Source organism: Peromyscus leucopus, chromosome 9 (genome assembly GCF_004664715.2).
Source record: "Peromyscus leucopus breed LL Stock chromosome 9, UCI_PerLeu_2.1, whole genome shotgun sequence".
Lineage (NCBI taxonomy): Eukaryota > Metazoa > Chordata > Mammalia > Rodentia > Cricetidae > Peromyscus > Peromyscus leucopus.
In genome coordinates, this window is record NC_051070.1 from 105,684,461 (window position 1) to 105,825,265 (window position 140,805).

Sequence of the window (140,805 nt, forward strand, 5' to 3'; positions counted from 1 at the left end):
GCTGTTGTCTTTAGTGACCATCTCAAGTAATGTGTTGAAATTGATCAGATTTAGGATACTTGCTTTATCACATTAGAGTTCTCGTCACATCTTCCAGGACATTTCTTATGTCATACTTTTATAGTTTTTCCCATTAAATAGGTATCTCTTAGTCTGCGACTTTAGTCTGCCTTTTATTCATTCCTAAGTGGACTGGTCATCTGTTCACGTGACCTGGGCATTTGTTTCCTCCTCTGAAGAGGCTGTGTGTATGTGTTCTTTCTCCATCCAGGGTGTTTATCCTGTCATATTTACATTGTGTATCCTGAACACCAGGTCTTTATCAGATGTGGCAATATCTTTTTCCAGTGTGTGGCTTGTTTTTTCACTTATTTTTGAAAAAATAATGCACACATTCTTAGTTTTGATACAGATTGTTTTGAGTTGAATGAAAGGCCCTGGTCTCCAAGGTAACAATACTATATCCTAATGAAAATCTAAAATTACTGGGGGACACATCCTTTAAGGGACGACCTCCATCTCTTCCATCATTCCTGGCTCATGAGATATGCCAGCCTCACCAGATGTTGACTGGAAGCACTACTTTTTTAAAAGTCCTGAAAATATAAACTCCAAAGATCTTGGAATTTTCAGAACTGTGAGTCAAAACTTGGGTGGAGAAGATGCTGATGAAACCCCTCTCCTTGCTGAGAGCTATTGGTAGCTGTGGTTGCTGGGCAAAGAATGCTTTCTTGATGGGTGCTGCTCACACTTGAGTGCTGGACCTACACTCACGCACACCTGTGGTTCTAATTAGACTCTGGTTTATAAAGAAAAAACTCATAGTTACAGTTTGAAATTCTTATATTTAGTTTTAGAAACCTAATATTTGAAAAATGTGATTTAAATGGTTACTACTATATAAGTATGTAATATATATATATATATATATATATATATTTATATATATTTATATAGTAACAGAACAAATATGTTCTAAAAGATAAACCTAGCTTTTAAAAAAGTTAATTGCTTCAGGTGTTTTGTTATGGTGCCACAAAGCTAACTATCACATAGATGGTCACTTTCCACCCTTTTCCTGCTCCCAAGGAGTTGTGTTCCTGAGCATCTTCGGATTCTCCGGTGCTGTGGAACTTGTCCTAACCTGGTACAGGCTGCCATTCTACGTGTGTGGAGTAGGCCTCTCAGAAGGGCAAAGAGGCAACAGGAAGCTTCAGCAAATACTGGGAGAGTTTCTAGGCCTTGAGAAGACACAGCTCTGGTGGGGGTTGGACCGAGTCCATCAATGAGGCTCTCCAGCTGCAGGCTGCAGGGGCATGGCTGCTTAGTTGGGCCAAGTTCAGAGATTTGTGGACTGTGCCCTATGCTAACACTGGGGTATGCCCTGTGCAGAACCCAGAAGGTGTGGGGAGCAAGATCCATCTCAGTTCTCCCCTCTCAGCTGCCTGCTTCTCTGTCCTTCCTTCTTCCTTCACTTGTCATGGAAGATGTGACAAGAACTCTAATGTGATATAGCACAGGTGAAATCTCACTTCAATTTCTTTACTTCCAAGTTGACGTTATGGGCCTTGTTTCTATTCATAAATGGCACCATCCCTGGTGAATGCTTTGTTCCTCTCAGCCAGGGTGTGGGCTGGGCACGAGGGTAAGAATCATACACCAGTCACAGATCTTTCTCTAACAGGTATTTCCAAACATCTGGAATGTAACATGTTTTGTGCCCATCACGGGATAAATGCACAAATGATCAAATTATAAGTCTCTGGGTGTTCAGGTTGAGTGGTTTTTAGAGAGATGTTTCTGATTGGCTCTTCCCCTTATGTTTGACTTTCCAGGGCACCCACAGCACTCCAGGACCACCGCCCTTGCAGCGGCCTTAGGAGACAGAACGCCCACACCCATCTTCTAGGCTGGTGTGCCGCCCGCCTTAAGGTGGGAGACTCAGAGAGGAACGAGGTTCAGGGACTGGCATGAGAAGAAGCTAACGGGAGGCCAGAGCTGTGCGCTTGAGATCTTTGGGTGTGAGTGGAAGTAAAAATGACAGCAAACAATGCTTGTGAATGTCACTGACAGTACGCATGTTAGGCGACACATTTTTACTGCTTGGTGAGACACGGAGCATTTTTAATTTGTAACTGTGGGAGTTGAAGTTAATGTTCATGTGTTCATTAGGTAGTAGGGCCAATGTGAAAGTATTTTATGTTAATAGCAGATTTTCTTGGCCACATTTCAAGTGAAGATGTCTAGAAAAGCAAGTCTGGTTAATTTGGGGGGAAAAGGAGAAATTAGATATTGAGGCCTTTTATTTTTTGTAGAGTTCAGCCTTGTCAGAGAGACATGGCTTCATTTTTTAATGTATCTGATATATATTTTATTATATATGCCCGTATGCTAAACCACAAGATACCAAAGTTGTTTAATTACCATTTCAAACTGATTTTGAAGCTTATTATGTTCTTTAATGATAAATCAGTCAGTTGAGGCTCTCATCCGAAGCTCCACGGGAAACTTGGCATTAGGTTACACAGAAATAAACAGAAACTCAGTTTTGTGGAAGGAGTTACAGTGTATTTAGTGAAGTAATCTGCCATGTCATGACAAAGAATACCGGGCAATTCCTCTGTGTGTGTGTGTGTGTGTGTGTGTGTGTGTGTGTGTGTGTGTGTGTGTGTGTGTATGCGGGGCTTCAGTATGAGAGGCTGTAGCAAAGATTTCTGAAGCTGTTTTATGAATAAAATAAACATTTAATAGCAAAATTATAATTGCATATTAAGTTCCCGTAATCATAATACTATGGATGAGAGAAGGAACACAGGATTTGAGACCAGCCCTAGCTACAAAGTGAGATCCTATCTCAAAGTAAAAATTACCCACCCCAAATTAATGTCATCAATTTTTGCAATAATTTAAAATTTTAAGCAAAATATTTTATTTAAAATGACATATAAAATGGGAGGAAGGAAATGAAGGAATAAAAACGTCACCTCTAATAGTAGACTAAGGCGAGTGTACTTTTTAGCACTCCTAAATAAGCCTTGATGCGTTCAGCTTAACTTGAACAGGATGGGGAAAGACTCTCTTGTGGGATGGAGAGACTGTCACCATTACACATGATCTTTCATTAGGAAGTATCCATTCCCCCCCTGGAGCCCAGACAATGTGTAAAGGACAGAATAGACACACTGATTGTGGAGGATGTGACTGATGACTTTTCTAATTATTGATTTGTGGTCCTGAAATCCAAGTGTCCAGTTGGCTAGACGTATGACTCTTGTCTAGTGAAAAATGACAGAATGTTCGAATCAAATGGTGAAGCTGCTTTCCTAAGCATCAAAGAGCAACCAGGTACCCAGGTCTGCCATCAGGGAGATGTCTCCTGAGAGTGTCTCTGGTGCACCAAGCATGCGCTCTACAGGAGATTCAGGTAGTGTTCAGTCATGGGGTCTCTTCCATCCTGGTCTAGGATAAGAATCGCCTCTGTCTACTTCGGTTTGGTGATGCTCCAAAGTGAGTTTTTCTGATAATATCCTGCTTATCCCAAAGACCCGGGGGTTGAGGTGGGATGAATAGTGGAACAAAAGGCAGTCTCCCTGCAAGTCGGGTAACAGGGCTGTACCTCATCTTCCTTTTTTCTAGGCTGGGATCTTCCTTTTCATTAGGGTAGGTTAGGAAGCACTAGAAAAGACTGACTGACAAGGGGGACTTGGTAATGTGTGCCCGTTCCCTTACTTTCTCTGACACTGATCACCATAGACAGCCTGCTGGGGCTCTCTGTGAATGGCCAGAGTGGAGAGAACTCTCTGTCCAGAGTCCTACGTCTCCTGAGCAATGCTTTCTCCTTCAGTCAGGGCTGCATCTCTAGTTCACGGTGGCTACAGCACCAAGGCTCCCACTGCATTCAAAAGCTGGCCTTTCGCTTTCTGTGAACTAGCACTCTGGACCAAAGCATGTGCTGGGCGGGCTCCCAGATTCTCTAGAAGGGCAGGCTACGTATGATATTCACACAGAGAGCCCAGGGCTGGCCTCAGAGAAGTGCAGACTGAGCCTTAGACAGCCACGGAGAAATGACAGGTAGAGACTGCCACAAACACCCTGCTTCCAGGGGAGTTAGACTAAGTCTCTTGCACACCTACACTTTACTTGGTATCATAAGTACCATAAATATTTATTCTCTGAGTTTCCAGAGATTCATTGTCTTAATACCCTTTGTAAGCTTGCAGGTGGCTGCTCTGGATATATCTACATGTCACCTTAGGTGACGTGCTCAGGGTAAATATAGACTATAGGGATATCTGTGTCCCTTCTCTCTGGACTCCACCCCATGGGACTGCATCTGGGTCCCTGCCACCTGCCAGTCAGGCTCAACATCCCATTATCCTGTACTCCATTTCCTGTCCGACAGTGTGGTACGAACACTCTGGCCTTTGTTGAAATCTCTGTATATACATGACTTGAAACTTCTTGGCAAAACAAAACCTATATAAAGAGCAAAACCAAAGGTTAACCAGGGGGCTAGAAAGTGGTTCGGTTAGTACGTGGCGTGCAAGTATGGGGACCTGAGTTGGGGGTCCCCAGCATCTTCCTGAAGAGATCGGTGCAGTGGTGCACACCTGTAGCCCCAGGTGTGCCTCGGCAGTCGTTAAACCTACTGGGGACCAGTCAGCCTGAATTTAGGATGGCTCTTCACAGAGAGCTTGACCTAAGAACCTGTGTGTCGGTGAGGAAGTGGTGGGACTCACCCATGCCTAGCCACATGGCCCCAGGGAGTTTTGTCCTTCTGGATGCAACAGAAACACATCTGAGATTTATCTTTGGGTGACAAACTTCCCAATAAGCGACAAACTCCAACTCTTTTAAAATTAAAATCCAAGAACAGATATCTGTGTCCAATTTAGCAGCAAAATCCTCTCCATTTTGTCTCTGTGGTGTCTGAGAGGTCTGCTACTTGGGAGGGAGTGACGGTGGGGCTCCTGGAGGGAGGGAGCAAAGGAAGTGGCTGGGGACAACCGTCTGGGAGATGATGGCACTAAGAACAGGAGGCCAGGGGCAAGCACTTCTGGCCTGGGGGCAAGCTGGCCATGGAGGTGCAGGGAACGTGAGAGCAGAGGATCTTCGGGAGGTCCAGGTTGGTGCACTGGCCCTGCAGAGGAAGAAGAGAGAGGAGGGCACAGAAGTGTCATTGACACGAGCCCAGAAGGCTGCAGTGCCAGCTCGGGGTGGGGTCAGCACCAGCGTCACCACAGAGTGGGCCTGGATGACTCTTTTCCTCTCCCCTGGGAATTCCCCTCCACGTTCCACTCTCCTTCTGGATTCGGTGCTAGAGGCAGAAGTCGGCCTGGTGTGGGGGCCCCCCTAATGATTTGTCACCCCAATTCTTGGAACCAGTGGCTCTTCTCTTTACCTGGCAGAAGGGACTTTGTGGCCCACTTAAGAATTTGGGATGGGAAGACATGTTGGGGACATGGGTGGGAGACCCTGTAGGTCCCAAGGGTCTACATGAGGGGAGCATTGGGAGACAATGCTGGGAGCTTCCCTGTGAGGATGCAGGCAGTGGGGGTCTGGAAGGCTCTGCTCTGACCACTTTGCAGGCAGAGGAGGGGCTACATGCCAAAGAAGGCTGAGGTGTCCGTTCTAGAAACCGAACTGATTTCTGTTCCAGACCCCTAGGTACAGAATCTCAGGACAGGTACAGAGGTTGAGGGCTGCATGGATGCTGGGCAGGAACTGGGGTGAGTGCAGGGCTAAGCCATAGGGCGGGGGAGGCTTTTATTATCTGGTAAGCATATCAGAGATGACAGTCCAGCCCTGTCAATCATGCCTGTCAGCCAGTCTTCCTGGACCAGTGCTCAGCCAAGGACTGCATACGTATCATGTCCAGAAGTCACCGGGGAGGCTCATGAGCATCATCAGGTTGAGGACAAGCCTCTGCGTGCCCATGTTCTCAGGCACAAATCCAACCCGAGGGAACTCAGCACAGGGAAAACAAACAAACAAACAAACAAACAAACAAACAAACGAATTTCCCCAAACCAAAATCCCCCAAACCCAAGGCCATTCTGCCTTTTAGGAGTGGCCCTGGGTCCCACTCACCTGGTCACTAGACTGAGACCACGTCAGTGGCAATTGGTGGCAGCTTAGGGGATTGAAGTTGCACGTGGTCACATTGCCCTGAAAAGCATGTGCAATCATGAGGAAGAAGGTCACAGACTCTGCTCCATAAGGCACAAGGATGGATGTCTCATATGACTCTGTCCCTAGGGAACCGTGAAGAAATCCCTTGAACGCCTGGGATGCTCTGTGGGACACAGTTTCAGAATCTGGGACAAAGCAGTGTTTATGTGGGAAGAGAAGCCAGCAGCTGGCTTTGGAGATGCTTAGAGGCTTGAGGGATGTGTGCTTGCAAGTCCAGGCCTTTAGAGAAGTCACGATGTGGGCACAGACCTGGAGAGGGGCACTGAGAATGGGAGGGTCTGCACCTGGGGCCACACATGTCCTGTTCAGAAGCAGGCGCCTTGGGCCAGCACAGAGAAGAGGAAGGCAGAGAGTCCAGAAGATCCCTGGCTCTAATGGTCAGGGAGCTTATGGCCTAGGTTCTACAGATCAGGAGCTAAAAGCCCTGAGTGGGTGGGGCCAGGTCCTTCAGGCTAGGTCATGTAACTGTCAGAGGCATCCCTGCCCCTAACCTCTGGAAGATGTGGATTGACCTCTCTGTAGCCACTCACAGACACGGGAGAGGCAGGGCTGGCTCTTGGCTGGCCTGGACAACTATGGAGAACCCAAGGTTCTCAAAATGAAGTGATAGGTCCCTCACAGAGAAAGAACAGTGGGGAAGAGAACAGATCCCAGTGTGAACTGGGGCTCTTCCTTCCTGAATGCTGACCTCATGGGTCCTCTCTGATCCAGGGCCCAGAACTGCTTTTCTGCTGGTTTCTCCCTCCCCATGATGAACCTAGACCTTCTGGCAAAAGAAGGGGACCTCAGGCTGAGTGGCTGCTTTCCAGGGCTTGACGCCATCCAAGAGTTTGCAATGCCTTTGTAGGGTCTCTCTGTCAGCAGGAGGCAGAAACATTTGGGCTAGCTCCTTTCCTCCTTGTGCATGAAAAGGTCCGGGGCCCGGGGCCACTGGCTTTTCATCAATTTTCACAGTGGGCAGAGGTTTTGCAGGGCTGGTCCTTTCTGTTTTTTTGTTGTCTCTGACTTCATGAGCTTGTCTTGACTTACCCACATTCTAAGGGCAACATAGAGACACCATTGGGTTGGAACAATGAGGACCAGGGACTGGCCAGTTAGAGCACCCAGTGGCTACTGTCCTAACACCTAGCTAGTGCCAAAGAGAAACTCAAGTATTTAGAGAGTTCAGGTGGGGGTGGGGGAGTCCTGAGTGCTGCCCATCCAGCTGTGGGGGGAGGGGGGGGGACACAGGCATTGGCTGTGGCCTCAAACAAATCAATCCAGGCCTGTCCCATCGAGCTGTATTCTCTCCCACACCCAGGCTCTGCTGTCAGACTTAGGTGTGCCTGTGTCCCTGAAGCCAGGCTGGAGTCACAGCCCTCGTGGGGTCCTCTCACCTCTATGCCTCTGCTCACACACACGTTGCAGCAGGTGCAGCAGCAGACGATTACAATGGGGGGCGAGTTGACTGGTGGTGCAGGTGCTGGGGGAGACACTGGAGGAGGGGGCTGTTTCTTCTTTCTGGGCTAGTCAAAAGGAGGAGAACCTGTCTGAGCTTTGTCTGCAGCTTCTGGACAGGGGCGCTGTGTGCCATGTGCAGCACCTGGCACTGTGGGGCCTCTCAGCTATTGTTTTAGGGTGAATGGGAGGATGCACTATATATCTTGGGGAGGTTCTCCAAAGTCATTAAAGGTGAATCCACGCTCCTTGAAGTTCTCATATACAGGGTTTCACAAAATGCCAATAGCCTACTTCTCTGCCCTTGGTTCTCTTAGGGTTACCCTTGCTGGCAGAAGCCTGGCCTAGACACTGCATTAGGCCAGCAATAACAGACAACTGTCCCTTCTGCTCTGCTCTGGTCTTTGCATAGTCATCCTCACCCAGGCCACTCTGCAGTCAGCACAGTCCCGGCAAGATGGGGAGGCTGTTCCTATCCCAGCCCAAACCCAGGCTCCACCTATCCTAGCCTCTCACTATGACTTCTGGTCCTCACCTGACTTGAGCCACAGATGCTCATCCACCTTGTTCCTGTGCTTCCCTGGGGACATCCCTCACAGCTTAGGGCCATCTGGGACTCCCTCACCCTCCTTATCCCTCAGGTCTTTAGGCTGATCCCAGCCAACCCCTCTATCTTGCCAGGAGACATGGATGAAGGCAGATCCAAAGGAGCTAGAAGACCCCCAGCTTGGAGATGAGAATCAGGGCTTGATGTGGAAGGTGCCACTTCAGAAGCCCAGCTGCAACCTCAGCATTAACCAGAGTCTACTGGAGTCTCCTGAAAGCCACCTAGGCAATAGGAACAGCTGTTCACACTGATTGTTTGACCAAGGTCTCTATCAGAAGGTTGTGGGTCTGTTCATTATCTGGTGATATCAAGAGTCCCACAGCATTTGCAGACCCTTCACCTCTTGTCTTTGCCGAGGTAGTGGGATGCCCTGGGTACAGGCTGCACAATGCCTCCTTTGCTGGTCACTCACCCCTCGGACATGTGACGATACCAGGATACAAAGAACGACTCACCTTTGGTGGGGGTACAGGTGCTGGCAGTGCCTTGGGAGCCTGGAGGATGAAACAGACAGGGATGAGGTGAGGCTTGGTGCTACTGTTGCTTGGATCACTGTTACCCAGATGCCCCGTGTGCTAAAGTCTTGGTCCCAGCCTATGGTGCTATCTGGAGGTGTTGCAGCCTAGGGTGGACATCGGGGGTCTATGGGAGGAAGTTAATAATTGGCAGTGTGTCCTAGAATAGTTCTTTCTCTTTCAGAACTGGAGATCAGGTGTGGACTTCCTTGCCCCACAATCTCATCACAATATGCCACTCTGCCCCAGGCTGAAAGGAATGGGACACTGAACTAAAACCTCCAAATCTGTGAGCCAAAATAAAACTTTCCTCTTCTAAAGTTGATGATTTCATGTGTTTTGTGGCAGTACAGGAGGCTGAATAACAGTTCTGTTGTAATTCAGCTCCACAGGTGACCCACATCTGGAGTAAAGGTTGGAAAATCGTCCCGGGGCACATGTATAAACACAGCACACTCCGGTGCTGTGCTGGAGCGCTCCACCTGACCCCAAGGGAGCCCCTCAAGGAAGCTCAGCACCTGCCTCAGCGGGCTGTCACTGTCATGGTGTTGTGCCTTGTCTATGTCCCCGGGTGGGTGGGCAGAGGGTTCTCACCTGTCTGCAGCAGAGCCACCAGAGCCACCACAGCAGTACAGGGATCAGCATCAGCACCAGCACCATGGTGCTGAGCAGAACTTGCCGGCTTGGCTCAGCTGGTGGGGGAGCAGTGGCCTGTGGTGGAGGTGCAGGTGAAGTTGGCGGAGGCGGAGGGGGAGGGGGAGGCAGAGGCGGAGGGGGAGGTGGTGGAGGAGGAGGTGGGGAGGAGGTGGAGGGGGTGGTGGTGGAGGAGGAGTGGGAGGAGGCTGAGTAGTAACAGTAGTGGTTCTTGGGATAGTTTCTGGGGTAGAGGTTATCGGTGTGGTTTTTGGAGTTGTCGTTGGTGGTAGGGTGGAGGTCTCAGGGACAACGGTGGTGGTCACTGGTGGAGGTGTCTGTGGGAAAGAAAGAGCACCATCCTTAGCAGACAGCCTCACTTTAACGTGGAGCACCGTGGAGTACCCTTCCTGGAGCTGCCTGCCCCCCCCCCCCATTCTCCCAGGTTACCTGGCCTCAAGGTCTGGAGGAAAGGTCTCTTGCCTAGCTCTGGCCTTGCTTCAAGGCTCTGCTCTGAACCTAAGTGAGGGCGGCCCCAGCTCCTCTGTACTCTTTGGATCTCCGTTCTCACTGTGGTCTCAGCTGACAATATGCTGGACTGCAGGGGACCTGATCTCTGAGAAAAGTGGCCAGGCTGCTGCTTGTCACCCCCCCTCCCCCAAGAAGATATAGGACCCTGTCTTGCCTCCTTCCTCTAGAGCGTGGAAGTTGCCCCTCCTCCTGGGCCCTAGCTTGCCATCTGTACAGGGGAAGGAGCGCCTTCCCTCATGGGCGCTTGCACACTTAGAGCTCAGACGGCAGCCTGGCTGTTCTCTGGGTTGTCACTCACAACGAGCTCAGCCTATCTGACCCTTCCCCAAGGGGCCACAGTCCTGCTTAGAGCAAAGGGGTGCAGATAGCACTGATGTGAGGTCCCTGGACTTAGAAACAGCTTGGCTGAAAACGTGGGCCACATGGAGGGTGGCAGTAATGCTAATGGCTGCTGCTGGGGCTGGCACCTGCCCACTCCTTTACCCCTATCTTTCCAGAAACTAGGATGGGTCACCCCAAGTGCTTGTGTCCCATGAGCTGCCACTGGGTCTCACCTAACACCCTCCCCATCTTTGCCATCCCAGGAGAATCGGTTTTCTCACAGGGCCTCTGCCGAGCCAGGGCCGCTGAACCCACTTGAGATACTCACACAGTCAGAAGTATTCACAGGGATGGTGTGGGCAAGGAAGTCTTTCCCGTTGTTCAGGCTAACTTCAACTAAGATGGTTCTAAATGCACAGAAAAGTAGACCTCAAGAAGCAGCCTAGAGGCCAGGGGCTTTTTCATGGCAGCAACTCTGGACTTCTAGCACTTGGGCCTCTCAGAGTGGCCGGTTGAGTCAGGAGAGATTATTGCCCAAAGCACAAAGAGTCAGCATGTGCAATTATGGCCACATGTATGGCTCTGGACATGAGGGGCCTTCATGGCATTGGCTGCCATTGTAACAGTGGGGTATGAACAAGCGAGTGTCATTTCATGGCCTGTACAATTCTCTGGGCTTACAAAGTTTTTGTGTTAGTTTTGGAAAGTTGCCTGGAACACTGGGTATTGATGCTTGAACTTATCATCCCTTATTCCCAGCTCTGAGCAGAACCTGGGCACTGGGCAAGCCCTACCTATCATGGGGGTCACCAACAAGTTGTACCCCAAATTCTGTATACTCTGATGACGACATTGTCTCTGGATATAGAGGGCTAAGAATTATGGGCACTTACTCTCCTGATTGCTTTATCTCTGGTCTAGGACAGATAATGACAGTGAAGTTCTTATCGGTTGGATTTTCATCTAAAGAAAGACATGAGAGAAATGTCACTAGTCATGCTCATCTATCTCTGTCACCCCAAGCTATGCATGACAAGCAGGGCTGACATCTTAGCACTTTGGTAGTGACCGAAAGCCTATGGTTGGGCCTTCAAATCCACCCACATAGAATTCTTGGGACTTCTGGGTACTGTGGACCATGACCATCCTCTGTGAGTTGATGTTTAAAGCTGAGACCAACCAATGAGGGGGAGCCAGGGGATGAACAGAAAGAACTTCAGCATACCTGCTGAGCTGTTGAGGAGACAAATAAAGGAACAACAGAGGGTGGATGGGCTGAGCTGTGGGGAGGTCTGGGGTTCCTTTCAAGTTTGCTGATTCTTTTGGAGCCACACAGACACCGGACACAGAGGACATAGAACTTGCTGGTGGGTGTGGGATTGGATTGTCAAGGATGACATTGGGAATTATGACCAGTGAGATCGCATGGTTGCCATTTACCAAGCCAGGGAAGCCAAAGAGAGGTTTTGGATGATTATCTCGTTGGGAACCTGAGAAGGGTACCATAACTGTGACATTCTCATCTCACCTCCTAAGCTAGGTCCAGGGGAGAGGGCTGAGCCGAATCTCTGTTGGCAAGGACTCTAGTTTTCCTGCCTGTCCACCCCCACCTTCCTAGACGTTTCTTTTCTCCTGTGTGGACAGCACTGCCTGGCCTCAGAAGGCCACGGTGGTCCTGCCACCCGTGCCTGATGGAGACCTCCAGTTCCTGAAACCCTTTGGGTTCCGCCTTCCCCAAATTCAGAAACACAGCCCTGTGCCTGCTGACTTCTGGCCACCAGTGAGAGGGATAGGAAAGCTCCTTGCTGACCTCAGTCCTGGGACTAGGTCAGTGGGTAGGGAGATTGCTCTGCCATCTCTAACGGTCATGCCCATCCTCCAGTGGCATTCAGGAGACATTTCCCTATTGTCAGAACTAAGTTTCCAGGTCACTCAAATATGTGCATAGACTCCTTACCTATGGAATGTTCCATGACAGAGTTATAGTTGTGGCCACCTGGACCCTTCAATCGTGAAGCCTACATATAGGTCAGTAATCTAACAGAAAGCCCGCTAATCATGTCCCTGACCTCTCAGTGTCTCAGTGGTGTCCTTTACACTTGGGGGCACTGCTGGGGACACATCCGTCACAACCAGCAGTTTCTCCATCCCACTTGAGTTATTTGTTTTAACCACATTTTAGTAGAATTAAACTTCGGATTGCATATTTGAGCATGTTAACACCATTAATAAGTGCTAATGTTCTAATGCTATCCACTTCTATTTTGCAATTTTTGCAGTGTGGATCATTTTTATTAGAGAAATCACAATGAGCAATGTTAAAAAATCATTAAGCCCTTGTAACAAATACAAAATTAAAATTCCATCTTATACATATGGTCCTGTCCCTTTATTTTCTATCTTGGGTAAGGGATGCTATGTATGAAGTGATTTATTGTTACCTGGATGAGTTTGCTGGTCCTAAATCCTGGTAAGTAACCTGTAAATTCCTGGACCATTTCTGCCTTAACTGCATCTGGTCATGCACATTATAATGAAAATCTGGTTGGGGGGAAGGGTATGCTCCCATAGATGGAGGTTGGGGTTCAGGGTGGAAAAGAAGGTCCCACAAAAGGGGCACCAACTGCAGCTGGCATTCTATCTGGTGCAGAGAGGTGGAGGAAACAGGTGCACCTGGCCCGCTGAGGCAGCCATTCTGGGGCAGGGTGGACTGAGGCCCAGCATAGCCGGGCTGAGAGACTGTAAGGTGCAGACAGATGAAACCCAACAGTCTGGGTGCCATAGAAAATTTCATCGTATGTTGTGAAAACATGGCTGTGTAGAGGTACTCATATGCGGCGGGGGGGGGGGGGGGTGCGCTCTGTGTACACCTGCTAGGCTCTGAGTCCAGCTGCTGTGGTCCCATTCACAGACTCAGGGGAGGAGGTGCACTGAGAACAAGCTGGGCAGATTCTGTGATGAAGACTGTCAGTATTAGCCAAGTCTCACTTAGGAATGAAGCCTGCTCTGGATGCCCACAGAGGCAGGGATAGATTCCTTTCCTAAGTTCATAAAGAGAGGTGGCTGCTGATGCCATGTGGAGGCTCTTTAGACTGCCTTGCAGTATCCCCTGGGAATGGGTTAGCAAGGGCAGAATGCATGCCTGGTTGAGAGGAAGGATTTGTGTGGAAGAGACGCGAATCTGAGGCACTGAGGGAGTTTACTTACCGATGACCTTGGAGTTACTGAACTTGAATCTGCAAATAATTTGGCTGAGATTCTGTGCGTAATGAAAGCCGTATCCTCTTAAGATGACTGGGTTGTTTTCTGTGAGGGCAACATGAGGGAGAGGTGGTATGGCCCTGGTTGCGTTGTTTACGGTGGTTCCAGACGGGATTCTCAGGGCCCCATAAGAGGCAGAAGGTGCTAACAGCTGTGGGCTCTGTAGGCCAAATCCTTCGAGTCACCAAGGGTCTGCGCCAATGTAGCTTAGTGGAGCCTTCCACATGCTGGCTACCTCTCTCCACCATTCCTGCAGAACCCACCGAGCATACCGGGGCCAATCCTAAACTCCCAGTACTCCAGGTTGGAGACCCCAGAAATAAGGCTAGAATGTAGGGGACAAGAGAGGCTCCCGATCCACCCAAGAATGTCTCTCACAGGAGACCTTTTGTTTCAGCTGTAAAGCCAGAGGCCAACATACCCCTTCCTCATCTCCTCCTTCCGCCTTCCAACTGAAGACCACAGTTCATTAGCAAGCTTTTACTAAGAGCAGTGGGGTTTCTCCCTGGCTTTGAATCAATATACAGCGGATACAAAGAGGGAATCTTGGTAGTTATTCCCACAGGAGGAAGGCAGGAGTCTCTCACTGTCATTCACCTGGACAGATACTGTGGGGATGGTCCTGGCTCATTCCTGGCCCCTGTGAGCTTCAGATGCCCCATGTAGTGGACCCCCCTTCAAACTCCACGGCACACAGGTGGACTCCAAAACAGCTCAATCCCATTCTGCTTCATTTGGGGTACTGGCCTTGGAATTTCCCCAAAGTGACAAGTTCCCCGTGCATACCAGCTCTGCAGGAGATCACCAGGAGTTTAACAGGTGAGTGGCGAAGCCGGCCTCTGGAGGCACTTGTCATTGTGATTAAGCTGCAGTCAGGAGAATGACAACTTGTATTTCTACCTGGAGTTTCTCACAGCTACCCAGGCACCAAGGCCTGTGGGTCTAGGGACAGTCAGAGAGCCGTGCAGCACTCAGGCAGGCGGCAAGGCTGGGCTCCTTTACCAGAGGCAGGAGAGAGCCTGTAGAAGGGTCCTCTACCCTTCACTCCTCCATCACCAAACTCCACACTCTTGCGCAGTGTGGGGAAGATTAGTGGCAGCCAGAGCCAAGGATTAAAATGTCCTGTAGATGTTACATCTGTCCCCACGCTGTCTACTGTTTCTTATCTCCCAACAGTCCTGGCACAATATTCCTAGCCACTGGAGGCAACACTGCAGCCTTCCCCACATGTGGTACTTCACCCCAGGCTAGGAACTGTGGGTAGCAGAGCTTAGATGTGAGGATAGCCGTCTGCTCAAACCTCGAACCAGGGCTCCCATGGAAGAACACAAAAGCCAGGACCCAGCCGTCTGGGCTGGGAGCAGTAGAACAGCTGACTGATCTCACAGGAGGCCTCGGGGTTTCCTCTCTTCCTCTTTACCGGGGTGCAAATGCCATCCCCATGAGGACCAAACTGTTGCACACTTCCTGGAAAGAGGCAGCCTTTCCCTAAGACCACACAAACATGTTTGGCATACTGACCACTGACGGGGAATCCTAGGCTGTAGGGAGGGTACCCTTGTCAGGGTACCTGTGACTTTGGCTGCCTTTGTGGATATTTCTGTCAAGCAAATAGACTCCCCCTATTCCCTGTAGCACAGTGGATGTTCACTGGGCCTGATTCTTCATTTTAATCTGTTGACATGCTCACATTGTTGCTGTCCCTGTGTTAGGGATGTGGAAACTCTACAATGTCCAGTCCTGGCTTCTAAGAGCAGTAGGGTTGCCTTCTTGGAGGAGCTGAATTGTTCTTGGCACACAGTTTGAACATCCAAACAGGTGGAGTCTGAAATGTTCCAGAATCTAGAACTTTTTTGAGGTTAAAATTCACATTTAACCTTAGAGTAAGTCATAATTGAAATGAGGTTGCACCAGAGATAATGTCTGATATCACCTTCAGGCTGTATGTGTGCAGTGTATGATGGAACTTGAGTCCCACCCCCAAGACCTCCTATCATGTCTATGTAAGTATTGCAAAGCCGGAACTAGTACACTATCCAAAAACAATTCTGACAGCCAGGCTGTGAATGAGGGTGCTTAGCACGTGACGGCTTTCTGTCTGTGTGCTTTTCCTCCTTTACAACTAAAATTTTTGTTTTGAGACAAAAAGATGGCAATTGCATACACACCCACATTGCCATCTCTGTCGCATACCCCTTGACAAATGCACATTGCATTATAACTAACTAGTCATGGAAACAGCACATCTCCTTGCCCCCTCTAAACCACAAAACCCATCACATACTCCAGTTCACCTAAGTACATAAGACACACACACACTGAACGTCCCATGTGTAGTTGCTTCAACACTATATAGAAACACATCACTTATCACACTTCTTAAAGATACACATCAAACACACCACACACTCACATATAACACACACCCATATCCCATATACTCACCATATACATCCACCACATATATTATACACAAGTCACACAAAACCCACACAAGCCACATGTGATATTTAGGTACCACATAGAGCTTGTGTATCTAGAATAACACAGCTCACATTTCACAACACAGCGCACACATAATGTACATGAACACAGGCCTATAACATAAACACCAAATGTACACCACCATGTGCTACATAGACACACATGCCATATAGACAAGTTACCCAAAGTACACATCACATATACTATATACACTATGTTCATGCCACAGTAGGGACATAGAAAACAAATACAATATAAGCACACTCTGCCACCCACACCATATGTCATGTAGACCACCTACACTGTATCCACCCACACCCACAGTAGCACATATATCACATAGCACTTACACAAACATGCCACACTCATACCATGCATCCCACACACCATGTAGTTTCACTCAACTACAGAAGAGAGGATGTATGCGTGCACACAGATGGCCAGTACCCAAGCAGCTTCTCCTCAAATCTCACCTCCTATGCACAGAGGGGAAGGCTCAACATATCTGAGTTCAAGGCAGGTCAGTGATCCAATCTGATGGAGAAAGGGAAGAATGGGTGGGCAGTGAGAAACTTGGGGGCCCAGGGAGATGCTGCTATCCACACCGCTTATATCTACCCTACTCACCGTGTCTACTGCCTCATGAAACATCTTAGGTAAATCCTGCACAACATATATCGTATCTTCACTGTCTGCAATTTCACTCAACTACAAGAGAGAGGAGGTATCTTGAGACCCAAGCCAGGAGACAGAGGACAAAGGGGGTCTCCAGATGTGAGACACAACCACTTGCCCTCAAGTGATGATGACTATGAAGTGTGAAGTTCTGAGGACAACGAATTCAACCATTAGGTATGTTTCTACAGTGGAACCTGTTGTTTGTGTCTCCTGGGACAGATAGAGACCATCCTCTGGGAGGTCTAGGTGACGACCTTTGAAAACTTTCCCCAGGAAGCTTCAGAGGGCACCTGCTTACCTGGGCCAAGTTACCTGTTTTCTGTCATAGGAGTCTAAACCAATACAGTAAATATATGCCCCCAGGCTCCGAGATCTATCAGCCTAAGAGAAAGGAGGTATTGATTACATAGTCAGAATGCACAAAATGCCTGAGAGGATAGGTCAGACTCACCTCCTTCTTAGACTCCCTCAATACTTGTGGTGACAGTTCCCCCCAAATTACAGCGATGATCAAACTAGTCCTGTTAATGCCTGACAAAGAAGCAAAGAGCGGCACGTTGGATGGGGCTGCAGGCCAGGTACTGTTCACAATAGGCAGACCTGCTAGTTCCCCTCCTTGGCCTCCTGAGACAGGAGCCCAGACACAGTGCATCACCCACTAACTAAAACCCCTGGGGAGTTAGGGCCCTGCCTATCAGGTGGTCGGGACTCCCAGTGTTCTTAAACTGCAGAATCTGTGCCCTAAGGACATACCATAAGTCCAGCCTGTCCATGGATAGCAGGAGGAAAGGGCAGGCCTCATGCCAGTGAGGTTTGTGCCAACTCTAGGCACGTTCCCAGGACTGCCCTTCTGGCAATGGTAGGCACAGTGAGTCAGAATCACAAATCGGAGTGTCTTAGACAAAAGACTCCCAAGTCCCTTAACACTTTTTCCTACATGGTCCAACCTATTCCAGACAAAAGCCACAGACCTCCAATCTGGAGGGTCATGGGTCCTTGCTTTGCATGGAAGTTGAGCCCAGGAGGCAGGCCAAACAAAGGGAGAGGGGAAAGTAGCCCAATAGCTTAGGAGGTAATTGAGCCCTGGCTTCCAGCACAGGCTTCCCAGTCTGCTCAGGGCCTGTGTTTTCTTCTTTCTATTTCTAAGCACATCTGTAGGCCAAGGACCAGTGAGACCAAAGCCAACACATGACCACACGCAGCTTCCTCCTGAGTGGGGTGCTCTGCTCAGAGGGACCATCTGTGCAGAGAGGGGAGCACTGGCTTTAAGAGTCAGACTTGAAGAGATCCCAGATCTGCACGCAGACTCTGTAGGGGGCTCAGCTCTGGGGGTCCCACTCTGTCGAAGGTGCAGGCGGCTCACCCTTCCAGCTGATCATTTGGAGCTGTTCATTCGCCTGCCAGGAAATGGAGAAAGCATGGTGACGATGGGGCGAGGTGGCCCCGGTGTAGTCTACACTCTGCCACCACCCACATGTGGCTCTAGCCCTCCGAACCTTCTCCAGTCCTTTGTATAGCACCGTGGAGCCCTCGATCCTCAGCCTCTCCACTCTGGTGAGCTCATAGCGGATTTTCACTCTGCAGGTGGACAAGGGTGAGGTGAGGCACGCTGGCAGTGCCAAGCTAGCTCCAAGCTCTTGCACAGATTAGTCCACTGTGCGGACTGCGAGTGTGGGGCAGGCACCAGGTCCTGTTTCTCCCATTCTGTCCTGAATCGTTCTCTGGCCCATTAGCACTGAGGAAGTTCAGAAGGTCCCATAGGATGGTCTGGTTTTCTCTGAGGTCATTATTACCTCTGAGCATTCAGACTTTGGGTACCCTGATAGAGACCCTGCTTGTACCACTCTCGAGGCACAGGGTGGCATCCTGGGGATGTGTGTCTGAGCCACAGGGGCACCACATTCCTAATGGGAACCTAATGCCACAGCCACTCTCCTTTTCTCCAGTGGATGGGGCTGAGGAGGACCATGCCACTCTGCCGAACCACTCCCTGGCTCCTATCTCACGGCCTCAGAGACCTGGCCTGCCTTTCTTCCTTCTGTTCTACTGAAGACAGCACCCAATCTGCTTAGACCTGGGCCCGGCTGCAGACTCCATGTCCAGAAGACCTGAAGTTGGGAGTCAGACCTAAGGGCTGTCCGTGAGGCTTGTGCTCTTAAGGCTGGACAAGAACATGACCTGGTGGGTGCTATTAGAGCAGACAGAATACCCTGGGGTAGGCCAGGCTATCTCCTTGTGACTGTTCTAGGACAGGAAGGATATGCATGTGGGATTTAGGATAATCCAATTTGACAAGGATGAGCGGGCTCAGCAAGTGACCCCGAGTGAACTTTGAGTAGCTTTCTGTTGGGACAGTGAGACCCTGCTATGGACTAAGCTTCAAGGGTCCCATGCCTGACCCAGCTAAACCCTGCCTAGAAGCTGAGGACAGCATGCCCACAATCTTCAGTGAGGGCCTAACCAGGGCTTGCCCACCCCACCTCAGCCCTTCTCCTCTGTCCAGCCCAGCGCCTTCTCTCTTATGTCTGGCCTAGCTCCATTCCCCCAGGCCAGCCCTCTATCCTCCGCCTAGGTCAACTGCCTCCTTTCTGCTCAGGTTAACCTTTTACTCTCTTTCACTTTTACTGCTGGCCCTCTGAGTTCCCTGCAAGTCTCCTTACCATAGATGTCCTCTCTGCTACCTCAGACTCAGTCAGGTCTCTCCAAACGCAAGCCACAGGCAAATCCACCAGGCCTTCCTTGGACCCTGAGGAGAGTCCTTCCCTGCTCCTTCTGGAATGCTATCTCCATAAGTCTGGGGCTTGTCCCACTTTTCTCCTTGCTTCTAGCTTTCCCCCAGGGCCCTTCACAGAGGGTCCCCACAACCCCACACACCTCCAGTCCTAAATATTATTGTCTCCTTCTCTCTCCTCACCCCTCATTCTGAAGGAATCCCAGACAGGGCATCCACAACTCTTCATTTCAGACAGACAGAGGTCTCCAATTTTTAGCCTCTGGGACTGTGGGCACAGAAGGGCCACCCTCCCCAGTGGCTGCCTGTCCCTCATACCTCCCCATAGCACCAGGCTTTAGGGATTCACAGTCCCATGCTGAGGTTTCTCTTCCTATAGTCAAGGGGGTACTAGATGCCCCTCCCCATACCCCAACACTGTCCGTTGGCTCCCATGTATCTCCCTGCTTACTCCACTGGTCCAGGTAGACAGTGAGCAGCTCAGAACAGGACACACACAGGCAAAACTTTGAGGGGACACAAATATCTGCCCTGACAGCTCCCTAGATTCTGTGTTTTTTCATAGCCAGAGCCAAGGGAAGATTCTGGAGTGGTGGAGGGGGAGTGGAGAATTTCTGGAATTGCAGGGTCTGTGGGTACTAGTGAGGCAGGGACTTAAGGGAACTGGTGATCTGAGGCTGGAAGTCAATGTGGGCACTGGCCAGCCACATGGCGGGGACATTAGGGCTTCCACTGGGGACAATGGAAGCCACACGAGGGTCTTCCGGGAGCTGGAAACTCCTTGTTGTCCAGCCCACCAGGCAAGCCTTGGAGTTCAGACAATCCCTACCTGTCTGAGGTGAGATACATTTCGACTGTGCCTCGGTAGTCATAGAGAATGAAGGACATCCGCAGGTTGGGACTGAAGACAAAATACAGCCTGTGAGAAGCTGATATAACAGGTCAGTAGCCTTATAGGAAGCAACCAGGGAGGGGGCAGGTGACAAATCTCTGCTCCCACTCCATCTCTTCTGCACTGGGGACAGTCCATAGGTGGGGAGTTCAGACAAATTTGGTGAAGGATTCTGAAGCCTATGGAGATGTAGGACTCCTGGGAAGAAAGGATGCTAAGATGGCCCCCTGCTCCCTTTCTGTGCTCCAAACCCAGCACACAGAGTCACACATACACATACAAACATGTGCACACATAGACACATACATAAGTGAAATTCTAGTTTCTGTTCTTTGCTGTGACAGAAAATCCTGACCAAAGTCAAGTCGGGGGGGCAGGGGCGGGAGGGGGGGGAGGGCATCTTTAGCTTATACTTCCAGGTCATATGTCACAGTATCAGGAAATCACGGTGACAGGAGCTTGAGACAGCTGCTCAAATGACATCCACAGTCAAGAGCAGAGAGAAGCAAACACACCCATGCGTGTCTGCTTCACTTGGCCTCTACAAGCTCAGAGCACTAAGAGCTGGGTCCTCCAACACCTTCAATTAATGATCAAGGCAAGCCCCCAAAGATGTGAGCACAGGTCAGTCTGATAATTCCTCAATTGAGATTCTCTTCCCAAACCCACAGAGACAGCTGACCCGAGCTCCTGGGAACTCATGGGCTCTGGACTGACAGCTGGGGAACCTGTATGGGACCAAACTAGATCCATGTGCTGACATGAATGTGGGTGACAGTTGTGTGGCTTGGGCAGTTTGTGGGGCCTCTGGCAGTGGGACCAGGATCTTTCCCTAGTGCATGAATTGGCTTTTGGGAGTCCATTCCCTATGGAGGGGTACCTTGCTCAGCCTCCATGCAGCAGGGAAGGGCTTGGTCCTGCCTCAATTTGATGTGCTAGACTTTTTTGACTCTCCATGGGAGGCCTTACCCTCTCTGAGGAGTGGATGGGAGGTGGGGTTGGGGGAAGGTTGTGGGCAGCAGGAGGAGGGGAGGAAGGGGAACTGCGGTTGGTCTGTAAAATGGAAAAAAATTTAAATAGAAAAAGAGAGAGATTCTCTTCGCAGGTGACTCTAGCTGGTGGGAGCTGACCTCTGACAGCTGAATGACAGTGACACTCCTCCACGGGGCCTCCCTCCCACCTGGGACTTCTGCCTTGTCTTCCTTTTCTCACCCTTGCTCCCCATTTCTGAGGCAGGATTAGCCAGTTCTGAAGAGGTCCGTGGGACCCTTCTGCTCTGCCCCACTGGCTTGCCTAGCACGCTAGCTTTGATCTGTGCTCCCTCCACAGGGGATTCCCGTGGCCCCCAAACCTAATCTGCTTGCCAGTGGGCCCCTCCTGACAGGAGTCTACAGGGTGCAGGCATACTTCAAGTATTTCTCCACCATATCTTCCCAGGATGTGAACAGGTCAGCCCATTCTTTGACAGCACGGGACCTGCAAGGAAAGGAGATGTAAGTCAGCAGAGCCAAGTGCATCATGGGCGAAGGAATGCTTTCTGCCTGGCCTTCTTCTGGCAGACTTCCGGGAGGGCCACTGCCTCCTGCTGCGTGCTGACCACAGCCACCATCCTAGGAGGCTCCCCCCTGCCCCCAGGTAGAGAGCTTTTCTGTAGGCCTCTGTCGCCCCTCTCTTAGGACACTTCAGATTCCTCTCACCCCTCTAAATTTCCCAGCACTCAAAGGACGGGTGAAGACAATTTCTCCAGAAGGCTGAGTGAGCCTTAGCTGTGGAAAATGAGTGCTTGAGACTAGTTTTAAAAAAAATTAGTAATTTTTAAAAAGCAAATATGCAAAATAATGGGTTTCTTTACAACATCTTCATCCTCATACATCATTCTACTTTTCTCATATTGCCCCCCACTAAATCCCCCCTCTCCCATGGGTCTTCCTTTTCTTCCTCCATCTTTTCCTCCTTCTCCTTAAAAGTCTCCCTTTGATACCATCATCATCATCATCATCATCTTTAACAACAACAACCACACACACACACACACACACACACACACACACACACACACACACACAGACACACACACGTTCCCCCACATGTTGAAGTTGCTTAGCATCCAAGCTTTCTTAGCAGCCTGCAGAACCTAACCATCCTGGATGGGAAGGCTGCTTCATTCAGGCACGTCCAGGTGAGGGAGAGCACAGGCCTGGTCACTGCTAGCCTGGCCTCACAGTTCCCAGTTGGTAACATAAGCACAGGCCTTTCCAGGTCGGCCTGCTAGACCTCTTCACAGCCTTCTGTTTAGTAGAATATTAATACTCTGAAGAGATGAGGAAACCCATTCCAAATATGGGGCAGTAGTATGAGGGTCTAGGGCTGATTCATACATCATGGTCCTGGAGATGGTATGAGGGGAGCTGACACTGGGCCTGTGGCTCTTTTCTGGCACTCTGTTAGATCAGACCTTTTATGCTATATGAATCAGAGGCATCTGGCGTCATGCTCTATTTCTTTCTGGTGATCATGAATGCGACCTTCCAGAAGGGGATGCTCATATGTGTGATTGTCACACTCCATAAGCAACCTCATCCTCTCTACTGTCTCTGTCAGGCTGTGTCTCCAACTTGGTGCGAGATGATCTGACACTAGCAGCATCATTACTTACGGTACACGTGTACTAGGCACACATGCATCATGCTTCCCATCTTGGTCAATCTCATGGTATCAGCTAATTCTCTTTCAATAGCAGAGAAAAGTCAAGTTCCAAAAAGAGTAGCATTTATTTATTTATTTATTTATTTATTTATTTATTTATTTATTTATTTTTGAGAATATTCATACCCAGCATGGATCTGAACTCAGATTTCTCCAAACCCCACACACTGTTCATGCACTTGACTGACAACTGCTGGGTAGCTAAGCCCTAGACTGGACACTCATCTACAATTCTCACTTTCCTAGCTCTAGCTCTGAGGCAGATGTGTAAGATAGCTCTTTTACCAATGTATGGAGACACTGCTTTCTTTCTTATTATTCTTTTGCCATCTCCCTGACTCTCACCAAATGAGGTATCATGATCACAGCAACTCTTACAAAGGAAAGCATTTAATTGGGTGGCTTACAGTTTCAGAGGTTTGATTCATTAGCATCATGGCAGGACATGGTGGCATGCAGGCAGATATGGTGCTGGAGAAGGAGCTAAGAGTAAAGAAGGAGCTACATCTTGATCAGTAGGCAACAGGAAGTGACCTGAGACACTGGGTATGGATTGAGCATGTATGAAAGCTCAAAGCCCACCTCCACAGTGACAGACTTCCTCCAACAAGGCCACACCTGCTCCATCAAGGCCATACCTCCTAATAGTGTTATTCCCTTTGGGGCCATTTTCTTTTAAACCACCACACCAAGCATGGAATTCTCAAAAGGAAAGAAAAATAATTTAAAAAATTTGGACAAGTGTTGGTGGGGGCAGATGTGCAATTAACAAATGGATTTTACACTACAGAGAACTAGAAAATGAAAGGAAAAATAAGTGTGATGCTCTCAGAGGGAATAAATAAAAACTATAGCATAGTCAATAAAATTGAGAATAGAAAAATTGAGAGTTGTTAATGATTCATGACATAATTCTTTGACAAGATGATCAAAATCAACAAAATTTTATCTTGGATGATCAAGATTGAAAAAAGCATGACTCGCGTGACTAAAATCATCACATGGAGGTAAAATATGATTGCAAATCTATCAGGAGAAAGAGAAGAGAGTAACAACACTCAGAAAACAGGAATAACCTAAATCCCAGATGGAACAGGATGATTGCTAAAAACACGCAGTCTATCCACACTGAATGCTGAAGAGAGAATATGAACAGATTTGGAAAGTGGTAAGAAGACAAAATCGGTATTGAAAACCTCTCACCAAAGAAAAACCTGAGACCTACGGCTTTGTGTGTGTGTGTGTGTGTGTGTGTGTGTGTGTGTGTGTGTGTGTGTGTGTGTGTGCATGCATGCACATGTATTTGTGTAAAACATATGCTTTGTTTCTAGAAAAACAATAAAAACCAAAACCAAGAGTCATGTCATGCATAGACTGGGGAGCTGGAAGACACAAGTTAGATGTTTACAGAGTGTTTTGTGAATGCTCTGTAACTTTTGTTAGACCCTCACCTTCTCTGCCTAGTCAGGGTCATGTAAGACAGACACTCCATGTGTAGTGCCTGGATAAAGCAGAACTCAGAGGCCCAGCATGTAGGGAGTGATCATGGAAGTCACAGGTGGAGGGAGCCCAGCTACCGGAAGGAGTTATCCCCTGCCTAGACAGCACCACGAAGAAGCAAAGCACCACAGAAACTTCAGACGTCATCAAAGGGATGACAGAGCCTATTTTTTTCCACCATCTCTGCAAGGAATATCATTTTACATTCAAAGCCTGGCAAGCCCACCCTTCCACCATTGCACTGACTCTGTTCAGGCTGTAAGAGCTCCAGGGGCCACCGTGCCACAAGGGGAATTTGGTAAATGTCTGGACCCCTGCAGTTTGGAGAGATGTTCGCTGGGTAGGAGCCATCACCTGCTGCCCACTGTGGGAGGCCTTGAGTGACAGAGATGAGAGGATAACAGGATTCAGCACCAGCTCGCTTCAAACTCAGCCTTCTACCTAGAGTATAAACGACTGCTTGAGAGCACATGAGAGGTTCTAAGTCAAGGAAGCAAAATAAACTAAACAAGCCCCCCACCCATGGGAAACAAAGCCTCTGCTTTTGTTTGCCCAACCTGGGAGTGTTGGTTAGGCTCCAAGCACCAGAGACAAGGAATCCTCCTAATTGTGTGCCCTTCCTTGTCCCCATGGCTGCAGAATTCCTGTGCCCATTCATTCCAAGTGACATTAAATTCCACAATCCGGTAGACAGCTATCCCTGTGGCTCCAGGAAGAACAGACACGGGGATGCCTTTCAGCTCCCAAACTCCCACAAGTCAGTTGAGGCCATCATGCTTGTGTACAAGCCCCCTCAACTCTCTCTCTATTCCCACTCATTTTCTGGCACAGGTTTCACCCTGTGGTAGGCATCTTTCCCACTGACTTGTGTCCCAGTTCACCAGGAGAAGGCTGCCTGCACTGGCTCTGCCCTCCCTGCGGCCCGGTGCGTGCCTGCACATAGACATAGCCTCTAGATGAAGTGTGGAGGTGGGAGCGTCCTTGCAGGATGTTGGGACAGTCAGTCTTGTTACCCTGGTGATATCCGAGTCAACTAAGAATGTGGAATAAAGGACAGCTCTTCTCACACAGGGAAGTCAGACTCAGGGGTGACAGACCTTGGGGTTATGTGACAAGAAAGGTCAAGGTTGCATCTCCCCCAGTCAGCTATGAAGCTTCCAAGGACAGAATGAAGGGTGCTTCGTAGGCCAAAGGCCCCTGAAGGGAGCTGACAGGTGCCCTGAGAGGAACCAAAGGAAGACCCTTCCTCTTTGTCCACAGGAAGTGGTGGTCTTTTCTCAAGCTGCTGCCCAACCCTCTGTCCCAAAGCCAACAAGGGGAGGGGTGGCACTCTTGGATGCTGAAGCCTCTTTACCAGGAGGAACTTGCCCAAAGGATGCTGGCTGCAGAGGGAAACAGCAGGCAGACGAAAGCCAGGGCAGAGGAGGAGGTGTCAAGCAGAGGATCAGGGAGCCTCTGCCTCCACACAACTGAGTCCTAAGAGCAAAGGCTCGAAGTCCCTCATAGAGCTGGGCCAGCACCTTGTCTTTTGTGCATGGCCGCCACAAACGCAAAGTCTTGACCGAGAGAAGCCTGGGTAAGAACCGTGGGCTACACAGGGATTGGGGTTGGGGGAATCCATCTGCACTGTTGGGGACAGGGAACACAGACCTCCCCGGGCCCCACCCATCCCACCTTAGCCTTCTCTTCCTTTTTAGACGGTCCAAAGCAGATTCAGCCTCTTCTCACACAGACTCGCTGGTGCCCCGGCGGAGGGAAGGAAGGCAGCTGGAGCCTCTGATTCTGGGGCTCAGTGACTCGCATTTGCTTTATCCAGCAGCTCCCCGTTACCATACCCAAAGGAGGCAGGGAAAGTGGTGCCCGAGAAGGCAGGTACCAGCTACGGAGTCTTGGCTGGCTTTCCATTGCTGTGACAAATACCATACCCACAAGCCTCTTGGGAGACCAAAGGGTTTATTCCATTTTGGAGCTTACAGTCCATCATGAAGGGAAGTCAGGAGAGGAACTCATCAGGAACCTCAAGGCAGAGACTGAGTTAGAGACCATGGGGAATACTGCTTGCTCCCCACGGCTGGCTCAGTCTGTTTTCTTACACAACCCAGGACCACCTGTCTAGATGTGGCACTTCCCATAGTGGCTCGGACCCTCCCACATCAATCATTAATCAAGAATATGCATCACAGCCCCCCCCCCCGCAGGCCATCTGATGGAGGCATCTTCTCAGTTAAAGTCCCCCTTTTTCCCAAATGACTTTATTTGGTGACAAGTTGACAAAAACCAACCTGCACGGCAGCCGTGAGCACCTCTTCTCCTCAGTGTACCGGAGCTGCCCTGCTCTGAACCTGGTTCTTCGAGCAGGCAGCCATCAGCTCCACCTCTCCCCTGTCCACCCACTTTTCTTCTCTGTCCACTTCAGGCTTGTGGGAGTTGCCCTGGTTTCTATCTCCCTGCCCCTTAGGTGACACCCAGCCACCACAGGACTTGCAATCCGCCTTCTCCCAGCCACTCCGCTGCAGGCCCAGACCCACCCTTCACCTTTCCAGGCAGACAAAGTGCTCCTTAGGAAACACCCATTGGAGCCAGCCTCCTTTGATACAAACCTTTTCCTTAGCGACACCCACTTAGATCTGCCCGTCCTCCTCATCTTCCTTCCTCACACCTCCTTATGCCGTGATCCGACTGCAATCATTGGAAGTTTGAACCCCAGACTCTTTGTCCAGGTGGCTCCCTCCCCTGGTCCTCAAAAGCTGCTTGAACTAGAAAGCAGTGCACACTCATTTTCTTCAAATTCAACCAAGAAACCAATGAAAATGATGAATGAAAAGCTGGACAAAATTGTTTTCCCTTTCCAGGCATAAAAGAAATCAGAGAGATCCAATTCTTTGGTCTTTGGTTTTTTTTTTTTTCGGGACAGAGTTTCTCTGTGTGACATCCCTGACTGTCCTGGATCTCACTCTGTAGGCCAGGCTGGCCTGGAACTCACAGAGATCCGCCCGCCTCTGCTTCCTGAGTGCCGGGACTTAAGGCGTGCGCCACCACCGCCTGGTTAACTCTCTGGTCTCACTCACAGACTTTTCCTGCTTCTCTCCTGGCAGAAGCTGTCATACTGAAGGCCTTGTCCTGCCAGGGGACAGAAGCACATGGAGATTATCTAGGCAGGGCAGAAGGGCTACTCACTTGTCAAAGACGAAGTAAACATCAAAGTCACCATCACAATACTGCATAACGTCTTCCTCCTCGTCCTCCACTTCCTGCTCAGTCTGCCTGGGCTTCCATTCTTCATCTGTATGGAACCTAGCAGGGTCCTCATCATAGGGTTTTTGGTCAGACTGAGGGTACAGGAGACTCTGGACTGCGACAAGTGGCGTAGGCGACAGTAGCAACAGCAGCAGGTGCACCGAGAGGGACAGCTGGGGACTGTAGTCTTGCATTTTCTTGGCCGTGAGTCTACCAGAAATGGGGACGCTGTGCCAAAGTCTATGCAGGCTGAGTTCTAGCCACCTCTGACTTCCTTCTGTGCTGGCTCTGCCCGCACTTAGGGACAGTAGCCCCCAATAGTCCTCTCACTAATGCTCACTGCCGCTCTCCACGTGGTGGCCTCAGAGCACAGGGACCGGGGAACTAGCTGCTCTGGGGCAGCCTGCCTCTCACTGCCTGCACAACCCTGCCCCCAACCCTGGGGTTATGATGGACAGGGAGGTTGACATGGTGACTTTGTGACCTGTCCCTCTGCTCAATGCCTTCATGTTGACAGTACCAAGTGGCAGTCATAGGACCTTTGCAGAGGTTTCAGATGAGGCCTCCTTGTCCCTCATCACAGCTCCTCACAGAGTTCCTTAGGGACCACCTCAAGGAACCCAGGCATGTTCTTCACTAAGAAGGTAGCAGTGAGGTTACCAGGTCACTGAGGGGGAGGAGGCTAAAGGGCCAGGAAGCCTGTGTGTGGAAAGTGTGAGGCCAATTGTGTGTCCTCAAGTAAGCCAGGCAATAGCAGGGTCTAGAAAGGGATGGAGATCGTGTTGCTGCTGCTAGCATCCTCTGTGAATGGAAGTAGTCCAGTCATCCACTGTCATGTGACAAGCTGCCCCATCTTGGTGACTTAACATGGAACCATTGTATTGTGCTCACAAATTCCATGGGTCAGACCCTTGGGGAGTGTGGGGTGAGAGGTACTTGTGACAGGGCTCCTGGGAAGACTTCAGCACCTGAGCCAGGACTTGTGTGGTGGAGACTGAAAGTATCTGGAAGCTTCTTCACTGTTGCCTGTGGTACCTGGCTGGGAGGACTCCAAAGGCTCATCGGCGACTGTTCACGAAACCCTGGTATCTGTAGATATCGATGACTTGAGCTTCCTCACAGTGCGGCAGCATCATGAGGGGTAGATGTTCCTGATGGAGGCTCAGAGCTTCGAGAGAATCTGCAGGGGCCAAGGTCAAAATGTGGAGCCCTTTATGACATCACCTATATCTGCAAGTCAGAGCTCCTGCATCAGAGGTTTGGAAACAAGGACACAGCCCCCAGCTCTCAGAGGATTGTGGGGGGCTTGGCCCACGACTACTCCACTGCATCACAGCATTTGCAGTGGCAGAAAAGATGTGTTAAGGGGAGACACACGTGCTTAAAAAAGGGTTCAGAGCCTTCCAACCGAGGGCAAACAAGCGTAGAAATACCCTGATCAATTTTTTCTTTTTTTATATGCACAAAATCAAATCTAATAAAATTGTTCTTAAAAAATTTAAAATAGATCTTTTAATTCATATAATGTACAAATGCCTTGCAGCACACTGCATTGGACTGGTGGGATTTTGTTAGTTTTGTTCCAGGAATTACTTGAAATGATAGAATATCTTGAATATTTGGTGTTTTAGAAATCACGAAATTTCATCAGCACATTATTCTCTAGACTCACAACTGAGAAATGCAGCAGGGTTCAAGCAGGAGATGATTTTAGCCCAGGTGCCACTGAAGAAGCCTCCAGGCAATTCTGAGGCCTGCCTTTCAGGTCTTCCCAAGGAGCCTCATCTGAAATATACTCTGTCGTTCCCAAGGGTCCTGCCCTGCAAATATAGTAAAATGGTTGTTAAGTTCCCATGGTTGGGCAGCTTGTCACACGGCTGTGGACTGCCCTGTTCACCAAAGATTGTGGTAGGAGCATATCGCCAGCACCTGGCTGACTTAGGGACCCACAAACAGCTCTCCATTTCCCACCCGGACTTCCTCACTAATGATGACCCATGATCTTGGCCACTTGGAAACACTGTCTCAGTTAACAAAATGTCTGGATTCCTTGGCTAGGTGAAGGACAAGGAGGCTTTATCTGACACCAAAGGTCCTGTGACTGTCACTGGTTACTGTCAGCATGCAGGACATAGAGCAGAGGGGCAGGTCACAAAGTCACCATGTCAACCTTCCTGTCCATCATAACCCTAGAGTATTGGGGGCAGGGTTGTGCAGGCAGTGAGAGGCAGAATACCCCCAGAGCAGCTATGTCCCTGGTCCCTACGGTCTGAGGCCACCACGTGGAGAACAGCAGTGAACATTAGCGAGAGGACACAAGGGCTATCGTCCCTAAGTTTGGGCAGAGGCAGCAGAGAAGGAAGTCAGAGGTAGCCTGTCATCCGCCTATCTGGGACCTTACAAAGACCACCATGAAAACATTGGGATGCCCTCCAGTACCTCACTCTGTGCTCTTCCTGCTGATGTTACTTCCATCACTGCTCAGCACAGGGAACTTCCTGTACCAGTACCATGATTGGGAAAACTACCCTGGACTGGGCTTGGGCTCAAGAAATTTCCGCCACCCCACAGCCCAGAGCCTAAAGTACATGTGGCGTCGAAAGAATTCGAAGCCGCAACCATGCCAGGCCACCCCTGACATCTACTTTGTCCTGGAAAAGTGAGTGGCTTTTCCTTACAGGGGACACTGAAGGCCCCAGCCTCTCGTCATGGTGGTCGAAACCCAGCTTCTGTAACTGACTTGTTTCCTGAAGATAGGGAGGTCCCCACAGTGCTTCCTGGTGGCTCTGACCATAGCATCTTACCTAGCCCGTCTGGGTTTTCACTGTCCTCCAGCCATGGCTGTGAGGAGCTGACCTCAGCCTCGTGGGCCGCCCACTCAGGGGCTCTGCAGAGATAGCTGCTGCCACCACGTGGCCTTGGCTTAGCTATCCTAAGCAGTCAGCTTTCTCCTACACAAAGAGCCAGAGATAGCCCTTCTGCTGTTTGCCTCAGTGTGGCTCTGGGTAGGCTGGGCTAGTCCTTAGGCCCCTCTTGGCAGTCAGGGGAAGGAAGGGGTTGTGGGGCTGGGCTGGGAGAGCTAGCCTGTGTTCTCTGAACTTCCTGGTAGGCTAGGGCTGGACTTTCTGCCCATTCAACCAGAGCAGGGTTGGGAAAGCCCTGTCTGGACTCTCTTGAATGCTTGCATCTTCAAACATCCTGGGCTGCAGAGGAGATCGGGACTTCTATTTTGGAGTGCACTCTTGGGTTGGCAAGGTGACCAAGTCGTCTGGTGACAAGACTGGGCTCTGCCCATCATTTCTGGCTTGGATCTTCTCATTTCTCTTATTCTCCTTAAACACTGGTAGGCAAGGTGACATGGGTCTAGCCCCTTGTTTCTAAGCTAGGTCAGCTACTTATGGAGCCTCTCTAGCCACTCAAAAAGAGGCCTTTTTCTCTCTACAGCCCAGGGACCCTGAAAACGATGGGCACAGCTCGTCCCTTTGACAGTTAGCACTGCCGAGGCTGGCATTTTCCCTTGGGCGTCAGGGCCAATGAGGATGTGCCCTATGGGGCTGTGGGGTGACAGCCTGTCTGAACCAGTCCTTCTGTAGAGGGATCCTCTCAGCTGCCATCCTGTTGTATTTGTCCCACCTACTTCCCTAGGGCCCCACTGTGGGGTATACAAGGGAATGGACCCTTCTCTAGGGTGGATGGAAAGGGCTCTGGGCACAGATGGGGTGTGTGAAATATTCATTATGCAGCCTGTTAATGTGCCGTCTTCAGTTGCAAAGCATGCTGGTTTCCAAGTGAATGAGGGTAAATTTAATGCCCAACACTATAGAATGAGTATCACAACTCAAGGCACCTGTCGAATTCTCCACTTCTGATCCACTCCCTCAAGGCAGTTATGTGCAAGTCTAGATTTTTTCCTCCTGGTATTATGGCCTTGTTTGTACTAACAGTATTGTGCTGAGTACCTTCCCTTTCTGTTTGAGGTTTATAAATCCACCATTGACTGATAACTAAAGTGCATTTGGCTTTTTCATAGCTTGGTTTTCCTGGAAGATTCTGTCATCTCCTTTCCCTCCATCATGTTTATAGGACTATGATGTTTAGGTCTCAGATTTTAGCACAAAGACACCCTCAGATGCCAGGTGATCACTGTTTCATTTAAGGATCAGCATTCATACATAAATGGGTGAATGTTCTGGAAGTTCTAGGCCCCTGCATGTCATACGGTCTTTCTTCCTATTGTCCTTGAAACTTGAATTTGTCTTGAGTTCTGGAATCCAGATCCTCTTTCAATATAATCTCAAAATGAAAACTTTATTATCATTTAAACTACAATTTAACTTAAACTAAACTATAATTTAAAAAAACTCAAACTTAAACTATAATTTCAAATTGAAAACTTCCAGAGTTTGTGAGCAGGGCAGATATTCTGGGTCCTTGTGAGCCTTTGTGGGAAGATACTCATCACAAAGGGCCATAACCAGGAAGCCATGTCACCTCCTGTTAGGGAAAAGGACCTGACCAGAGAGCAAAGTCTGCATTGTGTTTAGTTTTTAGAGTCAAAGCTCAGTTATTCACAACTGGGATGAGGTATACCAGAAGCAATGAGCAGTGTGTGGGATTTTAGAGAGAGTTCTAGATTCACTCATAGCTGGTTAGTATACTGTAAAAACTGGCTCTACCTTTCAGAGCTTTGTTTTTCCTCTGTTGTGGAGATTAGCTGCTATCATGGGATGTATCTGTAGGCGCATGGGTGCTGTAAGAATGATAGTCTTGCCAGTGTTAGGCTCATCTAACAGTGAGTTTGCCCATCATCTCTACACAGAGTTCAGCTGGGCAGAGGCAGCAGGAGAGTGTAAAGCGGGAGGCTGCTCTGGTGTGGAACTGTGATAGTTAACATTAGGAAACAGAGGCAAGAAGAATAAGAGTTTGAGGTCATTCTGCATAACACGTTTGAGGAGAACCTAGGATGCATGAGACTCTGTGTTTTTTTTTTTTTTTTTTTTTTTGTTGTTGTTCTTGTTTTAGTAAAGGACTAATTTGTTTGGTGGAAGAAATTTCAAGACAGGTTAGCATGTGGGCTGTGTCATGGTTATTGCTCACTGCTCATATCTAGGTCTCCAGAGAGAGACAGAAAAACAAACAAGCCAGCTATATATATGTATACGTACGTATACGTATACGTATATGCATATGTATAACATGTGGCCTGTGGGGAAAGGAGAACATCTAAGAAGTCACAGACAAAGTGGGTGCTGTGAAAGCGGTTGGAATTGTTTTAAAGACTAGCATCTTTAAAGAAAAACCTTCTCTATACAGCAGCAATAGGAAAGGTGCCCCAGGGACAAAACGCTTCCCAGCAAAGACTGTCTTCTGAGACATACAAATTCATCAGAAGCGGGAAGTCTACACTGAGAATCCCACTGCAGTAGTTCCTTGCTGGAAAACAACCCCTAGTAAAGTGTTTCTCTGGGATCAGCACACAGACAGATGGAACAGTGGTCTAAAGCAGCAAGGCTTTATCACAAGCTAGCAACCGAACATGGCAGCATGTAGTAGAACAGGTTTGTAGGCACAAAGGATGTGAGATTTCGGCGGTCATGGGCCACGATGCTATAGTTCTAGGAAGCCATTGAGTCCAGATAATATGTGGTTGGATCAGAGTACGTGAAGCTGAGGAGGTGGAATCTAAGTTTCAATGAAGACCCAAGGGGCATCTGCTGAGGAGAGCTGCAGGCACAGATTAGACCTGGAAGAGAAGCCATGTGTGTTGAAGGTAGCAGTGGACCAGGGCTACCCAAGAGATATGCTATCAAGACCCCAGATGCTGGACATGATGTTTGCCCTGCTTGGTTTTAAAGCTTTGCTTTAGTCTGATCTTTCCTTGCTATGTCTCCATTCCTCCTTTTTGGAGTAGAAAATCTTTACTCTGTGCTAGTGTATGTTAGAAACACGTGATTTGCTTTTGGATGTTATTGGAGCTCACTGCTTGAGACTCTGAAAAGATTATGCGCCTGTACCTTTGAGCAATGTTGGGACTGTTAAAAGACTGCAGGGACTTTTGAAGGTAGACTGTCTTCTGAGACAGCCGTGAGCTGACAAGGAAAGGGACTTTTGTTGGTTTTAGTGTCAAGTTTACAGGAGGTGGACATGTGGTGGTTAACATCATCAACTTGACAGGATCCAGGGTTGCTGAGGAGACACATTTTTGGACATGTATATGACAGAGTTTCTGTGTTGGGCTACCTGAAGTGGGAAGACCCGTGGTAAATGTGGGCAACATGGTTCCATGGGGCTGGAGTCTCAGGCTGAACATTCTTTGTTTTTTTCTTTTTCTTTTTCTTCTTCTCCTTCTCCTTATTCTTATTTTTATTCTTATTCTTTCTCCTCCTCCTCCTCCTTTGGCTTCTTTTGTGACAATTTCTCTGTGAAGCAGCCCTGGCTGTCCTGGAACTCACTCTGTAGACCAGGCTGGCCTCAAACTCACAGAGATCTGCCCACCTCTGCTTCCCGAGTGCTAGGATTAAAGGTGTGGACCACCGCCACCGCCACCAGGCTCTCTTTGCTCTTGGACTACGGATGCAGTAGGTCTAACTGCCTCAAGTTCCTGCTCCTATGACTTGTCCACTGTGCTGTCAAGCTGCAAGCCCAAATCAGCTTTTCTTGCCTTAGGTGGCTTTTGTCAGAGCGAAAAGAAAAGTGACTAAGTCAGTGACAATTACACATATGAGCATAGCCTTCAGGGAGGTCACGTTCATGGGCACGAGCATCACTGGAGGTGAGATGCTTCTGTCAGCAGGAGCTTCTGACTCACAGCATTCAAAACACATGAGCCAACAAAACCCAGATGCCAACAAAATGCCAGCCTCAGGTTCACTCCAAACCACCATTCAGAGTTCAGAAGGAAGAGATAACCATTGAACTCTCCTCCCTCTACCCTATACCTGAAGTCCTTTTTGTCTCTTCCTTGATGTGAAGACCAGCAAAGCTGTGGATTACAGAGCCCTTTGTTCGGGGGGGTGTGGGTCGGAGGTGAATTCTACTAGACGGAAGGTCACAGAGCCCACTTCCTTCACCTGCTTGCTTTCCATCTGGGGACCGAGAGGGAGAAGAACTGGGAGCCGGGATTTGAGAGTCAGAACTGGAAGATTCCCACAGCACTTGTGAGGACTGGGAACGATGATGTCATGGCAGCAGTGACTGGGCCTCCACCTGCCTTCTCCGAGCAGTGTCTGCGGGAGGAGCCCTTCTTAGGCCAGGGTGGCTGGGTTGTGTAGGCTGGTTGAAGGTTAGGTTCCAAAACAGACTTGCATCCCCACCAACCATAGCTAAGGCCCATCTCCCAGAGAAAATGCCTCTTTTGTGGATGTTGGGAAATGTGGGGGAATTTGGAAATGGGAATGCCATGAGAAAAGAGTAGAGGTGGCATCCACAGATGTTCTGACAAATCTGATGTTCAAGAACTCAAGAGCACAACAAAGACGATATGGCCCAGGCCTGAGTCAACCTCTGGGCCTGGATTATGACATCCAAGGACTCTGACAACCAAGTGGTGTTAAGTGATGAAAGGGGGCTGGAAACATAAAATCAAGGGCAAGTGGGGAGCCCACTCGGGGGCTTTTCCAAAAAGAGACCCTTCCCTATTTCAAGACCACACAGGCCCTACCTTGCTGTGCTCAGCCACACCAATGAGCCTCTACCATGGGGTCCTTTCAGTTCCACCAGATGGGGCTCTTTAGCTACCCTCTGCCCATTGCTGGCCCTGGAGAAAGTTAACTCTCAGGCTGTTCTAGTGTGGTGGGCACTATTGGTGTAGAGGCCTCTCTGTTAAGGAAGCCAGCGGAGGGCTGGGAAGGGAGGAAGGGGCCTGGTCCACTGGAACCCTGTATCCACCGAGGGATATCTCCTTTGTCTTCAGGTCTGAGCGCATGTCACGAGCCTGGCCGCACGTTCACAAGTTTGTGGAGGATATGGTAAAGAGGCTGTCAAAGTACGACTTGCTGCTGCAGGCTCCTTTGGGATGCATGGGGCGGGTCTGGTCGTGCAGAGGACACATTTCTCGGATTCGGGAGGTGCAAGAGTTCCTTATAGAGGGAGCACAGACCCAGCCAGGCTGATGTGCTGGGCAGGGCAGAGGACACTGTCCATTGGTCCCATGGGGTATCTGCAGTATTGGCTGCTCCTGCTTGGGAGCTAGGTGTAGTACAGGGACAGAGTTCACCCTCCAGGACCCCTCAGGCTGCAAGGTCTGAAAAGGCAGGGAGACCAGTAACTCAGTAACTAGCACTTGGTTGGGGGGGGAGGGGGGGTCAGAAGAAGAGGACAGGCAATAAGCTGTGAAGGATAAAAAGAAAGTCAAGGATTCCAAGAGGAAGTCAGGGTAGCATCCTAAAGGATATGGAAATGAGATAACTTCAGTGATGGAGAAGATAAGGACAGAGCAGCCATTAAGGTGGTTTCAAGGAAGTGGGTGGTCTCTGAGGCTGGTGAGTGCCGGTACCTCAGGGGAGGGCTGGTCAGCTTGGAAACAAGGGCATGGGGACTTACTAAGCCAGGCCAAGGGGTTAGATTTTCCAATGGGAGCCGGGGTGGGACATAGAAGTTTTATGGAGAATTGAGGAGCAAGATCAAGATTGAGATCCAGCTGAGTCAGCTGAACTAGAGATAGGTCACTGGGAAACTCGGTCAGGGATGCTTGATGGTTTTTTGAGGGTCCTGTGCTAGAGTGCAGTGGATGGGGAGAAGGGGAAGCCAGAGGAAGAACAATTCCTTGGAGTCAGGCTGAGATGCCTAGATATTTACAGCAGACAAGAGGTGAGGAGGAGGGTGGATCCGATGGAGGAGTCTTGCTTATTCAGTATGGGTGAGTGTGTATATGAGTGTGTGTACATGTGTGAGTGTAAGCACATGTAAGTGTGCATGTGTTTGAGCATGGGGATGGAGTATGGGATTGATTTGGCTGCCTCTGTTTCCCAGGAGCCACATTTCCATAGGGTTCAGAATCTTTCATGAAATTTACTCAATGTCCTCTGCCTACTAGATAAGGCCTCAAAGGGGGAAGTGAGGAGAATAGGGAAAAGAGAATTTTGTATGAGTACCTTCCTTGACATCTTGATGACATCATGTTGAGGTGGTGGCTCCTCATAAACACCTGCTTCCTCCCAGCCAGGATCTGCGGGTGTCCATCATCACCTACTCCTGTAAGGGCAACGTCATCCTACCCCTCACTGGAGACAGGTAAGTGTTTATGTGAAGGCTGATTCAGGAGTGGTGTTTCAGGCCTCCGTGGAACTGAGGGCTTGCAGAGACCTCCATGAGGGCTCCTACGGTGTCTACAGTGGCTTGTTGCCTGTTGCCTGGATACTGATATTCACTACTAACTCCAGCCTGCCAGCCCCTTGAATTCCTGCATCACTGGAACCCATAACCTGGTGCTTCCAGAAGTTTTCAACATTCTTGCTTGTCTGTCTTCCACCATTCTTGACTCTTCTCTGGGACCTGGCTATGACAACACACGGGGTTGAGGAGGGTGGAGGATATGTGAATCCCCTGGATAGCCCGGGCTTGTACAGAGCCTGATGGACCTGCTCATCCTCTGCCTGGGTTGGTGGGACAGAGAGACAGCTGGGAGCCAGGGGAAGGTTCTGGGGTCCAGAGAAAGGCAGCTGAGGCCCACTCTGGAAAGGGGGAATCCCAGAGCAAAAGCAAGAGTCCAGTGCTGGCCTGTACACTACAGACAAATATGTGGAGCATGTACCCACAGAGGGAGGTGACCCACTTGTCCCCAGAGTATCAGAGAAAGGATGTTGTTGGGGGCTTCGGGGGGTGGGGGGAGAACTTTGGATGGTTGGCCTGGAACTCCATCCAGAGCAAGAAGAACAGAGCGAGAAGGGCATGATGTTTAGCATTAGGGGTGTGCAGAGGTCTAGGAAACCCCTGTCCAGTGCCTGGGGGTGAAACAGGATGTGTCCCACACCTATGGAGATGACAGCTCCAGTTCATTTGGGGAAAGGAACATGAGCATTGGCTCCAAGAGCCCAGGAAAGATCTGATATGCCCTGTGGCTTGGGTTTGGAGAAACCCCACCGGGTTTGAGTGGCAGAGAGAACATCTATGGGAAGGCTTCCCACAGGAAGCCCAGAGAGGCAGTAGGGGCCGGGCACATGGGTGGGGGCTGGGCTGGGGCTGGCAGACTGTGATTTGACCCTACTAGGCCTAATGGGTGTTACCCTCATACTTCCTAGGCTAGGCTGGGCCACGAATAAGGTCTTCAGAGCTCAGCTCACGGCAAGATCTCTTTCTCCCCAACAGGAAGCCACCTTAGAGTCCCCTGTTAGTCCTCCTGCTGTGTCTGTGCAGCCTTGCCACACTGGATTATCCTCATACCCCACTTCCTGTCCCAGAACAGCTGGCAGACCCAGGCCTGCCTGCCTCAGTCAGTTCTATCTGACGTAACAGCACCTGACAGGCCATGTCACTTCTAGCTCAGGAAGCAGCACAGTGGCCTCATGGACCGCCTCAGGGCCCACTCTCAGGCTCAGGCTTCTTTGTTGGGAGCTTGTGGAGCCCACAGTTGGGCTCATGTCTAAGTAGACTGACTGGCTGCTGCCTTTAGCGGACTGGAGGAGAAGTCATGCCAGGACTCTGTGACAGGGAAGACAGGAGCCGGGCAGTGACTCAGCTGGTGACATGGCCCTCTTCAGCCCTGCCCACCGAGTAATAGACTGCTCAGGAGGGTGACCTCAGCACCAGGGTTCCAGTTAGGAATGCGGGCCCCCATGAGAGTCCTCGGCTTTGACGCTGGCTGAGAACTTCCCTGTCCTCCGACCCCTGTCCTAAGCTGCCTTCATGCTCATGGGATCAGAGACAGAGAAAGGCCCAGGGAAAGCTTGGGGATGTCTTGTCACTGTCCGTAGTCTTCATGTCACCTTTATTTTTGATTTTTTTCAGAGAAGAGATCCTTAAGGGTGTTGAAAGATTGAAGTATAGCATACCGGCAGGACACGAACACCTTTACCGAGGACTGTGGAAGGTGTGGAGGGCTAGGGCCACTTACGTGTCCACTCCTGTGGGGTCATCTCACAACGTCTCCCATGTTCCTTTGTTTCCTTGCAGGCACATAGGCAGATAAGAAAGGCATACCCAGGAGGTGAGCTGCCTGCACTTTTGTTGCATGGGTCCCCACAGAGCCGGGATTCCCTGGAAAGGCCACGTGCAGATCCTCAGGCCTCTTCCAGTGCTTGTCTCACGGCCCCTTCTCTGGGCCTCAGGCCTCTGTGAGCACTGTGTTTGCGATGCTTCTGAGAAGGGTAGGAGGCCCCATATGGCTATGTGTGGGCCTCGATCACGCTGAGGTCTTTGTCCTATAGACGGCCCTGTGAACAGAAAGGAGATAAGGGCAGTGACCCATGCAGGGAACCAGGGTTTGGTGTCCCCTTGGCTGCCACATCTTCCTTTTCCAGTTCTTTTTTCTTAACCTGTCTCTTGCATCCATGTGTCAGGCAGTAGAGGGGGCAATGCATAGCCAGGGCCCATGCCCCGGAGGGTAGGCCCATAGCACTTGTCTGGAATAGGTAGGAGCAGATGGGGAAAGATGCTGAGATGTGGAGTCCCTTGTCTAACACCTGTTGACCTATAGTCCTGACTACTGGGCCCACTGTTACCAACAGAACATCTTCAGGGCTGTGCCCAGAGTTAGTACCAGCTTCCGCCCTCCTCACTCGGCATCCTCAGCCTCACGGATAGGCTCAGTAGAGACTGGATTTCCCTGAGGGTACAGCCAAATCGACCTCTCTAGACTGCTTCTGACCTCTCTGCCTCCTAATCTGTAGACTAGGTAGTGAACATAGTCCCTTCTCATTATGGGGATCACTGAATGGTGGGTTCTGGATCTGGGCTCCTGACCCAAGTGGCTAAGGGGTTGAGGAAACTGGGCCTGCATTGGGTAGTGGGGGTCCCAGAGGTTCTGTGGGCCTCTCCTGGAACCTCAAGCACCAAGTCACTCTTGCTTTCCGGCAGGTGTCCATCGTCCCAGCATGATCATCTCCTTGCTCAACAGTCCTCTGGATAATGATGCCTATCAGTATTCAGTGGAAGAGGTGAGCCCAGCCGTCTTCAGCTGCGTCTCTTCCTTGCCGTCTACGTTGGTGGCTTACATGTGGCTCTTGTCTTTCTCCTAGGCTGACAAAGCTCGGAGGATGGGAGCGTCTGTTTACAGTGTGGGTGTGGGCAGCTCTAAGAAAGATCAGGTAACTGTCTAAGTGACCAGGTACCCCTCTGAATCCAGGTAAAGCAACCCTCTGCCCAGAGGTGGTCATCTCACCTACCCTGGTGGTTTGGGTAACAGGTGGCCACTGCAGCAGTGTGGCGAACCTGACAGACTCTTCCCCTGGGTAGATGGGTGACCAGAGAACTTGCTGTTTTCAAAGCCTGGGCTAGGGACAGAAGCCAGTGTCTGAGCCATAACTGAATCAAATGACTCCTGGCTGGATGTTCAAGTCACCTCTCTCTTTTAGATAGAAGGAATTGCAGACAAACCAGAAAATGCATTTCCAAATACGAAAGCCGAACATCTGAATGACCTCATTTTCCCAGTGAGTGCAATGGGTGTAGGCAGAGGCGGGCCACCTCACAGGATTCCTGAAGCTTACTTTTCTGACCTTGTTTACTGCTTTCTATGTTCCAGCTAGCTTCCAAGGCCTGTCCATCCCTTACGTCTTTAGATACACGGATTATATGTATCAGAGGTAAGAGATGAGGGGACTGTTGTAAGCAGACAAATGTCTTGTGTGTGCATGCATGTGTTTGTGGTGTGTGGGTGATATGCATACAATGAGTATGTATGCATATCAGTTTCTGGATGGTGTGCAAAGTTTTGTGTGCATGTGGTTTATATGGGTATATATTCTGCGTGTATGAATGTGTTTTTGTGTTATTATATAATGTGTCTTTATGTATAGATTTTGTGTTGTGCATATGGTACATGATATGTATATTTGGATATATTGTGTAAACAAGGAACACATGTACGTTGAAATATGGATAATTGTGGAATGTGTGCGTGTGGGGGATGAACATGCACGGGGTGGTCATGATTTGGGTGTGGCATAATTGTGGAATGTGTACGTGTGGGGGATGAACACACATGGGGTGGTCATGATTTGGGTATGGCATAATGTACATTTGGAAGGTACATGGCATGATGACATAGCAATATGTGTACAATTACTGCTCATTTTTCTCATACCGAAAGTGTAATTGCTGGGAAAAGGGTACAAAACTTTCAATGAAACCTAGATGGAGCCACCAGTAGTACATCTAGAGAAGCTTGGTTACTTCCAGAAAAGTCAAGCACTGAACACTCATGAAATGAGGACAGTAGCAGATCAGTCACTGAGCAATAAAGAGAAAGAATTGGGAGCAGAGGGTATACACTATGTTACTAGAAGCACGAGGGACTCTTTGTGCCTACAAAATTGTCTACAAAGACAGCCATGTTCACTTCACCTCAGCACTGAAGTGGTAGATGCCTGACCCCAAGGACTGGAGCTGACAGGGGTGCCTTCGGTCCATTCCAGCCTCCCAGGTCAGCTTACAGAGGTCATGCATGTGTCTGGTCTTGGGAGAAAGCTGCCTTTCTTTGCCACGATCATGGTGCATTCAGGCTTGGTCACCATGTGGCTGGCCTTTGTGTCCTGCAAAAGAAGGCAGGACAGGGAGGCCTGGGTTGCTCTGCTTCCTTCAGTCTCGGCAGCTGGATCCTGATATCTGTGTCCTCCCCCAGAGCCCAGGGCTCTAGGCTTGGGCAGACAGACAGGACTATGCTATAAAGAAGTGGCATGCACAGGCTGTCAATGAGATTAGAGACTGGATAGAGAGGTGACAGGTATGACCTCTAGAAGATGGTAGGTGCTAAGACAGAACCTGATGATGCTATTTCTATTCTGGTTCTGGGCTCTATTCTGCCCCTTGGCCTTCCCCGCGCTGTGTTAGAGAGAGGAGATTGCTGTGTGGAGGAGTGCAGGGAAGAAGCCTCCTTCCTCACAGGTTCTCTTCTACTTCTGGGTAAAGGAGTCCAGTCATGCAGCCTTCCTTCACGTTTCTGATTGTCCCATGGTGTCTGATTGCCTTGGTGTCTGGGCAACTGTGACAAACCCCAGATGGAAACATGAGTTGTCTCCAATGAGACAGGTACCTCCAGACATCAGTTCAACCATGGACCTGTTGAACTGTTGGCCATCTTGTGCAAACCTGCACATATAGAGTGCCTGTTTTTTGGAGGGAAGCCCAAGGCAGGATGTTGCACCCCAAGTGAAGCTGAATGGGCTGTTTCTTATGGCTAGCACTGAGTCAGCCTGTGTTCCTGGAGTCTGAAGAGGGAGGAGAGTCCTTGGTCAGCTACCTTTGGGCATCTGAAGTGCACAGGGTACAGGGATGGGCTGTATGTGGGCCCTGAGGCAGCTGGGCAAGGGCACAGGCTGAGGAAATCCTATCTGGCTCCTGTGGGAAGAGCCAGCCTGCCACCTACTCTGTGTCTCCTGTATGTGGTCTTCAGGGTCAGAGAACATCTCCACTGCTGTGAGGAAGAGTGTCAGCAAGCAGGAACCAATACAGATGTTGGCTCACACAGAGATTCTCCCTTGTTGGAGGCCGCCTGGAAATTCCATTTTAGGGTGAAAAGATAGATTCAAGAGAACGAAGCCCCCAGCTCTCCTCAGGGTTTGAACATTGTCTTTACAGAATCAAACCCGGTGGTAATTCGTGGATATGGCTTTGACTTTGCCATGCGTCAAGAAGAGGTTATTTGCAGGTTCTATTTCAGTGACATTGATATGAGTTTCAAAGGTAAGTGGGGTCACTTCTCTCAATCAAGTCTCCTCACCCTCACTGACTGTCCTGCTGGACACCGGGGTAGTGTGTCTAAGTGAAAAGAGCCCTGACGGAGATACCTGGGATGCCACCTCCTTCGCTGACACTTTTACCAGAATTCTTTTAAACTTACTACATGCAAGAAAAATTCATGTTTTTATTTTTTATTCCCTGCCCTACATTCATCTAATTCTTATATATTTTTATTATTAGACCTTTGAATTTATTCCTCATTTCGTATCATTTCCTTTCCTTCTTCAAACTTCTCCTGTCTCCCCAGGCCCCATTCCCTCTCAAATCCCTAGCCTCCTCCTCTTTGTTATTGTCACACATAGAACAGATAGAACCTGCTGAACCCATTCACTGTTGCACGTACATGATTCCAGCCTGAGCCCTTGGCATTGGACAATCATGTAGGGCTCCTCCATGGGGAGACTCCTTTACCCTCCTGCTCTCAGAATCCCTTAGTGGCCTATAGATTTTTGTCTTGGGTGGCAGACAGTCTTTTTTCTTTTCTATTTTCCCTTTCTACTGCAGTTTAGGAATACTTTTATGTTTTATGTCCTTTTTAAAGCCACACACACACACACACACACACACACACACACACACGTGTGCGCATATAGTTGTGTCCCGTCCCCCCCCCCCCCCCCCCGAAATAGGGTTTCTCTGTGTAACAGTCATGGCTATCATGGAACTCATTCTGTAGATCAGGCTGGCCTTGAACTCACAGAGATCAGTCTGCCTCTGCCTCCCGAGTGCTGGGATTAAAGGCAAGAGCCACCACCACCTGGCATGACATATTTTTCATGATTTAATTTTTATTTTCCTCCTTACATTTAATTGTAATTTTGTTTTCAGGTTGTCTCATTATTGGGAAATTTGCTTGTTTGTTCTCTTCTTACTAATCTCCAATTAGTTTCTTCTCCCTTGTCCACAGTTTTCTCCTCCACTCCTCTACTTATTTATCTTCTCACTTATTTAAAAACCCTCTTTCTCCCCTTGCCTTGTCTGAGTTCTTTATCTTGTTTACTATCCCCATACTTATCCTAAATAAACACAGACACAATGGATTTTTTTCAACTATAAATAAAAATGAAATCATGTCGTTTTTCAGGAGAATGGATAGATCATCATGTTAAGCAAAATAAGCCAGATCCAGAAAGACAAATGCTACATGTTTTCTCTCACAAGTATAATCTCCCCACCCACACGTGTGTGCGCACATGTGGGTGTGTGTGTGTGTGTGTGTGAAAGTGCACGTGTGTGTACTTAGGTTATGAAAGGGGAAGGTGATCATAGTGCCCAGTAGGTGAGCCCTGAGGTGCAAGGGCTCTTGCTGCCTGCTTCTACCGGGCACCAGAGTGCTCTTTGATGCTGGGGTCCACCAACAGTCTCTGTATTGAAGAAGGTAGAGAGGAGATTGCTGCTTATTGATCAGCTCTGCAGGTAGAGGGCAACAATGGTGGAAGGGACGCATCTGTTGGTCATTCGTGTCTTTCTCTTTTAGATGTAAAAGCCTTCAATCTAACCAAGACAACGGTTACTTGTCCTGGACCGATCGTAGAGGAACCAGGGAAGTAAGTGCCCCTTGTTGGAGGCCTCGATGGAAGAGATCAGTGGTCAGTGTTTACCAATATAGTGTGGAATCTAAGATGTCTCCTCTGCTGTAGAACACCTCTCTGCCTGCAGGTGGGCTGCAGTACCCTCCCACCTGGCCCTGTCGGTGGCTCCCATGGTGCTGAGTGATGCACAGTGCTCAGGCTTTACTGAGGGCGGGATGCAGGAAATGATGGGACTGAGAGCTGCAACATTTTCTCTGACCATCCCCCTGGTACAAGCCAGCATGGTGATTCCATGCCCATCTCCCTGATGCCTTAGCTCAAAGGCCGTGGAATGTAGGTGCTTCTCATGGTCTAACCTGCAGCCCTTCACTATCATTGCAGAGGTTCACTCCTAGTTCCTCTCTTTACCCACAAGTCCATTCTGCAGCAGTTTGGAGTGTCTGAGATTTAGTATAACCATGAGAAGAACTGGGGTTATTTCTTAAGCCAAGCCCAAGGTCCTTGTGACCAGGCTGTTTCTCAGTGTTTGTCTCTGTGTTAGAGTGATCCATGTTCTACTCAGCCTGGACAACGGAAGAAACTTCCTGAATAAAAATTTATTCGTTGCCAGCAAGCTATGTGTGAGTACCAGGGTGGGGCTGGGACCCCATCTGGGCAGACCCTCTGGTTGGTGCAGGTCTCCCCAGTAGGTCAAAGGGGCAGAGAGGCCCCAGGCAGGCCCCAAGGGCAGTTTATACACACAAGCAACTTAGGTGACCCAGCCCAGTTTCCAGAAGGGCCAGGGAGACATGCACCAAGCTGTCTGCCAGGGCCTGTCCATGATGTTTAGGGCATGTAGCCCTTCCACAGGGGTGTCCCAGGTTCAGGAATACAAAAGTCCACCACCACAGTCAGGGTGTATGTGACAAAGAAATGGAGCCCTGGACACTAATGTTGTGCCACACACACTCGAGACCCCCTGCCTCAAGCCTGTTTGGTGACAACAGAGCCCCCTGCAGTGTGACGGAAGAGGGTGTCAAGGAAAAGGAGGTTTCTCTCAGCTTATAAGAACCCATCAGAGTTGAGTGGCATCTTTGGGTTTGCCTGGCTCATCCCTCACCTCCACATGTAAGTTGGGAGGATGCACTCAGATTTCTGCACCGTTGGCACTCACCACCTAACATTCCCAGACATAAGTACCGAAGCAGAGACGCCCATGTCTTCAGCCCCCCGCAGCAGCTATGGTTACATCTTCTCAGCTTCCAGGCAAGCATCACGGGGTCCCGGGCACCTCCTCCCAGTGATTTCTACAGCCCTTGCTCTTAGCAGGCCTCGGACTCAGTAGGGTTGGACAGGCTGCAGCCTACTCTAGGAGGCAACTAGGGGAGTAGTCCCAATCCTGAAGTTCTGTGGCCTGAGCCTGAGCCACCACTGTGAACTCTGACCTTGCTAAGTGTCCATGAGGGTGGCCACTGCTTAGGTCACAAGACGGGCCTTAGAGGGATAAAGGGTGAGCACCAGGCTGTGGGGCTGGGAAGTAGGAAGAGAGGTCTTGCAGCCTCTCCTGGAGATTTGGTCACCCATAGCCTCGTGCACTGTCAGCTGAAGCCATAGTGAAGGCCGTGATCCTCAGACCACAGAGAATCCTGGGCCATCCTCACCTTGGCAAAAGCCTTGGAGCAGGGCCAGAGGTAGGATCTCCGGGTGACCCATCAGTTCTGAGGAGCCCAGGAATAAGAGAGAGGACGAGAAGCCAAGCTGCAGATATCTAGGAGGGCCTTACACAATCGCCCTTGGTCTCTGCGGGATGTGCTTGTGGCGGTGGTGGCATATAACCTTTCTCTATCCCAGGGCAAATCCTCCACTACAGCGGGAGCTACCACAACCACTAGGGAACTCACAACTAGGACAACAAGCACGACCACCACTACAACTACCACCACGATGATCCCGCCTACCACGACCACCCGGCCGACAACCACTGTCTCTACCACCCGGCCGACAACCACGGTCCCTACCACCTGGCTGGTCACAAAGGAACTGAAGCCAAGCATCGACAGATTCATTTTTGCCCCTATACTCCTGACCCTGCTGCTGACTGTGTTGCTGATGGGCTGTTTCTGGCAGTTGTGTTGCCTTCCGGTGAGGGCCCCTACCTGCTCAGTCTGGGGCCCAGGAGCACGTCCTCCGTCCAAGAGGCATAGATGCAAGGCAGCCCCATGACCCTGGGGACGGCAGAGCACAGAGTCAGAACTGTCAGGTCCCATTTCTACCCAGGGGAGCAGACAGTGGAGAAAGCCAACAGGAGCCCGGAGGTCAGGGGAGACTGTAAGACCCTGGGCTTCTCTTAGGGGAAGGGATGGAGTGTGGGCTCTGACGCAGGTGGGGCTCCACAGGTAGGCAGCACTTAGTGCCAGGCTTCTCCAGGATCGGCACCTTGACCCGGCTCATCACTCCCACCTGCAGAGAAGGGGGGGCTCCAGCAGATCAGGGGGGGCCCACTGCGCACAGCAGCACAGGCTTGAGCGCCCACACCCATCCCAGGATATGTGCATCCCTGCTCCAGAGCAGCTTACCCTGTCTGCTGAGCTGAGGCAGAGTCCATTTTATACACACCAGCTTCTTTTGTCTGTTTTACCCTCCAGCCTGTTGTGGAACTGCCCCCACCTAAGCCCCAACCACAGGTAAGTCATGCGTTGGAGGTCTAAGGACAATGACCTTCGAACGAGGCATCAAAGACCTGTCTGTACTCAGGAAGGAAGAAGGGTAGAGGATCTCAAAGGGTCCACGAAGGGGCTCACGGTGACATCACCCAAAGACTCTTAGGATCTCCTGCCTTGGCCACACAATCAGCACCATGCGGCACTGTGTCAGCATGAGCAGCTAATATCTACCGACTCCGTGGTTTTCAGGGGACCTCAAAGGACTCTGTTTGATGCTGAGGTTGCAGCTCAGTTCCTGAGAGCAGGCTTCTGTGTCAAGCCCTGGTCCCCACCCCCATGTTGGAGGTCTTCTTGCTCCATTAGATCTGTCTTCATCCCTGTCTCCTGGCAGCGCAGAGGGGTTGGCTGGGATCAGCCTAAAGACCTGAGGGAAGATAAGGAGGGTGAAGGAGTCCCAGCTGGCCCTGGGCTGTGAGGGATGTCCCCAGGGAAGCACAGGAACAAGGTGGATGAGCATCTGTGGCTCAAGTCAGGTGAGGACCAGAAGTCATAGTGAGAGGCTGGGGCAGGTGGAGCCTGGGTTGGGGCTGGGATAGGAACAGCCTCCCCATCTTGCCGGGACTGTGCTGACTGCAGAGTGGCCTGGGTGAGGATGCCTGTGCGAAGGCCGAGGCAGACGTAAGGGACAGTTGCCTGTTAGTGCTGGCCTACAGCAACCAGGCCAGGCTTCTGCCAACCAGGCTGGCCTAGGAAGCGGGCTGTTACTACTTTGAGAAGCTATTACTCGGAAAGCTGTGGGGAGGGAACTCCCTGCTTTTCTCTCCATGGAAGACCTTCCCAAGGTGTGGGTTACATTCTTCCATTCACCCCAAAACAAGAGCTGAGTGGCCCCACAGTGCCAAGTGCTGTGAAAAGTACAGACAAGGATCAGACAGGCTTTTCTCTCTCCTATCAGCCCAAAAAGAAGAAACAGCCCCCTCCTCCAGTGTCTCCTCCAGCACCACCTGTAAATCCACCCCCCATTGTGATCATCTGCTGCTGTACCTGTGGTAGCCTGTCCGTGAGCAGAGATGTGGAGGTGAGAGGGCCCCCGGGGGGGGGGGGCTGTGACTCCAGCCTGCCTGGTTGCTGGGGGATGCAACTCTAGGGAGCAGGATCAGAACGGATATGTATATGAGAAGAACCAGATGTAGTTCCCCCCCTTATCCTAGGGAGGAGAGCATGCAGGAGGGTCCCAGGCCAGTTGTCCTCCAAGTCTTCTTTCATCCAGGAGGTCCAGGTCCAAAGGAGGGAAAAGCTGGCTTGGCAGCAGCTTGGGCTCCCGGCTCTGGTTTCTTCCTGGATTTGTCTTCTTCCTCCTTGGTCCTGACTCTTATACATGTACACACACACACACACACACACACACACACACACACACACACACGATGATCCCTGCTTCCTTCTGGAAGTTTTAGTTCCTCTGCAGCCTCGCAGGCTAGCTGAGACCCAGTCCCACCTATCTCCTGCCTATGGCATGAAGAGAAGTCAACACAAGTTCTCCAGCGGAAGAGAAGGCTACTGGCCCTGGGCCTAGTCTAGCGTACAGGGCCTGGCCCCACCTACCGCACCAGGCCTATTGAGCCTGAACTTTACAGCTGAGGTTGTAGGGTTCCCAACCCCTAGAGCTAAGGCTCTTCTGCTCTCTATATTTCTGCCTTGGTCTGTGTCACCTACACTGAGCAAGACATGGCTGCTTAACCTGCCTCTCCTGTGCGGCCCTTCTCCAGGTCTATGTCCACATCATGGCTCCCCTAAAGGCCTCTGCTTGCCATCACACACCCCTCCAGCCTCTAAACTTCTCCAAAGGCAGCTTCTCTCCCCACCGAGACCTATGTTGTCTCATCCCAGATTCTTAAACTGTGTGTCGCAGTGATGGTTCCGGGCACTCAAAGCTGTAAGCTCCTCTCTCCAGGAGCACACTTGGGCTCTTTCTCAGAATTCCTTGAGTACAGAGTCCTAGAACAAGGGCCTGTGTGCCTTCTCAGGCAGAGTCCATGCCCCACTTCTTCCCCGTGATCGCACGTATGTGTTTTTCAGGGCAATGTGACCGTGTGCAACTTCAACCCCCACAGCTGCCACCAGTTGCCACTGATGTGGCCTCAGACTGATGACCAGGTGAGTGGGCCCCAAGGCCACTCCAGAGGGGCAGAATGGCAACTTCTCTTGCCTGTGACAGATACCTTCTAGGACTGCAGCTCAGAACCATGTCCTAGCATGAGCTGAGGAAGAATTCCCAGGACATGAGACCTGGTACTAATGAGCCTCCTAGAGCCTCTCTGAAGTCAATGGCTGGTCACTTTGGCCGTAGCTGACAGCACTGTCTGAGCAATAGTGACCCCATCTACCAGGCAGTACGGTCCTTCGTGTGTGTGTGTGTGTGTGTGTGTGTGTGTGTGTGTGTGTGTGTGCATACACATGTATAAGCAGGTATTCTTGCCTGTGTATGTGAACAAATGGAGGTCAGAAGTCAATAATGCATGCCTTCCTCAATTGTTCTCCCCTTAATTTTTGAGACAGGGTCTCTTATTAAACCCGTAGCTTGCTGTTTCTACTGGACTGCCTTGCCAGTGATTTCATGGAATCTGCCTCTGCCTTACTCAGTTGTGGGGTTAAGAACACACACACACGACTGTGCCCAGCTATTATGTGGGTGCAGGGGAGGTGACTAAGGTCACTCTTACAGGGCTACTTCAGGTCTGCCTCATCCTAATGATGCTTTCTGGGCTCTGACTGCCCAATTCATGGTCTGCATGGCAGTCATTGGTAAAGCGGGAATGTGAACTCTGTCCTGAGCCTAGAGGAAAGGTGGAAAAGAGTACCCTTTGCCTTCTCCAGTCCAAGGTCTGTGGCTGCTCTGGAACTGGGAATGTGACATATGGCAGAGAGCAATGTCTGAGGACGTGAATAGAGGCTTCCATGGGTGTATGTATAAGGTCTCTAAGCTGTGTTATAAAATACATAAGAGTGTCAAAGAGAGCCAGGTGGTGGCGCACACCTTTAATCTCAGCACTCAGGAGGCAGGGGCAGGCAGATCTCTGTGAGTTCAAGGCCAGCCTGGTCTACAGAGTGAGTTACAGGACAGTTAGGGCTACACAAAGAAAAAAACGCTATCTTGAAAAAAAAAAAAGTACAAAGAGAAGGGAATTTTGAAAGAGGCTTCATTTTGGAAGATACTGGCATGAGAAAGCCAGTGCCTTTAGTGCCGCCAAGAAGTCTTATCTAAATGGCCTCATGTTAGCCCCACAGGTAGGCCTAACAAGTCTTCAGTTGATCAGACTCATGAATTATTATAGCTCCTTACAAAGTGTCTGCTCATGCTCCGATAAACACCACAGTATCCTGAAGAGAGAGAGGAAAGAAGAGTGTAAAGGGGCTTTTTGAAAAACACTACCCAACAATTCCTGTCTGTGTTCCACTCGCTGGAGCTCACTCCCATAACCACCTTGGGACACATTACTTCCTCGATGAGCACACTGTACCCTTTAGCAAAATCCACTCGCTGTTGTGAAGAGGGTAAATGGATGCAGGGTTACTTGACAGCATTTGGTTTTGCCGACCCCTTTAAGAGCTGGGTTACACAGACAGCAGGTCAGGGGTAGGCTTAGCAGCAGCCCCTACCTCCAAGCAGACCCCCAAGGTTGGACTTGGAGTGAGCAACATGGGAGGCTTTTGTAAAAGGCCTAATAAAGACTCTTCATGGTTACCTGGGCACAAGAAGCTGGCAGAGGGACATACAGGCAAATGTGGAGTGAATCGAGTCTGTGTGGGTCCAGGCTTCCAGGTTGGAGTGTGTGGCAGCAGGTAGGGGGCAATCCTAGGACTGTACACAGTGGGGGTGGACATAGAGCGAGATAGAGACCTCAGCGGGGTGGGCATAGAGTGAGATAGAGACCTCAGCGGGGTGGACATAGAGTGAGACTGAGACCTCAGCGGGGTGGACATAGAGTGAGATGATAGAGACCTCAGCGGGGGTGGGCATAGAGTGAGACAGAGACCTCAGCAGGGGTGGACATAGAGTGAGATAGAGATCTCAGCGGGGTGGGCATAGAGTGAGATGATAGAGATCTCAGTGGGGTGGACATAGAGTGAGATAGAGACCTCAGCGGGGTGGACATAGAGTGAGATAGAGACCTCAGCGGGGTGGGCATAGAGTGAGATAGAGACCTCAGCAGGGGTGGACATAGAGTGAGATAGAGATCTCAGCGGGGTGGGCAGAGAGTGAGATGATAGAGACCTCAGCGGGGGTGGGCATAGAGTGAGATAGAGACCTCAGCGGGGTGGACATAGAGTGAGATAGAGACCTCAGCGGAGGTGGGCATAGAGTGAGGTAGAGACCTCTGTCTCACTGGGTTGAGAGGCAGGTGTACTGAGAAGCACCTGTTTGTCCCCCATCTGGCTTCCTTGCATCTCCTATGTGAGAAAACAATGTCTTCCCTTTGGATGGTTAATAGTCCTGAATAGTCCTGAACTCACCCCTATTTCCTGCCCCAGAGCATTCGTGGCCCCTTGTACTTGTCACAGACTTTGCACACTGTAGTGTAGAATGACTTCGGTGAGCTAAAGTCAAGTTGTTTCCAGGAGCCCATGCTTGTGAGGTTGTGGAAGAGTCCTTGCCCTTTATGGCCTCTGGAGACGAAGCCTCAGCCTTCCATAGTGTTAGGCCCTGTCTACCTATGGAGCCAGCAAGGCAGAGCCCTCCAGGAGCCCTGCCCATACCAACCCTGGCCTTGTCTGCTGCCGGGGTTTGCACATGCTCCTTTCACATCTCTAGCATGGCTTCCCACCCCAAAATCCTTAATCACATTCACAGAAATCCTTCTGCTGCATAAGGCACAAAAAACAAAGTTTCTCAGAACCTGCGGCTCTTTCCTGGTCTCCACACCATGCAGCCTCCTGCTACCTCCAGCAGATCTGAAAGGAGAGTACAAGTGGCGGCGGGGAGGCGAGGGGTAGGACCAAGGGAGAAGAAGAGTTGCCCAAGCTTACCCAGCGGTGCTGTGGTGCTTCCCGCCACCCAACCAAGCGACCACAGCTTCCAGGGCCTGTTTGGGGTGGTATCTCAGTGTTCTGTCTCTCCTCTTCCCTGCAGGGGCCGTGCACCAACTTTGCCCTCCTGAAGGCCCTCTGTGCTCAGGACCCCTGTGGTCCCAAGGCCATCCTGCCACCCAGCCACGAGTGTCTGCCTCTAGCATCCTGCTCTCAGTGCAGCCAGTTCCCAGGCAGCTGCTCCAGGCTTCCGTCCAGGTTGCAGTTGCTCACCCCCTCTTTCCAGAGTCCCACGGTCACTCCAGCCCACTGAGTGAACCTCTCAGCTGCCACAGAGCCAAGGCTGAGCGGGCTTGGCTGCTGTGCCCTGTGTATCAGGGTGAGGATTTTAATAAAAGAAATAGTAGATTGGAACTTGCTGCTCATTAACAAATCTGTCTCCCAGGGAGATGCTCTACTTCTTGAGATGTGATTCTGCTGCAGGACAGGACAGGGCTCTCTAGCATCATGTGACTAGACAAGGGCCACTGTTATTTCTGACGACTATCTTTATCTGTCCGAAGGGAAAATTTTCTGTAAATCCCCCTTTCTCCCAATTTTTGAGTTAAAAAGACTGGCTTAGTCTCCTTCCTTCAGTTTTCATAAAGGGAAGCATTTGAATTTCTCATCTGTTGAATCCTGTGACCCTGGTCTCTAGTTTTAGGCTACCCCTGTCTTAGATGGGTCCTAGAGGGAGGCAAGGCCTCTTCAGGACCAAGCTCTTTCCAGATCCATCATGCCATCCCTAAGTCCAGCAGGTTTCAGAGGGTTCTCTGGACTTCTCTGGGGGAGACAAATATCTATTGTGTCCTTCGTCAGTATCATATACGCTCCATGAGAGCTGTGCCTTGGGTGCTAAACCATCCAACCTGCCCAACTGTGTCCATGTGCCTACCCAGCTGCTAGGCACACCAGAGCTGACAGAAGTAGCTAGCAGCTGCTTACACTGTAGATCTGGAGCTGCTATACTATGGGTCCTGCATCTGTGTGCTTAACCTCTTGGAGGACGCAGAACTTCCATCTGGCTCCATTTTCGGACTCATTTCCAGAGTGCCTGTGAGAACCTGTGCTGGTTAGATTTTTTAAATCAACTTGATAGAAATCAGAATCACCTGGAAAGAAGGGGCTCAGCTGAGGAGTTGTCTCCATCAGTCTGACTTGCGGCCATGGCTTAGCAGCGCACTTCCTGGCTTTAGAACGCCTTTGCCCAGCAGCATGTCACCTAAGATATGCCCAGGGTGCCTTCATGTAGCTTGAAGCTATTTCACATCTTCACTTGGGTCAACAGTCCTCCCATCCACCCCAGGGCGTAGCTTAGTCCCACTGGACCTCACAGCAGGCTTCCTTACAGAAGGTAAGACACAGAGAGGTAACAGGGTGGATACTAAGTGTATCCTTTGGCCTCACAGGCGCTCTCTGGAAGAATTGGCCCAAGGAGGCTGTCATTTCCAAAAGCTCACCCTCCCCTTCCCACCTGTGCTAGCTTCTCAGACGGTTGTCCCTGGGCTAAGCAGAGGATGGAATTCTCTTTCAAAGGGAAGATTGCTGGCCTGGCTTGGGAGCTGAAGCCTAGGACCATGATTTCCAAGAAGGAGAAAGGTGAGAGCTCTGTACACCAAGGGTAGCCAAAGGAGACCTGACCAGAAAGCCTCTGTCTTGTCACAACAGATGCCTTCAGCATCCTGTGTGCACCCTGCCCAGGACACCAACAGCCTGGGGTGTTGGGCGGATGCTGACGCAGGGGAAGAAAGTTCTCGGAGGCCAGCCAGGACTTCCTTAACCTTCTATTGACTGCACTACTGCTGTGGTTCAGCTTGCCCAGGAAGGAAAACATCCAGGCCACTCTTTCAAATCCAGTTTACATTCCCTCCCTTGAAAGCCAGGAAGGGCCTAAGGGTCAGTCAGTCCAGTCTACCCAGCTCTACACCTAGACAGATTAGGCTCCTGTTGGGACAGGAAGCAATCAAATGCTTAGGGCAGCAAAGGCAAGATGCTCTGAGCAGCAGGGAGAAACCACAGCGGCATTGGCAGTCTCTGTGTAGGCCCTGGTGGGCTGCCCAGAGGGCTGAGAAGACAGTCCCTGGCAGACAGTGGGCTGAGCAGTATCAAAGACCCAGATGGGGCCAGGACAATGTACAGCACCCAGAAGCCCTACAGTGGCCTCCTTGCCTTCAGGAAGTCAGTCAGCCACACAGGGCTGTGATATGGGGTCTCATCACACTGGTCCGACCTGTTCTGTAGAAACTGGGGGTCCCTGAGTTTCTGTGATGATGGTACAGTGACAAGGAGAGCAACTATTGCTCCCCAAGAGTCATCTGGAGGCTGGACTGGGCAGGCATTTGCTTGTCTGGGACAAAATGAAGGTCTTGGTGATCTGACATGGCTTCTGCCCTGTGTCTATTGGTGTTAGCTCTGCCTTGGACCTTTGCAATGATAGAAACTTCTGGAGTCCAGGCTGTAAAGATCTACTGTACCTTTGGTTTTTTTTTTTTTTTTTTTTTTTAACATATATGGTTCTTTTCAAATCACTCCTTTTGAGTTTCTTGAGATTTATTTTGCTATTCGTTTTCTAATATATTTGGTTAGATTTCTAGCTCATTTATTTCCTTTTCAGTTAACACAAACTTTTTGGGTTACAAATCCCATTTCTTCTTTCATAGAATATTTAAAATTATGGTGTGTGTTGTTTTGAGTGATTTTTTTCCTAAGACACATAATTATATGTGTGGATTAAAGCTTTCAATTGTGTGTGTGTGTGTGTGTGTGTGTGTATTTAACATTCTGTTTGCCATTTATTTCCACATTAATTGCATTTATGATCAAAGAACCTGACTTGTACACTTGTATAGTACTTTTTATTTTAAGTTTTTTTTTTTTTTGGCATTTATCTTAACACATGATTTGGGGGAATGCCATTGAATAGAGCTTAGTAATTGTTTTGCTGTTTAAATCTTCTAAAATTTGGCACATGTTATATTGACGTTCCTCAGTGTAATAGAGGATTCGATAAAAAATACCCCTTTCTAGATATAATTTGTTTTATTTATGGATGCATACATGTTTAGAATGTTTGTTGTTTTCTTGGTTAATGAAGCCTTTTCATTGGGAACTTGTTCTCTTTAGCCCTAAGAACTATTTCCGGTGTTGAAGATGATTTCTTTTGGTCTGCCCGCCATCCCTGCCCTGGGTATCATTTATGACCCCTTCTTGTTTTAATTTTGCTTGTTCTTATTAGGTCTGTGTCTTCTAAGTGTATGCAGCTCGACGAAATGAGTTTACCTGCCATTCTGAGTGTGTCGTTCAATGTCACCATTTGGACCTCCCTTGTGTGTGTGTGTGTGTGTGTGTGTGTGTGTGTGTGTGTGTCATTTAGTGTCACCATTCAGATCTCTCTCTCCCCCCACCTGTGTGTGTGTGTCCTTTAATGTCACCATTCAGATCTCTCTCTCTCCCTGTGTGTGTGTGTGTGTGTGTGTGTGTGTGTGTGTGTGTGTGATTTAATGTCACCATTTGGACCTCCCCTGTGTGTGTGTGTGTGTGTGTGTGTGTGTGTGTGTGTGTGTGTAACTGGAATGGAGTATTACTAGAACCTACCCCGTTCCCATACTCTATGACACGTCCCCATCAAGGAGATCACCTCCCAGGCTGCTACTAGCCAATGGCTGCTGGGCCCAGCAATCTGGAAGTGGGCCCATGCTGGTAACTTGAGATTCCCTTCTGTCCTGGTCACAATGTTCTTGCAGCCAGAACCCTATTTCTTCTTCTCCAGTCCTTTTTCCTTCCCTCCTTCCCTTTCAAAGAACTTTACAAATTGGTGCTGATGTGTATCATTCACCCAGCTTAGCATGTTTTCAGCTCCTTTGCACTCCTTAGCTTTTTCACCGACACTGGTGGCTTTGCACCCCTGAAGATATCTTCATTTTGTGCTCACTCCTGAGCAGTACTGCAGGTGGACACGAATTGTAAGTATGTATATTGTTTTCCAAGGCACCCGAAGATCTTACAGCCTGATGATGTTCATGAGCAATGTGTGGCTAGTTGACAGTCAATGTTTCCTGGGTAATCCATGCTTTGAGCTTAGTAGCTTCTAAAATGTATTTCTCTGACCTTGATGATTGCCTGTGTGGGTGCTTGGAGCTCTGGTCAAATGCCTAATTTTTATTCTCCTTTCTATTAACAAATAAAATGTGCTGTGGGAACATCACTGTGGTGGTTTAAATAAGAATGACTCCCATAGGGTCATATATGTGAATGCTTAGTCACCAGGGAGTAGAACTATTTGAAAGCATTAGAAGAATTAGGAGGTATGGCCTTGTTGGAGGAAGTATGTCTTTGGGGGTGGGCTTTGAGATTTCAAAAGCTCATGCCAAGCTCAGAGCCTATCTCTCTGCCTGAGGACCAGGATGTAGCTCTCAGCTACTGCTCCAGCACCTGCCTGCATGCCACCATACTCCCCTCTATGATAATAATGGGCTAAACCTCTGAAACTATAAGAAAGCCCCCAACTAAATGTTTTCCTTTTTAAGCATGGCCGTGGTTACGATGTCTCTTCACAGCAATAAATCATTGACTAAGCCCCATGATTCTGAGGGATGTGCAGCTCCAACCTTACCCACCTCCCATTTACTTTGGTAACAGACTCCCCAAACCCGGGGAAAGGCTCCAGAGAGTCCTCTGTTTATCTCTTTGCGTCCTGGATCCCCATTGGCCTCAGAACAATTGTATCAATGAATGAGTGAGAGAAGCAGCTGGGGAGCTGGGTGGGTTTTCTTTTCAGCCGGGAAGGAGTCTCCTTTCCCTACCCACTTCCAGATGATTAGCAACCGACGTTCAAACAGTAGCGCCCACCCACACACAAGTGTTGCAACTGCCCGAGTACCACCCTGCCTCCGCTCTACCCCATCTTCCCTGAAAAATCCCCGGTCCTGCAGGACATGGCCTTGTGGGCACCCATTCTCAGCCATCTCTCTCACAGGGACCCTCACTCTGCCTCACTCTACCCTCCTTATTTAGAGGACACCTGCTGATTGATGACAGGCAGGGACCTTGCTGCCATCCACAACTTGGAAAGGCAGGGAGGCCCCTGGTCCTCCAGTGAAGGCCAGGAGGGCCCAGTGAAACCGCAGCTGCCGCTCAGGCGACTTTCCCGGAGGTTAGGGGAAAGCGATTTGAGCGCAGACAGGGGTCCTTGGGCATCTCAGACAGCCTGCACGCCACCAAACTGCCACCGCGGTCAGGGCCAGGAGGGTTCAAGAGCCCAGACGTTGAAGTACACTGTGCAACAGCTCAGAGGTGACAGAAGACATCACTTCCAAACACAGCAGGACTGAGCCTGGAGCTCCTGGCTGCCAGTCAGGCTCCCGAGCCTGCGGGCGAGGTGGGAGCCGTGGGCTCGGCGGAGTGGAACTTGGGATCTAGGTCCCTGGTGCCTCCTCAGCCTAGAAGGGCCAGGGGTGGGGACCCTGTGGGCTAGGGACCTGAAGGTCCCGCCCCCGAGGCGGGGCCTGGACTCCCGTGGGCTCCTTCCGCAGCCAAGTTCAGCCGCGCAGGCTAGCCGCCCAGCAGCTGGTACCCGCCGGCCTCGCTGATGCTGCGGAGAGCCCAGGTGAGACGCGCCCCGCGGTCCTACTGGATAGACTGGCGAGCAGGAGAGGGAGACAGATGCTTCTCCTTCCTGTGGCCTTTTCCCGGGTAGAATTCTCAAGTCTGCCTTAGCTCTGAGGGCGGGATTTCCCTCCCCCCTGTGCCAGCTCCTACATCTTTCTCCAGTCCAGTCCACTCTCTGGGGGCCCATCCTCTTGTCTGCCTCTCTCCTCTCACTTTCTTTTTCTTGTAGGGATCATCTTTAATGGCGATTCCTCCTTGCACTCCCGTTTTCTTTCCTTTTTTTTTTTTTTTAAATCTTCTCTTCCTCCTCTTTTCTTCCCGCTGCTCCCACTTCTTTTTTGCATACAATTCTGTCTGGTTTTTCTCCTAGACTGACTTGTGTGTCTGTCTACGTGTGTGTGTGTGTGTGTGTGTGTGTGTGTGTGTGTGTGTGAGAGAGAGAGAGAGAGAGAGAGAGAGAGAGAGAGAGAGAGAGAGAGAGAGAGAGAGAGAGAGAGATCTCTATACTCTATTATTCTCAACAGGGCTTGTGCTGAGTGCCATGGTAAGAACCATGACCAGATCGATCCCAGATGTGTTCTCCAACAAATATTTACAAAGATCTGGAAATGTAACTCAATGCCTGTTGTGGAAAAATACGTAAATGTCCGAGTTTTCTGGGTGAGCAGAAAGAAAATACCTGGTTTTGATGAGATGCTGTGTCCCTGTCTTGACATCATTTTCTTCTCTAATAGGTACAGACAGCACACCAGGAAAGCCGATCCTTGGAGTAGCATTTAGGGGACAGGTCCAACCATGCGTGCATTCTGGGCAAGCTGTGCTGTCAGGTTCTGGGGCACAGAGGGGGTGGTGTTCCAGGCTGGATTGTAGGAAGACAATGGGAGCTCAGGGCTGGGTATGTTTTTGTCTACATGAGGTTGAAGAACAAATATTTCATGTTACCCTCAAAGATTACCTTAGATACATTTTAAAGAGAAGAAATCTAGGAAAGCCAGCCTGCTTAAATTGTTAGGGAACCAGGTACAGCAGGTCTACTGAAGCGATGTTTATTGCTTTGTTAAAGATTTAGTCTTGACAAAGACACAATTTCATGTTTAATGATATTTATGATCTGTCTTTATATTTAAAAACACATACAAAACATACACTAACTTGCTTGTTTTCGAAGATGTTAATCACCAATTAAAGTTTGCAGCCTTGTCTTCTTTGGAACAATTTAAATTGACCTTGTAGTTTATTGTGCCTTTAATGATAATTCTGCCAGCTTAACTTTTCACGGATGCAGAAAAGGAAGCTTGTCAATAAGTGAGCAGAAATAGCAGCTGGTCAATGAGGGTTGCGGTGTGGTTAGTTGAAGAGTTTGCAATGCTATAGTAAGGAATTCTGAACGGTTAATACGCATGTGCTGGGAGCTGGGGTTTGGAGACTGTGCTCTGCACTGGAGAGCTCAATTGTCCTGTGAGTCATCCAAACACTGGCTCCAGTGAGTCAGAACCAGTAATGGCGCTCCTCAAAGGGATGCTTCTCAGCTGATTTAGAATTGCATGGCAGTTTTGTTTGGCAAATTTCTTCTTCAGAAATCCAGGAGCTGGTGGCTCATATTTAAAACAGATAAGCCGCTAAGAAAGTATACGAAGCAAAGTCTTGAGTTTCAATGTTTTAAATTTTATTTTCCTTCATTACACAGTCTGTATCTTTATAAAAATGTCACAGCCCTTCTCTCTTTAGATGATGCTACTGCTTGAGTATAAAAGAGTCTCTGTTGAACAGCCTGGTAGATAAGCCATGTACTTTATCCTGTAAATGCTGCCCTGGAGGTGAAACCCTGGCTAGGGTGGGGCACCTGCTCTTCCTTTCTGATAGTACCAAGAACAAGAGCTTCCTTTATTGAGATGTTACACACACCCTGTTTAGTCCAATTAGAAGCACCCTGAACTAAAAATCACTATTCCAGTTTTATTTATAATGTGATTAACATCCTGAGTGGTTCTCCTGGGTTATGTGCCTAGTGAGTGGCTAGGCTGAAACTGCAATGCAAGCTATGTCTTGGATCTGAGTCCTTGGGGCCAATTCAACCCCACAGGTTCTAGCAGAAATATCACCCCAGATAACACTACTTATTGGCTGGTTAATGATGCTTATTGGAGCATGGCTTCTTGCTCTAGTGTCCTGGCCATCTTTGGCCATAGCTAACCCTGAATCCACCTAGTAGAGCCCCTATGAAGCACTGTTTTAGCCCTCTGAGTTCATTGGCTCTGTTTCTGAAAATTCCTGGGGATGGAAGGGTGAGGATATGTCATCTACCTTTATGTGGGTCCACATGGCCAAGCTGGGTTAGTACTAAGTGTAGCCTTACTGTAGTCCTGGGAACCAGCTTTGTTTGCATTCAAACAGTTTTGGTCTAGAAGACTGGAGCTTTAGCTGGACATAAAACCTCTAGGAACTGGTTAGGACGCCCACTTAAAAGCTCTGCTTCTCTATGAAAGCCTGGAAAGCTTTTATGTTTCCAGTGTTTCTAATATTCCAGAACTAGGAAATGCCTAGAAATATGAACATTCCCCACAGAAAAACTCAAGTGGTTATCATTCTTATACAGAAGGTGTTAATGCATGATTGTATTCTGGAATCTTCCAAAAGGGTCTGGGAAAACTTCAGAGTCTAGGGATGCGAAAAGACTAGATACACTGGGAGTGTTTTATGCCTTGTTTTGTTTCAACTGAGAAGAAAAGCAAATACAGGATACAATCTAGCAGGTATTATGGTGTCATGGAGCAGAACTTGATTCTGAACTGCAACTCAGATCCACAGGAATTGATACAGTGTTAAGAGGACTTCAGAACTCTGAGGCATCCAGTTGTTTAATAAGATCTTATTGTCTGTATACAGGAAAAAAAGGAAAGAAATGACCTGGCTACTTGATTATTCATTTAGCACCATTGCGTGCTTGTTCTTTGAGTTCACAAGTCATGGAAAGTTGGCCATGAGGTGACTGTCCCTTTGTGATAAGCATGACAACAGTTTGTCTTCAAACTGAGTCCTGAGCCAGGTTCCTTGGCACTTTAGACATGCTGATCTAACCAATCTTTAGGACAATACGGTGAGATGGAGTGCCCAAATGCTCCCTTTTACAGATAGGAAAATAGAGGTCCGAGTGTGGATAATGGCAAAGAATGATGGAATCCAGGTTTTCGGTCCATAGAACCCATACACTTGACCTTTATGATATGAATGTGGGGCTCCATTCACTGGAACAGCAAGGGTGAATGGGAGAATGTAACCAGCGCCTCTTAGACATTGGAATGATGAGTCTATAGTTTGTATTCAAGCAGGAATCACAAGACTGGGAAGAGATTGATCTCTCCGAATGTAGCACTTGCTGTGTTGGTCAGCAGCAGTACCCTGACAGGAGCTACGGGGAGAAGTATCTGCTATGGCAGGGAAGAGGGGCCATGGGAAGATGTCTGTCTTGTTGATTGGAGGATCCTGGTGTCAGAAAGCACTCCGGATGATAGGATCATCACATGATCTGAGGTCTCTGAGGATGGTGGGAGGGTCTTGGAATTTCTTCTATTTTTTTTTTTTTTTCAGATAGAAGAACATGGAGTAGTTCTGAACCACGTTTGTGCAATTCAGAGGGGTGCCTTGTGGTGAAAAGAGCCAAGGATGATAAGAAAAGCCTTTTAGTGGAACACATACAATGATGGAGTGACAAGGACCCACAAAGAGAGTCAGGATGGAGAGCCCAGGATGAACTGAGGCCATTGAGGACAGCCCAGAACAACAAAGAGTCTTTTCATGTGGGGACCAGAGCAAGGAACAAGGACTGCACAGACCCATCACTGCCTAGGGCAGCTGTGTCTGTGGGAGGAGAAAGGGGAAGGCGCAGTTCCAGTTTGTCCAGAAAACAGCTGCACAGGGGGTGAGTCCACAGGCACACAGGGTGGTGGGGTGCAGGTGAGAAGGAAAAAGTGCTGTGTGCTGTGTGATTGGTCGGCTTCTGACCCACAGAACTCTGTGTTTGGGATGTGGAGTGGCTTGGAGAGGAGCTCCCACACCTGTGGTGGCCATCTGGGGGGCCCAGGGATGAGGGATGCAGATGCAGCGGGATGAGACCTGGAAGCCTAACTTTGGCCCTGGGAAAGATGCTGGTGTTTAAAGCGAGGGCTGTGAGTCCCTACAGAGTGCACGGAGGCAGCAGCGTTTCTGTAGGAGCAAGCCATAGCAGCCTCACACTACATTCCATCTTGAGAGGCTTCCATCTGGCAGTTTTCATGGAGGATAGACGTGGGAGTAGGACCTGAGATGGGCCTTATAGGAAATCCCATGCACTTGCCTGCTCGATTAACCCCAAGCAATGCTGATTTATGAGCCAGAGGTAGTCTCAGGGAGGCAGGCCATGATTCCACATGTACACATACACATGCACACAACCATATACAAAGACACATACAGACAAATGCACACTCTAGTACTTGTACACTCTCCTATAAGCACATACACACAAGTCACACATATATACATACTCTTCTTTGTACTGTCCTCTGCTTAGTTATTAGTTTGCTTTTGTCTGCTCCATTTCTCCTTTCTCTTTCTCCTCATTATCATTTATTCATTTCCCCTTTTCTCCCTCGCCTTATTAAGGATTGGGCTGATGGCTTTGATAGGGCATATGGTTGGATAGGCTATCTAATTCAATAGCTGGCATTCTCCAGATTCACCATGGTATCAAATGCTGCCCTGTGGAGTTGAGCAAAATGACATGGGGATAGGTTGGCAATAAATGTTGGATTGAGAAACACAATGTACTACATAGGTTTTGTGAAAATTAAGTGAAATTAAATGCACAGAGTTGTCTATACATACTTAAACAGTAGATTATCACCACTTTACTTTTTATATAATGAAGCATCCTGGTGACCAGCTTTCTGCCCTGCATGTCCCTGAGAAGAGGGTGGTCACATCTTCTTGCATGTCACTGTAAGTTCTGGTTCCTGGGATGAGCTGTCCCTGGTTGGACAATGATGCCTGGACCATGAAGGGGCATCATGGGGCCTCTGCAGAGCTGGAAGTGAGTGCAGTGAGATCAGGGAATTTTGAGGCAGGTTCTTGAACATCCTTGGGTATAACATTACCTGGATCCAGCTGACTCTTGAGAATTATCTGCGATTAGAGAAGAGACAGAACTTGTGTGTTTTAGTGTATTGTGGGAGTGTTCGTATAAATGTGTACGAACATGTTTGTGGGAGCATATGTGTATTAGTGTGTGTTTGTGTGAAAGTATATGTGTATTTGTGTGTTTGTGTGTGTGTAAATTGTGTTTGTGTGTGCGAATGTGCCTGTGTGACTGTGTATGTGCGTCTGTGTGAGCTCATGGAATAGAAACTCACTGGTGGGGATTCAAACAGACCTGCTATTATTTGATTGAGAAAGAGAGGAGCAATTTATCCAATTAGTTACATCTGGGAGATCAGGGCTGAACTGTGGAGATGTTTTTAGCCCATTTCATAGTAGAAACCTGGGGCTCTGAGGGGCTGCCTGCTTTGCCCAGGGTTATCCTGTGGCTGTTGTCGCCTCTGTACTCAAAACACTGGGCAATATGATGTCTGATGTTAGAAGCAGCCCCCCTGAAGCTGTGGTTTAGAAAGGATGTTGAGGTGATCCATTTTGTCCCATCAGCACACAGTATGATGAGGGACCTGGGGACCCAGAACCAATCAGAGGAGGGGACTGTTTGCTTTTTTTTTTTTTTTTTATTTGCCATAGCAGCTGTTCAAAAGCTTTCGTCAGAGGAGACAGTGCCGAGGCTCCCCTTTCCTGCACTTTGGGTACTTCTATATTTTAACTCCCTCAAAAAGCTGATGCTGGTTGAATCTCTCTGGGGAACTTCTGAAGGAAAGGGGCAGGTGGGAGATGCATGTGCTGTGTGCTCCCTGCACAGGGAAGCGGAAGGCAGCGAGATGATGCAGCTGCCCAAGAAGCCTGAGTCCCAGTGAGGATGGAGCCTAGTCACTTCTGAGTCCCTCTGGCTCAGGGTAAGTTCTTCCAGTGATGAAAACTCTAGAATGCTGGTCGGGTCAGCACTGTGGTTCTGCCAGCACTGGCGAAGGAGATGGCTAGGTTCTGTGTCCTAGTTTTAGAACCAGATGGCTGGGCCAATGGAGAGAGGAAAGTGCTGAAGGCCACCCTCAGAGAGCTGATGACATTGCTTCCCCCATAGTGTGCTGTTCCTGCCAAACCACGGCACCTCCAGGCACAGTCAGAAACCGCTTCACCGGTGGATACCCAGTGGTTTGGGACGAGTAGGCAGCTGACATGGGTAGAGGGGAAGTGAGTGGGTTTAGGTGTAGGACGAGTCAAGAGTGAGTGTGTCTGGTGAGTGGCGAGCCGGGAGACTCAAGCTCTAGACAGGAGCAAGGCCAGGTGGAGAGTAGACTGTGCCTCAGGGGGACGCAAGGGCCAGACACAGCCCACACCCACCCTGCCAAGTGTTCCTCTAGCCCTCTGGTCACTTGCGCCTACAGAAGCCCCTGTGTCTGTCCCTCTCAGTACCTGAAGTGGCCCAGCACACCTGACAACAAGAATTAAAATCAGCCTGCCAACCAGCAAGCAAAACTGTTAATGTGGGTGCAAACACGTTAGAATTGTCAGGGAAGGCAAGCTGGCAGGTGACACTTTATATATATTCTGCTGGTCCGGTAGTGGCTGTCCCCCGATGCAGGGATGATGCTGAGCTGCTGGTGCCACTGGACCGTGGCCTGTGTGTGTGTGTGTTTGCTCACACATGTGCACATGTGAGTGTGTGTTGTGTTGACATCCTCCCTGAGAGTCCTGGAGGCAAGCCCTCAGAGTTGGGTGGGGTTGTCACTTCTAGACAGTCACGGTGCTTTGGATAGAAGTAGCAAACATCAGCTTTGGCCAGCTCAGAGAAGGAGTTCATTAGGATGTGGGGCAGAGTAGGTCCTACCCTCAGAAGGGTGGCTGGAGACCTGGGCTGGAGAAAGACAGGGACTGAGTAGCGCTGGAGAACCCTGGTAGCAGGAACACACTGGAAACTGGACTTGACTGGGAAGATGGTGAGTACAAAAATGATCAGATGTTTGCTCTATTGTCCCGAGAAGCAATAATCTTCCCTTCCTTTTAGCTGGTTTAGGAACCTTTTGGTCCAGATAGTACCTTCTGATTGCTTGCTGTATGACTTACCTAGGTGCCCTCTGGGGTTAGACAGTGGCAAAGGCTCTTTCTTCTGGGCCTAAGACATCAGCAGAGTAGAAATGACACCCATCCTGCCCAGGCTGTCCCTAGAGCTGCAGCTGGACAATATGATGACTAAGGCAGGGGAGGGCAGGGTGCTGATGGAGGCCGTTTCTTTGCTTGATGGGCAGTCTCCTTAGGGACCCTCAGATCTGCACACGAGGGGAGATCTGCAGCTCTCAAAGGAAACGGTGCTGAGTTATAATCTCCATTGGGAGCAAGAGCCACTTCTGAGCATGTGTTTGGTGGTTAGCTCCCACAGTGTGGGAAGAACGTCCACGAGACCCTGCCCTGGCATCCCTCGGGACTCTGGGGCTTTAGTCCTCGGCTGCTGCGCCCCACTGTGCTACCCATGTTCCTCCCTTCTACTTGTACTGTGATCCTGTGACAGCTTTCCTTTTGGGACTCAGAGGACGGCCAGATCTAGGTGAGGGGAAAGGGAGGTCTCTATGGAGCAGTCCTGAAGCTTCACAACAAACGCCCACCCTTCTTCCTACTGTCCCTGGCTTGTCTATCAAGCCCCTGACTCCCAAAGGACTCCACAAAAAGCACTCCCTATCAGGGATTGGAGCAGGGGGGAAAAGTGCATAAAACTAAGCAGTGGCCACTGGGTGGTCTCAGCCGGACTAGGGTCCACAGGGAAAGGCGGCCTGACCGTGCAAGGCTTGGGTGGGGTAGGGAAAGCGGGGATAAGAGATCCAAGATTGGTCCAGAGGAATCAACACAAGTGGAAGCAGGCTGGAGTTGTGATGTGGAGCAAGGGGCTGCTAGTGCCGGAAACGGAAGGAAAGGCATGCCATAGGGGCCAAGTAACGGATCCATGAACCTTCCAAATGCCTCCTCCCGGTGCTGTGGCTTCCCCCAGGCTCTGGACCAGTCAGGGCCAGACAGAGCTCCTGGAGCAGGAGCTGATGCTACCTTCTTCTTGACTGCAGGGTCAGCTTGTGGGCAGGTGTCCAGGATCTCCTGTTTTCTGCCTCACAGCAGGCTCCCTTCCTTACCTCTTCAGCTTCTGTGGTTCTGAGCTAGGTTTGTTAATCGCAGCAGCTGTTTCTGTGGCTTCCCTGCCTTTCCCTGCACAGGGCCGTGGCACATTCATCTGGTGCCAGTGCTCCAGCGCTCTTTCTGGCAGACACCTACTGCTCGAGTCTAAACTCTCCGAGCTCATCCTTTCTCTCTTTCTCCTCAGATGATCCTGCTCCCGCTTCACAGACAGCGAAGGAAAGCCGGAAAAAGTGGGCTGGGCTGGTGTCAGCCTACACGGGACACTGAATGACCAGTGTTGCTCACTGTTGCTCCCTTTTTCTGCAGAGAGTGGTCAAAGGCATCCAGTCCAGGCTTCACTGGGGACTTTGCAGTCTCATAGCTCCTCCTGGGGGTAGAGACTGCTCCTTTGGACCTCCAAAGCCCTCTAGATGAATGGCTGCTGGAACATCCACCTTGCTTAGCCTGTCAGGCCTTGCTGATCACATGGCTGAGGGCAAAGGGGCTTCTCTGAGTCCTTCAGCTGAGAAAAGATGGAGGCTCATGGCGCCCGAGCAGGTCCAGTCAGGGCTGCTCAGGAAGACAAACCTGGACTCTGGAGCTGCTGCAGGTAAGGGTGGCCAAGATGTGACCTGTCCTGAACTGAGTCTGTCGACAGCATTGAACAAGCCTCAACTGGACAGGCCTCTGGCCTGTAAGGCATGCACAGAGCTGCCATGTCTCCAGGAGAGGCCAGGGGATATTCAGGCCCAGAAGAGGAAGCCAGAGGACCCAGAAGGCCAGCTCGGCACTCAGCAGCCACTCTTGGATCTCCCCAGAGCCTCAGTTGATGGCACAGTGTGCTCGGTATGGCCGGGTGCAGCCCGGAGTGAGCAGAGAAGCGCTTTCAGCAAGCCGACCAAGCGCCCAGCAGAGAAACCCAGGCGCTCCCACATGTTTCTGGCCAGTGGAAATGCAGAGGGCCCATGGCAGCTATCAGGACTCATCACCACTGTGGACATCCCTTGTTGGGCTCAGCTGTCAACTTTCAAGGTCATGGGTGATTTCTGGAGATTACACACGTTGTCACAGAACATTCTACTCTGCAATGCTTTCCAGGGGGCTCCCACACCATGGCTGGATCACACCCAGGTGCAAGCACCCACATCCTCCCCACCTTCTGCCACAGCCTCTCGGGCTCTCTTGCCACCCACACTCTCCTCCCCAGGCTTGTCCACCCAGAACTGGTGTGCAAAGTGCAACCTTGCCTTTCGTCTGACGGCTGACCTGGTCTTCCACATGCGGTCCCATCACAAAAGGGAGCACGTAGGCCCCGATCCGCATTCTAAGAAACGGAGAGAGGAAGTCCTCACTTGCCCCATTTGCCATGAGTACTTCCGGGAGCGCCACCATCTTTCCAGGCACATGACCTCACACAGTTCGTAGGTGGCTAAGGAGAAACCCGATGGCCATCGTGTCTGGTGCTCAGTGGTGAGGCACAGGTGATTCCTGGCCTTTGTTGACAAGGTTGTCTCAGGTGTCTTCAAGGTTGTTCCCTTTGCTTCCCAGAGATGAACAGCTCAGTTATAATTTGTCATGTCCTAGCCCCTGTGATGTGTTTTCCTGGAAATTCATGCATTAAAATGGTGAGCTTCGCTCGTGGGATAAGGGGACCCATGATCCTGGGAACGGGGCTGTTCCTGGCTCTGTTCCTAGTGCCCTGCATGGAAGCATGTGAGCACAAGATGTTGGCTTTGCTGGTAAGGAAGCCTGCATTCAAGGTGGGCTCTCTTGCCTAAGAGCCGCAACCTTGGACATGTTCCTTTAACTTGCTGACCCTCAGTTTTCTCATTTTAAAATGGTGGTTAATGAATGCCATCAATCTTGAGGAAGGTGTGTGGTAAGTGGCCAGCTCATTTTCCTGGTAGAATGTGAGCACTAAGCATATGAAGTTCATAGTCACTGCTTGAGCTAGTCAGCTACATTATTTGTGAAATCTCAGGGGTGAACAAGTACTGGGTTTCTCTGCCATGAGTCTGCAGCAAGGCTGAGGAAGAGCTTGGCTTGGTAGACATGGCTCAGGCTGCATTCAAATCTATGTCCTTTTCCTGCTGGGTCAATACTCTGGACACAGTGAAGCTGGGAGCAGAGATGGCAGCCGAAATGCTCAGTTAGATTCCCGGACTCCGCCTGGGTCACAAGCCTAACCTTCTCTGGGACAACCTACATCCGGTCCTGAAGGGACTAAGTGGAAAAGCGGCCTGGCTGAAACCCTAATGAGGGAGTGGGGGCATCAATCAACCCTCCTGTTGTCCGGCTCTTCGCACTGTGAATATGGGAGAAGAGGAAAACAGACATGCATCATTCATTCTGCATGACTCCCAGGTGCCATCCTTCCTTGTGATCCTGAGCTGGGCAGGAAAGAACAACTGGAGGGAACTAAGAATAAGGTCCCCAGCAGGCACTTTACCTCTGGTCATACCATGCCCCCCGCCCCAGCACTGGAGGACATAGGCTGTGAATTCTCATACTACTGCAGAAGAATTTCAACTTGAGAAGGTTACTGACTTTCCCAAGGCCACTACTCTAGAGTATTGATGGAAGAACAAAATTCAGTGACCCTCAGATCTGAGCTAATGTCTCTTCCAGCCTGCTGCATGTCTGTTTAGCTAGCATGGTCACGGAGCATACTGCATGACTCAAGAATTGGAACTTAGAGGCCGGCCTAGTCTCCTCATGTCCATTTCAACTTAACCTTGCTACTTGTGTGCAGATTCAAACACACATACACATGCACACACATACAGACACAGACACACACACATGCACACACATAGACACACACTTGCATACACACACACACAAAGACAGGCACACACCCATGCATACTCACACACAGACACACACACAAACACACACACACATGCACACACAGACACAGACACACATGCACACTCACACACAGACACACACACAGACACACACAGACACAGACACACATGCACACTCACACACAGACACACACACAGACACACACAGACACAGACACACATGCACACTCACACACAGACACACACACAGACACACACAGACACAGACACACATGCACACTCACACACAGACACAGACACACATGCACATTCACACAGACACACACAAACACAGACACACACCCATGCACACTCACACACACAGACACACATGCACACACACACACGGACACCCACACCCACACCCCACTCTTCTCTTGAGCACTTTTCTCCATCCTGTACACTAGGCAGTGTATAGATTTGTCCTGTTCACTGGAGCACTCATCACTGGAGTGAACTCGGGCTCTGCTGTTGTCCCTGCTGTATTCCCATCGTCTGGAACGAAGCAGGCATACAGTAGGCACTCAACACCTATCTGCTGAAAGAAATTACAAGTTACCAAATGAAGGATCGGCCTGACTCTGGCCTTGCTCCTGACAACTCTTGAGTTGGCAAGGAGGGCAGGAGGTGGCATCTGTCAAAAGCAGGTTCACGCTTATTTCGGCGCAGTGGATTGACCCGTGATTTCTACGCCATCTCTCTGAAAGGGGAGTGCTTCTGTCATGAGGTGCAGATGATGCTCAGAATTGATGCCAGCACAGCTGTGTGGCAGCCCTTCAGATTTACAAGCTCAAAGATGTTCGGGCGTCCATGACTTAGAATTTGTTGGTGACACAGTTCCTCAGAATAAGCATGCTGGGCTGTCAGGCTTCCTCTGGAAGTCAACTCCCCTCTCCTGTCTTCCTCTCCCACGTCACTTGTTCCTCCTGGAGAGGCCACTTTAAACCATGACTTCCTGAGTTATCTCTTTCATTAAAAAAAATAGCCTGGATAGTTTCATTCCTCAAAATTCATTTGAAGATTCTGAAGTGCCAGCTCCCCGTTTTCTTTCTGAAGACATGGCTAAAAACAACCACCTCTGAAGTAGGAGGTGGTCCTCACATAAGGCATTCCGTCCACTGATACCTGTCCCTCTTTTACTCTCCAGAACTGTGAACAATAAATTCCTGTTGTCTATAAGCCACCCAGTCTATGGCATTTTGTTATAGTAGCCTGAACAGACCAGGCAGCCGCCTTCTATACACAGTTCAGTTACTGCTTCTAGGGGTGTAGGGATGACTCAGTGGTTAACAGTGCTTGCTGATCTTCCAGAGGACCCAAGGTGGGTTACCCCACCAATGCCGAGTGCCACAACTGCCCTGAACTCCAGCTGCAGGGAATCTGGTGCCCTCTTGTGGCCTCAGGGGTGCCTGCACACATGTGGCACAACCACTTCTACATCTATAAATAAAAATAAAAATAATTCTTGGAAAAACTAAGGCTTCTAAGAAGTCCTCAGGGGCCAGGGGTTATGACTCAGTAGTAGGGTGCTTGCCTAGCATGTGTGGGACACAGGTTCAGTCTCCAGCACTGCCCAGAATTTAAAAAAAGAATTTGAAAATGAGGCTGAAGAAGGCCATGCTGAATTCAGATCAACTTACTAGACAATTACCAACAACTCATATCCCGAGTGCTTATAGTGCTGAATTTAGACCATCACTGAGGTTTACTTTTTACTGTCATCTTGGAAACAATTAAAATCACTATGATGCCAGGTCCTAATTCTGAACTTGTTGCAGATTCCTGGATCTTTATGTCAAGGGTCCTAAATGCAAATGACTGTATATGATTAGAAAAATGTATGTAGATGAAGGGGCCAGAGCACAGACATGGTGGCACCCCTTGGTGACAGGCCCTGCCATGAGCTTGGGTGGGTTTCCTGGGGAAAGCCTCCCCAGAGCCGGCCTGAAAGAAGCTAAAAGAGAGAGCAGCAAGCCAGGAATCAGTGGAAAAGTACTTGTCTACTAACTCAACTGCTGCTTAAACACAGCTAGGCAGACGGATGCCTTCTTGTGGTGACTTGGAGGAGGGTTTCCTGGACCAGGGCTGGGATCTGGTATGTCTGGCTTCCGTTCGCTGCATTCTGGCAAAGGGAGTGACATGGACAGTGTGGCATAGACCTGCTGTGTGGAGAAAGAAAGAACCATGAGCTGGTGCCCACCCCCAAGTCTGATAGGCTTCCAGCTGTTGAAGGCAGCAGGGACCAGGCCCACCCTTCTAACCTCACTCATGGCCCCTATCCTCATGAGCCTGGAAGAGACGTGCTGCACAGGATGGAAATACGAAAAGCCCAATTACAGCCCTTGCCTCCTCCATCCCCCTGGGAAGGGATGGCACTCCCCAGAGGCCTCTGTAAGCTGCTTCTCCAGACAGAGATTTCACATATCCCCATCATTTTATACTTTCCTTATTACAAGTCTTGTGACAGGCCTAAAGGTCATATAGTATATGAGATATGAATCTGCTAGGATAAGCCCCTCCCTCTTTCAGGAAGTTATTCCTTAAATGTTTAGAAATCCGTTTTGTATGAGGGGTGGGAAGAGAAGGGAGGAGGCTTTAAATGTAGCTTTCCCTCTTTTATCCATGACGTGTTTTCCAGGGCTGGAGGCAGGGGACCTCCGGTGTCTGGTCCCCTTGCTGTTCTAAGATCCTCAGGTTAAGAGGCTATCTTCAGCACCAGTCACTGGTCTGTAAAGCAGAGCTGAGGTCCCCAGGCCAGGTGGCAGCAGCTAAGTCCCTCAGGAACCAGTAGGTGGTAGCTAAGTGCCCTCCTGTGGGGACCTGGAGAGCTTGCTGGCCCAGGAGTGGGCTTTAATATGCCTGGCTTCCTTTCATTCTGGTAATGGCGGTGACCCTGGGCATTGTAGGGTGAGTGAGACAGGAGATGGCCAGGGGCTTCTCCTCTGCTGTGCTGGCCTAGCCTCAGTAGGGGTTCTGTGGGGACCTCCAGATGCTCTCTTCACCTTCCTGGTTGAATGGGGATGGGATCCCTCATGCTGCCTGCTGCAGGGAGCCAGGCCATACATACTCCAGCAAGACTTTGGAGGTCCAAGTCCTTTCCTCTGATGACCAACTGCACCTGGGCATGGCACTCTAGCCCACACAGTGCCATCCTCTGTCTTGCCCACCTTGGTCCTGTCGGTCACACCCCGGCCAGGGTGAAGACTGTGCCAGCTCCCTAGCCCTGCTGTTCATATCTAGTCCCTGGACCTTCTCTGGAGCTCTTTGTTCTGCAGTCACCCCTTGCACGGTGTCTGGCCCGGCATCCTCCAGACTTGCCCCAGGGAGAGAGGCAACCAAACAGAAGGCGATGGATCTAACAAGCCTGCGTTCGTTTTCTGTACCCCAAGGCTGGCTTTGGTCGAGAACAGCAGAAGCCCCTTAGGCAGGTCTTGCCCAGAGCCAGGCTGGAGTCCTTCCAGAGCTCTTATAATCCACTAACTGTGCAGGTGGTGGGAACACCCGGACTATTAGGACCAGCTGGAATCTCGGGCACTCCAGCACCCCCCGACAAAGGTCAAGGGAGTTGCCCCACCCTTTCTGCTTACACTCTTAGGCTCCTTCTCCACCTGATCTGCAGGACGGGATAGGTAAGTCTGACCCTTGAGAGGAACGCCATCAGAGATCAAGGCCTTTCAGTAAGATCAGCCCCTTGCAGCCCACAGATGAGGCAAAAGGCACCAAGCTAGGGCCTCAAGACCAGGGAGAGAACGACAGATGGGGCCAATCTGGAGTAACGTTAGATATTAACTCGCCAGACCCTGCTGTCTGTGTGGCAGAGGAGCAAGAGAGGGTGGTGTCTGGAAGTAATGTAAGGGTGAGTCCGAGATGCTGAACTGGGGACAGGAGCTGCCTTGGGTCAGGTGGGGCTGGAGAGTGTGGGGCTGGTGGTACTAAGCACAGACAGAGCTTCTGGGACCTGTGTATGTATTGTTCCTTGTTTCTTTTACTTAGTCTTGTCTCCAAGCAGGTTCCATGAGAAGCTCACATAAGGAAGGCTAACTTGTTCTACTATGCAGAGAATATTGGTTTCTTTCCACTTCATTCTTTCCAGGCCCAGGGGACACTATGCACCATGTGACAGGAACATTGGTATCTTCAGGCCAACAGATGTGGGTTGAGGTCTTGCCTATTCCCTCACTAGCAGCTCCAGACTGCACTAGTCTCTAAAAGAAAACAATATGGCTGATGGAGACAGAAGGGGTTTCTGGAAGGAGCCTGGATTGTGTCCAGTCTCAGAAGAGCAGCCCGAGAGATCTGGCTGGATAGTGGGTAGAAAACATAGGTGGCTTAGGCAGACCCACAGCTGACGCCATACCTGGGAGCTGCTCCTGAGGATGCTGCTGTTGTCGGTCTGCACTGCCGTCCGTCTGCACTGCCGACGGTCTGCACTGCTGTCCGTCTGCACTGCCGTCCGTTGGTCTGCACTGCCGTCCGTCTGCACTGCCGTCCGTCTGCACTGCCGACAGTCTGCACTGCCGTCCGTCTGCACTGCCGTCCGTTGGTCTGCACTGCCGACGGTGTGCACTGCTGTCCATCTGCACTGCCGTCGGTCTGCACTGCCGTCAGTCTGCACTGCCGACAGTCTGCACTGCCGTCCGTTGGTCTGCACTGCCGACGGTCTGCACTGCCGTCAGTCTGCACTGCCGTCCGTTGGTCTGCACTGCCATCTGTCGGTCTGCACTGCCGTCTGTCTGCACTGCCGTCGGTCTGCACTGCCGTCGGTCTGCACTGCCGACGGTCTGCACTGCCGACGGTCTGCACTGCCGTCGGTCTGCACTGCCGATGGTCTGCACTGCCGTCCGTCTGCACTGCCGTCCGTCTGCACTGCTGTCCGTTGGTCTGCACTGCCGTCCGTCTGCACTGCTGTCCGTCTGCACTGCTGTCGGTCTGCACTGCCGTCGGTCTGCACTGCCGACGGTCTGCACTGCCGTCGGTCTGCACTGCCGACGGTCTGCACTGCCGTCTGTCTGCACTGCTGTCGGTCTGCACTGCCGACAGTCTGCACTGCCGACGGTCTGCACTGCCGTCGGTCTGCACTGCCGACGGTCTGCACTGCCGTCCGTCTGCACTGCCGACGGTCTGCACTGCCGTCCGTTGGTCTGCACTGCCGACGGTCTGCACTGCCGTCGGTCTGCACTGCCAACGGTCTGCACTGCCGTCCGTCTGCACTGCCGACGGTCTGCACTGCCGTCCGTCTGCACTGCCGTCTGTCTGCACTGCTGTCGGTCTGCACTGCCGACAGTCTGCACTGCCGACGGTCTGCACTGCCGTCCGTCTGCACTGCCGTCCGTCTGCACTGCTGTCCGTTGGTCTGCACTGCCGTCCATCTGCACTGCCGTCCGTCTGCACTGCAGTCCGTCTGCACTGCCGTCTGTCTGCACTGCTGACGGTCTGCACTGCTGTCCGTTGGTCTGCACTGCTGTCCGTCTGCACTGCTGTCCATCTGCACTGCCATCCGTCTGCACTGCCGTCCGTTGGTCTGCACTGCCGTCCGTCTGCACTGCCGTCCGTCTGCACTGCCGTCGGTCTGCACTGCCGTCCGTCTGCACTGCTGTCGGTCTGCACTGCTGACAGTCTGCACTGCCGTCCGTCTGCACTGCCGACGGTCTGCACTGCCGTCCGTCTGCACTGCCGTCCGTCTGCACTGCTGTCGGTCTGCACTGCTGACAGTCTGCACTGCCGTCCGTCTGCACTGCCGACGGTCTGCACTGCCGTCCGTCTGCACTGCCGTCCGTCTGCACTGCTGTCCGTTGGTCTGCACTGCCGTCCGTCTGCACTGCCGTCCGTCTGCACTGCTGTCCGTTGGTCTGCACTGCCGTCGGTCTGCACTGCCGTCCGTCTGCACTGCTGTTGGTCTGCACTGCCGTCCTTTGGTCTGCACTGCTGTCGCTCTGCACTGCTGTCCGTCTGCACTGCCCACTGGGCATCTGGCAGGACGCTGATGCCTAGACTTGTCACTTGCTCCAGATTTAATCTTTACTTCAGGTTCCTCCAACTAACCAAGGTAGAACCTGTGCCCACCACCAGGGAGCTGAACTTCCAAGACATCCAATTTTGAATTAGGAAAATGATGGCCTCTGACTTTGGCTGGACTTCTGATTAACTGTAATTTTCCACAGGTGTAATATTTACCTCCCTTACGGAACACATGAGGGAGCAGAGGCCCAGAGAGTGAAGTAAGTCTCCTGGAATCACACAGACCAGAGCAGGCTGGACTGGTCCTCCACTCAGGCCGGCTGACTCTAGAGTCTAGGAACATGGCCTCTTAGGGACTCTTTGCTGTAGGCGGTGCAGTTGGGAGTGATCTCCACAGAGTGCAAACACCAGGTGGCCTGAGGGAGAGCGAGCCTGCTGTGTGGCAACAGGCAGGTGTCTGAGTTTCCTGCACCTCAGTGGCCTCCCAGGTGAAGGGTGGTGATAGTTGCTCACGTGAAAACTAAGAACCTTGATTATCCTCTCTGCTGAACATCCCTGGGCTCTCTGTCAACTGCTGCCCCTAACACTCTAGGTCTTGGGCCTAAAACCCAAGTCTCCATCCATAAATGCCCGCAGTGCCAGACAAGGAGAGAAAGAAACACACAGAACGGCCGCTGGTGCCACAATTACAGATGCACATTTGTATTTCAGAATGACTGCCACATCTGCAAATAGTGCTGTGTGCTTATTATGAGGACCTAGAAAAAGAACAAAGTATTAAAAAGACAGATAGAAATACCGCTGACCGTTCTACCACCAAGAATTCAGTTTAGGTTATAAGCTAAATTAGAGAAAGAAGCGAGAGGGAAGTGGGAAGAGGAGGGAGGAGGGGAGGGGTCCCTAGAATCTGAGTGCTGGAGCCCTGCAGAGCTCACACATGTACTGCGCACCCAGCACCATGTCGCAGACGAGGATAAACGAAGGTGACAATGCTCGGTGGGTCAAGACATGGTTGTGGGGGAGGGACTCTAGTGGAGATGGGATGCAGGAGGAAGAGCACCTAAGCTCTGAAGCCAGGAGCTGCAGGTGGCCACTGAGTGCCAGAAACACAGAGATGTCCAGCAACCCCAGACTACACACTGCAATCGAAAGGTCACAATCTACTTGTCCCCACTGTTCCCTAATAGTCACAGAAGGTAACTGGGGACAGTAAGTCAGGTATATGACACATGGGCTCTGACCTAGAGTGGTTCCATTTGGGATATTTGACTCTCTCATAGGCTTGTTGGGGTACCACATGCATTTTGACTTAATAATATTATCAACTAAGAATGAACTTAGAGAGGACAATGCCATCCCAAGTTAAAGAGTCGCTGTACCATTAGAAAGTACTACCAACATTAAGCACTTCTTTCTTTTCCCTCTTGGAAAGATGGCTGCCAGAAAAAGCTACTGGCACATGTGCCTCACATCTGTGCATCATGACAGAACTGCTTCTGGTGACAGCATGGGGACCAGAGGGTGGAGGCTAGGAAGCATGGGTAGTAGCAAGGTGGACTTCAATCTCCCCAGAGTAACTACTATGGGGGCTGTCTTTGGGGTGGCTGAGCTCCCACTTTTGGAGTTCCAGGGGAGAGGTTGGTGCAGCAGTGGGGGCTGATGGGTGCGCTCTTGAAGATGCCTCAGCTCAGCAGGCCCTGGACCATGTGACCTTCGGCAGGATCCCATGCTAGAGCCCCAGTAGTGGCCCAGAGGACCTGCCATTGCCACACTGGCCATGGAGACCCTTCTTGGTGACCCTCGGGTTCTGCCTCACGCTCGCAGCGCCCGCTGGAGGGTCTCCTTGGCTCTGGTAAGGGCCATTTCTGAAGGAACGACCACATGAGGTGTCACCCCCACCCCTTCCCAGGAACTGCCATCCGTGGCACCCACGGAGCGAGCTGTGGGGATGGTGATGTAGAGGTGGGTGTCATCCACGTGGTAGGTCTGTGGCGGCTGGCAGCCTCCACTGGTCACTTCACCAATGACCAGCGCCCGGCCCAGCCTCTTCATGATGTAAGTAAATTCCTCAGCGGCACCGGCTGTCACACCACTGGTGAGGATGGCCACACTCTTCTTGGAACCATAGCGTTCACCTGGAGGACAGAGGCCCTTCAGCACGGGGTCAAATCAACACCCTACCTTTCCTACCCTGTCCAGATGAGACGAAGCGGGCCACAGGTTTAGTCTTGCTCTCTTGTGTCAATATGTGGCCACTGGCTTCGGTCTGCCCCTGTGATACGGGGACAGCCATTCATATGCCCACACACTGCCATGTGCTGATCGTGGTCAAATAAAAGGAAGCTTTGGCTTTTCCTGAGTTCTGGGCATGCAGTTGTGTCCTGAACAATGGTACCCCCAACTCTAACCTGAGAGTCTTTTGCTGTGGTTCCCCAGAAGGGCAGCATTTATTACCTATTACTCAACATGGAAAATTTAAAGTATCTGCATTAACAAGTATAGAAGAAAACCAATGAAATTAACTTTAATTATAATTTGATTAAACAGTATGTTAAAGATACATTTATTTAAAATGAAATTACTCCACTGAAGCACAGAGGTTCACCTTCTCTGTTTCTCCCTCCCCACCCCCATAATGGCTTCCCCTTTCCTTTCCTTCCACAGTAGATTTTCTAAATCTGGTGTGGATTTTACAGTGCACCTCAATAAAGACCACTCATTTAGGGTCTTAGTGGCTGAAGGTGGCTGGTGGGCCAAAGTTCTAGAATCTGTAAGTCAGAGGTTATCCAAACCTTCTGATTTTGAATATCTGTTTAAATTCAGAGTTCACCTGATTCTGATTTTTCTCCTTGACAGTTTTTGGTGCTATTGGATAAATCCTGAAAGCTATGGTGGCAAAATGCTTATGTAATGAGTAAGTGTAGACATGAAACTGGCCAGGCACATCTCTGGTCAGAAGTACCCGATCGGCCTATCCAGTGGCCTCTTGGGGATGAGAACACAAGGTCCACACAGGGTCCTTGATTCTGTATGCTGGGCAGAGGGAGGCAGGCCATTCACCAAGAAATACAGCTTTGAGAGGCAGGGGTCTATGAAGCTCTGGGTTGCCTCTGATACTCTGGATGTTCTCAGGCCCGGGCAGGTAAAGGAAGGCCTGTTAGCATCTGGACATTTCTTCAGGCAGTTATAATGAGCTGCTACTGAGAGCTCAGAAAAGACGAGCTGTGAAAACACCCATTTGATTAGCAAGGTGAGGGGCGTCCAGATGCTGTATTTGTTCTACAGGATGCTAGCGTTACTGTTGAGAGCGGGGGACGCGCAGGTGTCGGGCAAAGTAACATTTGAATCTTGGCTCTTTCACTTGTTAGCTGGGGGACCTTGACAAAACATTCAAGCCATCTAGTGCCTACTTTTCTTCTCTAGACATGTGCTTTCAGATACTGAAGGTTGTTCCAGTACTGTGTCCCTTGGACCACCAGAACAGGGACCGTATGATCTGTTACTGTTATTTTTATATACTCCCAAGTTGTCTTTCTGATTTTTCCAGAAGGTTTGAGAATGAGAACAGGGAGAAGAAGGCTTCACGTACCTGTGAGCTGAGTGTGGGTCCAGAGTTCGCTGACAGAGTCGTTGGGCCGACTGTAGATCTTGTCCAGCAGAATGGGGGGTGACTCATCGAAGAAGTAGGAACACAGGGCTGAGATGGAGGAGGTGGGGCCACCAATGTTGAACCTGAGGGAAGCGGAGACAAAGAGGGGCTGAGCTCACAGAGAGGCTTGGGTCTGTGTCCTGTGAAGAAGGGTTCTAATTTCAGGACGTCTCAGCTCTTTGTCCTCCACATCCCCTTCACAGTTCCGCGGGTGACATGATCCAGGGGATTCCACAGAGCACTTGTCTCTTGAGACTAAAAGAGTCTGTGATCGAACGCTTTCAGAAAGTACAGGCTGGGTGTGGCAGCTCACACTCTTAATTCCAGCACTTGAGAGGCAGAGACTGGTGGAACTCTGGAGGTTCAAGTCCATTGTGGTCTACAAAGTGAGTTCCAGGCCATCTGGGACTATACATCGAGACTGTCTCAAAAGAACAATAATAACAAAAGAAAGAATGTGAAAAAAAATACTGGATTTGGACCCTCCTCACATATATTAATGTATTAAAGGCTCTGATGAGTCCTGTAATTAGGAATTTGTTGAAATTGTTTTCCCATGTATTGACCATGGACTGTTCCTCTGCATCCAGACTGCCTGTGAATAGAACACAGAATCCATTAAGTGTAGTAATGGAAGTTACTAGTGGCCCTTGGTGTGGTAGTAGACTCAAGATTGTGGAAGTACAAGGTTGGGGGGCTGCATTCAACCTTGCAGGGCCCTTGTCTCTCTGGGGCTGACAGTACTTCAGGAGACTCTTCCAGCTGAGAGCCATGAACCATCAGGACCCTTGACCTCAGCATCTTGTCCCCAAGCCCAGGTCAGAACAATCTAAGCCAAGGATGCCTGTAGCTGGGCTTCCCCCTAAAAAATGTGAATGACATTTAATAAAAAAGATATTTGTACTGATGGTGGCTCTGATGTTTGTTAAGGTGTCCAAGGAATAAAGTGATCAGCTAAGGTTCTGGGTATGTGGAAAACCTGGCCATGGAAAATGATCTCCCAGGGAGGGATGCCAGCTTCGCCATGATTCAGCGCCACCTAGTGACTGTCAACCTAGATGCCCCTTAACTGAAGAATGGAAAAAGAAAATGTGGTACATTCACACAATGGAGTATTACCCAGTGGTAAAAAACAATGACATCATGAAATTTTCAGGCAAATGGATGGAACTAGAAAAAAAATCATCCTGAATGAGGTAACCCAGACCCAGAAAGACAAACTTGGTATATACTCACTCATAAGTGGATATTAGCTGAAAAGTAAAGGATAATCAGGCTACAACCCACAGCCACAGGGAAGCTAGGAAACAAAGAGGACCGTAAGAGGGATGTATGGATTTCCCTGGGAAGGGGAAATAGATGAGATCTCCTGGCTAAACTGGGGTGGGGTGGGGTGGGGAAGGTGGGTGGAGAGGAAGAGAACATGAGGGACTGGGTTCGTTGAGTTGGGGCAGGACAGAGGGGGAGAGTAATGAGAGAGATATCTTGATGTGGGGGAGGCATTTGGGGGTTAGGGAGAAACCTGGTACCAGGGAAACTTCTAGGAATCCACAAGGATGACCCCCAGCTAAGACTCCTAGCAATAGTGGAGAGGGTGCCTGGACTGGCCATCTACTGTAATCAGATTGGTGACCACCCTAATTGTCAATAGAGAGACCTCATCCAGTAACTGATGGAAATAGATGCAGAGATCCACAGCCAAGCGCTGGGCCAAGCTCGGGGAGAAGGGATTATATGAGCAAGGGCGGGTCAACATCATGATGGGGAAACCCACAGAGACAGCTGACCCCAGCTGATGAGAGCTCAGGGACTCTGGACCAACAGCCAGGAAGCCTGCATGGGACCGACCTAGGCCCTCTGCATGTGGATGGCAGTTGTGTAGCTTGGTCTGTTTGTGGGGCCCCTAGCAGTGGGATCAAGACCTGACCCTGGTGCGTGAGCTGGCTTTTTGGAACCTATTCCCTGTGCTAGGATGCCTCACCCAGCCTTGATGCGGGGTGGGGTGGGATGTGGGGGGAGGGTGGTGGGGAGAGGGAGCTTGGCTCTGCCTCAAGGTGATATGACATGCTTTGTTGACCCCCATGGGAGCCCTGCCCCTTTCGGAATGGAGGAGTGGATGGGGCGGGGATGGAAGGTGAGGGGAGGAAATGCGAAGAGAGGAGGGAGGGGAAACTGTGGCTGGTATGTAAAACAAACGAAAACCTTTAATAAATAAAAGGAAAAAATACGAGTCGTGCAAGAGCTGCAATTACAGCAGGCCTCGGAGCTTAGGTGGGAGAGGCTGGAGTCTTTCTCCAGCAGCAGGGAAGTGGAAAAGATTCCCCGGGAGAGAAGCAGCCTGATCTTTCTGGTACTGGTGGCAGGTGCTCGGGACACACCCACCCAAAGGCCTGTGATTGGAGGGAGGCCTGAGTCAGGCCACCGCCTGAGGTCTCTTCTGCTTGGAGGAGGGGGTGGTTGTCATGGGGGTTTGTGATGGGAACTCCCATGTAAAGTGTTTGTTTGTTTGTTTGTTTGTTTGTTTTTCATAAGTGAAGGGCGGTGAACCGGCGTAGAGATCCAACAACCTTTTTGTTATACAAAGCTTTCTTGCTCTAGTGGCATCTCTTCATTCCCAAATTGTCCCTGGGACCCTGGCTTTGTGACGCCCATGAGAATGGCTGTCTTGGGGGTGATTTTGCAGACGAACAACCACAGGAGAACAACCACACAGAATTATAGATTATGCAATCCCCCTTGGAGCTACTGATACAGGGCTGCGGTGGGGGCCAAGGATCAGCAGTTTTTAGCTTTCTCATCCCTGCCCCCACCACACACTTTGATTTCTTCTGTCAGGCAACAGATGTGGGGTAACTCTTCACCTGAAATACACATTGGGATCATCAGGCGAGCTTAAAAAATTACCAGTGTTGAGGTCTCACCAGCCAATAAGATCTGAACCTCTGGGCTAGCTGGCCAGATCTCTGGCTGGCAGGTGGCCTGGTTCCTTCCGGCTTCTTGATTGTGTCATGGGGTTCCTCCCTGCCCCCAACAACTTTGGACCTGTAGCTCTGACTGTCCTCAGCCAGTGCTATGGCTCAGCCTGCAATCACTGCCTAGTCTACTGACCTCATGTCGATGATCAGGGCATCTGTGTGTACGATCTTCTTCCAGATGTGCTCTACCAGCAGCTCGGAGACCTGGGTAAGCAGCTCACAGTCCCCAAACATGTCGAACCTCAAGTAGCCGATGTTGTCCTCCAGCACATTTGTGTGGAAGGAGAACTTGATCAGATCTTCAAAGACTTCTGGGGAAGGAATCTGGAAGAATGGGAAGCCTAGCTCAGTATCAGGAGCTCAGGAGTGCCCAGGAGAAGGGTGCCATGGGCTACTGAGGAAATGGGAAGGAGTTAGTGGTGTCTGGGAGGGGAGCATGTGGGTGATGGGCCCTGGGATGGGAATCACATGTGGTGTGTGAGTCAGCTGATCAGAGACATCCTTGCGGCGAATGCTCAGCTCTGCCAACCCCTCATTTGGTGTCTGGAGAAGTATGGTGCTTCCAACCTCACCAGACACTTCTTAATGTCCCTGGGCCCATCTCTGCTGGGACGAGGAGGAGAGGTCTTAGTAATCGTTCTCAGGGGCCTGGCCCTGGGATAAGCTCTTCACAGCCCTCATCACATTTGACAGCAACCCTGTATAGAAGGCACTGTTATTCTCATCTTTCCAGGACAATTCTGAAGCACAGACAAGGCGACTCACTTGTCGGAGGCCCTCACAGACCGAACAGGTGGAAAAGGAAGCCACTCCAAACTCCGCCCACTCTCTTGCACTCCATGGCCCTGCCTATGCTGGAAAAACAAAACAAAATACACAAAAACCCAACATGGCAATTTTGGAAATTGGGGTCCTGGAAGTCTAGTGCAGACCTCCTAGTAGGATTCTCCTTTGTTTTCTCCTAAACACGGTTGCAAGTGCTGGGACTCAGTGACCTAGACAGAGGGCTAAGAGGTCTGTGTGGTCTGGACAGTGGCCTGCAGCCCTCCCTGGCCCTTAGCTCGTGTCTGATTGCAGGCGATTGCCCTGCAGCAAGGCTCCCTGTGGAAACTCCAGTCTTGTGTCTTCCGACGCTGCCTCAGACCTCTCCATGTGGCACACGTCTATGTAGCTGCAGCATGCAAAAGTCTTGACCTCCCACCACTGGAGGACAGATGCTGGTAGCTTCTTTTCACCTGTTGAGGACTGGTTCTAGGAGGCATTCCCAACACTCGCCAGGGTCTCAGGGGGATCTTCTACACCCTTACTTCCTCCTTGCTGTCTTCCTGCCCAGTGACTACCTCCCAGATAAGCTGCCTATACCTTAGCCCTCACCTCAGGCCAAAGCAAAGCCTTGCCTGCTCACTGTGACCTCACAGGCAAGCCACCGGTGAGAACGGGTGGAGAGGTGGCTGGGGAGGTGGCTGGAGTGCTCTTCGATGGAAGTCTTAGGTAGAGCGGCCTCCATGAATCGCATGCACTTTGGCCATGGCCAGGTCTCTTTCCTTTCCACCCGCGCCCAGGTGCCACCATCAGCTTATTGCACCCGCTGGTGTTCCCAGGTACTTCGATGCTGGCTTTCAAGTTTGCTGACTGCAGCCACCTTGCTCCAAATTTCCCATCAATCTGGTCCTTGGAACAGACCTATATTCACACACCTCAGCTCAGGAGAAGTACTGTGCATTGTTTAGAGAGAAGGTGACAAGTTGGCCCCCTACTCAGGTCTTTGGGCTGTGCCTTAGCACCCAAAGTATGGGCCAGCCTCCATACCTTACCTCTAAGGACACAGTAGATGCAGCTAACATAAATTTCATACTTTCAGGGAAAGAAAAAATCTCATGTTGGAGCCTCAGATAACTCGCTTACCCTCTTCCCCAACACTGATAGTGGGAACTCACAAAAACTCTTGCCTTCTTCCTGGCTAAGACAGAAAGTCCTTCCATCCCAGCGTTTCCCATTAGATTTGTTGAGTATTCTATAGGGCTGTCCAGGGACCATGGACCCAGAGAGTAGAAGACACAGCATGGTGAAGGGAAGAAAGGACATTACTAACACAAATGTAAACACAGAAGCCTGGAGCTGCTGTCTTGCATTGTGCGTACAGCCACACACATGCTGTCTATTGGACAACTCACTCCCAGGATTGGGTCAGGCCAAGTCTTTCATGTATCTTACCTGCATGGGCACAATTCCAGGAATGCGGTCTTTGGCATCCTCTGGGATGTGAGCTGTCTTCAGGTGTGGGTCCCCAGAGAGCATTTGCAGGTCTGCTCCCAGCATCTCAGCCAAGGCCCCTTCTGAAGTCACCCTTGCATACCGGCTCTGCAGACCGCTTAGCTTGGCAGCCATCTTGGCCCCCAACTCAGGGGAGGCATAGTTATCTGCCACTAGTTTCCCAGCTGTCTGTAGTACCGTGGGCACCTTGGCACGCAGGGCCACTATGTCCTGGGCTGTGGAAAGGGCCTCACTCATGGGAACGGTGATGTCAGGTTCCACACCAGCCAAGTCCCAGGCCTCACCGGTGGTGGCACTCAGGGCCATCTGGGTAGGCATGGAGGCATATAAGGGACTGTTGCCCACCTGGTAGATGCCCACGGAGAGGGCCCCCCCAGCTGTGGGCTCTCCAATGACTGTGGCCCGCTGCAGGTCCTGCATGGTATGAGCGAAGGCCTCCGCTGCAGAGCCACTGGTGTGGCTCATGAGGATGTAGAGATCCTTGTGGGAACCATAGCGCTGCCCGGCCACCAGCGGCAGGGTCCATATCTCCGTGATGCTAGACGTCGCCCTGTCAAAAACAGAATAGAGGTGCTGGCGGGGTTCTGCCTCAAAAAAGTAGGAGCAGAGCAGGGGCACGGCCGAAGAGTAGCTGCCGGGATTGTAGCGCAGGTCAACCACCAGCGCAGCCGTGTCCACCAGCCTCTGCCACACCAGCCGTACCAGCTGAGGCCCGATGGCCTTCACCGTCTCCAGCTCAGCCATGGCATCGAAACGCAAGTAGCCGAGCTGGCCTGGTAGCACATCTGTTTTGAACAGGGCCTCAATGAGATAGGAGAGTTCTTCTGGGGAGGGAACAGCGGGAGGTGGCAGGGGGACCTCCTCGGCCACCAGCTCGCCGGGGCTGTGGAACACCAGCAGGCGATGGTCCTCAGAAACCTCCTGCAGGTCAGCTGTGAGCTGCGAGGCCAGGGACTCCAAGTCCACCGCTGTGCGGTAGGCTCCTTGGGCCAGCTTGGATTGCAGGAGAGCTCTGGCCTGCCTTGCGACCTCCGGCCTGGCATAGTGAGCCTCCAGCAGGTGACCGGTGCCTTCGACCAAGGCACCCAGGCTGCGATGGAAGTCCAGCACCTCCTGAGCTCTCTCTAAGGCCTCCTCAGCCAGCACGATGGCATCAGGCACCACGCCACCACCCAGCCAGGCTTCACCGTGGTTGTCAATGAAGGTGAGCACAGGTACTGTGAGTGCCAGGCCACCCTCTGGCGAGTCCAGCAGTGGCACCGTGCAGCTGTGCAGCAGGCTCCCCGCGGTGATTTCCCCCACCAGGGTGGCCCAGCCCAGGGACTGCATTAGGAAGGCGAACTCTTCGGCAGCGGTGGCAGTTCTGTGGCTGGTAAGCAGGTACACCCCGCGCTGGTTGCCGTATCGTTGGCCCAGCAGCTCCCTGTGGCTGAAGTGCTCCTGGGTGACGTTGGTGCGGCGGTCATAGGTGGTGAAGAGGCGCACGGGGCCAGCCTCAGGGCCCCGGAAGTAGGACAGCAGCAGCGGCACAGCAGAGGACGGCCCTCCGGGATTGTGACGCAGGTCCATGATGAGGTGCTCGGTGTCCTGCAGGGGCTCCCACACCTGGTGCAGCACGTAGGGACCCAGTGCCTTCAGCACAGAGGCGTCTGCAAATCTGTCAAAGCGCAGGTAGCCCACATTGCCTGGCAGCACGGACACCTGAAACACAGAGTCCACTAGCGCCCTCCGGGCAGCTTCTTCCTTGGGCACCTCAGGAGCGGCTTCTGGGGGCTCATTAGGCCCGGTCTCGGGCTTAGAGGAGCTTTCTCTGGGTCCAGTGGCTCTCACCAGGAGCCTGGGATCCTCTGACACAGCCTGCAAGCCAGCATTGAGCTTTGTCACTAGGTCCTCCTCAGAGACCACGGCTGAGTAGTCCATGCTAGCCAGGTGGTGTAGCAGGCCCGGCACCCTGTCCACCAGCGTGTAATAGTCCTGCAGGGCTTCCTGAAGTCGGAGGACAACCCCTGGCAGGGCACGACGCAGGGTGAGGATGGCCAGGGCCTTCTCTAGGGCCTGCTCGGCAGGTGTCCCCACACAGGGCAGTACTCCACTGCCTTCCCACGTCTGGCCACCTCCTCCCAGGGGTCCCAGGGACCTGGACACAGGTACTGTGAGGAAGAAGTTGGACTGGCCTATCCTCAGCTTCTGGAGGTCCAGGGCACCACCCTCCGTCCGCTCACCCACCACGATGGCCCTGCGCATCTGCTTGAGGATGTAGGCGATGTCCTCAGCCACGCCCCCGGTACGTCCACTGGTGAGGACTACCACGTCTTTGTCAGCACTGTATCTCTCCCCTAGGACCTTGGGCAAGGTCCAGATCTCGGTGGTGGTATTAGAGGGGCGATCATAGATGGTATCCACGTGCATGACAGTGTTCCCAGGGTGCAAGTAGGAGATGACATAAGGGATCCCAGAGATGTGACCACCAGCACAGTTCCGGAGATCTAGCACCAAGGAGGAGGTGTCCATGAGCTGCCTCCACACGTGGTCCACCAAGAACCCCCCCAGCTCACTCAGTACCTCCTGGCCAGGGAGGTCATCCACTCGTAGGTAACCCACGTTGCCCTCAAGAACCTCATGGTGGATGTTCCTCTGTAGCTGGACCAACAGTTCTTCTCGGGTGAGGTTGGTGAGTGTTGGCGCTTGCTGGGGCGTCTCGAGGGTACTGGGCTCGTAGGAGATGAAGAGGCGTGGGTCATTCAAGGAACTCTGCACTCCAGCTGTCAGCACGTCGGCCAGCGTTTGAGGGTCTGAGATGCCCAGAATCTCACGACTCTTCACAGCCTGCTCAATGGCTGCTTGCATTCCCATCAGGTTCTCAGGGAAGCAGTAGTTGTCCAAGAGGACCTTGGCCATGTCCAGCACCAAGCTCGGTTGGAACAGGTGCTGCATGGGGCCGGCCAGAACACAGAGCAGTGTGCTGGACAAAACTAGGACCCATTCTCTCGTCATTGGGATCCCAGGAGCCCTGGCTCCTGAGGCAGAGCTTCCTTGACTGTGTGCAAGGCTGTGGTCTTGCTCCCACAGCTGCCTTTCTCCCTCGTCCTTCTTAGCAGGCAGACAGAAGGTCTGGGGCTCAACCTGGGAGTTAGATGTGAGGCTTCCAGCTCTGGTAAGCCTTTAATCCTGTCTAATTCAAGTGCGTGCACCAGGGGACTAGGAGGAAGAGGCCAGGGTGGTTTGACCCGGAAGGAACACTGCATATCATCTTGCTGAGCCATGTCTCCACGGAATAACACAAATAATGGTGTTTATTTTGAGTTCCTGCCACATACTAGGCCCTGCGCTATGCTTTACACACTCACAGTTTTTACTAAAGCCTTGCAAATAAGAGTTGTTAATCTATAAATAAATACCATTTTCCTACTACTGTGGGTGACCCATGGCTTGGAAATTAGGCAGATGTAGTTGAAGGTCTGGTTCTGCTACTGTTTATTCCGTAGACTTAGGAGAATATCTTGTTTATTCAGCAGACTATGAGAGTTGTTGGATAGATTACATGTGAACGTATTCACAAAGCATTGCCGTGTCTGGAAGTTACCAGTGAGGTAACTCTATAACAAGTATCATATATATTTTATTGCCATGGAGTTCAGTAGCTAATTGAGTCCACCATTTCCGATGGGGAGACATGAAAGACAGTGAGAAGAGGCTGGGAAGGCCACCATCATCTCAGTGCCAAGGCTGAGGAGTCTGGGGCCGATGTTGGCCTCAGGAATTGAAGTTTATTCCTATACCCTGCTTATGCTTCTAGGTGCAATATAGGTCCCCTCACAAGTGTGCAACAAGATGAACGGAATGTCTGGATTTCAGTACACGGTATGACAGGTGAGAGGGGTCAATACTTCCAGGTCAGATAAGGCTAACTGTGAGATCTAGTGAGCATCACTCTCTTTGTCAGTGGGGACCCCTGTTGGCTAAGGGCTCAGCTTCAGCCCAGTGCTTGCCGTGAGAAGTGAGTGGCCGTCTGTGGCCCTAAGTCACACACAGAATACAGGTCATTCTCATACTGGGACTATACCTGGGGGCCAGTCCCGGGTGCATTACTATGTTCCACTTTTTCCTCATGAAAGTGCTGTGGATTTTGCTTGTGACTGACTTGCCCTGGATATCTAAAAACCTCTGCCACGGAGCCCACATCTGGAACCCCTGCTTTGCCCAGCCAGCCTTTAGTGGGCACGATTCTCTCATTTAGCAGCCATCCCTAGGTCAGATTGTAGCATGTGTGGGGGTGTTGTAGAGACAGAGAGTGGTAGCTGGCGCAGCCACTTGCCATTCCCACCTTCGGGCTTTTGAATTCTATCTAGAACACGCTGGCCGGGCTCAGTGAAGAGCAGAGAGTCCCACGGTGTCACAGCCAGAGATGGTGGTCTCTGGGATGAGGACGAGAGAGCTTACCCTGCAAGCTGGAAACCCGCAAGCCAGTTTCTGGAAATCATTATCTGAAGATGTTTACCAAGTGCTTTACAAAGGCCAGAGAGGTCAATTAGCTAAAACAAACATATTTTTAGCTCATTAGGATTTGTTTAATACCCAAGTGACATATGGTCTCATCACTCCACTGTTTGCAGCCAATGGAAATGAGGCAGATTTACTGTGAGAATCAGCCTGGGGTGGGAAGCCGCAGGCACACACGCGGCCTCTCTGGGGGACTGAGTCTTTTCAACCTCCACCTGGGAAGCCTCAAGTCCAAGCATGCCGTCAGAGTTCCTCTGAGGGAACGTATCTGTCACTGTTGGAGCCCAGGCTACACTCTGGACAGGGAGAGGGTGCAGACTACCAAGAATAATGCTCTTTTTTTTTGGGGGGGGGGACATGTATCACAAAGATGCCCTCCAAGGATATGAGGCAGAAGGTCCTCATGTATACAAATGAACAGCTGTCCAGCATGGGCTGCAAAACTACCTACAACCCTTACCGCTGCCTAGGGTACACAATACCTTGATTGGGTGACATGAGATCCGGATCTGGTATTGTGACACACTAGTTGCAAGACTGACAAGAAGGCCACAACACCAAAATATACCAGACATAAACACGTTAAAGGAGGAAAGTCTTGTGTTGATTCATGGTTTCAGAGCTTTCAGCTGCCTCCATTGCTTTTAGGCCAGTGACAGAACATGCTAGAACAAAGCTGCTCACTTCATGGTGGACAGATATGAGGGAAGGAAAAGAGCAAGGGTGAGAGAGAGAGGGAGAGAGAGAGGGAAAGAGAGAGAGAGAGACAGAGAGAGAGAGACAGAGAGACACACAGAGAGAGACAGAGAGAGAGGAGTGAGAGGGAGAGGAAAGAGGGGGAGGGGGAGGGAAAAGGGAGGAAGGGAGAGAGAAAGGGAAAAGGGGAAAGGAGAGGAAGAAGGAGAGAGAGAGAGAGAGAGAGAGAGAGAGAGAGAGAGAGAGAGAGAGAGAGAGAGAACTTGTAAAACAAAGTCACTTCCTGAAAACCCTTTTTTGGAGATCAGGAGTCCTAAGTCATCATTGGTCAGTATTTTGTCACAGCAACAGTGAAGTAAATGGAACCCCTTTTCAGGTCCTATTTCAGGGCTGTCTTGAGGTTCCCAAATCTTGCTTCTTCCCCTAAAGCACATGAGCTCTCGGTTTCTTTGATTGGCCTGACTTTAGCATTTTTTTTGAGATTATTAAAAAAAAAAAACAAAAAACAGAAGCAATTACCTACCATGTCAATTATTTCATTTAAAATGAGTAAGTGGTCTGGGGAGATGGCTCAGTGGATAAAATTCTTGCTGTAGAAGCACGTGGCCTGGCGTTCCAACCCTCACACATACATGAATCCCAGATGGGCATGGTGGCTCACCTGGAATCCCAGCACCTAGAAGGCAGAGGCGGGGTCCCGAGAGCAAGCTGGCTAGCTAGGTCGGTCTAATCCCTGAGCCCGGATTTAAGTGAGAGACCCTGCTCCAAGATGGAGAGTGATGGACACCTGACACCAGCCTTTGGGCTCTACATGCATGAGAACATGGATACATGCACATGCATATCACATACACATAAAAAATGGGGAAGCTTGTGAATGCTCCAAATCACACATGGTTTTTCTGATCATTATTTATTGCCCTTGCTTTATAAATGCTTTGACCCAGAAAGTAACACAGACTAGAGGAGCCCCCGACCCCCTTCAAACCTGCACACCACTCAACATATCAGCTGTGGCAAAAGCGGCATCTACAGCCCCCATCAGGATGCTTCTGCGTTAGGAATGATCAGGCCTAAAGGAAAAATGAAGTCAAGCAGACGCTGGTGAGAGAATGTTGCAGAGAGACTGACTGACAGTTTTCTGATGAGCAGGGCTGTGCACGGGCGGTGAACTGTAAGCGTCTGAGCAGGATGTGTCCAAGGGGAGCTAAGGCTGGTGGTGAGCACGTGGCTGTCTGGAGTGGGGACGATTTACAAAGCACAGACTGCTATCAAAAGAGAAAGGGGTGCTAAACAGGGCACTGTCTGACCCAGTACACACCACCCGAGGTGTCCTGCTCGGGTATGGGCACAGTCTCCTTGCTATCCTCACTAAAGGCAGAGCTGGGACCGTGCAGGGCAGAGAGTGGCATGTGTCCTAGCTGTTTCCCAAGAGGCTGCCAGGTGAATACGCCTGGCTGGCCTTTGAGAGATGGATGGTTTTGTTGCCTGTGCCTCACAGGCTGGAGAAACCCTGTGGGCTTTCTTGACATATATCGGGGCAGAGATAACAGGGTCATCAGACCCCAGGGCAGGTAGGTATTCTGCAGCAAAGCCCAGATTTTGTCTGCCCAGGTTCACGAGGCCTGAAACCACTCCCAGAGATCTGTCCCTGTGTTCATGTGTCTGGCGTATTTTCTTGGCATTCTCCAGCTCTCTCCCCTTGTTCCTGGCGCAAAGGAAAGGCCATAAAAGAGGTAGAGGATTGCCCTTCTGTGAACAGCGTAAGGACAACACTCTCCTTCTATGGTTTCAGCATCTCCACGCACATCACAGTGACCAATTTACCATAAACAGAAGGTGCTTTAGGAGCTGTGTCCAAAGTAGCACTGGAGTTGGGCTCATCTGCCATGTAAGTGGCCAGAGGATGGCCATATTGTGTTTCAATCCATGGCGGTGGGTGAGCAAGTTTTGACAAATGCTATTCGCAAATAACCCAGTGGCAGGAAAGCCAGAGACCCATCTCGAGTCTCTCCTTGTGTCTTCTGCCCTTGCGTACTGCACCACATCAGTCTGTCCTGTGGCACAGGGCATGTTGGCCCTCCAGAATTGACCAAAGCAAGAGGCTTATGGTCTCACCTCCAGAAGACTCATGACCGTAAGTGGCACAAGCCAGAAGGATGCCAGGCCCGTGCTGGGCCTTGGCAGCTGTGTGACAGGCTGGCATGTGTTTAGGGGTGGAGATGTTGAAGATAAGGATGTGTTTCTGGAAGGGGAAGTCCCCTGAGGGGCTGTTGAGACAGGATCTGAAAGGCAAACACATGCAGAGGGGACCTGCCTGGTGTCCATTCTTTAGGACACTAAAGCCAAACTTCATGGTTGTCTGTAAGGACCCCTGACCCCAGCTTTGTCTTCTGCGGAGTCCTTGATGCTCCCCTGAGCCTGGACTGTCGCTCTCCAGAGCTGGAACGTCTGGTAGGCCAGAGTGGGTGGTGCTAGAGTTTGGGATCTGCGTCACAGGTGATGCCACTTGGGTTGTGCAGCTAGAAACTGGGGGAGGGAGTGGGGAGAACATTGGCCTGAGGAAGGAGAACTGGGTTAGGTAGCTTGTGAGTAGGACTTGGCTGGAGAGATGGGCTTCTGAGCACGATAGTGGTGGACAGATACTGATGGAGACGCCCTTGGGCACTAGGTGGAGATAACCTAAGGTTATCTGTCTCCTGGAGAGAGACATTCTGCTCTGACATGTGTATGTGGGCAGGAGGTGAGGGTAAAGTTGGGCGGCTAATTTCCAGCAAACTTCTGTCTGTGTAGCTGCTCATGCCAGCATGCGTGTGTCTGGGAAATCCTTCACACACAAACACACACACACACACACACACACACACACACACACACACACACCTACATACAAATGCACTCACTGACCCCAATGTGCAGATATCACACACCTTTATCCCGTGGAAGCTCCATGCCCCTCTCAGCGATGGCTCATCTTTTAGGAGCTAATTTGGCAGACGGGCAGGGCTGTGGAACTAGAGAGCCTTCAGCTGTGGCCTTACATTATGGAAAGACACATACCAGACATTAGACTTGATTTCTAAGTAAAACTCTCACACACACAGAATCATCCCTAGGACCTTGAGAAGACATCACCAACCGATCACCATTTGTGAACAGCGCTGCCACGCTATGCTGCCCGGCATGTCTCAGGAATGTATCTTTTCTTCAACTGTACCAATAAAGAATAATACTTCATTGTATTTTGTGTTAAAGCTGTTCATTGGTTCCATGGAAACATTTAATGTAGATCATTGTTTTAAATTATGTGGGAGCATCAAGCCATGAGAGCAGTCCAGATCTTTCCAAGCCCCCCGGGGCCCTGCCTGGCCAGAGGGTATCAGGCTCTTCCTTACCCCATCAGTCCTATGAGCCACAGGGAGAGTCAGGTGAGAGGTTGAAGTACAAGACTGGAAATCCTGTCCTCCCTAGGGGACACACTACTTAAGGGAGCTGGCAGGTGCAGGCCGAGTCAATGGCAGTAGATGAGCAACAGAGCCAGGAACCCTCACCCAGTAAGGCTGGACCTCTGATCATTTCAGTGCAGGTCACCAAGGAAGGGAAGGAGGCAAGTTTCAAATAGTTAACCAACAACACATTTGATCCCAACAAATTCAGCCCCCAGCCTTGTCCCCGGTGGATCCTCAGGCAGGAGATGTTCCTGCCTGGGCTGCTGTCCAGACAGAGTAGATAATTTCAGAGGCCCAAGTCATAGGCAGTCCCTCCCAGATGGTCACAGAATTGGAATAAAGGCAAGTGGCCTTGCATGACCCCTGAAACATGTGAGGACTGCCCCAGTAGTGAAAGCAGCTCAGATCACAGTGAGTGTCGGAGGGCCAAGGTCCTGAACTGCCTGCCTCTCCACTCTGTGGTTGCTTGGGGATGTTTACTCAGGGGCCGGCCTTTGTCAGAAATCACATGGCCACAAAATGAGCACGGGCATGGAGCAAGCAGGCCATGCTGGGGCACAGCAAGTGCTGGATGAGGACCTGACTCAGCCCTGCCCGGCCTCGTGTTGGGCCTTCCATATCTAGTGACTCCTGCAGTACACAGTGACCTGCTCAACTGCATGGGGCACTTGGGAAGGTCCCAGGCTTTAGGACCCCACAGACTCGGGGCAGACGCCGACCGCCGGGTGGCAGTAACTTGATTGCGGAGTTTTGATTTCCACAACTGACCATCAGCACTCACGATGCACATCTCAGTGGGGGCTGGAAAATATCATGACGTGAAGCGATGGAGCCCACGTCTTCCTCTACTTCTTCACTTCTTGGCTTCCTGGACCCTGTAACTCCCATGATGCTCTGCACCTCACCCCTATGTTCTGCTAGTTTCTGCTCCCCCCCAGTCCCCTTTTCTCCCCTTTCCTTTTCATCATCTTTCTAGCCACCATCCCTTCCAGGGTCTCCCACTTTGCCCTCAGACCCACATACCCCAGTCACTGTCAATTCAGCAGAGGAACCCCCTGGGAACAAGAAGGGAAAGTGATTCTTTTCCCCCTCCAGGATAGCTCCAGATCAATTTAGCCCCCATCATGCCTGGGGGTGCGGGATCCTAGCAGGACCTCTTCCCTGTGCTTCATCCCTACCCCGGGTGGCTGCAGGGACTACCTGCACCCACACTCGGCCACACTCATTCCCTCATAGTGGTACTTGAGGGTTGGTACCCCCATATCATCCTTGTAGAGGATGGAGATGGGACTCAGTTTGGTGGGAACACAGCAGGCTTTGCCCACCTTCGTGGGGAACTTGAGATGCACCAGGGTCTGCACAATGGCATGTTTTGTAGGTGTCACATCATCAGCCAGTGGGAAGAAACAGCCTCCTTTACACTCATAGGCGTCATATTCCTTGGGCGCAATGATCCAGCTGTCCCAGCCAATGTCCTCGAAGTTCACCCTGAGGGACGTCCTCTGGCAGTGACTGCTGGCCCCAGTGCTCCTCTTCCTTCTAGCTAAAAATGGTCCCACAGCTGTGTGCCCATCTACTTCCTCCTCCTCCTCGTGGCTCTCACCTGCCTCCTGGTAACCAGTTTTGGGTGTCTTCACAAGCACCGTTTCCTGCTCATGGCCGATCATCTCCTTCAGCTCCAGTCTGGTCTCCTTGGTCCCATTGCTGCGGTCATTGGAGAAGACGACAAAGAAGGGCAGGTTCTTGGAGCCTGGTGGGACACTGATGTCCAGCGTATCACAGCCCTTCCTGTGGCTCGCCACTGTTACTTCTAGCTTGTTTTTGTTTGTGGTGGAGTCTGCCCTGACCCACCGCTTCACAGCACTCGACACTTCCAAGGTCTCCCAGCCTTCAACCTGAATGTCCTGAGATACCAAGAAGGTCCTGGTCCCCGAGGCACCATTCCAAGTGTCCTCTCCATCCAGAACATCGTAAACAGCCATGTTTCCTTCCAGCCCGTGAGTGGAGTCCACATGATTTTGACAGGAGACGTAGAGACGGAGCTCAGCCCTGGTGATCTGCTCGTGCCTAGGGATGGAGATGTTGAAGAGCAGGATGTGTTTCTGGAAGGGGAAGTCGTCTGTGGCAGCTGTTGATATAGCATCTGGAAGGCAAGCACACACAGAGGAGCATCTGACTGGTGCCCATTTTTGTGATACCAAAGTCAAACTTCGTGGTTTACTGTGAGGGACATCTAGGACATAGGTTTTGCCACTAGTGTCTCTACTCTGTCAAGAGCATTTGAGAAGGTTCTCTTAGCCCCCATCATGCACAGGGGGTGCAGGATCCTAGCAGAACCTCTTCCCTGTGCTTCATCCCCACCCCAGGTGGCTGCAGGGACTACCTACACCCACACTTGGCCACACTTGGCCACACTCATTCCCTCGTAGTGGTACTTGAGGGTTGGTACCCCCATATCATCCTTGTAAAGGATGGAGATGGGACTCAGTTTGGTGAGTTTTTCCCAGGAAAAACAGAGGCAGGCATCTTCAGCTAGGGCTAATAGTGTCTACTAGTTATTGAGCACCTACTATGTGCTTGGCATTACACTATGAGTTTGGGAGAATCTAGTTATTATCCTAACTTCATACATGTGGAAATGGTATCTGTAACTTTTTACTGTTAGAGTACACACAGGTAATCGGCACCCTCATCTAAGGCAGGCCAGAAAACACATTGTCGGCTTTAGAGTGAAGATTCCACAGTCCTGGCTGGAGGCAATGAAAGCCCATATTTAGATAAAATAAAAAATTGCAGCATTAGAATGTTTGGAATTGCGTTAATAACTTCCATCAAAAGTGAAAATGGGTCTTTTAGAGGAAAAAGTGTTTCCATCCCAACAGTTTTGTTACGCTGGGCAAACATGGGAATTTTCTCTTAGCCTCGTAAATGTCTCAGTTTCCCACTTCTGGGCTGCGGCTTGACCACAGACACTGCCATGTGAGTCCCCACCCACATGCCACCACTGCCTTGTCCTTGGGAGACACGTTCTGATAGGCCCAGCGGATGGATGCCTGGAAGTACAGATATTTCTAAAGCCCTGCACGGTGGCCCTTCTGTGTATGCGCCTGTGCTAAAGGGCTATGTGTAAACCAGGGGTAGTGAGCGCTTAACTGTGAATAAGGAAAAGGAGAATTAAAAAAAAATGACACCTGTGATACAAGTCACTTAAAAATGATGAGTCTTTGTTGTTGTTGTTGTTGTTGTTGTTGTTTTACATTTAATAGTTGTGGACCACTCAGAAAGAGGCCTGGGTTTGCTCAGATTAGGGGGACTCCTGTATGCTTCACCATGAGCAGAGACCCATGCTGTGCTGAAACCTAGCAAGTGGTCTAAAGAATGGAAGCCTCGGCCGTGCGGTGGTGGCGCACGCCTTTAATCCCAGCACTCGGGAGGCAGAGCCAGGAGGATCTCTGTGAGTTCGAGGCCAGCCTGGGCTACCAAGTGAGTTCCAGGAAAGGCGCAAAGCTACACAAGAGAAACCCTGTCTCGAAAAAACCAAAAAAAAAAAAAAAAAAAAAAAAAAAAAAAAAAAAAAAAAAAGAATGGAAGCCTCAGTCATGACTCTGTCCCTCATTGAGTTTGTATCCTTGGGAAGTCTGAGCTTCTTAGTGCCTCAGTTTCCTTTCTTGTAGAGTGGGGCCCATCTTACCTGTCTTTATTGAGGTAGCACATGGGACTTACAGGCCAGTCATGAGCCAAGAGCTGATGCTCAGTTAATACCTCTGTCACCCTCCCAACCATGCAAGCCCAGTGCTGTGACAAAGCATGTGGCCCTTTACTCAGGCTCCCTGTGGTCTCCTCATTCATCACGGATGCTGGTCCAATTCCTGAGTAACAGGGTGAATGCTGTGACAAATGAGAACAGCGAGAACTGTGCATTGCATTCATGGCCTGAGGTGATCTTACTGGGGGGCACCTATACACACATGCCTACTGGGATTAGATGGGTGTTTCCTAGGTCATGTATGTGTGTTTGTATGTATGTATGTATGTATGTATGTATGTATGTATGTATGTATGTTGATGTTGCTACTGTTGCTGTTGCTAGTGCATGTAATAAATGTGTCAAATATATATGTGTAGGTGGGCTGGTGTCTCTGGGCTTCACATTCCAGCCCATGGAATATGAATATTTAGGCCCCAATAAAAACAAAACAAAACAACAACAACAACCTCCCCCCACCAAAAAAAATACGGATCATATTCCATTTAAAAAATGAATCCATATTTTTTTAAAAAGCAAGGCAAGTTTCCTTGACACTTCTTTTGGGCAGTCAGAAAACTTAGCAGCACTGAGCATGAATGGTGATCACAAGTGTCCTTAGACAGGTACAGGTTCTGCAGGCTGGCCAGATCTGGCCAGGGCTGGCTGTGGCCCTGAAGTGGGACCCTTGGGCAAATCTCTGGACCAGAAGCAGGGAGGCCCTGGGCTCCTGGTCCTGCAGAGTGGGATGCCACAACAGGATAAGGGGAACAGGCTCTGTGCAGGAAACAGGGCCAGTGACATGACCTTGCAAGCGTGCCTGGCCTGGGTTCCCCAGCCCTGGCAACCCCAGCTCTCTGTCCAGTAACCCGTTCTACCCAGATTCTGGAATTCTGTGACTTACCAGTTACAGACCTCACCTCCATGTTTATCTTCCAGTCTTCCTAAACCAAGGACACTTATATTTAAAACATATTGGACAGACACATGCCTTCTGTTCTGAGGATGAGTACTTCCAAAAAAATAACTGGGATCTCTTCTAATTAACATTTTAAAATCTAGGTTTAAAGTCACTTTATAAAAGAGAAATTGGCTTTCCTTCAAAGCTAAAAAATATACAGGTTTACTGGAGTTAAATGAATGATCCATGTCTAAGTCCGAAGGGGACAAGAAGGGAGAGTGGGAGAGAAGTCAAGAGGAAAGGGGTGGGGGGAGGAGAGACGTGAGGGAAGTGGGGGGTGGGGGGAGCAGGAAGGAAAGCAAAGGAGACCACCGAAGGCAAAGGAAATGGGGGGAGAGAAGAGGAGAAAAGGAAGGGGAGGGACAGAGGACACAGAAGCCTGGGACCCTTGATACCTCCTGGGTAAAATGCAGCTGTGCCCCAGGGGAGGAGCCAGGCTGTCCATCAGATCCTTCCGTGTTGATGGACAGGCCCCATGATTTGCGCTGCCCCATAGGGAAGCCATTGGGCACACACAAAAGTTGAACTGGATATTTGCATTTTCACCCTGTTTGACTGTGATTCACTTCAATATAAATTTGAAGATCTGCTTGTGGCCAACCCACCTCACAGAGCCATTTCACTGTGGGGGCGGGGTGCCGTACGTCCCACCCCAGGGAACCCTCGGGGAGCGCTGTACCTTCAACGCTGAAGCTCCGGACGATGTTGGAGGCCGGAGTGGATGACTTGTCCGTGGTGTACCTGTTATACAGGTCAATCATGTACTGGGGTGGCTCCACTCTGGTTTTGTCCTGGGAGGGAATGCCGCTCAGGTTAAGGCTGCGCAGGAAATCCACCTTCATGTTCTCCAGGAACATCTTCAAGTCAAAGACGCCCTCCTCTCCACCTCCAGACAATCCCAGTGAGCTGCGGGCATTTCCCCCCGGGGATGCCTGGACCCAGCTCTGCAGTGGCTTCTGGTGTGTGGGACAGACCAGCAGGAACAGCAGGAGCAGGGCCACCCAGAAGGCCCCAGGGGACATCTTGGGCCCTGAAGGGGGGCCTCAGGGCTGTTGTGGTGTGTCACCAAGCACAGTGAGGAGCCCAGGAGGAGCGGGCCCACATTGTCTTGCGGACTGCTCAGCAGGGAGCGTGGCTGCCTCAGGTTCTCCCCAACAATCCGAAGGCCTCCCCGCTTGTTATCTGGGTGTGGATGCTAAGCTCGGACCTCTTATCTAAGGCAGCTCTCTTTAATGAAGACTGTATAAACATCTGAGGAGCGCGGGGCTGGTGGGAAGGACTGGGACTACTGTAAAGGATCGGCATTTCTCCGGGGGGTCATCCACCCTAATTAGGATCTTTGTCCACTTCCTTGCTGGCTTGGTCAGAAGACTCTCCAGGCAGGGAGACACAGACCTCCAGCCCCTGGACCACAGGAATAAAGAATCCAGGAAATGAGGCCAGGAAGTTCCCCAAATAGAGAAAGCTCACCGAGTACCCAGAAGATGGTACAAACTGTGGGGGCCGAGAAGGTGGGGTGTGGTGAGGACTGCATCAGTGTTAGAGAGGCTGGGCCTTGTGCTCTCAGAACCAGGCAGCGTGACTAGGCACTGCCCTTTGAGGAAAGGGCTCCTGGGTACCGAGAATGCAGCAGGCATGGGCCCAGCACACTCAGTGTGCCCGTGACGTCACAGCCAACACAGATGAGAGCTCCAGTCCAGCTCCCTCGCTTATTCCCCCAACCTGTGGCCTCGGCTCTTTGAGCCTCCCTTTCAGGAGCATAGCAGTAAGGACTTAGAAGGCGTGTTTGCATACATGTAGGCAGCCACTGCCAGCTCCTGGCAGTGGGTGGTTGTGTTCAAGCAGCCCTCCAGTGCCGGGTCTGACTGAGCTGAATCTGGGGGAGGAAGCTCTGTCTAGGCCAGCTGCTCCTTAGTACCACACGCATATACATCCAGAGACCCTGAGCTCCAGTTCTGTCTCTGGTCTGTGTGGTGCTGGTGTGTGCAAGTGCACATGTGTAGGGGTGTGTGTGTGTGTGTGTGTGTGTGTGTGTGTGTGTGTGTGTGTGCATATGTATTCAGAGGGTGACTTGGTTCATGTCAGTGGGGAGGCCACCTGGGATATACCTATCAGCCAGGAGACCCACACAGCAGTAGGGGTACACAGGAGCATTTGGGCAGTTCTGAGACTGATCTATGCCCAGAGATGGTTTCTAGCCTGTGAAGACTGCTTGTGGCAGCCCAAGGACAGTGTTTTTGTTAAGAGTGGTGTCCCCATTCTCAGCTTCCATCTATTTCCACCTCAAGTGGCATTAATCACAGCAAAGAAAGAGCACAATTAAAATAATTGGAATGTGTGGCGGCCTACTCCAGGGAAGATGGGCTATGATGCTCTGTGCTGTTGGGGCTCCTGGGGATGGGGTACAGAGGGCCAAGAACGTTCAGGAGGTTGCAGGATGAGCCATGGCAGGCTGTGGTCAGAGATCTCAGAGAAGGAGGGTGAAGTGCCAGACAGAACGTGTATCCACCCTTTAGGGACACAATCAGGGGAGAAGGAAGGAGACGCTGCTTGGGAGTAGAAAAGGAAGAGTGCTGGGGACCGATTCCATGTAAGAAGTACCAAGGCTGGGAGGAGATGAATGGAGCATGTAAGAAGTACCAAGGCTGGGAGGAGATGAATGGAGCATGTAAGAAGTACCAAGGCTGGGAGGAGATGAATGGAGCAAAGGCCAAGCCCAGGAGATGGAGCTGAAGCTGCAGTGTCAGGGCCAGGAGGAGCTGGAGAACAATCTGGACAGTCTCACAATGTGCTGTAGCCTCTGGGGTCCACAGGTCCCTTCCACACTCAGGGGCTGAGCACAAGGGCCTCCAGGTGGACAGTATGAACTCTGGGCAGAGCAAAGGGCTGCTACCCAATACTCTTTTTAATAGCTGACAAAATTTCACCCCACTAATGACAACAGCACATGGTATAGAAAACCGGGGAAAGGCCAAACATAAAGGAGATAAGAAGTCATCTACGGCCTCACGGTCCAGCCACATGCACTGAGAGTTAACAGTCTCAGACATGTACAGCTCTGCGAGTCCCTGCCAAACTCTGGTGGCCTGGAATGCTTTGGGGATTCTTTAGGCTGACACCAAGTCATCTCACAACGTTCCTGTGTTGAGGGAGACACACAGCTGAGTGAACACAGGCATACTTGGTTCATCCATTTATTTTCAAGTGCCACTGAAGCCTGTTCACCCAAGGTGGGAACTTTGATTTCAGCTGTCATTCATGGAGGTGAGAAAGTGTTCACCTGAGTTTCCATAGCACGATTGCCCTAGGATATCAGGAACCCTTTATGTCCCAGAACACACCACTCTAAGGACACAGCTATTTTCCCTGCAGTTGTTTTTGTTTTTTGTTTTTTTTTTGAGACAGGGTTTCCTGTGTAACAGCCCTAGCTGCCCTGGAACTCGCTTTGTAAACCAGGCTGGCCTCACATAGATCTATCTGCCTGTCTCTGCCTCCTGAGTGCTGGGACTAAAGATGTGTGCCACCATGCCTGGGTTCCTGCACTTCTTCGGAGAAACACTCCATGCAGTTGTCCAGAGGAATGAAAATACATCCCCACGGAAGCTGCAGGGAGTAGCTGGAGGTAGGCAGAACTGGGAGGGATTCTGGACAGAGCTTCTCTGAGAACCTGTTTCCAGTTGGCCCGTGACAAGCACCGATTCATTGAATGCTCTCGGCCTGTGACAGTGGCCCGTCAGCTCACTGTTTAGAACCGTAGTTCTGAAAGTGTGATCCACAGCCAAACCAACACCTTTGGTTAGGAACGCAAAGGCTCAGAATAGATCAGAAAGTTGTGTGATCCTAGCAGGAAGTTCTGATGCATGTTCAAACAACACTAGATATGGCTTTATTTGGTGAGGGTCATGTGCTATCGCGCCCCCCCTCAGTGTGTGTGTGTGTTTGTGTGTGTGTGTGTGTGTGTGTGTTGCTAAGCATTTGCTCTAAGTACAGAAGTTTTGATAGGAGAATTGTATGAGTCTATGAGTCTTTTACAAAATGAAACACGAAGAAGCAGTTGTCTCGCAGAATTAGTGGAGGATGAGTCCCAGGGTTCCCCTACGTATACCAAAATCTGAGGATGCTTCAATTTCTGTCATGAAATGGCCTGGAGAGATGGCTCATAGATAAAAGCACTTGCTGTTCCTTCAGAGGAACTGAATTCAATTCCCATCACCCATGTCTGACAGCTCACAATTGCCTATAATTCCAGCTCCAGGGCATCTGATGCTCTCTTCTAGCCTCTGTGGGCACCTGCACTTACATGGTGCACACACCACATACACACACACACACACACACACACACACACACACACACACACACACACGAATGCACACATAAATAAAAACAAATCTTAAAAAGTGTAAAACAACAGAGAAATGCAGAAATGAAATAATGCATGTTCCTTTTGATAGATAAGGCAATTCCTCTGATCTAATCATTATAGTGTGTATATAAATTAAAATGCTATGTTGTACCTTGGAGATATGTGCAATTTCTATGTGCCCACTGAAAGTCAAAACATCTTTTAAAATAAAATAAAATAAAATGTTCTACGTACACAGTACAGAGGCATTTTTTAAAAAATTGTTTTCAATTCCAGGGTGATTGAGTCCAAGGATTTGGAATCCACAGATATAGCTTTCCTCTTGGTCTCCCAGCCAGGCCACCTCTTACCCTTCTAGATGCACCATTGTCAAATGCTCAAATGCAGGTGGCACCTGCAATGCCCTCCTTCAGCCAAGGCCAGCTCTTCCTTCTCTGACCTCACACTTGCCCTACCTCTTCTGAAGACCTGTTCTCATGCCTTCCCACTCACACCCCAGACATCTGTAGGCTTCTCCATCATATCAGCTCCATCTCCAGTCTAGCTCCAGAAGCAGCATTAGGTATGGACATCTGGTGGCTCTCATGGTATTTTATGAAGGACAGATACATGCATAGGCACTTACTGGAATGCCTCAGAGCAGCCACCTGGTTTTACCAAGATTCTGCTCCCACACTCTTATAAAAACAGAGTCAAATCTTCTCAAAGCCTGGATTTCGGTCTGATGAACTACTCTCTAAGATGCTGTAGCCTTCCTTTTAGAGGGTGTACAAGCTCAAGGACATAGCCCACTGAAAGCTACCAAAACTTCTCTCTCCAGACCAACACAGGCTCAACCGAGTGACCTCACAGACCCATGCATATCTAGGCAGTGTTCTAGAACCTTTTGGTTCTTGAGACAATGGAATGTTATGTTTTGGTTTTAAGGAGAAAGATGTAATTTTGTACATACACTCATCTCTGACCTTGCTTTGCAGTGATTGTGTTCACAGTCACTGAGACAACCCTTCTTCACTCACAGGAGGGGCCACCAGCTGGGAAATTCATGGGTCGTGCTGGCCGTGTTGCCCTTGACTCAAGCAGCTCTCGGCACCAAACCTGAAGTTGCCTGTGGCCTTCATAAGATGCTAGTGAACACATTGTATTTTACATGGCCTTTTCCTGAGACGTTCATTGGTTGTTAAGTTGTGAGGTGGTTGTGTGGTAAAATAGATGCTACATATGAAATAAAGGTTGCTGTGTAAGTTAGAGGGGGTTGATGGGTGATGTCATTCTGTATGCTGTGAATGTGTGTTGCTCTGTTTGGTTGATAAATAAAGCTGTTTGGCCAATGGTGAGGCAGAATAGGGTTAGGCAGGACATTCTAACTAGAGAGGAGGAAGGAGAAAGGCAGAGCAGAGAAGATGCTGCCAGCTGCCACCATGAGAAGCAAGATGTAAAGGTACTGGTAAGCCATGTGGCAAAGTATAGATTAATAGAAATGGATTAATTTAAGATGTAAGAGCTTGCCGGGCGGTGGTGGTGCACGCCTTTAATCCCAGCACTTGGGAGGCAGAGCCAGGCGGATCTCTGTGAGTTCGAGGCCAGCTTGGTCTACAGAGTGAGTTCCAGGATAGGCACCAAAACTACATGGAGAAACCCTGTCTCAAACCCCCCCCCCCAAAAAAAAAGATGTAAGAGCTAGCTAACAAAAAGCCTGCTATGGCCATAGTTTAAAAACAATATAAGCCTCTGTGTGTGTACTTGGGTCTGAGCGGTTACAGGACCAGGCGGAACATAGGAATTTTATAAGTGGCTGTGGGACCTTGGTGCTGGGTGAGCAGGAAAACGTTTAGTTACAGGGGTCAACAAGCTCCTTCCATTACAGTAGGGATATCATCATTCACATGTCCAGTTTATCACACCCCAAAGTCATTTTGACATGCCTAGAACACACAGGGCCCCCAAGTGCTATGCACTCTGCACTGGGCCAATGGCTGGACCCCAGTCAGAACCTCTCAGGTTGCTCTGACTCATCCCAGAAATCTGGAGACAAAGACTTGGAGGGGTTGCAGGCCTTTGAGAATCTCAGTGGTTACCCAGGAATTACAGGTGCCAGAAGGAACCAAATGAAGCCACCATAGGTGTGGAAAGAGAGCAAACAGTTCAATGGGGAAATGGAGTGGCGAAGGTAACAGTAGGATCTGATATTTGGAAGAAAGGGTGGAGTCGTTTCAAGGCCTAGTATTTTATTTTGCTATTCATATAATTATAATCTACCATGTTTCAAAAGCATTTCCCATGGCAAGCAAAGCACTAAGTCTGCAGGTCAGTTGGAGACATCCACACCATCTACAACAGCTGAGAAGACTCAGACAGCCTTTGTTGGTGGGCATGGCCTGTCTCCCCTGACTAACCAGCGTGGGGAGCTCTGTAAGCACACGTCCTAGGGTGCATGGAGCACCTCCAAGGGTAGGGTGTGAGGGTGCTGACAGATTCCTTCAAATGCCCGTATCTCTCTCTTACTCACCCATTCTGGATGCTCTTGCATCTCACCCAGACCACAATGCTGTCATTGCAGCCTCCTTGAGAGATTGCCCAGGCTTCCCAAGGCACCGGGGCCACCTAAGCAGAGAGGCCCATGGAGTTGGGAGTTGGCAGTTCGCTCAGGGGCAGCCTGGAAGCAGAAGTTGCTGCACATCCAGCTCCACTTCTCCAGGGCTGGACTCACTGAAGGGCTATGCAGACAGCAGAGTACCCCCACAGCCCCAAGGGAATGTGGCAGTTGGGTGGGTGGTGTGCACAGTTCCTCGGCTTACCTGTATTTGTCTTACCTGTATTTCCCAGAACATTCCCTTACCGAGTACTAAACTCAGCACACATGCCCCTGCTGCTTCTCAGCTCATTCCCCTCTTAGCTTTGGCAGTTTACAGCCCACGTGTTGAGGCTTTCGTCAATGTTATCCCCCCCCGGACCTGGCTGATGAGATTGTGGTGCATCTGCCTCAGATTGGACTTGTACTCTCCTTTAAAAAAACACCCAGCCCTGGGCTTCAGAAATAACTACTTCAAGGAAGGCAAAGATCATGCCATTGCTATTTATAGGAGAGTCACCTGGGGTGGCTGTTTGTGATAGGGCTGTGGGGAGACAGCCTTGTATTTTGAAAACACGCAAAGGAGACCATTTGGCCCTTCCAGTCCCTCCTGAACTGTGGACCTCCTGAGATAGTCCCTAAATGCTTAGGTCAAATCTGTTTTTATTATCCTGACTAAAAGATCTGTTCTTGTCACTCCAGACAAAAGCTGCCACAGACACCTGCCGATCAAAGAGGCTAGGGATATGAGGAAACTCTAGGATGGTAACTACCATCCTGGAACCACTTCCCATTTTGATGTAACCCAGGGTAGAAATTTACAGACTGAATAAGGGAACAATTGATATTTTGGACTGGGTGACATTCAGTTTTTCCAGACATCACTGTACCTTTAATTTATTAGCTTTCCATAAAAACACAGAACACTCACAATCTACAGTATACAAAGTATAACTTACAAAAATATAAAATCTTGGTTATTTTTTAGTATTCCAACATATTACTGTATGTGTTATTTCCATATGCATGATCAAACAGCCCACATCTAACCTGCACTATGACCTCTGTGGGGGACGGGGTCGACTCTCTCCTTTGTTTTAAAATAGAGAATACATATACTAAAGGAAGAGACCAACCTTGATTTCATGTGCATACTGCATGTATAAAAGCATGAGTAGTGAAGTGTAAGAGAAACACCCATCCGTGCCAAGATTTAGGCCCTGTTTCTAGTATGAAAGTAGGAAGCCTGAGGGTTTTCAGATGAGTGCTTCAACTGCTAGAGGGGTAAGTACCCCAAGATTTGCATAGTCTTCCCAGGTTTTGAGATGATGAATGCATAGAGCCGACATTGTGGACACAGACCTTGAAAAATGTGGGTAGGGCTGATGGGCAAACTTCAGACCAAAGTTAATTCCAGATTCCTTCCAGGAACGCAAAAAGTCTTCACAGAGCCACCCCTAGCAAGGAAAAACAGAAGAACGATGGCACTGTGTTCAGATCTTTCTAGGTCCCAGCAGCGTTGCCTATAAGCTCTGTCTAGCACCTGGAACTGCCCAGAGTCAAGTCCTGGCTCCAAAAATGCCACTCTACAGGGCAGGGATGAAGCCGGACTGTCTTCCACCTTCCGTCTTACCGACAGGCACAGGTCTCTACAGACATGTTGGGGTACACCTTCAGAACCACATTCCGGTTCTCATCCAGGAAAAGGACTCCAAGGGAGTTCATCTTGTCTGGAACACAACAGGGCTCTGGGATGCCAGGGACGATGCCCACAGCTCTGACGATGCTCTGGATGGTGGCGTGATTGGATGGGCGTACAATCTGCAAGATGAGAAAAGACAGCTCAGAGCAAAGGGTTTATTGCTGTTTCTCAAATAAGGCCATACGAGGGGTGGCCTGGAAGAAAAAGCCCAGAGCTGGACACATGTTTCCTTTAAAATCAGCTACAGGCTCAGTCTTGGTACCTAGGTGCTCACTTATTCTAGTATAAAAGGGATGTCACAGCTGCTACTTGAAACTGGCCACTTGGGGGCGCCTGCATGTCACCTTCCTAGGAGCACCTGGAGCTGAGCTGGAAGGAAACTTTTCCAAGCCTGCCTAGAACCATGCTTCAGCCTTCGGGCATGCCTCCAGAGCAACCCTGGCTAAAATTAAAATGATATGCTTAGTGTGGCATGGGCTGCAGACAGGCATTTCAATATGCGCTTGACTCGGGGTGACAGGTGCAGCATCAGAGCATCGTCTCATCCTGACATCTCATTAATTTATATGGACAATATGACCTTCGTTTTACAGACACAGATAACAAGGCTTAAAATGGCTAAGCAACACGATCAAGTTGCTCAGTTAGAAAGGGGTCTGGCTTGGAAACTGTGGCCACTTCTGAAGAGATGAATGCAGACAGCCAGGTCGTGGACTTCAGCTCTTGGCGGACAAGAAGCCTTATGTCGTTGTGGGGCGGGAGTGTGGGGGAGGGGGCAACAAGAGAAAGGCAAGAGCCCCTGTACATGTGGGGTTCAGGCAGCGTTCTGAAAGTGGGGAGCGGCAGGCCAGCCCGATAAAGTTGGCCGCTGTGAGTTCTCATCTGTCCTGGGCCCATGTGAAGCCCGTCAGCAGGCACCTCTCTCTACCAGCCGCCCCCCTTCCTCCCTCTTATATGTGAATGGATTTGAGGAGAAACCCCTTAATTCCAGACAGATTATATGGCCCACATCTGGGCCTGGGATTTCCCACTCGCTCTGTTTATTGAGGTTCAAATTGGATTTATACACCGACTTCCTTTCTTGGAAGACATACCACGGCGGAGTCTGCAGAGCTAACCAAGCAGGGGGAGCTGCTGTAGGTGCTGAGGGGTGACACGGGCAGCCCACTGCAGCACAGGCTGCAGGATGATGGCTGGGGTTACCCCCGTCTGGGGGAAAGGGAAAACTCAGGGTCAGGAAGAGAAAATAGTCGGGGACTATGTATCTTTCAGATTGCTGTGCACTGTGAAGGCTGGCTGGGCTGTGGGATGCACCAAACGGGGGAGCCCCCCCGGGAGAGCTGTTGATACCAAAAGCACGGGAGTTCAGACTAGAACCGGACAGGAGAGCCTCAGTCAGGAGGGAACGTTGGATACCTGCCTTGTCCACAGGGAGGCAGCACCGACTCAGTCTCTGAAGACAGCTGCTCTGTGGGAATGCCCTATTCCTGCCTTTGGGAAGCAATGCCTTGCTTTTTAAAATCCCAATTCAAAGCAAGGTATAGTGGCACGTGTCTCCAGTCCCAGAAGCTGGGACGCTAAACAGGAGACCTGAAGCCAGCCTGAGATACATGCAGAGAGACTGTCTTAGAAAAAAAAAAAAAAATCAAAGCCAACGTTTAAAAAAAGCACTACCCTAACAGGCTGTGGGGCACCCCTGTATATTCCTGCCTCTGCAGACAGGAGACGTATCATCTCCATTTTGCAAATGATGCAACAGATCAGGCAAACAGAGGGATGGCCAACAGGGCAGAGCCAAGTTAGGATGAGACCAGATCAGAACACAGAGGCCGTACCTTGGGCATGGGGAACTCGCACGCCCCAGCACAGTAGTAGGCATCGAAGGACTTCGGGGAGATGATCCATTCATTCCACCCGATGTCTGCAAAGTCCACCTTCAGGTACCTCCTGGAGCAGACCCGTGGCTCATCCCACTGCCTCCTCCTGGCTTTCTGCATTGTCTTCTCATCAAAGTTCAGCACCTGTGAGGAGGTGGTGAATGTATCCTGGTCCTTCTTCTTGCGATCTTTGCGCCCTGTGCGGGGTTTCAGTGCCCGGAAAGGGCTGGACCAGAACTCGTGCTTGTGGTAGTGCTGGGCATGCAGGGCAGGTGCTGGTCTCTCATCCAGTCCTGGCAGTTCATTGTCCTGCAGGGGTCCAGAGACCTGAGCTGCCCGGCGCACACGGGGGTCCGCTGAGTTGTTGGGGGCAGCGCGAGGTTCAAGGTCTCCAGCTGGAAAGGGGTCGTATCTCTGGAGTGTCACAGCCACACTGTTGGGCTCTGAGATGGCCAGATCATTGGCATAGACAAGGATATAGGGCATGTGGGGGCTGGGCCTGGGTATCCCGGGGTCCTTCTCCCCAGAATCCAGCTGGGCAGAGAGGAGCAGTTCTCCATCTCTTCGGGAAGCCTTGATGATCGATGAGATGTCCTTGGCCTGCCACAGGCCACGTGGTGGAGGTGCCAGGGCCATGGCCCCTCGGAGCAGCCCCTGAGTGGCCGTGTTCTGTGAGAGGCTTCGAAAGATTAGGTGCAAGTGTGCGGGTGGACCTGGGGTCAGGAGGCGGCAAGATGCATTCTTGGCTCGCGGCTTGCAGAATACCTCACGTGCCCGGGGCCACCGTGGGGGTTCTGAGTAGAAGTGGAAGGTGGCTGTGAGGATCATTTCCGAGTCTTGCATGGAAGTCAAGTTGAAGAAATACACAGGCTTCTGGTCGACCATTTCTGCAAAGGGAAAGACAGACCGCAACCTGTTAGATTTTCTCTTGAAGTGCATCCTGTTCTTAGGTTTCTGCCGAGATCTGGGACAGTAGAACAATTCCCACGGACCAGCACTTCCAAGCAGGGCTCACTTCCCCTTCCTCAACTCCTGCAGTCCTGAAGGCGTGAGGGCCTCCTTTGTTATCCTCAATGAACTTTTACAGCTGATATCCAGGGGTAGGGAACTGTCACCATTCCATTGAGAGGAATGAGGATGAGACGACGGGAGGGGAGGAGGGAGAGTGGGAGGCAGAGAGGGAGAGAGAGAGAGAGAGAGAGAGAGAGAGAGAGAGAGAGAGAGAGAGAGAGAGAGAGAGAGAGGGAGAGAGAGAGAGAGAGAGAGAGAGGAGGATGCGACAGAGAGGGTGATGATCAAGGCTACAAGACACAAAAGCTCCTGTTCTTTCCTCCTTGCCTCCCACTGGCTTTCGAAGGACAAAGGAGTGTCAGTGACACCTTCCTTAAGGGTCTGCGATGGTTTGGGTCAGATCCAAGACTGGCCTCAGGGCAGCTAGCTGGTCCAGTATTTTCCCAGCACTCTATACTATGCAGTTTTAAAAGGCAACTTCTGTTAAATGTGATCATTCTTCTAGATGAGGTGAAATAAGGAGATCTTCATTATTTTTTGCTGCACTCTTAGCACCTTTTAAGGTAATTTTACAGTCGGGTACAGTGGTGCGTGCCTTTAATTCCAGCACTTGGTAGGCAGAGGCAGGTGGATCTCTGAGTTCGAGGCCAGCCTGGTCTACAGAGTGAGTTCCAGGACAGCCAGGGCTACATAGTGAGACCCTGTCTTGAAAAACAAAAACAAAAAATAGTTTTTCGAAGAAATAGCAATATGGGGACTACAGTAGGTCATGCCACTCCAAGGTTCGCACTGCCATCTGGAGACATGTGGTCCAAATGAGGAGGGCCAGGCACATTCAGCAGTCATATGTGTGTGTTTGGAGAAAGCTTCTGCTTCTGCTTTCCAGGGGCATCTGGAAGCCCTTTCCTTCTCTCCTGGTTCTACATGGGCCCTGGTTCCCCAGGGCTGCCTGCAGTCCCAGCCTTGATGACAATGCAAATTCCCTACAATGAGGAAGTCTAAGATTCAGAAGGAGAAAAGGTCTTTTTGTGGATGCCACCTTGGGATACTGTAGACTAGAAGGAGACCAAAGTGGCTGGGTGGACTTCCCCCTTCTTCTCCAGCTGAAGGGGTGTGTACTGAGGGGAGCATTACACTCTCCGTGAGACAGGTTCGTCGGTCTCTATGACACCTGTATCCAGAGGATGAGCTGGGATCAGTTTTCAAGAACCATTGACTTAGGACTGGAAAGGTGCTCAGTGGTTAAGAACACTTGCTGCTCTTGCAGAGGACCCAAATTTGATTCCCAGCACCTACACGATAGCTCACAACTGTTTGTAACTTTATTTCCAGAGGGTTTGATGCCCCCCTCTGGTCTACTTGAACACCATGCATGCATGTTGTACATATGCACTTGCACATAGACAGAAAGTAATAATAAAAAAATAAAACTTTAAGAATTCTTAAAAAATCTACCCACTAGCCTAATGTTTTGTTTCTATTGGGAAGGAAGCATAACTCTGCTGGGAATATCCATGATCTCTTAATGGGCCTCACAAGGAAAAACGAAAGGGAGAAACATCTGCAGTAGGCTGGGTAGAGGCTGAAGGTGTTTCCTTGCCTGGTCCCCATGCACCACCACCAGACAGGTGCATCAGCCCTTCCCTGTGCTCCATATGTGAAGTGATGCTGGGTCTTGAAGACTTAAACCTGGCCTCCCAGAACTCTGTGGCTTCTCGTGTCATGGCCTGGAGGTCCACATCCTAACTGCTGCATTTAGGAGTTATGACTGTTGGGAAAGTTGGAATAACACTCACCTCAGAGGAGGTGTGTGGATGTGCAGAACTTTGTAGCTGGAAGCTACAGGTGTCTTTGCTTTTGGCCACAGCCTGGGGCTCCTGCACAGCATGTATGTAGACATCAAGGGGATAGTCTGGGCCACCTTCTGCCTCTCACTCACTGATCTATGTATAGGGACGCTCACTGTCTGTGGCACACACCTCTAAGCTGGAAAACAAGCTCCAGGCCCTAGAGGAGAACATTATATTCTAAGCCTTATTCTTTCATTAGTTTCATAGAAAGACTAGAACCCTCAGCTTGTGTGATCCTTGGAGGATTAAAGAAATGGCACATGCCATGTGCTTGGCAGAGGAGGTGTCCACAAAGGTACATCCCCAACATTTTCCTGTAAAGGATCAAGGATGGCAGATTAAGGGGTTCCTATACAAACTCAAACCTGCTCACTCACCACTTGGCCTCTATAACATCCGACTTGGCAGGTTTTGTTTACCTTTAATCTAGTTCAGGTATTTCTTCATCAATTATCCCAAACATTTGTCCAGACTGGGCAAGAGCCTCCAGAGGCCAATCGAGAAGGAAGGATTCTGCCACACTTGGCTTGAATGCATTTGGGTAGAGGGAGCTCACTAGACAACTTGCTGAAAAAGATGATCCCTGGTGGGAGATGCTGAGGTCCAGATGGGTCACCCCTAGCCCCAGAGTGTGGGGGGAGTCCATGCATGCATATGCCTACATGCATGCAATGCAGGAGCTCCAGGCTGTGGCTGAGAGTGGAGGAACCTCTGATGTTTCCAGCTAAGTGGGGGCATATGGCACCAAGGAGCAAACAGGAAGAGAAGTCCCTCTGTCCTATATACTGTGCTAAAGCACTGTGGCTCTTGTCTCAGCCAATGAGAAGACAGCCTCCCTCCTCCTCTCCTCCATTTATTCACCCAGTTTCCCAATAAACATTTGCAAAAGGTCTGCGTGGGCTAAGTGATGGGCTGCTTGGAGTCCAGGCAGAGGCAGTCAAAGGTGCTCGAAAGCCTCTTAGGAACATAGAATGGTAGTCATCACAGTTATTCTTAGGGTCTGGTCACGTTACAGCTTTACAGAACAGTCTGAACAAGCTGCCATATTATGGGAGCATTCAAATTGCCTAGCACTCCTGTTCAGGTCCTTGCTACCCAAATACTCCATTCTTTACTAAGGCCCCACTTGGGCTTCCTGCCAACCTCCCCAACTATATCTGTCCTCCCCACGCCCGGGTCCCATTCTTCTGGCCTTCCGATGAGTGGCACATGTCAGGGATGGTACTTCTGCCTTCATGGCTCTCCTGACCACTCAGGCCCCTTCCAGATCTCTGCTCCTACAGTGACCCCTTTTGGCTTTGTGGCTGAAGATCCACTCAGCCCTCTCCACCCTGACTTTGTCTTCAGGGAACCTATAGCATCCTGACGTGTATTTGTTTATTACCGCACACCCCTCCAGAACACATACTCCTAGAGGCAAGGCTTTTCCAGCTGTACTTGATGCTGCATCTCTAGATCCCGGCACAAGGCCCACAAGGCCTGGTGACAGCTGCTACTCAGAAACAGATGTGAAGGATGGGTTCTTGGTGCAGGCCCCGCACTGTAAGAAGACAGGGAGGGGAGGGGCAGAGTGGGCTCCGTTGCTTCAGTTAACAAAGGGGGAGTTCTTGGCATGCCAGAGAGAGCAAGTAACTAGCCTAAAGTCGTACAGCGGCCGAGAGGCAGGTTTGAGCTGTGTCCCCAGGTGGATCTCGTCTGAAACACACACCCTCTGCTCTCCAGTGTGCTCTATTGTTGAGATGTGCCCAAGAGTCCATAAATACTATAAATATGGGTAATTTTGATTTCTGTATTTCCCAGGAAAAAGGACTGCCTTGACTTAAACAACCAGTCTCTATGGATCTTTGGGGTTCTCGGGACCCCAACCTCTTAGTGGAACACTCAAGTTCTCCCTGGTGACAGTGGGAATGAGACGGGTACCCAGATGGCCTCAGCCTAAGAGTTACAACTCACACATACACATATGCACACATGGCTCTGTCCAATACAAACACAAGTCCAGCCACCCTTTCCTCGTTGTCCGTGGAACAGACATCGAAGACAACAGAGTAGACACACCGTGCTGAAGATGCAAACATCTGTGCAAGCTGGAGGTAGGAAGTAGAGGGCCAGTGCCTTGTCAGCAAAGAAGGGGGCTAGGCCTGAGTTGAGTATCGATTTCAAGGGTCTTTCTGAGTAGGAGGCCTTACAAGCCATCCAGCCCTTCCAACAGAGGTAGAGAATTCTCTGTCCTCCCGACTTCTGGCTTCAAGCCAGCCCCAGTCACTGTTGGCCTTGTAGATGCTGCGTCTGTCTCACCGTGGCCTCCTTCTCGCCTGGGCTTGACTGTAATAGTTACTCTAGAACTGTCAGCCCTCGATGTCACACATGTGCTTCAAAAGCATCATCTATGAGAAAAGAAGGGTTAATATCCCCACCACATAAAGAACCTCAACAAAACCCACAGGAGGAGGCCATTTCCAGGGGAAGAAGTGCAGAGGTTGAGGGGCACAGCAGAGACCTCAAGGACAGCTGCAGATGGGAAGAGCTGCATGCAGAAAATGCAGCCCCATCAGGTTAATGGCTGTGTGCATATGTCTGTAGACATACGTGTATTTTTTTTTTGTGCAGGACTGAAATGATTCTACAAAATATTATTTTAACTCTGATCCTATCTGGATGTGTGATTAAGAATAACTTACATTTGTTACTGTGTTTAAAAAAAACAGCCTGTCATTTCCCCCTTCTTTTTTTTCGACACACTTTCCCTCTCACACACACACCCTACCCCCCACCCCCGCAGGTGTATTGCTCCATTGTCAACAGGCAAAATTAAGGCTCTCTGGGACTGGCTGCCTTCTGCTTATCTGCTGCCTTGGTTTCCTCCTAACCAAATGCCCAACAGCTCCAACACACAGCGGACTGTCTCACTCTTGCATCCTACCTGCCCATCAACAGGCTAGGGTCTTCTCGGGCTGTGAAGTCCTCACTGCCCTCCCCCATCCCCTGTCAGTGCTACCCTTGGGGACCCTGTGAGCACCCCCAGCCTGTCTTTACCCTAGCACACCCATTCCACTGCCCTATCCTGTGGTTCCTCCTCCCTGCCCTGCCAGTTCATGAGCTATTTTGGGTGAGAACAACATTCTATGCATCTATGTGTTCTCCGAATGAAATGCTTAGGAAATGCCTGATGCTATGTTTTGGATTTGGTTTATCTCCAAATGCAGGGCATTTGGTCTCCAGTGTGGCAATATTTAGAGGTTCTGCAACCTTTAAGGGATGGCATCTAATGGGTAAACGTTAGTCCCTGGAGATGCTTCTCATTAGACTTCACTTAGTTCCCAGGGAGGGGCAGTCAGGCTGCCTGTTCTCCTGCTTCCTGCTTCTCTGTCTTGCCTCATGATCAGTCCTTCTCACAAGTTTTCCAGCCATGATGCATCTGTTACCCTATGACATAACCCCAGAGTTTACCCCCAGAGCCGTTACCACGATATTTAGTCCTCCAGTCTCTCAATGTGAGCTAGATAAAACTTTTTTTTTTTTTTTCTCCATGAGTTGCTCAACTTCTGGTATTTTGCTATAGTAACAAAATTAGGACAATGCACTGGAGAACGAAATGAGCTTGACTTGTCAGTTTTGACTGCTGGGTATGTTTGAGAGAAGAAGAAAACTAGCTCAGTATCACATTGTCAGGGGTCGAGCTTGGGATTAAACACAGATCATTCATTGGGAGTGTGGAGGTGAACCGTGGTCTAAACTGAACTTGGGGTCTAACCTGAACTTAGAGTCAGCCTCAAAGGCTTTCCCTCCCCAGATGCAGACTAATAGGGAACGAAGTGAACTTCACGGGGGAGGTGGACAGGGACAAGGAAAGCTTGGTGTCGTCACAGTTAAGAGCTAATAAATTGCAAATGAGCACATACCAAGAACTGTTCAAAGTCTTTGCCGTATCTGAGCTCCTTTAAAAACGTTATTAATCAGAAGGGGAGTCACAATTTAAAAGTGGAAAGAAACTCTTAGTCATGAGAAGTGCAGTCCCGTGGCTGGATCACAGAACTGGGATCAGGATGGTAGCGCATGCCTTGGTGCAGATGAGGGTGAAGTGGCTGTAGCAGGTTTTGGGAGTGGGTACATTTGCTGTCTGGCAGGATGTGTCGGCCTGAGAGGCAGCAAAAACCTGTCCCCATGGAGCCTAGGGGAATTGGTATGCTCCGGGACCAGGGCTGTGGCAAGGGGTCCATGCCCTGCTCAAAACGCCCCACAGACGGATCTTCAAGAGGTAGGAGCATCTGAGGCTAAGTGTGGGACATTTAGATGAGTCAAGGCAAGGCACAAGAAACTGAGCCCTGGTTCCATGCCAGGCATAAACCTACCTTCCATTCAAGGCTCACCCCCTCTACAAGACACAAGAAAACATGTAACATGTGCCACAGCACACAGCCAGTAACCGGTGAAGTTGGAACTTACTCTTTAGTTTTTATCAGGAATCCAAATAAAAGGTATTTCCAGACACTTCGGGACTGGACCAGAACTCTGATTCTTAAGTGTGTCTGCCTGTTCCACCCTGATGCTTTGCTCCCAGACTCTGGGCTTAGTCCTGGTGGAGAGGTGGGGATGGTATGTGGCAGTGAGAACAGCCTTTTACTTGCATGGCACGTACAATAACTTCCTCCCTGCCCTGTCCTTTTGTCCTTGGCTGTAAAATGGGAATGCTGGATTTAAGGTTAGTCCCCAGGCCATTTATGGGGGTTAAAATGTCCCTGTTGTTTGTACCAGGAAGTATCACCTCCATTTGGTGAAAACAGACAGAACTGGACCCCTTGATGAATGGGCTGCAGCAGGTGCTTGTGCCCAGTGCACATGCTCACTTCTTGTGGCAGTGGTGACCTTGATGACCTTTCTCTCTCTGCTTCAAGGCTTCAAGGACCAGAGTTAATGGGCAGCAAAGGTCAAGTTCAAGCCTATATGAACACAAAGCACTCATCACGGTGCTTTTTATTCCCGGAGCTACAACATGCAACGCTTGCTACTTAATTCAGCCAGGGCTCTGAACTTATGTTATCACTTCATTTCATCTTCTTCAACCCCGAAAGGGAGATAATGCTATGTACTGCCCGCTTTACAGAGTACAAACAGGTCCACGTAGTTTTAGTGATTGAACTCAATCATGCCAAATGCTTCTTAAGTGGCTTAATTTAATAATGCTTCTCCAGAAATGAACTCCAGGTAGTGAATAAAAGGTACCAGGGAAGCCAGAGTTGGCCTAGAACCTAGGGGCACTGGCCTGGTTAGTATGATGGAGGATGTGCCTCTTTGTGAGAGTGGTTCCCTTAGCCATGTTATGTCTGAATCCGAAGCCACAATGTTGCCCAGGGTGAGCAGCAGGTAGAAAGCACCGGGCCTTCCCTGTTCTGCCTCAAAGTTGGCTGAGGTTTGTCCCTATCGGTCTTGGGAGAGAAGACAGCCCACGGAAGGATTTCTCTCCTGGGGAACGGCCTCCTCTCAGACAGGACTGCAGGAGACCCTTGCCCACATTTTCTGGAACAGCATTCTGAAACCATGAGCAGTCACCATGACAACCAGGGTCTTCTCACCACCTGCTTCCCAGGCTACACTTCCTCTGCACTTACCCCCCCCCCCCTTCAAGGGCTGCTCAACCCGGAAGTTAGTGGGCAAGGGTTCGGAGTGACCTTCTCTAAGAAGAGGGTAGGGAGAGCATCTGACAAGCTCAAGTGGAGGGTGGTGACGTGGAGCGTGGTCCAGGAGAGGGACAAGGTGCTTCTGGACCTTTCCTGAAACCTCTCAGAGCACTCTGTCTCCTTGCCACCCAAATCATGCTTCCTACCTGGGCTCAGTGCTTGGTACTTCCACCAGTGCCGCCGTGTGCCCCGCTGACCATGCTGCCCTCTCAGACAGCAAGCGCGAACACACCTTAACGCCACGGATTGTCCTCCAGCCCATGGCCATCTCCATTCTGCGCCTAAGGCCTTGTGCATATGCTGACCTTTGTCCAGCAGCTGTGGAAGTTCCCAGGGGCAGGACTGGTCTGCCACCCAGTGACACTTGGGTCCCCACTGCAAGCTCTGGCCTGGTACAGAGAACTGAGGGGATTGTCGGTGAAAGGATGAATTAAAAGTCAATACAAGAAAGGAGAGAGAAGTGGAGCTGTAAAGGAGCGGAGAGATCGGATATAGGGCTCCATGAATAAGGAGGACTGGGTCCCTGTGTAGACTCTACTTACCCAGCCTGGCACGGAAGCTTCGGACGGTGTTGCCTCCTCCTGGCCGAGCGCCCCGTCGGTTGTACTTCTCATAGAGCCTGAGCATGTGGACAGCGACCATGTCCTGGGCGCCTTGGCCCAGCGCAGCTGCTGCGTCCCCAGGGGACTGCTGGGGGTCCTTGTCCCTCTGCAGACCGTCGGCTGCCGAGGGCAGTGAGGGCCATGAGGGGCCCCTGTGGCCACAGCATGCGCCCCGCAGCAGCAGGAGCAGCGGCACCATAGGCAGCAGTTGGGACCCCATACTGATCCGAGCTGGACCAAGAGCCATGGCTGAGTGACGATAGTGAAGGGTCTGAGCCCAGAAGGACAGGGAGAGAGGGCTCAGTGTTGGCTGCGCCCCTCGTCCGTGGCTGGAGGGTCTGTGCGGGACGCGGACAGCCCGTGTGACCCGACTCGAGGTAGCGGGATTGGCTGTGGGCGGCAGCGCTGTGCGCGGTGCATCCACGCCGCCTGGCCAGCGGTCAACAGCTGTCGGGAGCCGCGTGGAGCCCAGCCGAGCCCGCGCCGGCGCGCTCCCTTGATTGCCTCACGCTGCAAAGTTTGCAGCCCACGGAGCGGCGCCTGGAACTGGCGAGTTCCAGGGGCGGGGCGGGGCGGGGTGGCCGACGGCGCCTTCGGAGGGGAATCCGGCTGTGTCCCCACTCGCGGCTGCTGAGAGCCCGTCTGTAGCCCGGTGTGCTGTGCGTGCGCCCTGGTGTGCGGACGTGCGCGCGCCGGGGTGTGCGCTCACGAGTGTGGGGGCCGTGGGCGTGGGCGGGCGCGCTCCCTGCTCCCCCGCCGAGAGCCGGAGACCCAGCCCCGCAGCCGGCTCCGGAGTGTCGCTGCCTGCAGCTGAGCCGGGGCGTCGCGGGGGCTGGGCGGCCTTTGGAGGGGGGCCCGCCTGCGGGGTTGCCCCTGCGATGGCATGCTATGGCTATGTGGTTGGAAGAGGACAGCTCCCCCATGAGGACCCCAGAGGGGATGTGTGCCTAGTTGTCTCTGAGCCAGTTTGTGCTCCAAATGCAAAGGTGCAGCCTTGGGAACAGGAGCTCTGGGATTTAACATCAACAAAAGGTGTGTGTGTGTGTGTGTGTGTGTGTGTGTGTGTGTGTGTGTGTGTGTGTGTGTGTGTGACTCCAAAGCTCAACCGACCTAACCAAGGCAGTGGAAAGAAAGGTCTTGATCAAAATACAGAATTAGATTTATCTGATTAACTGACCTTTTATTTGGCAACAGTAATTCCAGTTGTTGAAGAAATACTTCAAAGATCCTTATAAATCTTAGGACAGGATTGCTAAAAAAGAAAAGGGCATGCTTTCAATTTGCTTTATAAAAAGTTTCAAAGCATCAGAGAGGGGGAAGAAAAAAAAACCAACGGTTTTCTAGAAAAGAATTCCCAGTAAAGTGTTGATGTAGGGCAACCCTGATCCCGGCTAGGCAGCTTAGCCTTGGGGCAGAAGGTCCCCAAAGGTACTTCACTCTAGCAAAGCTACTTCCCCAGAGATAGAATTCGAGGTCCTAATGGGGGAAAAATCTGGTCGATTTAGCCGTTTTTTTTCTGATATTATGCAAACAAGCAACCAATCACAGTGGCCAGAAGTGGGGCTTTTCCACAGATCCATACTACTCAGTCACTTTCGTTTGAAAGGAAAGGTGTTCCAAATTTCCCAAAGTAAAATTTTTTGCTTAAACTACATTGAAATTACTGTAACGCTTGGTCCCCTGCTAATTGAAGAATTAGTGAAACGGAATATTCATTATGTTCAATATGTAATAGCATGTTCATATGTTATTAAGCTGCTGAGTTGCTTTAAATATTTTTGTAATTATTGCGCTGTTGGTTCCTTTATTAACTTGGGTATTTCATTTTGTGCATTCTTTAGGGGCCGGGTCCACAGAATTCAGCAGACTGAGAAAAAGGAGTCCAGGTTCCTAAACATTAAGGCATCTTTAGACTCTAAAGTGGCTCTCAATCTTCCCAATGCTGGGACCCTTTAATGCAGTTCCTCATATTGTGGTGACACCCCCCCTCCGATCATAAAGTTATTCATAACTGTAATTTTGCTATGCTATGATTGTAATATAAATATCTATGTTTTCCAGTTGTCTTAGGTGACCCTTATGAAAGGGTCATTCGCCCAGAGGGGTTGTGACCCACAGGTTGAGAACTGCTTTAGAGGGAAAGAGAGGACCCCCTTCAAACCTACGATCTTTTAGAAAGCCAGCTCAGGGACCCACTCTGTGCTGCAGGGCAATAACCTCACACTTGTGAATCCAACGTTCCTCTTATCTGGTGACTGTGGGCTCTGGGAGCCAAAATAGTTACTTTTCTGGGAGGGATCATAATGCAATCATTGAAAATTTCCTGGAAAAAGTTTCTGTCACTATGTAAAACAACCCACTTACAGTTTAAAAAAAAATCTCAGACTGTCGCATTGGTGTTCATCCTACCCAGAGCACTGAGATTCAGGCCTGTAATTTTTTGGAAGCATGCAGGGGTAGCATTTATCATGTATATGAATATATATTGTTTTGTAAATTAACGCACACAGAGTTCAACTTCCCGTTCACATGTATGTAATTCCCAATTGTGCTGTAACTGGTTTTCCCAAAATGGTTTGCCTGGAGGTGAGAGTCCCAGCTCCGTAGCTGAATCTCTCCAGATAAATGGCCTGGACCCTCCTTCCTTATAAATGGCCTTCCCCCACCTCACTTCCCTCCTTTCTCCAGGAGCCCCTCACTTCCCCTTGCCCCCCTTTTCTCTTCTCCCCTAGAATGCCTCTGACCTGTGCCAGCTGGGGGTAGCCTCTGCTCAGGGGTAGTTTTGTCTCTGCTGGGGCCAAACACAATCGAAGCCTGTGAAAAGGAGGGAGAGTCTGCAGGAGGCCGCACAAGCTGGGCTATTCGGATCCTTGTCCATTAAAGCCTCCTCGCCCTCCTTAACTCATTCTGGCTCCATTCAAGCCAGCTCGAGGGTCAGGCTTTAGCAGGCACTAAAACCTGTAGGGTACAGCTTCTCTGACATTGTTTCGAAAGAATTAAGGCATCAGCCAGGACGGCTAATATTTCTTGCCTCGTTTTATTGCCGAACAGCGGGGATTGTAAAGTTTTGAACACTGGAGCACTGTGGCCCCCTTTCATGTGGCCGAGATGATGGGATAAAAATGTGTTTGGTGAAGCAATTCAGATTACCACTGGGTCACATCCTTGCTAGCTCCCAGCACAGCCCTCCAAACAGCACAGCACAGACAAGAAGCAATCTGTGCAAAGGCAGCTCGTGCTGAACAGGGCTTGAGCGTGGAAATGAGGCTAATTGTGGAACTTGCCAATGAACATGTTTTGTTTTTAATAGCTCCGGCTGCAGCTCAGAATAATAAGAGCAGAGATGGCTGACTATGGATCTAAGCCTTCCAATCCCCTGCTTCCACAACTTCCCACACAGTTATGCTGCTCTTGGGAGGACCATTCTGTTAAACTCAGACTCTTGACCTTATGGATTGGGATGAGGAGTGTTCTCTCTAGAGATAGGGTGGTAGATTAGGGGACGTCAGCCTTCCATCCTCTGTGCCACACATCCTGGGGAAGGAGGGGTGCCTTCAGCTCAGACAACAGTGAGAAAGAAGTGAGAAAGCCCTATGATTGGAAGTCCCACGCCTCAGTTAGCAGGGGGCAAACTGGTAACTCCAGGAAGCCAGGACCATAGGGTGAAAATCACTCCCCAGGTAGATGTTAAATGCTAAGTTCTCCCTGTCCTTGTTTGATGGTACTACCCAGCTCTGTGACGGAGCCAGTTAGTGATTCCTAACCAGCTCTGTTAGGGGCAGCCCCACAGCCCCTCTAAATCCTGGAAGTCTGATCAACAGGCTGTTCCACCTCCAGTACTATATGCCAGGTCTGTGGCTTCACGTCAACCCAGTCTTGGAAGCAGGAACATCCATATGACCTTGTGAAGTCATTTAGGACTAGGCTCTTGTCCCAGTTCCACTACTCCCTAGCTGTGTACGACCTTAAGCAACTTACTCACTTTCTTTGGGCTCCCATCTCCTCAGCTCTGAACACCGACATGAGCAGCACATTGTGAGGTTTATTGGTAAGGTCCTAACGAGAGATGGTAGAAGACTACGTTGATGACGTTATTGCCGCTCTTTTTGTGGTGGGTTTGAAAGGGGCCAGAGCACCTTCAGAGTGGACCCAGACACTGGAAGATTTGACGAGAGGCTTTGCAGAGGAGAGGCTTACTGCTAACAGCTACAAAGGACAGGACATGTTTCCTTGGTTAGCAAGTGTCAGCCCTCTAGAATGAGCTGTTGTTATCCCTGTGTCTGTGCCATGATTCACCGCTCTTCATCTAAATTTCCAAAGCTCTTGGCCCTTAAAGGACAAAAGAAATGCCAGCAAGTCCCTGTCCCCATTTGGGGTATGAGCTGTGGGGCGCTAGAGACAAGAATCTCAGGGCCTCTCCAGGCTGCCAGGCCAGAGTGTAATAAATCTGCGAAATAACAAGCACAAAGGACTTTATAATCAATGACAGATTTTATTTTTGCTCTGGCAAAATCCATCCGTGGAGTTCACATTTTATGGGGAAATAACTACCCAGTCTGTGACTCCTCCTCAGCCCATATTCTCTTTCTGAAAGTCGGGAAAACTTAGAGGATCAGAGTCGGCCTCTCTGAGAACTGTGGCCAGGGAAGGCATGACTTCCCCTGGGCGGGGACCCAGCTCTCCCGGCACTTCCTAGGGTGGTGAGGGCCATTCATTTCTGTTTTGCTAAAATACCCGTGACATGTGAATAAACCAGGGTTACAGAACATTGTCTCAGACAGTAATCTGAGCCTGCATGGGCTCTGGTTTGATGAAATATGGTGCTCTCTGGGCAAACATGGGGATTGGTATTACTTCTCGTTAAAGCTGAACAGTGGGACTATTTAGAAGGGGTGCATGAATGCAGCCCTGTGGGGAGTGACAATTTGAAGGGAGCTGATTTGGAGAAGGGGGGTGGGGTGTGTGTGTGTGTGTGTGTGTGTGTGTGTGTGTGTGTGTGTGTGTGTGTGTTTGAGTTGGCTAGGGCCAGCTAACTGAGAGGAGTCTGCTGGAGACGCAGCCAGATAGACACTTGGGAAATTTGCGACTCCTTTGGGGTTGTGTAGCCTCCTTCCAACCCCCAGTCTTCCTCGAAACCTTTGATGGTCCTCGTCGAGAGACAAAGCCTCCATCCTCTGGCTGGCATTCAGGCCTTTGTCTTCTGCCCTGTTTGTCTTGGCTGAGCCTTTTCCATTCTCTTCCTATCTGTCTTCTCATGCCCCAGAATTCACAGGGGCCACGTTGCTTCTCTCCGTCCCCTTCCCAGCCCCACTCCTGCCGCTCTCAGGTGACTTTGGTGGATGTTGTCACACACATCTGATGTCTCCCTGACTCTCAAGCCACTGACTGCCAGGGGATTGCTGACTGACCCAACTATTGTCCCCTGAGGGTTCGGAGCAGAGTCCCTCCTCAGAACCACTCAGCTAACTGACAGAAGCGCCTCACCCAGTTTCCTCTCCTGGTCTTGTTTGTTCCCTAGGGGTCAGCCAAGTTCAACAGGCAGACGCAGGCTGGTGGCCCTAAACAGCACTGGGTGCCATCAAGCTCCAAGAGTCACAGCTGTCACAGCTCATCACGTTAGGCTTCTCTTTCTGGTCAAGACTGGTTCCCTCCAGCTCTGGGCAGATGTGCACCACCCCTCCCTTAAAGAACTCTCTCAAGTACTCTACATATCCCTTTCCATCTCCGTGCCAGGGGTGACCCGAGACTATGGACTCTGAGGGTGGAAGGCCTGTGTCACAGGCTGGGACTGGTACAGATGGAGTCTGCACGGCCGACGGCTGTGTCTACCTACCTCTCAGAGGTCCAGGAGGAAGGAGTCACTTAGGAGACTACGTCAGGCTCTGCTGAGGGTCCTGGACACATGGCAAGAGAGAGATCATGAAAGGTGAAGGGCTGATTGCTCACCGACTCCAGGGTGTCAGGAGGTCTCACAGTAAATCATAAAGCCCCATTTCTTGCAGATGATCTGGCTGAGGACTGGACCAGGTTTTAAATAGGAAAGTGACAGCGACAGAGTTTAGTTTGCTGCATCAAAGTGAGGGCCTGCCTGCTTGGGACTGAGGATTCCTTGAGAGTTGGGGCACTGTGGTTGATGTGCTTTCTTAAGGAATCTTAAAACTCTATACCTCTATGAATGCTCTGGGCCCAAGAAGACCATATTCCTTTCCTAGAAGATGTAACGAAAACATGTATTTCTCACATAACCTACTTATATCTGTCCTCTGAGTTCCTGGGGGAAATATAAGATCATGTTGCCTCCTAGCCCGGATGTGGAAGGACTGAGCCCACCAAAGAGGCAGCCTCTGTAGACTGGGTCCCATGTGCCAGGGCATAGGAGTACATAACTGGGATAGATCCTAATGGTACTGGATGGAGGGCAGGTGATAGATTTAGAAGGAGGGGTGGATTAACACAGGTGCACTCTCTTGTGCTGCATGGTTTATACTATGGACAGGGTCCCGGTGAGTGGGGCTGATATGCTCAGGGATTGGCTCTTGGACACTTACAAAAAGCAATGGCCTGCATTAAATGCATAAATGCCAAAAATGCTACAGGAAACAAAAGAGGCACAGAGTAAATGCACAGAGAGATGAGTGGGCTGGATTTGAAGTGGTGCAGAGGGCAAGCAAACCACCAGCCTCTATGTTCCATGGAAGGTCTCAGGAGACTCTTCACACGGAAAGTGACCTAGAATCCACTGGAGAGAGATTTGTGATATGAGAAGCAGTGGTGGCCGGGGCCGGTGGAAGCTCAGGCAGGGAGCTCTTATTACCGAACATTACTGTTAACGAAAGGATCCCAAAGCAACGGGGTGCTTAACTGTCCCAATCAGGGCAGACACAACCATCAGGATAAGAGGCACAGGAGAAGAACAGCCAGGACTCTTTACTCACACGGAGCTATGGAGATGCTTAATAAAAATGCAGAATCCCTAGGGAACACGTTGCTGGACAGCCATCAGGAATATTGCTCCATTTATATAGTCAAAAATAAGCTAGCGAGAATTAAAAAAAAAAAAAAGCCAAAGATGAATGAATGAGGCAGAGAACAGCGACACCCATAAAAGCTACATTCTTTTGTTCAGTGTCAGATGAGGCAGCCTTTGGTCCTGGAGCCCAGTGGGGGAAGATGAGGCCAGGCTCCTGGAGGCACCAGCAGCACTGAGCAGGGAAAGATGATAATGAACGCTCTCATTAGAAGGGACCTGTGGTCACATACTCAAGTAGCAGCTGGCCAGAGGGGGAATGTCTGGCTACTTCAAGGACAGAGGGGCATAGAGACCAAGTTATCACCAACACTAAGGCACCTTTAGCACTATCTTGTTAGAGGGAAGTTTTCATATTAATGGATGTTTATTCACAGTCAGCTTATTGAGCCCCAGGGTCTCTTCCATAGCCATTTCCTCAGACCTCAAATGGATAATTGGAATAAGAATTCTTGGCAGAGGCCAGAACTTTGTGCTGGTTTCTTGGCCTGTGGGATAAGAGTCGGTGCCATAGGGAGGTAAGTTGGAGCTTTGTGTGGTGGGATGGCGTAAGAGTTACTATAGGAGAGGAGTCCAAGAAGAAGCCTTTGAAACTGCTCTCTTACCCTGCTTCAGCCAGATCAATGAATCAAAATCAGTGATGTAATCCCCACGGGAACCAGGGAACTGACTACCATCCTTTGAAACATGAAGCATACAGCTGAGATGATACTGGCAATCTCATCGTTTAATTCTTGAGTCTCTTTCTTTCAGAAACCCTGCCGAGAATCGCAGTGGAAGACTCTAAATGCAACCAGGTCGAGTGTCAACAGCCTCAGTCGTAGCAAACCCACTAGATATGGCATCTCAGCTTCAGCAGACTGGTCTCAGGTCCATGGCATTGTGGCCTTTGACCTGGTCACTGTATTTACTTAATATCATTCCAGATGGACTAAGAAGCAGCTGTCCTTCACATGGATATGGCAGGGGTATAGCTTGGTGGTAGAGCCCTTGGCTGTACATGGACCTGGTATCAGAACACAGTTACTAGTATACACATTTCATCCTCTAGGTCCATGTTAGTTATCATTTCTGGCATGATGGGCCAAATGGATTTACGACCTGTGAGTATTTTACTGAGCATTTTGTTGGTGCCTAGGACATCCTGAGTCAGCAAGAAATGGCAAGTACTTTGGAGATTCTGGCAAGAAACGTGTGCTTCATGGAAATCTGGAGGCTTGCCGTATTAGTGAGGCTATTAGGTGACTAGTATCCTAAACATGCTGGGCCATCTCCTCCAATGCAGAGGATATGCTATTGTGTCTTTCACTTCTCATCCCCAAGAAGAAGACACGACCCCTGCTAGGTTACAAATTGCACCCTTAGGGATACCCATCCCAGAGAATCATAAAGCCTGTTGGCTTGGAATGAGAAAAGGGCTCTACAGCCTTTCTAGACTGAATGAAGAACAGGGAGCTCTGTTGCTTGGTGCCCATCAAGTCTTATATCCTGAGCTTTTCATGGAGCAAAGACACCATGTGGGATTTATGCCAGAGCCCAGTGAGAGCAAGGGTTGAAAGCAACGCCTAGCCATCTGCAGCAGAGGACTTCATCTTATTTGAAAGACACAAAAACACAATGGGCCAGTCAAGGGACATCAGATGATGGTGCGACCAGAAATGCTTGTCATGAGTTGTGTTCTCTTGAATTTACCACATCACAGGATTGGAGAAGCCCAGTAATAATTCATCAAAGAAGGATGAGGTCCAACCAAGGTTGGGCAGAGCATAGTGTCAATAGTCACAGTTCCAAAGTATGACATAAAGCTCTGGCAGGGTGCCCAGACCTTCACCCCACCACCGTGCACCCACACCTCTCTTTAGTTCACAGCTATGGCTGCCCGGGGCTCTCTCATGATCGGCTGATGGGGAAGGATGACATTTGTGCTTGCTCCATGGATAGGTAGTTTGTTGTTGCAAACTGAAATTGGACTTCAGTTGTGCACCCCTCTCCAGCAGAGGGGAAGCTTGAGAGTAGAGTTGGGGGGTGGTCCGTATATGCACATCCACTTTATGTGGAAAGAAGAGTGACCTGAGACAAGGATGCAAATGGACTTGTAAGCAGTGGTAATGGTAAATTGAAAAAAGAGACTGAAATCCCTAAGAAAAGGAGGCCTGGGAACAAGGCATATGGGTAAGCATGAAGGAGTGGCTAGGAAAAGAGAGGATCTCTGCATTCTATGTCAACACCTACCAGAGAGGCACTCAGTACTTGGCTAAATGGAAGGCCTTGATCAGCTGCATTACCCAGCCTCTGTTGTCAGTCACAGTGGATGTGTGCATGGAGCAGCTACATCTGGAATAAAAGCCACACACAGAGCAGCAGCATAGGCATCCACTACCCCAGACTGCTCTGGCTCTGCCACATCTCAGTGTCCAGCCAACCAGCAAGGAGATCAATGCAAGCCCCTAATTTGGCCCTGGCTGAGCACATAGAGTTCTTGGTAGAATAAGAATTTGGTTAGGTTGCTTCTGCCCTGAAAGGGCCAGTGATTCATCCTGACTGGAGTCACGTATTCTGGGTAGCTCTGCTGTTGGGACTTTAGAGTCTTAGCCAGTCCCAGTCAATTTCTCTGCCAGATTCTCATGGCAAACAGATGAGAGGTAGTGTGTGATGATCACCAGGGGTAATTTTGGGCTTTACTTCCAGGTAAACCCCCTTGACCAGAGGAAGAACTACCTGAGCTAGAGAAGATTCTAGAAGAAGAAAAATCAGAAAAGCAATGAGTGTGTATGGTCCTGAGCTGATCTCCAGGGGATTAAATCCACTCTTGTAACCTTCCAGGAAGTTCTTCCAGGAATAAAACAGGCAGAATTCCGGGGAGCAGTTCCTAGATAGTATGGGATTATCATGCAAAGCGCATTAGCCCAACCTGAAGAGAAGGAGGTATGCAGCAGACACTCTGCTCAGCTGTCCCTTAAGAACGGAGGCCCCGATTCTTCTCACCTCTTTCCCCAAGGGTTCCTGGAGTCGGCTCCCCACTGAGACACTCACCAGGAATTGCCTCAGCTTCCTGAAGGGGGCGCCCAGCCCATGGTCATATACATCTCCTTTCCCAGGGCCACCTAGCATAGATGGGTGGCCAGTCAGAGCTGCGCTGCTGCCCTTGAAAGGCCTGGGCTCTCTTTTGTCAATTTGGGATGAATTCAAGTGTCCATTCTGGCGTCAGAACTGCCTGTGGGAGCTGTTTCATTTATATCATATATCAACTGTCTCATATTATAATCACATCATATTCAGTGCCCTGCCTGTCAAACCTGCCTCCCATTGACAGAGTCCTAAGCACCTGGTCACTGATCTGGCCCACTGACTCAGCCTCCAGGCTGCTTCTTAGGCTGCTCATGAGACAGCAGCCTCGAGCATCGAAATGTCCATGCATCCCAACATGACAATTGCTCATTTCTTAATCTTCTGTCAGCCTTTCTATGAAAAATGTTATTTTCCTTTGGTATTTCCTTAAACATCTCTCTCACGCTTACAGGTTTCTACTTTTAGCAAAGAGCAGTTTGCTAGATCGTAAGAAATTCATGAGCCCATGTTTCTTTTTATTTATTTTTATGGTTAGCTTCTATTTTTAACAAGGAATGTTGGTTTTCCATTTTACATTTGAGATGTAAAGGTTCTGTTTAAAATAAATGTAAGTCAAACAGGGTGAGCGGGCTGAACAAAAAAAAAAAAAAATGCACCAGATAAACGATAGTTATGAGAGGGTCCATGAAGGTAATTACCTAAAACACAGTAATGTGCAAAACACCCACCCCAGCGGTGTCTCCTGCCTGATCAGCCTCCTTCTGCATCAGTGAATAATCACCCTATGGAAGCCAGCTGCAAGACTCCCTGTCTTGTGAAAACCCTCCACCCTGAAAAGTGTGTTATGTCCTTGCGTTAAATGTGCCCCACTGTGTGGACTGGTAGATCTCCATGGTTGATTCTGCAACTGACCAGTGAGGGCCTTTGGTACCCAAGTCTTAATCTTACTTTGTCTTTCAGCAATAGCATCCTGCATGAGCCAAAACACAGGGTAGATATCACAGGTAGGATGCTGCAATGCTCCCCACCTCCTGATTGGGCCTGAGACCCTTGACCTGTGATTCATGTTACATCTATGGTAAACTTTCCCTATATGGCAATGTAGCAAAGGCTCTAAATTATTTAATTTTGAATTAATAAAAGTGGAGATTATCCTGGGTGGGTCTGAATTAATTCAGTGGCAGCTTTTAAAGGGGGATCTGGGCCTTGCATGAAGATAGCCTGCTACTGTTAACCTTGAAGAAGACACTGTATGGGGTAGGGTGTGAAGACTATACAGGGCCCTGAGAGTGGAGCAACTGATAGCCAGGAGGATGACAGGAACCCTAGTCTTGCAGTCACGAGGTACTTAGAGTCTGAAGGACCTTGAACTTCTGAAGCCCAGTCATCACCTTGATGGCAGCTGTAGGTTGCATTTAGAGCTGTGAGGGGCAACTCATCATGATCAGAGAGTGGATGACAGAAACCTGTTCATCTCATGGCCAGGAAAATAAAAAAGAGAATGAGAAAGAGGCTGGGGTCCTATTATCCCCTTCAAGGGCTCACTCCAAATGACTTAAAGACCTTCCTCTAGCCCACACCTATAAAAGGTTCCACCACATTCCAACAGCTTAATTCTGGGACTCATCCTTTAACATGGGTGTGGTGGTATTGTGTTCCCCAAAATATTGTGTACCTTAATAAACTTATCTGGGGTCAGAGAACAGAAAAGCCACTAGTTAGGCAGTGATAGCACACACCTTTAATCCTAGCATTCCAGAGGCAGAAATCCATCTGGGATCTCTGTGAGTTCAAGGCCACATTGGAAACAGCCAGGCATGGTGACTCACGCCTTTAATCCCAGAAAGCGAGCCTTTAATCCTAGAGAGTGATAGTAGAAAGCAGAAAGGCATATAAGGCGTGAGGACCAGAAACTAGAAGCATTTGGCTGGTTAAGCATGTGGCTGGTTAAGCTTCAGGCTTTTGAGCAGCAGTTCAGCTGAGAGCCATTGGGATGAGGACACAGAAGCATCCAGTCTGAGGAAACAAGATCAGCTGAGAAGTTGACCAGGTGAGGTTAGATGTGGCTTGTTCTGTCTCTCTGATCTACCAGCATGGACCCCAATAACTCACCTCGGGTTTTATTTTATTAATAAGAACCTTTAAGATTCCTGTTACACATGGGCTTGGGAGAGACACCCAAGATCCAAGCTACAGTAAAATGGCAATTATCCACCCTGAGCCACGATGCCCCATCTCTAACCAGCAAGATGGAAAGCCACCTGATAGGTCCTGGCCTTGGGACCAACTGGGGTGGGGGCAGTGTGCCATCCACCATAGGCTCCTTTCTCCCTGTCCCCACCCACAGTGGCAGCCATGTTCCTTGTATCACAAGAAGATTTTCTCTAATATTAGAGAAACTGAGATGGCCTAGGAGAAGAGGAAGAAGAAGGAAGGGGAAGAAAAAGGAAGATGAGGAAGAGGGATAGAAAGAGAAGAAAGGGGTGTGGGGGATAGAGTGTACCAGTCACTGACTGTTGCGTAATAGACTAACTCAAAACTTAGAGTGGCTTGATGCAGTATGGATGGTCCTTGACTCTTCATAGAATGACTTCAAATTGTTTTGACTTGCCAGTGGTGTGCATGGGAAAGAGCGATGCAATCAGTAGAACTAGTCCTTCTGATTTTGAATTTTGAACTTGTCTTAGGCTATGACTATGCAGTTCAAAACTATCTTAGTGCTGGCCTCAGTGGTGACCCTCAGCTCCCAGTCTGGGCTCCTTCTGCCATGATTTATAGCCAAGGAGCAAAAGCATGATGCCAGTTGCCCATTTTGAGTGTCTGTAGAGCTCTCTGATTAGCAAGGGAGTATCTGTGAGAGGTTGTCTGGCTTTTAGAGATGGAAGGATATGCTGTTTGATGTAAACGCTTAGGACCATGTGAAATACTCAACTGCCAGTACATTCTACATTCCTGACCAGAGCTCAGGTTTTAAGAAATCATTCTTGATCATTCCACACAAGCAGTTTTTTTTTTTTTTTTTCACTTACAAAGTCATACCATAAGACGTTTCTTACCAGGACCACCCTGAGCTCTGAGGAGGACGCATGGTACTGCCCAGTGACATGATGGACTGAGTGGGACAAAGGGACCCACACACAGGCCTGGGGCAGCCTGTCCCCTGGGCTCCGAGGAGAAAACATAGGCCTGCGCTGAACCGATGGGCACTATTGTGGTGAGCAAATGTATGCTGTGGAATGGGAGAGAAAGAGACAGAATGTTGTGAACAGAGACATATCTGAAGAGGTGAAAGTGATGAGGAACAGGCTGAGGTGGGTGACTTGATTACCACTCAGGGCCATGGTGATGTCTAGGTTTATGACCCTAATGCAGCTGCAGTCTGTGTTGATGTCTGTGGCTCTTGATATCACCAAAGGCCGAGAGGATAGGGCTATGCAGAGTTGGCTCCACCCCTCACTGGCTATAACACTAACTGGTCCTTCCCCTCACTGGCTGAAGCACTCAGGAGAGAGGGTCCTACACCTCACCTGGGCAGCACAATAGAGCTGATGATGTAGGTGTGGGAGAGCTGACCCTGATGATGTGAAGCAGGAGAATTGGCCCCGCCCCTTGCTTATCACTGTAATGGGTAAACTAGCCAGGGCTGGAGAGCTCACCCTGATGGGTAGGACAAGGAAGAGCTGGCAGGTTGACCAACCCTGCAACTACCCAGGCTCAGAGTCAGGATTATGAGTTGGCCTGCCCCAATATCCACTCCATCTATGATCTGTGGGAGCACATGAAGGGGCCTGACCTACAGACCCAAAGCTGCAGGATCTTCACAACATAGGGCAACAACAGGATATCCAGGAGAAGTCTCAGTGAAGGCCCAGCATTGATAGTGTAGAAGAAACCAGAGGCCTCGAACCAGACCAATGACTCTTTGCAATGAACATTTGTAATATAAAAGGATAAAAAGGGTTTACTGTGTGACTCACTGTGTCATACTACAACTTCCATGACAAGATTGATTTTTCCTTTTCTTCTTTTTCTTAAATTTTATTTTATTTTTTTTTCGGGGGGGGGGGGCGGTCCACAAAGGCAGAAGGCAGATTTGAAGGAATGGGGAAATGAATGGGATCGAGATGCATGATATGAAAGACACAAAGAATAAATAAAAAGAAAGTTAAAAAAAAGATGTTTCTTACCTAGGAGTTCAGTCTGTCGCCAACCCTTTCCCATCTTTATAAATGCATTATAGGCTACAGCGTATGTCTCCCAACTGGTGTTCTCCAGTCCAGAGAGACTCACAATATTGGCCTTCTTGGACGAGCCTGGTTTCTCGTTGATATTTTTCCCTGTCCTGTGGCCCTTCTCCAGGACCCAAATACTGCCTTCAATAGCTAGACTCTGTGAGAAGTTGGCAGATTCATGCCAGGTCAGATCCTGTCATGGCTAGGTTAGGGCGGTGACCTTGGTTTTGGTTTCTGATGGACACTCCTCTCCCCACCCTCTTCCCGTGGATCCAGCCTACTTGGTACACTTCATTGCCCACGTAGGTCTACGTGTACAGTGTGTTGGCTTTCAAGGAGATGCTGAAGCCCTGCACTTAAGGACTTGGGAATCCTCTATACCCATTGCTTCAATGCAGCACTGCCTTGTCAGCTGTCAGTCCCGTAGCTGATTTCATCTTCAGTGGGTACAAGAACTCGGTAAGCTCCTCTACCCTTCAGACGACTACTAACTTACCTCATAGGCTTGCCCTGGATGGCAAATCACTGGATAGTGTATTACTCTGTTCATTGTGGAACAAGGTGACCATGATGGCTGGCTTTAATGACTAACTGTGGTTATATTTTGTGTGTGATCTAAACAAATAAAGCTTGCCTGAAGATCAGAGGGCAAAGCCAGCCACTAGTTAGCCATAGAGGTCAGGCAGTGGTGGCACACACCTTTAGTCCCAGCACTTGTGATCTCATGCCTTTGCTCCCAGTACTTGGGAGGCACACAGATCTTTAATCCCAGCACTTGGGAGGCACACAGGCCTTTAATTCCAGCACTGGAGAGATTGAGACAGGAAGTGATATGGCTGGGCAGAGAAAGGAATATACGGTGGGAGGAGACAGGAAATCAGTCCTTTCAGCTGAGGAATTAGTGAGGCGAGAGGTGGCTGTGGCTTGTTCTTTTGTCTCTCTGATCTTTCAGGATTTACCCTGATATCTGGCTCTGGGTTTTATTAAGACTAATTAGGATTTGTGCCACAACTAACAACACAACCTAGAATCCCTTGAGAAGAGAGTATCAATAAGGGACTGTCTGCATTGGATTGGCTTGTGAGGATGTATGTGGGAGGCCTTTCTTTCTTTCTTTCTCTCTCTCTCTCTCTCTCTTTCTTTCTTTCTTTCTTTCTTCCTTTCTTTCTTTTTCTTAAGACAGGGTTTTTCTGTGGCCTTGGCTGTCCTGGAACTCACTTTGTAGACCAGGCTGGTCTTGAACTCATGTAGATCCGCCTGCCTCTGCCTCATAAGCGCTGGGACTAAAGGCATGCACCGCCACCACCACCGGCAGGAGGTTTTCCTTAAGTCAGATGATATGGGAAGACCTGGCCCACTGTGGGCGGCTCTGTTCCCTTGGCAGGGGGACCTGAACTGTGTAAGAGCAGAGAAATAAAGCAGAAGCAAACAAGCAAGCAAGCAAGCGGGCATGCATGTATTCGTTTCTCTCTGCTCTTGACTAGTCACTTGAAGTTCCCACCTTGACTTCTCTACAGTGATGGACTACAAAATAAACCCTCCCTCCCATTAGTTGTTTTATCAGGATATTTTAATCCTGACAATGGAAATGAGATTGGAGCAGTCACCAATCATCTTCATGTCTTGAGCACTTCCTGGTGACAGTCTTAAACATCATACACCACATCATAGTCACTTAAGTGCCCCTCGGGCCATCACATCTGGCTTCTTCCTGTCCCGTGATGTCACTGTGCAGAAGCCATGTCTGCCCTGTTCCGCTTCTGGCTTCGAGGCTGGCCTGGCCATCCTGTGGAGGGTGGCCCCTCAGCGTGCTGAGCTGTGACCCCGGAGTCCAGCCCCACACTCGAATATCCTGCTGCCCTACGCCGACCTCAGCCTTGGCTTCTTCACCTCTGGCTCCCAGGAGACGCCATGCCCTGACGTGAGGACCGGCTCTGCAAGGCTGCTCCCCAGTCTGGGTTCCTACAATTGTCACTTAGGCCCACGGGGCGTTCGGCTCACCCTGCCGCACTGCCGAGTCTCATGATGCCACGTGGTGTGATGGCTCTTGCTGTTCAAGCTCCATCCACGCGCCTCTGGATGCCAGGTGCTGCCTCTCAGAGACACCTGCTATTGACGGTGTTAGAGTAAACCAAAGAAAGCGGTGCAAATATTGAAAGAAATAGCCTTTATTGGGCATTTCTGTGGGGTGTTGTTAAGTTAATCAATGTGGGACGACCCAGCCTATTCCCAAAAGTGCAGTGGGAAGTTTTACAGGGCATTTCCATGGTTCCATAGCAGTTAGCGGTTGTTTTTAGAGGCAGTTCATTGGCTGGGCAGAAATCCTGAATTATAAGTTTGTCCTGATTGGTCAGCTAGCTAGGGTGTTTCCAGCTGACTGGTGCCGAAGGCTGAGAGACACTGACTTCATTGGTTCATCAAAGTCTATGGGCGCTTCCTGTGGTTTGGCCTTCAGCAGTTATGAATGAAATCCTCCCCCTACCCAGGGTCTACTTTAGACAGCCGCCGCAGCTTTTATGGCTCTCTGCTGTTTTCTCTCACCGCAACACCTGCGTGAGCTTGTTCCTAACATTCAGCTACATTTGTGGAAGTCAGTGGTTTAGACAGCTGGGCATGGGGAACACTGGGTGAAACTGAGGGGCAGGTTGTCCTGGAAAAAAGATACCAGGCCTCAGGGTGGGTCTTCTGTGGACCCAGGAGCTAGGTGGAGCATGCTGGGCAGGGAGGGGCTGCAGTAGGAAGTGCTTAGAAGATACGCAGGGGAGAGTGTGAGCCCAGAATGGAGGTGATGGGGTGCCAGACCCCGCCTTGACAAGGACTGTTAGCAGGCGTGTACAGCAATGAAACTCCTGAAGGAATCAGTACCTAAGGAGAAAGGGTTAGTTAGCTCATGGTTCGGGAAGGCTCTGTCCAAGGTCAGGCAGATCCATGGCTTTGGGCCCCTGGGGAGAGACCTGATAGCGATGGTAAGGAATGCATGGGAGAGGAAACTGCCCATATCATTAGCCAGGAGGAGAGCAAGCGGATGGACAGATCTCAGTTGTACTGGCTGGTTTTGTGTGTCAACTTGACACAAATTAGAGTCCCCAGAGGGGAAGGAGCCGCAACTGAGGAAATGCCTCCTTGAGATCCAGCTATAAGGCATTTTCTCAACTAGTGATCAGTGGGGGAGGGCCCAGCCATGGCAGGTGGTGTCATCTCTGGGCTGCTGGTCCTGGGTTCTATAAGAAAGGAGGCTGAGAAGTCCAGGGGAAACAAGCCAGTAAGCAGCACCCCTCCATGGCCTCTGCATCAACTCCTGCCTCTGGGATCCTGCCCTGTTTGAGTTCCTGTTCTGAGTTCCTTCAGTGATGAACCGTGATATGGAAGTGTAAGCCCAATAAATCCTTTCCTTCCCAACTTGCTCGTTGGTCAGGCTGTTTTCGGCATAGCAACAGAAACCCTAACTAAGACACCAGTCCTGTTGGTGGGGGGGGGGTCATTCCTGCTGCACCTCACTTCCTGAAGTCCACAGCACCTCTCAGTGAGGTTGCTCTAGAGAGTACACTTCTAGCACATGCCCTTTGGGGGACACCACCCATCTTCCCAGGGACTGAGTATGGAGGTAACACAGTCACAGCCACTAGGACCCATGAGGGAGGACAGTGTGGAAGAGGGCTGCTTTGTCTGCTGCAGCTGAAATAGAGACCTCACCACAGAACAGTGGATCACCCACAGCAAGGTCATAGGCCAGGGCCCTGGCTGCGGGTGAGGCCGTGAACGAGACAAGGCATGAAGCAAGGCAGACTCTCGCCACGCCTCCTTCTTTCTCCTGAAACCGACCAGCTAATTGGAACTGGAGTTCTGGAGACAATGGCTCTCTCGTCTTGTTGGCAAAGAGTCTGGCCTTCTGTATACCTGGAGTGGTTCATTATAGACTGGTCTATGGAGGGGAGGAAGGAGGCAGAGTAGCCATTGCCACCAGTCAGCAGGAAAGGGTAGAGGCCCAGCCTGGCCTGGCTGGATGATCTTGGATGAGCATCAATTCTGTGAGCAGAGGGTAGTGTCTGCATGGAGCCTGGGCTTTGCAGGCCATGCTGAGGTTTGGACGCAGTTCTTTATCTCACTCTCAGAGAGGCTGGGTCGTTCCCCTCAGTGTGAGAGGGCAGCCGCATGGTTTCATTCAAACTGTCTGCTCACAGCTTGTGTGATTTCTGTTGTGCAGCCACGGTGCCACCATGTCCCAGACCCTCAACACATTAGGGGCAGATCTGCGCCTCTCTGGAGCCTGCAGAGGCACCTGGCACACCGGCAGGAGGCTTTTATGTGCCTAGTTAGGTTTTATGGTGGAGCCAGGCGGATCTGTGTCTGACGAGGCGTATGAGTGACTACGGCATCTGTGTTCCTGACTGGGAGTGTGGCAGAGTAGAGGCCTGTGGGGACACCTTGAGGAAACACCTCCAGGTCCAGCCACTAGACAGGACTTCAGGCCATCCCACACCCTTGGATACTTTGTTCATGGAGAGTCAGGCCTGAGCCAAGCCAGAGTTCAGCAAAAGCAGAGTGTGTGCTTGTGTGTGTGTGTGGGGGGGGGGCGTGGCGGGTGGGGGGGAGTGTTATGGGCTTGGGACTCCCTCCCCGCCTGCCAGCATCAGCTGTAGCTCTGAGGGATCAGGAACGGGCTGCAGAGTTCTGCTTCACTACAGAGCTGGTGTTCTGGTCAGGGCCACGGCAGTAAGTCTGCTGGGGAGATAAAATAGCAAGGTGTTTTCTGGCAGCAGGGACGCTAGGGAAGGCGGGAGGCAGGAACTGAGGACACGTGACAAGGCAGAGTCACCTGTTTTGTGAAAAGCGAGTGAAGGGGCAGCAAGGCTGCACTGGAGAGCGTGTGAGCTGTTCTTGTCTAGGCTGCAGCCCGAGCCGTGGAGCAGGAGGAGCTATCAGAGCTGCAGCAAGATCGGCCCCTCTGGGGCCTTCCTAAGCTTGGTGAGGAGTGTGCACTTCACTTTGATGGATGCAGAGAGGAGGCCATGTCAGTTACTGGGGCTCTTAGACACTTGAGCAGTGAGGTAGAAGGAACTGGACAGTATAAAAGGCTAAAGGGACCGCCTCTGCTTAGACTGGCATGGCAAGGGTGTGTTGGGACATTCCCATTCATACCCATTGACCTGCCATTTTCAGGAATGCCCTGGTCTTGATTATCAGTTACATGGCCATCACAATCATGGATGCCCCCAAAGCTAGCAGTGCTAAGTGCCACATCCTAGAGATGTAGGTAGTCCCGGGCATATAGAAATGGGCAAGTAGTCCAGCAGGAGGCAGGCAGCAGAGCAGAGAACGTCAACTTGGTTCGTGTATGTGCTGGGAATTGTGGGACCTTCTGCAGGGATGCTGGTTTGGCTGTGGCAAGAGAGACAAGAAGAAAGGCAGTGGCAGTGGGGCACGCCTGGGATTTAGCCCAGGATGAGTGTGAGAAGAGTACAAATTCTGGTCAAGTTTCGGATCAAAGAAATCTTTGAGGAGCGGCTCCAGTGAAGGGGAGCCGTCATAGTGTTCCAGGCAGGAAGTATCCAGAGCCTGACCTGTAATGGCACCATGGGATGGAGAGGAAGGATAGATGTGGGGAGTTGGGATGGGCTCAGTCAGGATGTAGACAGTCAGGACTCAGACAAGAGGCACCGCGAATGGCCAAGGTAAAATGCAGGTCTCTGGGCAGAAGCCATGAGTGGCTGTAGCACCCAAGGTCAGGACACCAAAACCAACTTCACGGAGAGGAAGAGTATGGCAGTAAAAGCTGATGTTCCCTTTCTGGAATTTCAGTAACCTTCCCCAGTGTCCCTTGCTCTGAGCTGAGGCAGCACAAGAGGCTCTTGCTACTGGACATGTGACTGGAAGTCATGTAGACTTCCCTGTCCTGCTCGAGGCCATTATCAGATGCTGAAGTCTCCACATTTCCCGTCTCCTAACGGGTCCAAGACGGCAGGAGCATGAAGTACAAGCACACAGCAGAGTCCTATGGCGGAAGTCTGCCCAAGCTCCAGAAACCTGGAATGAGAGAGAAGGTTCTGGGACTAGGGGTTTCCTGGCCCTGCCAGTTGGGGTCCTGTGTCCAGGTCCCTCATATAGAGTGATGGAGTAGGAGGTGACAGGTCACAAGGGCAGGTCAGTCGAAGGAGGAAGAAGCTGGTCGATGTCTTTGTGCCCTGCCAAGTCTCCACGTGAGAGTCTTCTGTTGCCCAGGAAGAGGGAGTGAGGAAATGCGGGCTCTAGAGATGCCTTTGCAATTGTATTCATTGGGCTGCTTTGCAAAGTTCCTCTCTTAAGGTTTCTCCTAGCAAGTCCCACTTAGAAGGAGATGTGTGAGTGCTTGTCTTCTTGCTATATCCATTGTCCATATAAATTCTACCCAATGCTCACCGTCTTCAGAGCGGTATCTAAGCAGGCCTGGACCCTCCTATCACTGTCCTGACTGGCTATGCTTTGTGAGTTTTGTCTGCTTTCTGTTGGTCCCTACAAGCCCAGTTTGGCACATTTGTTCTCCCCCGCCCCTCCCAGCTCCCCCTGGCCCCAGCCCCCACCCTGCACCACTCAGATGCTATCGATCTTAGAAACCAGGCCGGGTTCTAAACCACCTGCTGGGAAGCTCAATCTCCTGTGCATTTTTCTTCTCTTTTGTGGATTTTCTTTTGCTTTGCTTTGAACTCAGAAAGTGCTTAGAATCTTTTTTTGATTCCTGAAGAACCTGAGTCTTCATCACTGATACGTACTGAATGTGTTCTTTCTCTATCGATTTTGCTGGACCCTGTAAGACCTTTTACTTAGAAGCATCCTTCAGATCCAAGATCAGTTTTTGTTTTTTTCCTATCATGCCCACCTTCCTGACATTTTTTTATTCCATTTTCCTGGAACTTTTCTTCATTTTCTTTTATGTCTTTTGGATTGCCCTCTTTACCTGTCTTTTTTTTACCTGCCCTTCATGTAGCAAACTTTCTTGAAATGCTTAGCCATTCATTTAAATTGAAGAGCTGGCCACCAGGAACTTCAGAATGAAATAATGCAAAATAAAACAAACATATAAGAACTGACAGGAAAGCCCAGTAATATGATGGAATTAATACTCATTAGGAAAATGCAAGAAATTAGATGGCATTCTTAGAAGATGACTTAGGAATGATAATGAATAATTGTATTAGTCAATGTTAGCCAGAACTAGGGGAGAAAAAATAGAGAGACTAGATGATAGATAGATGGTTAGATAGATAGGCAGATGATTGATTGACTGATAGATAGTAGATAGATGATAGATAATAGATCAATAGGTAGATGCACAGATAGATATATAATAGGAATTGGCTCAGCTGGCTATGCTAACATTCCATGCAAGCTGGAGACCAGGGAAGGTAGTGGTATAATTCAGATGTAAGATTCAGGAGTTCAATAGTCACAGTCCAGAAGCTAATAGTCAAGAATTACAACATTATGAGCATGAGCAGATTGATGCTTCTGGGTCAAGCAGAGACAATGAATTTGTCATTATCTCTGCTCTGTTGAGAACCTCAGTTGATTAGGTACTGCCCACCTACATGGGAGGACCACCTGCTTCACTCAGCTCACCAATGCAAATGATGATGTCTTCTGCAAACATCTTCACTGGCCCACTTAGACATAATGTTTGAACAACTGTCCTGTCATCCCTTAGTCAATGGAAGTCTAGCCAGGTTCAATCATTAGCACCACATAAAAACAGTCGTGATTGAGTTTGCTTGTAGTCCTAGAACTCAGAGGGCAGATGTAGATGATCAGGAGTTCAAGACCATCCTTGGCTACATAGTGAGGCCAACCTAGGTTACATGAGACCTTGCCTTAAAAATCAGTCTTAAGAAGTCACTCATACCCATATATACAAAGTTAACCTAACCTAGAATTAATGATGTTAATGTTCCAAATGTAAATCTACATTTTCAAAGCAACTGTGATGAAAATTCTGGAAGATTTTTGATGAATCAAACAAATGGTTATTAAATTCTTTGGGAAAGTAAGATGAAAGAAATAACTAGTCCATTTTGAAAAAGAGGGTACACACACACACACACACACACACACATTATAGTTAAATGAATTAAAGAGATCTAGTACATATGATGACTATAGTTAATAATAACATAGGGAGAAGAGAAACTAGTATGTTAATTAACACAATTTATGTGGTCCATAGGTATACATGTTTTCTTTTAATATTATTTTTATTTATTCTTTGAAAATTTCATACATTTATATAATGTATTTTGATCATACCCATCCATCACCACCCAGCTTGTTTCCCTCCTAACTTCATGTCTTCCTTTTTTATGCTGTTAATAATTCTTAGAGTTCAATTAGTGCTGCCCCTATGTACATGGTATGGTGCCATACACTAGGGCATGAGCAACCCGCAGGGACTGTCTCCTAACATGAATGGCTCTCCCTTCTTCGGGAGTCATCTACTTCCAATGGCTCCTCAATTCAGGAGCCCCACACCCATCTATGCTGGAATTCTGTTCCCGTGCTGGTCTTGTGCAGGTAACTACAGCTGTTGTGAACTGATGTGGTCCTCAGCTCTGTGAGGTGCAGAAGTCAGCATTTTACAGCTTTCCTCTCCATCTGCCAGCCCTTCCATTCTCTCTGCTGTCTCCTCTCCAGTGTTTCCCAAGTCTTAAGTGGAAGGTTGATGCAGATGATTCATCTATAGCTGATCACTCACTCAGTTAATTATACTCAATACCTTGGCTGGTTATGAGTCTCTGCATTAACCATTGGCCAGTGGGGGGGTGGAAAGCTTCTCTGACAAAAGTAGAGAGCAGATAAATCTATAAATCTATTGGCATAGACAAAATTTGTTCTCCCCCGCCCAAAAATTTGGAAAGAACTTTGACAGCATGACCATTTAGCAAACAATAGAAAGAGTAGGTTTTTCTCTCCAGGGGCTTATGATCGTCATAGAAAGCAAAGGAGTAGGTCCCTGGTGACTGCAGTGTGATTATGGAGAGAAATGAGGGATCCAAACAACTTGGGAGCCAACCACCCATGGATTAGAAAACCCAGTTATGTCATCGGTTTGCCCCTTCCTTGTTATAAACTAATGCAGTGCCGATCAAATCTAATGGGATTTTATTTTGGAAAAATGCAAATTAATTGTAACATTGATACGGAAATTCAGAGGAACTAGAATCACTGGAAGACTGTGCCAAACAGCAAAGTTTAGAGGACTGATTTAAAAACCGACAAAGCTCCAGTAACCAAAATAGTTTAGCTCTAGTAACCAAAATAGCTTGACATTCAGGTCAAGACAGACACATTTATGCAACAGAGAGAATCCACAAATATACAAACACAGAGACAACTGATTCTGAAAACACACAAGGATGATTCAGTAGAGAAAACAGTCTTGAGAAAATTATCCTCAAGCACACACACAAAAGAACATCAATTCCTGCATTCAGCTATTCAGATGTAAACACAGAAGGACTCAACTCAAAGGAAAAATCTAAAACTATGGAGCTTCTAGAAAGACTTTCTAAGAGAAAAATACAAAATGGAAAGTGGGAGACTGGGTGAAATGTTTGAGAAATAATTCTGGTTGACTGTTCAGAGCTCTTATAGTTTCTCAACAGGAATTATCAGGTACACAGTTTGGGCATTAGAAACAGTCAAGTGAGTAAGTAGGACCAGGAGACAGATGCTTTATTGGGGAAGAAACATGGCTGGAAACAGTATATGGAATGAGGCTCAATGTAATGAGTCATTAAGAAATGAAAATTGGGGTGACCAACCCTGCAACTACCCAGGCCCAGAACTAGGGTTATGAGTTCACCCACACCAACGTCCATCTACGATCTACTGGATCATGTGAAGGGGCCTGTCCTGCTGACCCAAAGCTTCAGGATTGCCCTGACACAGGGCAACAACAGGATATCCAAGAGGAGTCCCAGTATCGATAGTGCAGCAGAAACCTGAGGCCTTGAACCAGATCAATGACTCTTTGCAATGGACAATTGCAAGTAAAGATATATGGACAAAAGGGTTTACTGGGTGATTTACTGTG

At 50.0% G+C, this 140,805-nt stretch overlaps 6 protein-coding genes across 7 annotated transcripts; 2 read left to right on the forward strand and 4 right to left on the reverse strand.

Moving 5' to 3' along the window:
* Nucleotides 1-4,759: 4,759 nt before the first annotated feature.
* On the reverse strand, nucleotides 4,760-29,172 carry LOC119088551 (anthrax toxin receptor-like). Its single transcript, XM_037208711.1, is given in 18 exon segments — nucleotides 4,760-5,140; nucleotides 6,091-6,168; nucleotides 7,569-7,697; nucleotides 8,692-8,730; nucleotides 9,346-9,548; nucleotides 9,551-9,722; nucleotides 10,565-10,643; nucleotides 11,130-11,199; nucleotides 13,444-13,542; nucleotides 16,455-16,515; nucleotides 16,609-16,689; nucleotides 16,972-17,040; nucleotides 17,111-17,190; nucleotides 18,023-18,056; nucleotides 18,156-18,237; nucleotides 20,220-20,291; nucleotides 21,690-21,758; nucleotides 27,666-29,172. Coding segments are annotated over 18 exon segments (1,785 nt in total). The 5' UTR covers nucleotides 27,920-29,172; the 3' UTR covers nucleotides 4,760-5,026.
* A 765-nt stretch (nucleotides 29,173-29,937) lies between these two features.
* On the forward strand, nucleotides 29,938-52,236 carry LOC119088552 (anthrax toxin receptor-like). The gene is made up of 17 exons (XM_037208712.1): nucleotides 29,938-30,384; nucleotides 35,638-35,709; nucleotides 36,885-36,956; nucleotides 38,670-38,751; nucleotides 38,835-38,868; nucleotides 39,738-39,817; nucleotides 39,899-39,967; nucleotides 40,235-40,312; nucleotides 40,405-40,465; nucleotides 42,459-42,563; nucleotides 44,098-44,167; nucleotides 44,694-44,772; nucleotides 45,983-46,273; nucleotides 46,777-46,815; nucleotides 47,750-47,872; nucleotides 48,874-48,951; nucleotides 51,926-52,236. Exons 1-17 carry the CDS (start codon nucleotides 30,137-30,139, stop codon nucleotides 52,133-52,135), a joined length of 1,791 nt encoding a protein of 596 aa, XP_037064607.1. The 5' UTR covers nucleotides 29,938-30,136; the 3' UTR covers nucleotides 52,136-52,236.
* Nucleotides 52,237-57,220: 4,984 nt separating this feature from the next.
* On the forward strand, nucleotides 57,221-68,531 carry Znf488 (zinc finger protein 488). 2 transcript variants are annotated; one of them, XM_037208713.1, is made up of 3 exons: nucleotides 57,221-57,466; nucleotides 61,057-61,387; nucleotides 65,909-68,531. In XM_037208713.1, exon 3 carries the CDS (start codon nucleotides 66,139-66,141, stop codon nucleotides 67,126-67,128), a length of 990 nt encoding a protein of 329 aa, XP_037064608.1. In that variant the 5' UTR covers nucleotides 57,221-57,466; nucleotides 61,057-61,387; nucleotides 65,909-66,138; the 3' UTR covers nucleotides 67,129-68,531. The 2 variants fall into 2 exon arrangements, with proteins under 2 accessions (XP_037064608.1, XP_028734185.1); XM_028878352.2 differs by lacking the exon at nucleotides 61,057-61,387.
* A 6,703-nt stretch (nucleotides 68,532-75,234) lies between these two features.
* On the reverse strand, nucleotides 75,235-86,515 carry Rbp3 (retinol binding protein 3). The gene is made up of 4 exons (XM_028878306.2): nucleotides 83,349-86,515; nucleotides 81,268-81,458; nucleotides 78,100-78,242; nucleotides 75,235-76,645 (listed from the first exon to the last, which is right to left on the reverse strand). Exons 1-4 carry the CDS (start codon nucleotides 86,400-86,402, stop codon nucleotides 76,323-76,325), a joined length of 3,711 nt encoding a protein of 1,236 aa, XP_028734139.1. The 5' UTR covers nucleotides 86,403-86,515; the 3' UTR covers nucleotides 75,235-76,322.
* Nucleotides 86,516-91,846: 5,331 nt separating this feature from the next.
* Nucleotides 91,847-97,921, reverse strand: Gdf2 (growth differentiation factor 2). The gene is made up of 2 exons (XM_028878307.2): nucleotides 97,439-97,921; nucleotides 91,847-94,196 (listed from the first exon to the last, which is right to left on the reverse strand). The coding sequence occupies exons 1-2, from the start codon at nucleotides 97,779-97,781 to the stop codon at nucleotides 93,250-93,252; spliced, it is 1,290 nt and encodes a 429-aa protein (XP_028734140.1). The 5' UTR covers nucleotides 97,782-97,921; the 3' UTR covers nucleotides 91,847-93,249.
* A 6,645-nt stretch (nucleotides 97,922-104,566) lies between these two features.
* Gdf10 (growth differentiation factor 10) lies at nucleotides 104,567-117,083 on the reverse strand. The gene is made up of 3 exons (XM_028878353.2): nucleotides 116,358-117,083; nucleotides 107,235-108,163; nucleotides 104,567-105,518 (listed from the first exon to the last, which is right to left on the reverse strand). Exons 1-3 carry the CDS (start codon nucleotides 116,662-116,664, stop codon nucleotides 105,327-105,329), a joined length of 1,428 nt encoding a protein of 475 aa, XP_028734186.1. The 5' UTR covers nucleotides 116,665-117,083; the 3' UTR covers nucleotides 104,567-105,326.
* Between the last annotated feature and the right edge of the window lie 23,722 nt (nucleotides 117,084-140,805).

Coding starts and splice junctions, on each gene's coding strand:
- LOC119088552 (XM_037208712.1), top strand. CDS start 30,137: ATGAAAACATTGGGATGCCCTCCAGTACCTCACTCTGTGCTCTTCCTG. Junction 38,869..39,737: donor AAGAAAGGCATACCCAGGAG/GTGAGCTGCCTG, acceptor GCTTTCCGGCAG/GTGTCCATCGTCCCAGCATG. Junction 44,773..45,982: donor TCGTTGCCAGCAAGCTATGT/GTGAGTACCAGG, acceptor TCTCTATCCCAG/GGCAAATCCTCCACTACAGC.
- Znf488 (XM_037208713.1), top strand. CDS start 66,139: ATGGCTGCTGGAACATCCACCTTGCTTAGCCTGTCAGGCCTTGCTGAT.
- Rbp3 (XM_028878306.2), bottom strand. CDS start 86,402: ATGACGAGAGAATGGGTCCTAGTTTTGTCCAGCACACTGCTCTGTGTT. Junction 81,459..83,348: donor CTGGAATTGTGCCCATGCAG/GTAAGATACATG, acceptor CCATTCTTCCAG/ATTCCTTCCCCAGAAGTCTT. Junction 78,243..81,267: donor GCCCTGATCATCGACATGAG/GTCAGTAGACTA, acceptor CGCTTCCCTCAG/GTTCAACATTGGTGGCCCCA.
- Gdf2 (XM_028878307.2), bottom strand. CDS start 97,781: ATGTCCCCTGGGGCCTTCTGGGTGGCCCTGCTCCTGCTGTTCCTGCTG. Junction 94,197..97,438: donor CCGGAGCTTCAGCGTTGAAG/GTACAGCGCTCC, acceptor CTTGCCTTCCAG/ATGCTATATCAACAGCTGCC.
- Gdf10 (XM_028878353.2), bottom strand. CDS start 116,664: ATGGCTCTTGGTCCAGCTCGGATCAGTATGGGGTCCCAACTGCTGCCT. Junction 108,164..116,357: donor AAGCTTCCGTGCCAGGCTGG/GTAAGTAGAGTC, acceptor TTCCCTTTGCAG/AAATGGTCGACCAGAAGCCT. Junction 105,519..107,234: donor GCGAGTTCCCCATGCCCAAG/GTACGGCCTCTG, acceptor CTCATCTTGCAG/ATTGTACGCCCATCCAATCA.